Below are 129,422 nucleotides of genomic sequence, written 5' to 3' on the forward strand. Positions count from 1 at the left end.
ATGATTCGGGACACGATTCGCGGCGAATCATATCAGTAAATCGGATTCCTGCAGCTCCCCGGATTCACCACACCGACATCAAACTTAAGCTCCGAAATAACGTTCTTGAATCAAGTGAACTGTATCTTGAAGTCTTTCTTGAACGGGTGAAGTAAAGTCAGAAAATCAACACGTTTGCTGTCCCCGTGTTAACCTACAGTTTCGGCATCATCAAATAGAGTAGGTCAGTTCAGCTCTGGAAAATCTCGAGAGAAAATTGAGGAAGGCGTTTAGAACCAGCGGCAATGCGCCATCCTCAGTTGGCGCTGGAAAGATTCACATTGCCACGGAATTAAGGAGGACAAGAAATAGTCGACATCCCGGCAATAGGTGTAGCGCAGGTTCTACAGCTGCGAGAAAACTTGTAGAAAATACCAGCCGACATGGAGTATTTCAAACAATCTGTGCTGCGGACCGCAATTATAGCGCAAGCGAACTACAATCTCAACTGCAATTTGCAGATTACAGAGGAAAAGACTGCAGAGTGGAGGTAGATAGCTGTGCACGGGGCCCATCTATACCAGATGAAGCAGCCGTACATCGACAAGACTGCATCTATTTTTTGAACAACTTGTGTTCTCATTCGGCCCTTCGTTATGCAATTTGCGATATTATGACAGATCGTCTAAGCGCGGTGTTTCATGAGGCGCGGCCATTTGCGGCGATGAAATTTCGGGTCGATACTAATTAACACAGTATAAACTATACAAATGGATCTCTTGCTTTTTATTTGATTATTCTTTAATTTCGTTCGGCGCAAAACGCGTGGGAGGGGGGGGGGGCAAAGCCCCCTCTTGCCCCTTAGGTTGCTACGGCTCTGATTTGTACTGGATGTCGCACACCTGAAACCTGTGATCTAAAATGGAAAGACAAAGCGCGTGAGTACTTAGCTAAATCTCAATATCTACCATATCCTGATATATCCTGATTATTTTCCCTACCCAATCCATCCTATTCTGCGACACTTGTGGATGGTGCAGAGAATTCCTCGATCAAAATAGTCACAAGTATTGAGATAACATTCATTCCTATCCCAGGATTGACCTGCATGGTCGTGGCCATCTACGTTATTGGTCATACTATAATCTTAGTCTCTGTAGGTTGTACGTTGAGTATGATGTACTACTCCCAAGTATCATACATTTGGTTCAATATGCAATTTCAACAGGCTTTGATCAATCACGGGAAACTCACGGGCGGTCAACTAAGCTAAGCTAACTTTCTCCTGTCCCTACAATCTCTGGGGGAACCATCAACATACGTCAAAACCACCGCCCGATGGTAACAGCTCGGCGAGCAAAAACACCGTCATTCTAGAAAACTAGCATTTAGTGTTCCCTCCAATTTTTCATTCCAGACATGCATATAAATGACGAAACCGTAAATCCAAACGTTTTGAACACTCTGCTTATGTTGGCCAATGTCACAAAACAGCAGCAACAGCTGAACAATAGCGTTACATCGCCCAACGAGAGCCTGAAGGAGAAACCGTCACCACTGAACATGCTGAATATTGTCAACAGCACCATGATCGAGGAACAGGAACAGGCAAAGGTGCGACAGTCAGTTGAACTGCAACAGGCAGTCTCGCTAGGTATGTTTGACTTCTTTGTAATTGTAGTATTTTTCTAATACATTATTTACTGTTTAGAAACACCACCAGTCCCACCGATGCCTTCGACAGAAATGCTAGCCAGTGGTGGGTCAAGTCCTAGTCGCGAAGTACAGGAGATTCTATCGCTCAAAGACAACGATTGTCTGAACGAGTACTACGACTCGGACAACATTCTATTGGACGAAACTGACGGAATCGGTGCTGATGATGACGAGTTGAATGATCTGGAAAACGAAATAATCGATGACGAAGAAGATGACGATCGGTACAACTTCAAGAACATCGACGATGATGATGACGAGGACGAAATACAGCAGCGAAGCGTACAACCAACCCAGAAATCGGGCCAGAAACTATCAGAGGTGAAACCGATTAATCAAGATCAGCCACCACTTGGATTTGTGAAATCGGAACCGGTACACGACAAAGTAAACAAAAATGAATCTGCCAGCAGCGGAGGATGGCCCAAAGTCCCAGAAGTGCCGCATCCTCCACAGAATAATTTCATAACAGCCGCACAGCCACCTCCACCGCAACCACCGATGATCGTTACCGTACCGCAAAACTCTAAGCAACTTGACGAAATAACCCAGAAAATGGATCTACTGCTTGACATTGTGCAAACACAGTCCCGTCAGATAACAGAACTTCGTACCCAAATTCACGATTTGAATAAGACCCGATCGGAAGATGCGCAACGGTATCAATCGGTGTTGAACAAACTAGATACGTACATTCCTAAGAAAATCGATGAATGTTTCACCCGAAATGACCGACAGCATGCTGCCAAAATGGAAGCGTCGATAATTTACCAAAACCGTCAATTCCGAGATGGTTTGATGCAAGCCCTGCCGCAGATGCTGAATACACAAATCGTCGAACGGCTAACCCCAACGATTATCGCGGAAATTCAACGATTTGTTGCACCACGCATTGGGGCACAGATCGAACAAATGACTCATTTGATCAAAATGGATGTGGGAGCCAAACTCAACAACAGCGATGTCTTGTTCCGGACCACCATGGAAAAGATGTGCCGCACACAGGTAAATAGTCAAAGACACCGAGTACTTTATCAACTGTATTACATATAAGTTTATGGTTTTTATACTAGACATTTTTGGATACAATGTCAACCGCCGTCCAAGCTGGGGTGCGAAAAACATTGGAACGAACGTTCCACGAGTCCATACGAAACGTTATGCTTCCAGGCTATGAGAAATTTTCGCAAGAATTATTCCGTCAACTGAACACCGCATTTTCTGCAGGAACGAAAGAATGTAAGTTAAGGTTAGTGTGTTCTATCTACTTATGCTTAATGTTATGTTTATAATGTTACAGACGTTCAGAAAATGGATCAACACATGGCACAGAACAAACAGGTTACAGACCGAACAAATGAACTGATCGAACTAGTTCAAAAGGTTCCCGAACAGGTCAACAGCAGCAGCGATCGGCAGTTTAAAACAAACACCGCGGTACTACGGGAGGACATCACACGGGACTTTAAGCTATTGCAAACAAACCTACTCAAGGTTATGAGAGAAAACATTCGATGTGAGATCGAAAAAGGCTTAGAAGCGCAAGCCTCCTCTCTCGAAGACTCCGTACTATCGGCGGTACGATCACAAGCTCAAACGCCTGCCCCTTCGAATGTGGACATTCAAGAGCAAATCCGGCAGTTACTTGCCCATGGTCACATCAACAAAGCCTTCCATAAAGCGCTCCTTTCCAATGATTTATCGCTGGTTGATTACACTTTGGAAAAGGCAGACTACAAACAGGTGTTCAGCCCGTGCCCATTAGAACAAACGGTTCTGCTGTCGCTGATTCAACAAATCTCCGCCGACATGGTCAATCACAACGAATTGAAGCATAGGTAATAAGAAGACTGCAAAAGAGCCTTCTGTGTGTATTATTTCTGTATTTGCCTCTTGTTCCAACAGGTACCTGTCGGATTCAATCGTCAGTCTCAACTTTATGGATCCAATCACGAAGGAACACGCGCCGAAGGTGATGCGTGAGTTGAACCAGAACTGCCAAAACTATCTGAGTGCAAATCCTGGCAATTCGTTGGCCACCAGCATGAAGATGCTGCTGATTGCTATTCAAGGACTGGGATTCAAATCGTTCTGATGTATGTGGAAATAGACTGCGGAAAGCTGCTGAGCTTAAGACTTCCGACAGGTCAGATACTGAATCAGCATTTTGTTTTAATCTTACATTTTATTGCTTCCAATTTGATCAATGAACTTTCTAAGTTAAAGTTCTCGAATGAAACTAAGCTAATGAATTCGATACAGGATGGTTTTTGTTTGATTCATCGTTTTTATTCGAATGTTAAACAATTTTTTATCCTATATTATTTGAATTTGTTATTGGTTTGTATCAACTAAACAACAATTTGACAAGTTTTGGAAGTGATCCAAAATAAAAAAAAACAGCTTCACAAAGATATTAATCATACTTTTTGAGAAAGCTCAATCAAAATCATAATTCATTTAAATGAAATAAACTGAAAATGGTAAAATCATGTTAATATTGGATTTCTTACATTATTAGTATGGATATCACACTCCGAAGCAAACGTCTCAGTTCAACTCCAAAATTAACTCTATCGGTAGTACGATTTGGTTTTGCAGTTGTACTTGTAGTTGAGAAGCCAGATCACATTTATTCGACAATGAAATGCGCCGTAATGCAGAATAAAGCCGAATAATTCAAACTATTTTCTTAAGGGTTAACCAGAATTAAATCGGGATCATAATTCTACCGTGAATAGAAGTGTTGATCTGTACTCAAGGCTTTTAATCCCACTATCATGTTTTGATCAATTTTAAATACTGATTCAAATCTCAAAAAGTAAATTGATAGTATAATTTCGAATTTAAGCAATACAAATTTTTGCTGAATATGTAATGAAAACTTTGTTAAAAAAAACAAAATCAATTTAACAAACCGTGATTTGTTTATTGTTTTTTAAGTGCTCTTTAACATGTTTCGGTAACCTAATTCTTTTTCGTTTTTTCTTCTCAACGCCATGATCCTGCACCCCATCTCGATTTTCGACCACTTTGTTATTCTTTTTCTTAGATTTCTTGCAGGACAACGGGTTAGGATTCTTAACCTTTTTCCTTCTTTTCAACGACGTCTGCTCATTTGTCACCAAAATTCCTTCCTTCTTTTTCAAGCTGGTCAACCTCCGTTCGTCTATCTCTCGAACTTGTACCTTAGATTGAGTTTTGCTAGCGGCTGCCCTAACGCTGGCATCCGACGGTTGCACCAACGTTGGGACCAGACTGTTATGCAGGTAAAACAGTGGGATGCCTGCCCTCGCACAGATCCACTCCTGCAGATCTCGATCCTGGGTTGCAACAATATAGTTACACGTTTTAGTCATCGCCCGGATGCAGGCCAATCCGGAGATGGGTTGCTTTTCATGACCGCATTTGTGGACGAGATATTTCTTCAGCAGTTGGCAAACGGCTACCAGCGGACCTCCAATGTTTTCCGTTTCCGTGATGATGCAGGCAGTAACAATTAACTTCAACTCGGATTGAAAGTATTTTTTCAGCTGATCTTCGATTTGAATGCGCGCCTAAATTAAGACTAGTCATTAGTTTGAAAATTATTTTAGCTAATGGTTACCTTATAGGCAGCATGGCAAAACGTTCCGTCAATAAGAACCAGCAGTGGTTCTCGGAAGCCGAAGTTGTTTATATAGAAGCTCAGATATTTCCTTGCCTTTTTATGCTTTGTCACTTTCATCGTTTCGTGTAATAATTAAATACTAATTATTCCACCATAGATTTTTATAATAGATTTATATTTCCGCTAAAATGATAAAGAATTAACTTCGAATCAATAATTATTTTATTCAAAACAAGTTTGTCGAGAAACTACAAAACGTCAGATTATGATACCGGAACAGGGTGGCCAGTATTTTTAATATAAATCTACACGCAACCGTAAAATAACCTAGGTTCAAGCGAAATCGCCATTAGTGACTGCAGCGCTATTCCACACTGATAGCACAGAGAAATAGACGTCCATCATGAGCTACAAAGTTGTGTAAAAATTAACGGTCCGTTCGATGCTAATTGAGATATCACAATCAGGCCCGCTAAAATCGCCATTTCGTTTATTGGCTGAGCTTGACAAAGACTTTTGAAAATAGCCGACATAATTATACCACTAAGGGACCATCCATAAATGACGTAGCATTTTTTAAGTGATTTTTAACACCCCCCTTCCCCATCGTAGCATTTCGTCACAAACCTCTAAATACCCCCCTGGTAATTACGTAGCTTGATGGTAACTCTCCCCCCCCCCTCTTGTCCCGCGAAAATAAAAAACGATGATAGTTTTTCCTCTTTAAAAAAGCTACGTAGCATAACATGACCCCCTACCCCCCTGTCGTCACACATCATCACACGTCATTTATGGATGATCCCTAATTGGGATATGCTGATATGACAACGCAATATAGAGTTCCAATCTCGGAATTATAGTTCTTATATTCATAGTTAGATACTGAGACACTGGGAGGCGCCAATTGAACATCACATCACATCACGTTTTCTTTTTGGATCCATTTGGAGAAGGTACAGTCAAGTCGTTGGTACAGTCGTGATTCGCTGGTTGGTCACTTTTTAACTGGACCGCTTTTTAGTTGGACCTCCGCTAGTTGGACCGTTGTCCAACTAAAAAGCTTCTGAACGCCAAAATCTCATGTCAAATTTACTTTGACAATCAATCTATCAATCTTTTACACTACTAACGTGTGGTGATCACAACATCTCAGGAACCAATTTACCGAAATTCTGAAATAAGTTGGGCAATAATCTTCTTGTAAGTTAGCAATCACCCGATATATAAAAGACATTCCTGAAACTTATAGAGCGTCCCTAGAGCTTGCAGAACTTTTTTTTTATATTTGTTAGATTTCCACGATGAATTTATGACCTAATTAAAACTTGAAATGCTTTGCTAGACTTAACAGAACTACTCTGAGTAGCACACAAATTCTCCAAATTATGCAGAAACCCATAGATCTTCCAAAAAATTTGTCCTATTTTGTTGAAGTCAATCGAAAAAAAAAGTTTGATGGTAGGTGTACGTACTATCGAGATATTACAGTAATGTTTCGATTATATCACTACGTGGTGCACCGGATAAAAAAAAATCGACTTTTTTTTACTCGCTTAATTGTTAGTTATCCGCAGGAAAATCTAACAAAATAATAAGAAAAACAAAATACGCAAGATATGGTAGGTATGCCGAGATATGTATTTTCTCTTGAATTGATGTAAATACTTTTCTTTTGGAAGGACAACATCAAGAATTGCAGATGTGACTATTTTTATGAATGTTGATACAACGAGGAATGAATCGTAATCTCTTCGAATATATTGATTTTAAAAGTCGAGATATTTGCCAAAAACTTTAACGTGCCAGATTCCTTCAAGTTTAGTTTTAGGTACTTCAACAATTTTCAGAAAAAGTACGGGATACGTAAAGAGAAGTTGTGTGGGGAAAAATTATCCGCTGATGCCATACCATTTGACCCAATGCGCTGAACAAAGATGGCAGACGCTGCTCTAACCAACGGCTTCAAATAGGTAGTGTGATAATAGAAACATGGCAAAAATAGGCTCATCACCCTACTATGATTAATTCTTTTTGACTAGCGTTAACTTTTATGACTTTTTGTTTATAGAAATACGTGGGTTAATGCTTAAATGTATTTTTTTTTTTGAATATATTACGCCTCAAATATATCACCCCAAAATACAGAACGACCGTGATATAATCGAAACATTACTGTATTGGTTAAATGGACAAATGATATGTACCTTACCCTAATCTCATCATTTCCAGATAGGAAAGGAACAGGAGAAATAAAACGCAGGGACTTATAAAATGACAAAACAATACATAGATTCATCATCATAAATTCTTCACTGCCCCCCATACAGCCTTATTATGCCCGATACGTTTTCGAACGAATGTGATCCGTCGTAATATCGCTGTGTAGCTTTCAAGTTTCTTGGAATAGAAACAATAGCATAACTTTAAATTTAAGTTTCTCTGCTTAGGTTTGTTATTATTGGTGGAACCAAACGTAGATATCTATTCACATTACACGTGGACAGCTACACACGACGCTGCTTACTTGGGATGATAAGATATTGGTCCAGTATTCAGATTTTGAATGGTTGGTCGAATAATAACCAGCACGCTGAATACTAGCCATGTTAAAATTGTATTTGAAGTTTTTTGTTGACGTTCTGGCTAGAATGCAGTAGTTATGCTCGAAGAAATGGTACAAATACTTATCTAATAATTGGTAAGAGGATGCAATCCGTTATCGTGTTTTATACTTTATTCATGCACTAATCAACATTATAAAGGCTTAGAAACTCTATTGAGCCAGACTGAGAGATGAAATGTTCTGGTGTTTAATCATCACCAATTTCTTTGTCTCACTTGATCTGGAAACTGATACCATAATCGTTCTAGGACGAAAAAACCACTAACCTTTTTCTTTCAATTTCTTCAGAACCCAAAGTAAATTTGTAACCATACTCGGATTAATAATCAAAATGTCAAACATTCTAGCCAAGTGGGATGCAGAGCACAGGGCCTAAAATTCTCATACCCATTCAATGAACGTTGAAATTCACTGAATTCACCTTCGTCTTTTCGCTGCCTCCTTCGTTACTAAATTCACACAAAGCAAAACAATAAATACAACACCCCTTCTTCTTTCGATTCTATGGAAGCGAGTAGCAGAAGTAGTGACATTCGTTTTCCTATGACAATACGAAAATTCAATCTCGTGTAAATTTCAAATCAGTAATTTTGATTTTTATTTTTATTTTCATTAAATGAAATTATAGCAATGTGCATCATAAAATGCAACTAGAACGCCGCAAACACAGGAAATACGCACACCACTGCCCCTCCTGTCGTCCAATATCATCGCTAGCTTGTAATTCTCCCAAATCGAGCAACGGCAAATAAATATCGTTACTAGTTTCTTTTCGTTTGGCCAGCGCTATGTGCAATATCGAAGAGACTAATGTCGTTCTCAATTTCGAAGCGAAAACGAATGTGTGGAGGAAATAATGAAATTGAATTTACCCGCATGCTTTGTCGTAGGCCGTTGCCTCATTTTCGGTTTCGTAATGTTCTAGTGGTTTAGAAAGTAACATCGCTCGCTCGTCATTTTCGTCAGATTTTGGTAAACGAAAAAAACATTTTTCGACTCTGGCAGAGCATCCCCGTCAAGCACGTGTCACGAACAAACAGATTACACCAGTGATCATCAAGAACCACCTTGTCGGTATCGACCGCTACTATGTTAAGCTCTCCAATTTTTCCCAGCAGAAAAACTGTGGAGTCAGCAACGCGACACCGAAGTGTGCTCTCGGGCCACGCCAACGGCAGCCGCAATAATAGTTGACAGGTCATCATTACACATACCACAATCAAAACTTGTAACTTTGCTAGCGAATATATAGTGTCAACATAAGACCCAAATGTGCAGTATTTGCGTCCAAACTCCATAATCACCGTGCTGGTTGTAGTCTTGCTTACAATTGGGCCAATTTGTATGTTTAAGAAGGGGGAAGTATGTTTAAGAGCCAATCTGGTGGATGGGTCCAGGGTTATCCCTTTTGTTGTATCATTGTATATAGATATCAGCAAAATTCAAGCTAGCATATAATATTCTGTTTGCTAGACTCGCATATATCGTCTGCTCCAGCTTCTGCAAGCAAACCACCTCAACAACGACAATGGTTCGATTTGCCGTATCACAGTATTGTTCAACCGGCATTCAATATTACACATAGATATCCAAATATGCAACAAAAAGATTCTGCTACCAATGCCAATGCTGAACTGTCTCATCCTGCAAAACAAAAACAAATTATTCTTCATACCTACAATGCATAACCAGTCCCAGCGGTAACCCAGAAAATCCCTGAATAAATCCAGTTTAAATTTTCAAACGTTTGTTTTTGTTTTGACAGCGGGTCAAAGCTTGCTGCGACCCTCTGAATTTACAAAATGACATTTCGCAAATGAGTGCGTTCAATGTCTCTATCCGTGTTGCCAGTCGCTACTTTGGACAATCTGACTTGATTTCGTTCATGATATCCCGGATATCACCCAAGAATGATGATATCAGATGACATTCGAGTTGTATGGGATATCAAGTAATATGGCACTTAATATCGTGGGATATCATGGTAATCCGCATCCCGTATAAATAAAAACCATTCCCGAAATCTTCGGAACCATTTCCAAACTATTCATATAATACTCACCATATTGGGAATACTACTGATATATTCCACCATTATAATTGAACTGTTTTACTACCATACCCATTATAGTAACCATTTGCTATACCTTCCGTGTATTCTATATTGGAGATTTGTATACTACATTGTACTTTTGTGTCAGAGGTTAATATTGCTCTGCTGGTCTTTGTTATCCGCATATCTGTTCACGCTGCTCTAAAAACCTGTAGCTTAACATGATCAAAAATCCTCGTCTTACAATATTACGGCGATAGCTCAATTGGATAAAGCGACAGTCCACTTAGCCTCAACGAAGCTCTCATCAGAAGATTGCGTGTAACAAAATAAAATTTCATCAATCGATAGAATTGAAATGTGGAATGGGAAGACGTTTTTTTCTCCACCAATATCTTATGCATCGCTAGATCTAAAATATGCATGTCACCATAATCTGTATAGTTCTTGAATGGTATGTTGTCAAAATGTATATGGAAAAAAGAATATTTTGGTATGGTGACCGTTCTTAACGACCCGTTGTTTGTATGGTTGAGTATGGAAAAACGACACTGGTTATGTTCGATATTATACCAGGCAATGGTTAATCTATTGTTGAACGTACCATATTGAAAATGGTTTTTTCGACGTTTGATGCAATGGTTGGAATATGGTACAGATTTATGCGGGATATCACTTGATATCCGCGCTAATGTGAACATAGTATAAACAACGACACGACTAGACACTGACATTCCAAAACTGTATCGAAAATCCGACTACCCCTCAGTGACTCAGGTAACTGATAATGTCAAATATGACATTTGGTTAGAAAATGCATGAAACTAGCAGCACTTATGAATCTGTTATTTTCTTTTAACAATCTGCTCCTTTAGTTACCGTTGCTTCTCATGGTTACTATCACTCATTTTAGAATAATAAAAAAATACACAGTCGACAAATTCCGGAAATTATCGGGATGATATCAAGGAGTGTAATAATTGTATATAGTGTCATCAACGTTGGTCGATTGTGTTTCATACGGCGAAAGCTTCAAAGGTACTAGAATAGAAAGTCGTAAAATGCTAATATTTTGCTCAGTTCTTTATAGGTTTGGAAATTTTCGAATGGGATTCATCATAACAGATTGACAAAGTTCACGTACTAGCCAGTCGACAGGAACCTTTGTTTTTTATGCACGACGTGGTGATTGAAAGTCTGCTGATTGAATCTGGTTAATGAACAGGTGTAGTATTGTTCTAGCAGTGTTTCAGTAAATCAGCCAAAATGTCTAATTTAGCGACTTTTGTGACAGAGGTGTTTTAAAATTTATTTTTTTACTATAACGATGTATATTGGTCGAACGATGGCTCCTCAAAAGGAAACCTGTGATCCATTCGTTTGCCCGAATTGTACGAAAAGGGGCTGTGGTTAGTGTTTAAATGGACGGCAGCGACTAATGACATGTAAAATATGATGCTGAAAATATTGCCTTTGTACGGGACTAGGAAGTGGATTGAAGCTAAAGCAAAGACAATCCAGGCATTCCGGTCTCTGTACCTAGTTTCGACGACGCTGTCACGGATGCGCGACTGGTCATCGATGTGCAATTTTCATCATCATTACTATAAGGACTGAGATAGGGGCAGATCTAAAAACAAATCGAGGGAGCAGTTCTGAATCTTATGAAAAGCAGTGCCTGAGTTTAAAGAAAATTATAGAACATTTGGTTTGAAAATAAAACAAATTGTATTGTATTAACTATCAGCCTTGTGGTATCTCACTAGTTACAGAAAGATATCTATTTGAAATTTCACAGGTTGAATATTACGGAGAACAAATCCAGAAACCTCCCCTGGATCCACTATCGCATTACTAACACTACTTTATGGCTGAACCAACCGACCGCTTTGCCAAAACTTACGGCAAAACGAAATCTTAGGCCTAGAGTTCAAAAAAGTTTTCTATCAAACAACAGCCCTTACATGCATCAACTGATGGAATATGATTTTCGTAGCTACTGGGTTCGAAGAGAAGAGAAACAGGTTTCTTTCTCTTCTTAATTTTCTTTACTAGGCCTCACCGTAAATCTAAAGACAACAAGCGTCCACCGTTGCCAGATTCCTATTGCATGCTTTTCACAAAGACTGGGAATAATTGTACCTCAAAGATTGCACCTCAACCAAGAATTCACAATACTAGCTGCATTTGAAAATTAAATTTTATTTTCATTCATTTCTCATTTAACAGTTCACGTAGCTATACAGTCACTCAGAAGTTTCATTCAGTTTGCATGAATTGTTGATATGTATAAAAAGTAGCAAGAATAGATTCAGTAGCACTGTTTTTCATCTCGTTTGTAAATATATCTTGTCTGGAAAAACAACCAATCAGAAGCTGGTTCAATATTGAGGTTAGAGTTGGATCATATTAGCTACGCGATTGTCTTCTCTTCTCTTAGCTACTGGTGTAGCTACGCAAACGGGAACTCCGTTAACCTTCCGGAAGTCGCGCTAGTGCACTGAGTGCACGCTGCTCTGAAAATCTAGCGAATTCGTCTTAGGGCACCAGCGGCTGCTCGTTCAGTGGGCCATAAGCGCCACTGCCGGAGGGTTAACGGCACTCAATCATCATATGACCACTAATCGTAAATAATAACAAACCTGTCAATAACGCAGTTCAAAATAAAAAATAATCTTGATTGAAAGAAAAAGAAATTTATTTAAAGCAGCAACATTTTAATAAGTTGCGAAAAATTTGCCTACTTTATTGCCTTTCATTACACCTGCACAATCCCAGTAAATCCACCTGGAAAATGATTCAGCTCCAGCGACACAACCGATTCTAATTAGAGCCAGCCAGAATTCTGACTGGACTTACTGGGATACTGCCACCGGTCATCACCATACTCCGGACTTTTCGTTCACTGAATGTTGAACCGTGCGCTTCGAGTCAGCCGCTTGATGGAAATTCGCAGAGCCGCTTTATATCCGACAGCACGTCGTGGCAACGGTACGTTCAATTGGCTTTTTTGAATAATCCGGTGGTATAGCTGAACACAATTCTTCCTACGCATACTACCAAGTGTTCAATTCTAACATATGCTCAAAATAGATAACTAGGGCCCTAAGAATCAAACGACGCACTTCTTTGTAGATTCCTGAAAGCTAACAAATACTATCGTTTCCGTACATCGTTCCTCCAAAGCGATTGACAAATCAAATTGGAAAGTCAAGAAAGTGTTGATTTTCAGAATCATCTTGCTTCCAGTTAGCTTGACAGTGTCACCACTGATCTTATTGGGAGTACCTATGGGAGGAACAAGTAGCTCAATCTTATGTGCTAAGGGCGGCTTAGCATTAAATTCAATTTAAACAGGTCAAAAAATGGATGTTTTTTCGTTTGAATCTTTGCGCACTTATTGAAAGGTAAAATACCTGCTAAATTCACTCGATGGCCAACGATACAGGAAAGATACGGAAAAAATGCTGTTTCGATGATCCCGTCAATGCAAAATGACCGCACGCATCGGACTAAATTTAAGGTTGCACAGAGAATGCGTAAAATTTGCAAACGAAAAAAGCAGTTTTTTTCCACACCGTATGTCAGATCTTCATAAAAATCAATCAGCGTATGTAGAATGTTGTTACTGTACTGCTGATTGATTTTTATGAAGATCTGACATACGGTGTGGAAAAAAACTGCTTTTTTCGTTTGCGAATTTTACGCATTCTCTGTGCAACCTTAACACAAACTAAAGCTGTCCTAGTTGATAGTCCGGCAGCAACCCCACTTGAGTGGTTACTATAAATGTACTCCGCACTCTTTTTCAAGACAATTTCCATTTTTTCACAAACAGAATGTAACAACAAATGGCATGGTAACCAACTCCCTAGTAAACAATAACAACACAGTGTTGCTCGAAAATTTATATTTTGTGATTTCCGAGGGGTAATGTAATGCTCCGGTAACTTGAGGTGAATGGCAATGGACACTTTTTTCATTTAACTTTTCATAGAGTGGTACGTCGCACAGTGGCGGGTCTTCAAACAAAAGTTGGACAAAACCTCAAATGTTACCTAATTTGGCTGAAAATCACAATTTAAGCTAATTTTGAGGTGCTGAGCTCATTTTTGATGTCAAAAGTCGTAAAATATTAAATGCATTTTTCCATACAGTGTCATTGAACCTTTCTTATAACTATGATCCCGTTTTCATGATAGATTTTCCATTACTGTTCACCAATGTTAGCAATATCATAAAAAATGAAGAATACTACTTTAAATCCATTGTATAACATATTGGTTTACTGTAGATTGTCTAACAATTTTAAACAAAACACCATGCGCCTCCATATCAGCAACAAAGCTTCAAAATCTCCTTAAAAAATTTTGCGCACCTAGGCGCAGAACGAGACCATGATATTCGAAAAGTAGAGGTTATTTCCCATAGAATGTATACTATGTGACCGTTCCGAAATGATTCCGAAATTTGTACAGAATACATTAGTAAAAAAAGTATTTTTGATCTGACCACCTCAAACATATTTAAACTTTTTAGTCATAGTTCCAAGCAAATTTACCAAATGTATTTTATTCACTAACCAAGTTCTTTCGTTCCTCTACACAATGAAACTAGTTGTGCTAAAATCGGACCAAAATCAAAAGAGCAACATGCATTTGAAGTGAACAGAGCAATGATGGTTTCGGGAATGAAAATCAATAAAAAGTCCGGACTTTGCTACGTTTAAACTCATGTTAAAAATCGTGTTCTTATCCAATGATCATAAAATTTTGAATATACATCATTCAATATATGAGAAATCTAGAAAAAATATAAAATATCAATATTTCAAAAATAAATTTTTGAGGTTTTGGCCAGCCTCCAGCCACTGTGCGTCGTGTCGTTGGTATAAAGTTGAGCCGGAAATGAACTGGAATTCTGGCTGGTTCCAATCCGTATTCCGGCTCCAGTGACACAACCGATTATAACTACACTGGAGCCGAAATACGAACTGGAACCAGCCAGAATTCCGGTTCATTTCCGGCTGAGCTTAACTGGGTCAGGATGCTCGTTCGGATGTTTATATTTACTAAAAGAGCCCCGGACGCCATGCTTAATTTTGCAAGTATAACACTAATACACTCAAAAGCGTCAAATGTTCCCACTTTTCTCTTTTACTGGGTCCAACCCAGTTAAACTCATTCCGGAACCGGTTCGGATTTCTGAATGGAGTCATTATGGATTCCAAATCAAATGCAACAACCGATTCCGACTCAGAATCGGTTGTTGCATTTGATTTGGAATCCATACTGAATCCATTCAGGATTCCGAATCAAATTCCGAATAGTTTGACCGGGAACTAGCGAATTAAATTCGTTAGTTGGACCAGCGATGCCAGATTTAGAGGCATGTCTGTACTTTACAGACTTTTGATAGTCTCCTAAAGACGTAACCAGAAATCGACAGACTTTTGTAAGAGTAATAGTATTCAGCAAAATTGCACTGAATAACTGTATTCGAATACGAGTGATTCCTTCACACTAGTATTCTCTTTTCAATCTACTTTTAAACTAATATTCTAGTGTAACTAGGATTTACACAACCATCTATAAACTTTTACAGACATTTTTATTCTTGGCATCCCTGAGTTGGAGAAAGGCTGTGGCCCATCCAGCAAATCACGACTGTACTGCGATTATGGTGATAAATATTTCATTATTTCCTTGTCTGATCGAGCATAACGAAACGACCCAAGTAACCATTAAGCCATTAAGCCATTGCACAATATTGGCTATACATTTGCACTAATGTTCCATTGAAACTCTATTATAGCATTAACCATGCAATGAAGCTCTATATTAGCATCATTAATACATACATGCACAGCCGAAATATAGCATTATCGCTTGCTCTATATGCGCATATAGAGCTGACATAACGCGTGCATGCTTCAAGAATCTTTAAAGCATGTATGCTTTACATGTCCACTTAGTGCCATTGTAGAGCAAATAGCAAAGCCAATATAATGCTATCGGAATGCTGTTTGTCTATTCGTTATGCAACTCATCTTGAAGATTATATTAGGCATATTTCATTTCCTTCGATCATATGCAATATAGCCCAGGCAGCAAAAGCAGCGCACTTACCGTGAAGGACGAGGTTAGGTACCTCTGTTCGAGACTTACTAATGGTAATTTTCCTAAAACATTCATATCATCCCCGTAGAAAATTTGACAGGTGATTAATTTCCCAGTCGACTGACAAAATCGGGTGCTTCGGCGTCGACGGATTAATTAACTGGTGTTCTTATAGCGATAAAGAAACATCTAACTGGGACTGTACTAAAAATGTCAGGATTTGAATGTTTGGAGCAAGTTGTCGTACACGCTCCAATTCCAGGTCGATCGTTATGTATTTGCTGCATTTATCTAAAGCCGAACAGTGATCCTGATTTGTACAACATTCACTCCTCAGCAGTCTAAAGCATCCTGGACAAATATAATAGGCGCGACAATGTATTTGTTGTAGGCGATTATAATCTTCCTCATTTTTGGTTGATTTTTTGATGACGATTATAAGTACTACCTTCCTGAAATGTAACATCGGAACAAGAGAAGGCCATCACAGAAACGTTGGTCGCTGGTGGCTTGTACCAAATCTGCTCTTTTAGTGACGTGAATGGACGGACCCTCGATTGAGCTTTCGTTAATGACACATACGTGTTCGAACTGATTGAGCCTCCGACATCTATACTGAATGTAGACCCTCACCATAAACCCTTCGTTTAAAGTTTTCATGTCCGTTCTGATGATACAATTAACGACGACTTCAACTTTGATTTTACTCGGTGCAACTTCGATGAAGTCTCAATGGCCATTGGTGCACTCAATTGGCGTGAGATGCTGGTTGGAAATGACATAGATCAGGCAGTTGCGGCGTTCTATGATGCCATATATAAGATTCTTCTTCCTAAGAAACGTGTCAGCAGAAAAGCAGATTATACTGGAGCGAATAGGTTTTCCTGAGTGGGTTACCAGCTGGCTGCATTCTAACCTCTCACAATGATCCGCCTTCATTAGAATTGGCACCACACGCTCATGCGCATTCGTAACGCCAACCGGTGTGCCTCAAGGAAGTCATCTAGGGCCACTGATATTTCTCCTATTCATCAACGATCTCTGCACCCGCATCAAGTCTGGGAAACTATTCTATGCTGTTGATCTGAAAATGCTCCGTTCAATTGCCTCAGCACTCTACTCTGCTGTGCTCCAAGACGATATAACCAATATACAGGAATGGTGCTTGCTGAACGGTATCCAGATCAACGTCGATAAATGTAAATGTGATAAGTTTCGGACGTTGTAATAAAAGGCGTTGCGATTATACCCTTCAAGCCTGTGTCATCGAGAGGGTGGATTCTATCCGTGACTTAGGAGTGTTATTCAACAGAAAACTTCGTTTCACTGACCACATCACTGCAATAACGGCGAAGGCTTTTGCACATTTGTACAAGCATGGGCGCCATACAAAGCCGCCGTTCAAAGTAGCCGACTAGAACGCGTTCAGTGAAGTTTTGTACGATTTGCTCTCAGAAAATTGCCTTGGAACGACCCTATTCGTCTTCCGCCGTATAATAATAGATACATGTTGCTAGATTTGCCAGCGCTGAAGTTCCGCCGCACTTTCTTGCAAAGAATTTTCGATATGTTGTCGAACAATATTGACTGTCCCGACATTCTTTCAAGAATTCATTTGTTTGTTCCCCCTCGTGATATAAGGAATCATCCGCTTCTGTGGATTCCTAGGCACCGTACAGCAGTGGCGGATCCAGGAGGAGGGTCGTGGGGGTCCGGGCCCTCCCCGAAATTTTTTAACTTAAGAAATTTTAAAATAGTTTCTATTTTAAATTCGTTTTAAATTCAAAATCATTGCAAACCATATTCGACCACCAAATCTGATTTTAAATTAAATGAGAGTATTACATATTAAGCAATGTACAATGAACATTTCAAAATCGATATTTCGGACCCCCTCCGAATTTTTTTTCTGGATCCGCTCCTGCCGTACAGCGTATGACCAGAACAATCCGGTAGACAGATGTTGCAACAAATTCAATGAACTGCTTTAGTTTATGACTTCCATACCACTAAGTCTAGTTATAAGTTAGCAATTCGAAAATTTTAACATTGATACTAGCAATAGCATTAATTGTAATCTGTAAGGTATATACCGAAGACGTAGTAATAAATAAAAACGGATAATGACATAAAACTTTCATAATGACATAAAACTTTCATTTCAACATTTACGATTTAATCGTTCCTTTACTTGCAGACGTGATATCTATTATCATTCAAAATGTCCGGTGATTATAAAAAAAACATTTTATTGGTTTTGCGTGATAAAATCATAAACGCATCTTTGTCGTTCAATTGGGTATCGTATTTTATTTTAAATATTCGATCATTCTTAAAGAACTGCCTTTTTCCTCAACGATTTGAAAAGAAGTTAGCTGTTTTAAAACAAATTCCTTAATTTATAGTCCTTATGTATTTATCCTACGATCTAATCACAAAATAAATCACATTTATCGACCCTTTAATCTATAGAATAGTTAAACATATTCCAACAACACTGCTAATCTATCTCGTACAAAAGCAATACAACTTCATTCGATAATCGTCCACGCAGTAGCTCTGTTTCCCGTACAAGTTTGTCCGGCTAACACTGCCTGTCAACGAACTCTGATTTTTATAATCAATTCTGATCGTTGCTTCGAACTCTGCTCCGCCTGGTTTCGTTACAAAACGGACACTGATGTCGCTGAATTGATTGGTCGGTTTCTTGGATAATATTTCCTCCGTTGAAACACCCAGAGTTGCGTCCTCGATCGTATACAAATGAAGAACGCTGCACTGAGGATACTTCTTCAGCATTTGATTCAGACTTTCGACAGTGAAGCGTGTCGCAGTTACCACTCGATAGTCGTTAGTTGCGATCGGTTTGTGATTGTGGCATGTGCACCAATGTGCAGCGATCCCAGCATCTTCACAAGTTCGCGTGGGAGACATGGGTAGGAAAAGACTGATTGCCCGTGGAATGGGTTTTGTGTCAAGCAGTTCGGTGGAGCGTTTCTTGATTGTTAAATGGGTTATGGAAGCTAAGTCGACCAAGTCTTTTAATGTTTCGTATAAGTCAAAAGGTGACGTCAATTGCTGTCGATTCTTCCGTAGATTGCGAAAGGCGGTGGGATACTTTTGTTGGAACCACTCAGGAAGAATTATGTATAGGAAAGGTTGTCGCTCTTCCATCATACCTTGATATGTGTTGCGATAATTCCCCCACCGTATTCCATGATCACTTAGTAGAATAACGACATTTTTGTCCAGAAATTTTTCTTTCACCATGTGCTCGAGCAGATCTCTGTAGTCGTCATCTACCAAAGAAGGATAGTTCAGCAAATCATGCGTCATAGTACAAGCCCACAACAGTGAGAAACTGAGACGATTAGTCATAGTGGTCACAATCTTTTTAGCGTATTCCACCAGTATTTGAGTGGGATTTCTTCCACCTAGACAAAGCTTGGCGTTTGCCTTTTTATTGTATCCAATCGAAGAATCCGCTTCGCTGAAGAAACTTCTCAGATAGTAATCAGTGGGTTGGTCATGGAAGCCCTTCTTAAGATAATTGAACGTTTCTAGTGTGCTGCTATCTTCTGAGTAGATCGTACGATAACCAGCTCCAGCGAACTTTTGCCATATAAAAGGACACAAATCGAAAGTGCTGCTCGAGTTAGGAAGACATGCAGCCGTTAACTCATCTACGTCCAAGCCGGTCAACACTGGAACAAGATTTGGGTACGTGTTGTCGCCAACCTTGTTATATCCAAACATTTCAACAGCTGGAATAGAAAAAAAACCTCATGAAAACTGCTGCGATCATAGTCTGTTTATTTTTCATTTACCTTTCAGTCGATCAATCACGAACTCGGCAGTTTTGTGCATCTGCCTATGGAAGTTCAGTCTTGAAACACTGTCGATGCCAAGTATCATAACTCCTAATTTATCACCGTTTGGTTGAAATTTAGTTTTCAAATCGTTCTGAGTTTTTTCGCAGCGATCCTCGACGTTCAGTTTTAAAGGAACGAATGCAAAGTAGTCTCTATAGAAAATTAACTTATTTTTACTCGGATGAGTACAGATAATCGCAATAAATTCACTCTCTATCTCTATTCGTTCTCCATAGTCGAAGCAAATTTCCTGTCCGATGATACGTACACCGTTGTTGGATCTTCGTTCGAATGGTCTATAACAGCACTGAATCAAACTGGCATTCGTCAAATCGTAGTATCGATCAATATCTTCTTCCGTCAGCTGGAACCAGATCGTGTTACTATCGCTCTGAATTAATGCTGGAGTGCAGTTCAATGGCTCGACCTTTTGAACGTATTTTTGGATGTGCTCATCCATAATCGGTAAACTGGGCATTTTACAGCCTACCGTGTTAACAAAGTACGAACTGTTGTAGTTGAAATGCTGCTCATCATCTTTGGTAATGAATGCTTCCTCCCAGTATGGATTGCCGGTACCGCTCCCGTTAATCCACAACGGTAGGCTGATGCTGTACAAAAACACCAAGAGTATGCTCAGTAGTATCAGAGCTAGCTTTACACGTGCTCTGCGTGAAGGAATTTTGAAGGCGTGCGCCTTTCGCGAAGGACTACCCCGTGCTATTAGTGTTCGATAGTCGATTCCCTTCGGCATGGCTCTAGAACAAAAGAAAGAAATGGGAAATATAAAAATATAATCTTAATCAAGCCGATGTATAGTGAGTCATTAAAGAACGCAAAACACGAAAAAACAGTGAAACATAATTCTCGGGAAACATTTGTTTTTTGGTTGAGGTATACAGAAAAGGAATGTTCAAAAAGATAGGTGAAATTTCTGGTTGCAGTTGAAAACTGTAAAATCCAACCAGCGACCGGAGGTCTCTTATACCATTCGACTTAGTTCGGCTAATGTCTGTGTATGTATGTATGTATTATGTAAAAAAAAATGCACATCGGTTACTCGGAGATGGCCGAACCGATTTTATCAATCTTAGATAAAATTAAATGAAAGGTAAAACGTTCCCATAAACTGCTATTGAATTTCATTCAATTTCGACTTGCGGTTCCGGAGTTAGAGGCTGTTGAGTGCGGTCACGCATAAAATTCCCATATAAATTGGAATCAGCATATTAACTAAATGGTGCAGAACTTTATAAATTTTTTTTTATATATAACTAAGATTATTTAGGCCCAAATACGGTAGCTTAACGAGATCGATAATTCATTTTTAAGGTACATCGCACGTGTTAGTGGGGAAAGAGAAAGCCCCTCTTATGTTAGTAAAGGAAAAAGGTAGGAAGTGGGATACATATTGTAAAATTTTGTAAAATTGACATTCTCGTTGGCTGGTTGATGATTGTGGGGGATGTGCACACTTTATTGTAGTGGTTTCCGTCCTGTAATCGCAGGGGCGAGGGTAGGGTCGATATTTCGGATGATTATTGGCACTCCGATGCTGTCATGGACGGTTATCAAAAAAGGTATGCATCGTAGACTCGTGCAGCAATGCCATATTGTAGATACAGGGAGAGGTTGACGTGGTTCTACTGTGAATGAGAGGGGAAAATGTATTAAACTTGGACATCAATAGTTTTCAAAAAGGTATAGATAAGAAAAATGTAGGGATGGTCACGGCTTGCCAGGACGTCCCGGACTGGCACATAGGGTGATCTACTTCGGGCCCGAAGGGAATCTATTAGTTGGGACCTGGCAATACGGTACTCTGCGCACAGCCAAACAACATGCTCGATGTCATGATAGCCGTTCTCACAAACACTTTACTTACTGTTGTTTACTGTCAGCAAGCCCTATACGACGGAGATAAAGTCCCGGTTCACATCCAAGCCCTTAAACCAAGCATTCGTTTATACCTTCGGGATAATAGAATGTAGCCACCGTCCCAGATGCTCATTGCTCCATGAAGTTTGCCAACTTTCGAGCGTCCTCTGACGAGAGATACTGAAAAATTCATTGAAGCAAATTGGTCTTTCGTAAGTGTCGCCTTCTAATGCGCCCACCTTGGCTAAAGAGTCCGCCTTCTCATTGCCCGCAATAGAACAATGTGACGGGACCCAAACCAAGGTAATCTGGTGAGATTTTTCAGATAAAGCACTCAGATATTCCCGTATTTTCCCCAGGAAATACGGTGAATGCTTTCCAGGCTTCGCCGCACGGATGACCTCAATGGAGCTGAGACTATCCGAAACGATGAAGTAATGGTCTGAGGGCAGGGTGTCAATGATCCCGAGAGTATACTGAATGGCAGCTAATTCTGCTACATAAATTGAAGCAGGATCATTGAGTTTGAATGAGGCAGCAAGATTTTCGTTGAAGATACCGAAGCCTGTGGACCCGTCGAGAATTGATCCGTCAGTGTAGAACATTTTGCCGCAGTCGACTTGATGGTTTTTATTATAGAAAATATTTGAGAACACTTGTGGGCGAATGTGATCCGGGATTTCAGAAATCTCTTCCTTCATGGATGTGTCGAAAAAAACAGGTGGAGCAGAAGTATCTAAGAGATGAGCACGGTTAACGTTATACGAAGACGAATTGATGTTCTGTGCCATGTAATCGAAGTACATTGATGTTCTGTGCCATGTAATCGAAGTGCAAGGACATGAATCGGGTCTGAGAATTCCCTAGTGACAATTGAGATTTTATAGTAGTTTTATAGCCCCTGATAAAACTTAGATTGCACTTGTAGCGTGCTATAGAACTTCAATTGTTACTTGGGTTAAGCTCGACAAACCTTTCGAAATTTGCAATCACCAATGGGTTCAAAATATCGCATCGAATGAGAAATCGATACGAGAGGTCCCAAAAACGATTTTTTAGTGGAAGGACGCCCGCCAGCACTTCTAAACGCATCGCATGGGTCGAGTTCATGCAACCCAAAGCAATACGCAAACAGCGATACTGGATTCTCTCTAGTTTGATGAAATGTATGCTCGAAACGGAGCGAAAGCAGAAACATCCGTACTCCATCACTGATAATATCGTTGTTTGGTACAGCCTGATTAGGTCTCCTGGGTGGGCACCCCACCATGTTCCGGTTATTGTACGGAGAAAGTTGATCCTTTGTTGGCACTTCTGTTTCAGATACCTAATGTGACATCCCCAGGTACCTTTAGAGTCAAACCAGACCCAGATATTTGAATGTTGAAACCTGAGCAATAGTTTTATCCATTAACTGAAGCTGTAGTTTCGCTGGTTCACGCTTCCTGGAAAATAAGACTAGCTCAGTTTTCTCCGTAGAAAACTCGATACCCAGCTGGAGAGCCCAAGCAGATAAATTGTCCAAGTAATTTTGCAGTGGTCCTTGCAAATCGACGGTCTTTGGACCTGTAATAGAGACCACACCGTCATCTGCAAGTTGCCTTAGCGTGCAGGAATTGACAAGACATTCGTCAATGTCATTCACGTAAAAATTGTAGAGAAGAGGGCTTAGACATGAGCACTGGGGAAGGCCCATGTAGCTAAATCGTGATGTCGATAAATCACCATGCGGGAAATGCATTTGTTTTTCAGACAACAAATTTAGCAAAAAGTTATTTAAAATTGGTGAAAGACCATGCTGGTGCAACTTCTCATAAAGAATGTTGATAGAAACTGAATCGAAAGCCCCCGTAATATCCAAGAATACTGATGCCATCTGCTCTTTGTTAGCATATGCCATTTGAATTTCTGTTGAGAGCAACGCAATGCAATCGTTCGTCCCTTTGCCTTTGCGGAAGCCAAATTGTGTATCTGACAGTAAGCCATTTGCTTCGGCCCAATTGTCGAGGCGAAACAAGATCATTTTCTCGAATAACTTCCGGATACAGGATAGCATTGCAATCGGTCGATCCGAGTTGTGGTCGAAGGCTGGTTTTCCTGTTTTTGGATGGCGATGACACTCACTTGTCTCCAATCATGTGGGACAATGTTACCCTCAAGAAACTTATTAAATAAATTCAACAAGCGTCTCTTGGCAGAGTCTGGTAGATTCTTCAACAAGTTGAATTTGATTCTGTCTGGCCCTGGAGCTTTACTGTTACATGATAAGAGAGCAAGTGAGAACTCCACCATCGAAAACGGTGTTTCGTTCGCGGTATTGTAAGGCGACGCGGAGCGGTAGATTTTCTGTTCCGGGGCGGAATCCGGACAAACCTTCTTGGCGAAATCGAATATCCAACGGTTTGAATATTCCACGCTCTCGTTAGTACTGTTTCGGTTTCGCATACGTCGGGCCGTGTCCCAAAGAGTGCTCATCGATGTTTCTCTTGTTAACCCGTCGACAAACCGGCGCCAGTAACTGCGTTTCTTGGCTTTCATTACTTCAGAGGGAACTGGACAGCTTTAGTACGTGCACTATGGGTCACAAGGGCGGTTTTTCGGTACAAAAATCAATAACTCCCAAACCGTTCATTTTAGAAAAATTTTGTCTGAGAGAATATTTTTGGAAATTAAATTGGCTTTCTATTAATGTAAAATGTAACTAGGGTGGTCCTCTCGAACATTCTTTTCGAAAAAATATTTTTCGAACGAAATGGTGTAGCAAAGTACTTACTTCAGCAAAGTTGTAGAAAAATGTTTTTCAAGAAACATTTTCAAATGCATCAAAGTTATAGCATTATCGGTTTTCATGCTATAATTATTTTTCTTCTTTAACCTAGGGTGTTTCTGAAAAAGTCAGTTTTTTAACTATAACTTTTTAAGTAGTTAGTCTATCTTAATACTTTCTATGAACCAATTTTAGTACATTTCATTGCACATATTTTTGCTGAAGAATGTGAATCGATATCATTGTTCGTTATCGAGTTACGATCATTTTTTTAAATAAAAATGATAGTTTTCAATGACCTCTAAATCAGAAGGTTGCAAAAAGTAGCAGCTAAATTTGTACTTTTTCGAAAGTGCATCAAAAATACTATAAAGTATCTCAAAATCAACTTTTGCTTTTTTATCCTTCAGCGAAAAATGTTGACATCAACATTATGATCAAATGACATCAGCTTACGGCTGTTTTTAACCCATTCATGCCCAACTTTTTTCTAGTGCATGTAGGGTTTCAAAACTATTTTTCCTTGAAAACGGTTAGGTCAAGAAACACGAAAAGCCTATTTTTATAAAGATAGGTGCTTCCATGGCAGTGCTAGAAGCTGATCAATTTTTACCTTGTAATGCTCAATGCAATTCTCCTAGAATAATTACAATAGTCCAATTACGTAGAAAACGTAGCCAACGACAGTCTAAATTGATAAGTTTTATCAGTTTTCAATAATATTGCACCATAACGAAAATATATGAAAAAATCATTTTCCGTCGTCAACGTAAACTATCCCTGGCAGCACTGCTCCATCGGAATCCAATCAGACTAATTGCAATAACTTCAGTTCTAGAGCTGATCCTTGTAACTGTTAATACTCAAATTAAAGGCAATAATTACATTAATGAGCCTTACTTTGTGTTTTTGTGAGCAAATCTCGTTAAAGCTGTTTAAAAACGTTGTTGTCCACAAACAACATGGGCATGAATGGGTTAAGGGCCTGGTCATCGCCATTTAGCACCTGCTTTACTATATCAAAAAGTCGAGTTTTTAAATGATTTTTTGAGCTTGTCAAATATATGTACACTAATATTGAAAACGTTAGGCTCAGGCAGATATTTATTTTACTATTCTACATAACTATTTTATTATAATCGACATCATCATAATTATTATAATCACAATCATCAGCATCGTCGTCGCTATAGTTATCTGAATCGTGTTTCTTTTCCCAAAGATTATGTTTCCTTTTCCTTTTCAAGCACAATTCATGCACTCGGTTTTTTGGACGGCCTATAATTTTGAACATTATATAAACAATATAAAATGTAGAGCATGTTACTTTAAAAAGCGAATGAAATAAGGATTACCCTTCATTCTGTTCTGAGTAAGCGACGAATTTCTGTGAATGCTGGTTTGGGAGGAAGTGCATTTTTTTGGAACTGCTAGCAGCTTCTCAAAATATTTCGAATTTTTATCGAGCACTTTCGTCTCAATTTGATGACTATCTTTCCAAATTTGATCAAACCTTTTACATGTTTTAATTGCTACAGCTTTTGCATTCCGAGCGAAATTCTTTTTTTCATTTTCTCCCACATCAAATGATCTTATAATTTCCTCAAACCCAGCCTTTATTTTATTTCTATTTTCACCTTTGGTCACTTTCCAGAGATCGAATGATTTTCTTTTATCCATTTTAACGGAACTAATAACACAAAGCACTACACGCGTTCATCAAAGCAGTCGTCGGCTACTGCGATTCGATACATGAATGGGATTGATACCAATTAAACTGTCACGACTCGTGGTGTTGTTGTTTATATATGACATCGAAGGACAAAAAAGCAAAAGTTGATTTCGATATATTTGATAGTATTTTTTATGCATTTTCGAAAGAGTACAAATTTAGCTGCTACTTTTTTCAACCTTCTGAGTTAGAGGTCATTGAAAACTATCATTTTTATTTAAAAAAATGATCGTAACTCAATAACGAACAATGATATCGATTCACATTCTTCAGCAAAAATATGCACAATGAAAAGTACTAAAATTGCTTCATAGAGAGTATTAAGATAGACTAACTACTTAAAAAGTTATAGTTAAAAAACTGACTTTTTCAGAAACACCCCAAGTTAAAGAATAAAAATAATTATAACATGAAAACCGATAGTGCTATAACTTTGATGTATTTGAAAATGTTTCTTGAAAAACATTTTTCTACAACTTTACTGAAGTAAGTACCTTGCTATACCATTTCGTTCGAAAAATAACTTTTCGAAAAGAATGTTCGAGAGAACCACCCTAGTTACATTTTACTTTAAAAGAAAGCCAATTTTATTCCCACAAATATTCTCTCAGACATAATTTCTCTAAAATGAACGGTTTGGAAGATATTGATTTTTGTACCAAAAAACCGCCCCTGTGACCCATAGTGACGTGGTGTGATCTAAACAGAATGGTTTTAAACCCGAGCAAATGCTCAATCGTTACGTTCACGCGGAAACGCCATCCGACTCAGTTTAACTACCATTTCTTCGGCTCCAACATTCCAACACACTCTCACATCAAAGATCTCGGAGTCATCATAGATTCGGCACTAACATTCAAACCACATACTTCCTACATCGTGGATAAGGCGTCAAGACAGCTTGGGTTCATCTTCTGAATAGCGAAAAACTTCAGGCACGTATATTGTCTTAAATCGCTTTACTGCACGTTGGTCCGCTCAACGTTAGAATATTGTTCTGCTGTTTGGAATCCGTACTACCAGAACGGGATTGACAGAATCGAGGCTGTCCAACGCAGGTTCTTACGCTTCCCCCTTCGGCATCTCCCATGGCGAAACAGATTTCAGCTGCCGAGCTATGAAAACCGTTGCCAGCTAATACACCTCGATACACTCAGCATTCGGAGGGACTGCTCTCGAGCCCTGTTCGTCTAGGACTTACTCTCTGCCAGAGTGGATTGCCCTACAATCCTCGAACGTCTGGATCTTCAAGCCCGCGTTCGAGCTCTACGTAATAACTCTCTTCTGCGAGTTCCGTTCAGGAGAACCAACTATGGTTGCCAGAGCGCTGTTACCAGACTCCAGCGAATTTTTAATAGTGTGGCGACGGCCTTCGACTTCAACCGGACGCGGAATGCGATAAAAGCGAAAATGTTGGCAATTTTAAAATGTAATTAGTTTAAGCAACCACCATTGGGTCAAGGGGCCTGTTGGTGAAAGTAATAAATATAAATATAAACAAAGGTCTTGAATTGCCGAGGATCGATTATCGTCGTTCAAACATCCCCACTCTGTATCGTGAGAGTTAAAGTCTCCAAGAAGCAGGCGGAGCGAGGGAAGGTGTTCAATCGCGTTGGAGAGTCTTCGATATCCCATCATGGCCCTAGGAAGAATGTAAATAGAAGCAATGCAAAGATCTTTGCCTTTGATTGTTGTTTGACAAGCGACAACTTCAATGCCTGACATCGAAGGGAAATTGATTCGATTGAAGGAGTAACACTTTTTGATCCCTAAAAGTACCCCTCCATATGAGTCTTCTCGATCCAAGCGGATAATGTTAAAATCGTGGAAGTTGAGGTTTATATTAGAAGTAAGCCATGTTTCACATGGGGAAAAGGCATCACAATTATTGTAATCTAGCAAGTGTTTTAATGAATCAATTTTGGGGATAATACTTCTGCAGTTCCACTGTAAAACAGTGATCAGATCCGTGATTCCGTTTAATAAGTTAGCCATCGAAGGATGCGATCGTTGCAAGGAGGGGCCATTGTTCAGTCAACTGTTTTAAAAATATTCTTACTGTTGGTAGAATAGCAAACAGCAAGCTTTTCAGAGGATCGGTAATGTTGAAAGCTGTGAATATCCAGTCCACAATGTCAGAGAATTTAAGGAATCCCGTTTTAGGTTGAATTTCTGACTGTAAAAAGGGAGCACTTGGGATTTTTGGTGCCCCGGGGAGTCCTGGGAACTCCTGGTTGTATCTCAATTTCCCAAAATCAGGAGGTATTATCTTCGGATTTGTGGCAGCACTTCCAGTTGATGAATTATTTTTATTTTGTACCCTTGTTTGGGACAACCTAGGACCCTTACGAGGAAGTTCAGGTGCGTTTTGATTAGGTCTTTTCCTAGAGTTTCCAAGCAGAGCCAATGAGTGCCCCTCGCAAGGGTCGTTAGAGGCGTTATCGTCAGTTGGCAAGAGAACGAATGGATTTTCGGAGATAAGTGGAACAGCTCTTTTAAGCATTTCTGCGTAAGAGCGTCTGGATCGATCTTTGGCGGATCGCTTCAGTTTATCCGCGCGAAGTTTGTACGTTGGGCATGCCAAAGTTCATGCGGATTCTCCCCACAGTAAACACACTTTTCAGCGGGCCTACTGCAAGTATCATCCGCATGGCGTTCCCCACATTTACAGCACCGTTGCTTATTGCTACAGTAGGTGGCCATGAGACCTAGTTGCTTGCAATTGGAACAATTCATGGCCCGCGGTACAAACAAACGCACAGGTAGACGAGCTCCTCCCACTTCAACGTAGCTCGGAAGTGCAGATCCGGCGAAGGTTGCGCGAAACGAGTCTGATGGATAGTAATTCCCATCTTCGATGGACTTTGAGTGCAATTGCTTGCACTCCAAAATCTTAACTGATTGAAGGTTAGGGTGCTTAAAGCGACCAACCCCATCATTCATCAGATCATCGACAGTTAGACCCGCATCAGTTACCACACCGTCGATCTCCACATCACGAGAAGGAATGTAGACGCGATACTCCAGCGTAAAGAGGCTATTGCTAACGATACCATTGGCCTGTTTCAAGTCACCAACGACATCATCTGTCTCCGAATCAGATACACGTTCCTCTTCCCCATAATATTCGTCTTCGGAGGGTGATCCTTCTGTTTGTTCCATTTTGTTGCGGGAGCAACACGCTCGACCACACTATTTAACTTAAGTCAAAATAAAAAATCAAAAATAATAATAATAAAAAATCAATAAGAAAAGCAAAAAAACGATATACTTCACCAGTTGATTCCTGACGAGCTGGTAAGTGAATTGATCTTTCGTTTCTTTTGTCCGTCACCCGCGTGACCTTCACACAGTAGAGAGCTGGTATAGCTCGTCTAAACAAAGCCGTCTTTCAGGCAAGAAAACTGTTTAGTACCTACTAAACTGTACTACTTGACACAATTTAACGTTTATAATGTTTATAATGTTTATACTCCAGCCCTTGCTGTCGCCTAACTCAAGGTAATGTTACAACAAACAACGCGCGTGTGTAAACTGAAAGGGCGCTCGGTTACGAATGAGTATTTAGATCTAGTCTGCTCTAACTCGGCAAGATAAGGACACTAAAAGCACGCACGGTGACAAATTTAAGATTTTTTATTACGTGTACATTTAGGGTTGCCACACCTCCGGGTTTGACCCGGAGCCTCCGGTTTTCGGGAGTGATCTCCGGGCCTCCGGGTTTTACACCAATTTCTCCGGGTTTGGTTGAAAAAATGATAATTTAAACTGTTTTGAATTTAATTGATTCTTTTCTAAATATTTAATAAATATAAGTATGGTGCATGTACTATTTTTCTGGGTCAGACTGGTCCACCAAATATTTATGATTTCGTCGCGAAACAACGAAAATGAAAAACAAATCAAATTTATTACAGTTTAACCTTCCCTAGGTGTTAACTTTTTGTTACGAATAAGGTGTTAGCGGGACATATTGACCCCGATTTCGAACTTAGTTTTAAGGCACATTTTCAGTCAAATCTACATGAACTTGTACCCGAATTGTTTGTTGAAGTTTCAATTTTCAATTTCTGGTGAATATAACTGTTTTTGACCAGGTTGGCCAGTGGAAATCGGTGCCGAATGGGGTCATGTTTGGCATAAAAAGATGTATGCATCAATTCGTTGTTATTACTGGAAAATCGACCCTATTGGCCACATAATAACTCTCCGGAGATCTGGAACATCCGTGGAAATTTGCCCTAGAGATCTGAGATATTTTCGAAGACATATAAGGGTATATCATTGACATAAATTCGTTCTTGTGACTGCGACAGGAACCCTTTGATCTATCGGATGATCCGGCGTAGAATAGGCCAGTTCACAAATTTGGTTCCAGACATGGTAGCTTTCGCAAAGTACTTTTCAAGGTTTTGTGGAATTCATTCATTTTTGTGCTTGGGACATGAACTCGAATTGACTCGTCCTGCAATAACAGTTTGGGAGTATCAGTCTGGCAGCACAGGTCACGTTGCATCCGCGTGCAATCAAGAGTAAATTTTCGAAAGGTTCGTTCTATTATTGTAAACAAAGATTCAACTATCAATTCAAGGAAACTAATAACACTTCCAGGTAGACTAACACCACAATAATGAGGAGAAACGATTCGTCGTCAAGATGGTGATGTTGGTTTGCGCGGAAGTGGCATGTTTCGAAATGTTTACTTATTTTACAGTTCGTTTTTACGCGATGCCGTAAAAATGAAAAATTGCGTTCGAATTGTTGTTTTCGACAGAGGATTCGTGTTTTTGAAGAAAAAATCCTAGCAATGTAAAACTAGGAAAGATGGATTCTGTGTTTACAGAAAGAGTCACGTACATAGTGATGGGGACCTTCAAGCGTACTGAGATGCCCTCTACAGAAAAAAAATCAGAAATTGTAAACAAACCTCATTGTAGTTTGAGGAGTTACCTGATTTTTCTTTGACTGTCGAATGACACTTTATTTCCCCTATACGCACACTGTAAAATATAATGACTAGGGGAAAGAGGGTAACAGTGGAACTATGAAAACAATACGTTTTCATAGTTCCACTGTTACCCTCTTTCCCCTACTGTTCTTTCTTTTCGTAACCCGAATGTTTGTGTTAACTTTGAATGACTTCTACTAAGTTCCAAAATAAATTAATCCGGAGTGAAAACCAAACCACTCTTTCATTGCTTGCTGAATTTTATCGAAGGTTATATATTCTAATATACTGATGATTGTAACAAAGGTGAATATAATCATGTTTTTTGGCTGATTCAAATAATTTTATTTGTAATATTATTGATATCGACAGCAATACTTCACCTAAATGCTAGCTATACAAATACGATTTGAGGGAAAATATCGGAAGAAGCATTTCTCTTTCGTTTGATGTTGGGTGATGTATAATGTATCTATCTCTATCTATAGCTCAAAAATATATAGATTTGATTTGTGCGTTTCACTGCAATACTATTGTACCTGATATGGATATAGATGGCATCATGCTAATATATAACACTCTCGTTCAGAACCACATACAGCCAGACTTGCCAGTTGCCAGATTTGTTCATCTCATTGTCTAAAATGTTACTATGTTATGACTATTTTAGACAACGAGATGAACAAATATGACAGAAACTTTTCTAACAAACAGCATCAAAGAGGTAAAGCGAATATATTTAGGAATAGAGCGAAGCTAGGCTACCCTATATTAGAATATTACGTGCTACATCACCTCGGGATTTTGTCACAAAATTTCAATAATTATTATGTATGAGTATTTTTGGAACGGGCTTGACGAGTAGATGATGGAAATGGATGTTGGAACCATTTTGAAACCCAATATGGCGACTTCCGGTTGAGCAATATTCTTGTTAATCCTTACAATATGTTCCAAACATCATTTTTCATCATGTACTCGTCAACCCCGTTCCGAAAATACCCATATTGCTGATTCATCTATACCGGAAGCCGACATCTTGGATTTCCAAATGACATACGACATCGATTTCCGTTATATACTCGTTAACCCCATTCCGAAAGTACCCAACTTTTATTAGTAATTGTTTATTTATTTATTTATTTATAAGAGTAAGTAAATGGAGGTTTCAGTGTATCCTTATATGTTTTCGAAAATACCTCAGAGCTCTAGGACAAGGTTCGTGAAGAACATGTGTAGCTCATAAATACGAACTCATTCTAATGAAAACAGAACACCTAAGACCTAAGGTCCAATTTTATGAATGGACCAGTTCAGCAAATGTTCCGAATCTTCTGGATGGTCACTATGTGAACAATAGTCAATTTTTCACTCGGAACTACGAATTTATGCGTATGCAATGTGAACAAATGTTTTCGACAAAAACTTCAGAATTCTAGATTCATAAATTAGCCAGTTTAACGGTTGTTCCGGAACTTCCGAATAATTTTCATGTATAATCCAGAGTAAGTATTTGAATCAGAGTATCACTATCATTTTAGATGGGATTTTATATAAGTTTTCAAGAATATTACAAAACTTTGGGATCAGTTTCAATGATTGATCACTTTGTCACTTGTTCAATAATATATGAAATACTATTATACTGCCGGAATCGGCATCGGAATTGTAATCCGGAACATTCCATATCGGTCGTGTCATGTACAAATTTAATATATACATTCTCATTTTTGTTTTATTTGCATTTATTATTAGTATTCTGTCAATAAACCGATGATTTACGATGACGGTTCTGCATACATCTTTTTATGCCAAACATGACCCCATTCGGCACCGATTCCCACTGGCCAACCTGGTCAAAAACAGTTATATTCACCAGAAACTGAAAATTGAAACTTCAAAAAACAATTTGGGTACAAGTTCATGTAGATTTGGCTGAAAATGTGCCTTAAAACTAAGTTCGAAATCGGGGTCAATATGACCCGCTAACACCTTATTCGTAACTTTTTTTGTACAGCCCTTCAGGAATGCCCGACAATTTTGAACTCAATTGAAAATCGTTGCGCTCCATGAAAGAGGAAAAGTCAAGAAATTCCAAACTGCTAGGTGCAAAACTAAAAAAGTTAGCGCATTTTGAAAGTTCATTTTGGGTCATATTGACCCCAACACCTAGGGAAGGTCAGGGAAAATAATATTTCGCTATATGTTACAATTAATATTTTGCGTACACTGAGTCGCTCAAAAGTTATTTTCCTGCAATTTTACGCAATAACTTCGTTGTTGGTGGTGCCTATCTGCAGCTGCATCAAGGGATGGCGGGTTTGTTCTAATCTGAATGACTAGGTCAACACAAAACGAGTGCTTCCGGTGTTGTTGCTGCTCTTGCAGCGACCCCCAACTGTTGGATATGGGGGTAAGTTTTGCCCCTTTGTTGGAACGTCTGGTGACGAATTACCGAGACCACAAAGTACTTCTCCTTCTTCTGTTAGTTGTGGATCAGAGCAATGCTCCTTCGACTTATCCTCCGCAGCGAGAATGGCTGGTGCTTTTGTATTCTTTGCGCTTAGCCGGAGAAGAGAAACTGTACACTAATAAAACCGACAAAACCGTTAACAAACAGTTTTATTTTGACGATATAGACGAGATCACTCTACGGTGATTGTGAGGTAATTTTGATAATTTTCCAATCAGCCAAGATTAAATTTCATGACAAATTACAGAAGGAATGAAAAACTATATACACACGTGTGTCCTGTCGTCTCGTGTACAAATAGCTTAAAGTCTAAAATGTCGTGCAAGCATTTTGATTCCACTTTTTGTTTGCTTTGGTTTAAAGTCCTCCACCCTCAGGTCAGTAAAAATCTCCGGGTCAACGACACTCCCGAGGTGGCAACCCTATGTACATTGTGTTATAATCCTGAAATGTGAAACTACACCGTAGCGGTTGATGCTAAGTATTGACGTACCCATGCGTCTATTCATGGGTGCATGACGTTGACAATGATGTACTAAAGAAAGGTGATATGAGATTTGATAGTTCCAGATGTTCCTAAAGGTGTTTCGAGTGATGAGTAAGCAAAAAGTCCGATCAATTCAATCTTAACTTACTACAAGACCTGGCGAAATCGAGTTATATGCCCTTGTTATTGTTCAGAGCAAGCTGCGTACGCTAGATCACGAGCCAGTACTGTAGGCAGATGACATATCAAGAAAACCATGTGTTTTCAGGGTTCTTAACAACGAAGCAAAGTTCTTGACCCCAATTTGTACGCAAGCCATTGATTGTAAGCCGAATAATTAATAAATTAGTAAGACACCCTCCATAATAGGGTGAAAATAGGGACTTTACCCTATAATAATTTCACGAAACGTGTATACCCATTTTACCCCAATTCTTCGCACAACTTCAGTTTGAAATTAATCGTGGCTCTATAGTTAGAATGGCTGCACCAAACGTGTGCACTCGTTTTTCCCAAATTCCTCCAGCATCTCAAGTATAAAGCTAAACATGACTACATTTCAGAAAGAGGATGAACGGGGCTGATCAAAAGCAGTAATTCTTATGCAAAAAGTCCGGAAAATCGATTGAAGATAATTAGAATTTTTTTTTTTTACGTTTTAACGACATTCAATTAGCTAGAGATTACTGGGTAGGGAAAGTTATGAAACTTAGAGCCATAGTACTCAAGTGAGAGCAAGGATGTGAAGTAAACAGATCGGAAAACTAGAAGTGGCAGGGTCATTAGAACAGGCTTAATATCGTGCGGGCTTAATTTTTGCCTTCTGATAATGAGGGTCGAGCTTAGGCAGAATAACTACGAATCACTCGAGTTCACTATGCATAGTGAACTCGAGTGATTCGTAGTTATTCTGCCTAAGCTCGACCCTCATTATCAGAAGGCAAAAATTAAGCCCGCACGATATTAAGCCTGTTCTAATGACCCTGCCACTTCTAGTTTTCCGATCTGTTTACTTCACATCCTTGCTCTCACTTGAGTACTATGGCTCTAAGTTTCATAACTTTCCCTACCCAGTAATCTCTAGCTAATTGAATGTCGTTAAAACGTAAAAAAGAAAATGTGACTAACATAGTCGAAATAAAAAAGGGAAAAAAAGAAAAAGATAATTAGAATGACCGCACGTAACACATGTACTCGTTTTACCCCAATTCTTCTCATAATCAATAGTTCCCATAATAAATGTGTACAGACTCAATATTTCAAGAGAGGCTAAATGCGACTGATCAAAAGAAGTTTTTAACATAACTGCAACGTTGCAATGTTCATATTTTGTGGTCGGTCGGTTTCCTCTATTGAAAATATTTCCAATCTAATGCAGATGACACGTTTATTTAGCGCAACTTGTTATTTCTACTCAATGACTGGCAACTGTTTTTCCTCGGAAAATGATTTATTTTCCTTCCTATCCTATCCATCCGAAATGTAATCCACTTTTCAATTTGGTACTATTTTGAGCGCACAAAAAAAATAAATCAGCAGACATTTGGCTAGCTTCCAGAGTGATTTGCTGGTCAACACAGATTTAAGCGTTCGCTTTCTATAGCACTCCAGCAATATTGAAGCAATATTGAAGAAAATGAATGTGTTGTGTAAATGTTAGCATATTTCCCCAAAATTTCACACGGTCTATATCAACTGAAAGAAACGGCGGCGCTTTCAAGCTTCACAGTGTTTTTAATGGCGAACACGGTTTAAAAGAAGCCTGTAAATTTGCATTGAATCAGATGTAACAAAAAGCATCCATCAAATATAACCGGAGACTAATCGAGAGGCCTCGATCTAGCTGGGACCTAAATGGCTAACATACAGAGATAAGCAGAATTTCATACCGTGCTCAGAAAACGTTGGATTACAAAAGGATATCCGGGAGCAAAGACAGAATTGGCACTTTTTGCAAAATTGATAAGATTTATTACATATTTGTGTTTTGGGTCCATCGATACACATCTTGGATTTTCACGTCACTTACAAATTAGTCAAATTCGACTGTAAACAGTCAACTCATGAATGGTCATTGGAAGCGCAGGCACACAAACACGATTTGAATCACAACTGTCGCGCCGCTTTTATTATTATATTGTTAGTAACAGAACAGATATATTGTTGCCAATATACACGCATCCCATCGATTGCAGACCAATGGTTCAACGAAATAGTGTGATTCCCTCCCTCATGAAATAAAAATATATGCGTTACCCGGAAAGTTAATTTTACTTATCAAAGCAATCACACCCGCTTTTACTTATAGATACATAGGTGACGAAGCTAACTTGGCAAAGACCACATCGGTTCCGCAATGCTATGTAATTATGAGAGGAAAACGACAGAGAATCGGGAAGTAGGGGGATGCGCCACAGAAAATAAAAACTCTCTCGTTGATCCTCCAGGCGATGTAGAAAGAAAATTGAACATGGTGTGGATACTAGATATAATATGAGAGTATCAGTCGTAAAAAGGATTTTTGATTTCACCCGAATGTAGATATAACCGCATCTATAGGACACAGTGTGAATTGAAATAACGCGCTTACTGTTTGGATGGGATCGTTGGGTCGGATTAATTTGAAATGATGGAATTTATTAGCCGTAGATAGTCTGATAGCAAAAGAGTTGCTTTCCTTGCGGAATAAGTTTAGACGATACTGCAGATTGGTGATCATCTTCACTATCCGTTTCGAGTAACTCGATTGCGATAGCTGCAGCCAATCGGAATATGTAGGTACAAAATGGGACTTAGATTGAAATTACAGCAAAGTCGTACACACAACACCATTTGGTTTGATCAATCGAAAACTCTTAGCAAGTATGAAAGTCGGAAAATCACTGTATATTATTATTTTTAACAAGAATGAGCTAATACTTAATGGTGTTGCGGACAGTGTCACGAGTTTAATATCCATGAAAGGCACCGGCCGGTAACCCTAAGAAATTATGTCATCGCCATAATTGTGATAGCAATAGCTACATTAGGCTATATATAGCTTTGAGAATCAATCGAACTGCACCAGACAAAGTGCCAAAGTTGGACGACCGGCAATGGATACATGAAGATACATGCAAGCAATACAAATCGAATTACCTATCTGTTGTTATAAAATACGAGATGCAGCTCCATCGTCAGTAGCATCAGTAAAAACTATGGCGAAGTGTTGCATTCATTGACAAAAAACTGACAACACACGCTTCATGTCTTGATTTTGAATAACATCTTGACAGGGCATCTCTACTCTATTGTTGTTCACAGACGATGCAAGTTCAGCTATGAATTCATCGGAGCTATCATTCTCGACCTCAATTTCCTATAGATTTTTCAAGGAGATTGAAAATGACATTTTCATGTCTCGAAAATAACAACTCACACTTTGTCGTCAATGCTCGTTCTGATACTAGGCTGCTATATGATGAATTCAGCATAGCTTTTATAACTAAGTGAGACATAACTTTAATTGAGTTGGCTTCGCCAATAAACAGTTACCGTTATGCCTTCGAGGTAGGAGATGCCGCCAAGTTTGTGTAAAAGCACAATGTGCTCTTGTGACACAGATATAAAGCTAGTGCAGTTGGAAAACTTGTGCAGACAGACAGTATGGAGTCAGAGCAGAAAATGGATTTTCTGGTTAGAAGATTCGTGCCGAATGAGCTATAAAGTTTGTCCAAAAATGTGTATAGCTACATGAGCATTTTTACGGTAGATGGTTCCGCCATGCTGGATTGAATCTGTTTGCCATGTTCGAACCTTTCTATTTCTTATAAAATAAAGAAGTGTAAGCGATGTTTGGAAATTGTGTGTATATTAATGAAGGTGTGATTCTGATTCATTGAACTAAATACTAATAATGAGACCTGGGGTTACAGTGTTGTTTATCTCATGCGAGTCCTGTAAATGTTCAATGAATCAGCTAAAACAAAAATTTTCTTCAAATATAACGAAATGCTTGTTGCGATATGAAAATTGCATGATCTTAGCCTTATGATGATGATGATGATGATGATGATGGTGATGTGAACTCACCATCAGTGCAAGGACTACGCCAGTGGCTGCAGTTACTTTTAACAGTAGAGTCAAATGTTGCTAGCAACCAGCCCGGGGACAACTTGACAGTTCCCATATATACAACTCATAAGCAAAATTTGTGGTGATTTGGTGATGTCATGGCGGCTTAGTAGAGCGACATTTGAAAAAGGTCTATTTTATATACGAAGAGAAATACATTCTAGACTGAAAAATTACTGATTTATTAAGTGTTTTCATTCATATGTACCTAACTGCTATTATTGATTATGGCCTATAGTGAATCGTATAGTGTATCCATAATAAAATGGTTGGAGTTTTTTAGAATAAATAAACCATTTGTTGGGTATACATCGTCGCGATGGTGCTATTTGCTTTATTTGATTTGTTATCATTTGCATTCGGTCATAAATTCATGTATTTTTAAAACTAAATCTTAATCTCCTTTGAAAAGAATGATTTTTGTTAGCTTTTTTCTAACTGAAAGTCTAGATGTTTTGAAATTCTTGACATATTCATCAATGCGATATTTAAAATAGAAATCTGCACACAACTTAATTAATAAATTTCGATGATTTGAGACTGCATTTTGGCTTAAGATGTGTTTTGAGATGGCATTGAATACTGTTGAATGATCGCTTATTATCTTAAAGATGGTTCGATTCATCATTATGTCGAAATATTTCTCGAAATTAATAGAATCTAATTTGTTCGTAAGAATCGTGAATTCCATTTCTGCCACTTTGCAAATCAGCAATAAATCTTTGTTTACCTCACCGTTACTCGTACCACGTAGTAATTCGTCCAAGCATGCATCGCACTTAATTTGGCGAATTAACTTTGTTTGGACTACAACCGCTATTTTGACCATTGCAATATGAATAAAGTTATCGTCCACAGTTGTGCATGATACATAAGATTCGGTATCATAACTGTCGTGCAATGATTTTTCCACATACGAATCGTCGCACCCTGTTCTACCATTTATCGATTTCAAATAGAATCCTCCTTTTTCTTCAGCGTGCAGCATTTTAATTTCATCGAAGTCAAAGCAATTGGCATAAGCAGTCAACGTCACGTTGTTGTTTTTAATTAATCGTTTGTATGCGGCTTTAAACTGTATGGTAGTAGGATTATTGTTATTGCCTCCCTTTGATCTTATAGCTGAAAAAAAATGTTTCAATATGATCTTGACTATAACGGTAGCATGCTATTTGATCCAACTCAAACATTTCTTCCATATATAGTTTGCATATCGGAGAAACTTTGTATGGCAGTCAGAAATCCAACAAATCCAGTCTTATTTGGTGATTGAACAATCGGCACCCAGAACTTTTTCCCTTGTCTTTCCTGTTCGATGCTGATGTTATTGATATATCTAAGACCCTCGTGAAAGAGAGAACGACATCTATCGATATTGTTTAAAACCTTTAGATGAGCAATGTTTACTGTTCAGCACGTCGAATAGATCATTGAACAACCTTATGAATCTGATTGTTTCCTCGCAACCGTGGAAGTCAGAATTTGTCGTTCTAAGACATTCGAGAGCATCCGCTACACTTTGGCTGAGGGTCTGGGCAGCTAGATCAACTCGCATATTTTCATTTTGGAAGCAAACATGTCGATTAGTCAGCTTGCTAGCAATTTTGAGTCCACGAACATTTTGTAGCTAGTTCAACTTGTCAATATACATCCATACCACGAATCCACTCTTGGTTTTAAAAATTTGTTTTGCAAAAAGAGTGTTTCTCACGAGTTTGAGCGTATGACAGACATCAAGTAATATGAAAATTGGCTCGTTTGTGCACGGATGCGGGAAGTTTGTTTGAAAACTGTCTCCAACCTTTAGTGATGCACCTAAGGCATTCGCTGTGCTGATATTCGTATTTAATCCATCGAATGTGTGTGCTACAACCGTTACACCAATTTGATGTAAAGCGATTATAATATTTTCAACCAAGCTTGATTTTTGTTCTGTATCCAGAGAGTTTATGAAGAAATACGCTATAGGTATCTTAAAATTTGTTTTTACTCCAGTCACCATAAACACTAAAGCGTCTTTGGCTAGTGGTACATCATCAGAAACTTCAGGTAAAAATCCCGAAAACTGCACAGTTCCTTCCATTTTCTTGGAATACTGATTCCATTGCAGGTGCTTCCGGATAGACATCTCGTCCATCATTAAACACACTAATAATCGCTCTTGTTTCACTTTTAACTGATTAGCCATTGCCTCCAATGCAGCCATGGCTTCGGCCGTTACACCTGGCTCGCCATCGACTGACTGATACCACCGGGTGATAGAACGTGTGTGCGGTAGACGATTCCCGAAGGACTGCCGGACGTACTTATAAGCTCGTGGAGAGTAACAAAACACTTAAGTTCATCGGAATACTCCGTACCTTTTCCAGCTGGTGAATATAACTCTTTCAAGAGTGTGTTACCTCCACAATATGCCTACAAATGGTTGTATCAATCATCATTCATAAATTATAAACACAAGACGCTACCATTAAATGATCAGCCGCGCAATTAGTAATCAGGTCTTTGTCTCTTGCCTCTGTCAAGGCTTTCTCGAGAGTATTAACTTGTTTTTGGAGAGTACGGCATTTTTGATACAAACGGTTCATCTTCTTTTTCGCTGTTTCCAGGGACTTTCGCAATTTCAAGGGTTCACCAGATCTTGTGAATTCAAGATATCGAAGCAAACAAATTTAATCAACACCGTCAAAATAAATATTGCTATTATTTACCGTTCCTGAGGATAAAAAGTTTCGAAGCTATATGTGTCATCGTCCGAGCAAAGAAAATCTAAGTCTTGACTACAAATGATTTATGAGAAATTATAAATGTGGTTGTACTGCCAGTTTCCTGTAATTAATACATACGTTTCATCTGAATCAGTTTTTTTAAACTGCAATGGTACCGCATGTTTCAATAAAACCTTTTTGCAATCAATATCCTTGTAGTCAGTCAACGAGAAATGCAAACTACAAACTCGTTCATTGTTTGCTGATCCAATATTGATTTTTTGTCCACAAAATATCAATATAGCTTTCAGCCATTTATTCCGCATCAAATTATTCCGGGGGAAACTATAATGGATCTCAAAATTGAATATTATCTATGAACTGTGAAACAACAATCCTATCGATGACTGCTGATTGCTTGCTTGGCTGTCGATAGGCCCAGATGGTTCTTACACTCTTTTATAATGCACCGCATTTCGAAAAAATCTTATATAATCCAAAATCCAATTTTTTTTTCAATCTTTTTAATCACACTTTTTAATCCGTCGATTCAGAGAAGATGACAGCTCTCACATTTGATATTATATGCCATTACCAAATGTTGCGCTAGATTTATAGACGGCGTGCATAACAAACGTAACGAAAAAAAAAATTCCTTTGCAAACTTTTTGTTTCGTTATTCATGGAACTCAAAACGAATAGGTATGCTAGCGCCACTTTCGATTCAGTGGTACATATAGGAAACATCCGGCTATCTGTCATGTTGCCCCCGGGCTGCTAGCAACCGACTTTCAATTGGTCGGTGTTAAGTCAGACCGGACTAAGTCGCAAAACATCATATCACAGTCGCAACATGAGATAGCGATAACACCGGATAAAGAATTTCTTCAGCTACATTCGACTTTTGCGAGATTTGAAATATGTAACCATAAACAAAAGTTATTGCAAAAAATAATTTCCAATTACAACGTAGAGGATGCTGCGATTCAAACTTTGAACCCGTTTTTCTCGAAATCAATATTTTGTCACTTGGTCCAGCCTGACTTAACACCGACCAATTTATCGTTGCATAAAGGGCCAAAAAGGGTTGGAAGCAGAAGTTCTTATGCACATAAAGGATATAAAGGGATAAAGAATCTCCTTCAAAGGGGACGGGCATAGCGTAGTTGGTAAATCGAGTGCCTTGTACACAGCTCACCTGGGTTCGATTCCCAACCCCGCACATAGGGTTAGAGATTTTTTCAAAAGAGATTTCTCTATCCCGAAAAGAGGCGAATGACCCTAAGGTTAAAACCTTTGTAATAAAAAAATCTCCTTCCAACAATAAAATCCAATCGATTGAATAGCGGCATTTGCAATACTCGTTAAGGCACTGTCTGATGGTTTGTGCGAGAAGAGCGCATCAAACTAACTGTGCCGTGACAGATAGGAATATCTACGATAACAACGTAATTCCGAAGAATTAGGAAGTAATTGCAGACATTATAATCTTTTGACTAGAGACAGGCGATCCACGTACCCTAATCCATGACACAGTTCGTATGATGCCCAGGTGCACCCTCCCTGCCCAAATAATAAAATAAATTAATATCATGTATATGTCTTTAACGAATGTAATGCGTATTATTCAAATAATGACCCAGTTAGACTTCAATGCCTGAAATTTACATCCGACTTCCACACTCAAATATAATCAAAGCAGGCCCTACGAACACTACTTTCGGTCACTGATAATCGGCTTGATAATAGAGCTGAAATGTTAAGACGATGTGTATAATGTACATAATAGCTCTTAACGAATATCATAACAATAAATACAAAATATAACGCAGGTAAAAAAATAATTGATTTAATAAGTAATAAGTAAGTGAAAAGTAAGCTAAATGGCACAAATATAGTACATATAATTAATATAATACTGAATTAGACATAAATGCACATGCAGCTGAAATAAGATGTCACTAATAAAAAATCTAGGAAAATAGTATAGGAAAATAACGATGGATGAAATGCATCAAACTTATACGAATTACAAATATATAGAAAATAAAAAAATATTAAAATATAAGGAACAACTAGAATAAATCAATATTATGATGAAAATGAAAATAATAAAAATAATATTATATAATAATACAACATGGATATAATTCATGACATGCATATATTAATATATAAGAAATATATTTAAAATAAAGCGTATAGCGAACGTTACGAATATAGTGAGAACAAATAATCTATCTACGTTGGTCCCGTTTAAAAATACCTGCATATGGAAAAGGAAAAAAACCGCACATATAAAGGTCTCGATCAATCAATATAGTACACCCAGGTTTTGTTACACGGGAGATCCGTACCGCATAAAAAACTCCGTAAAACGCATATATTGGAAAATCCGCGTAAAAAACCGCGGTGGTTCGAAAATCCGCGCAAAAAACCGCTGTAATTCTAAAATCCGCGTTAAAAAACCGCGTCAATTCGAAAATCCGCCTAAAAAACGCTCGGCAAAAATAGAATATTTTTGGAAGCTTTTTTGCGCGGATTTCGCAACTAACGCGGTTTTTGCAAAACATCCTTTTGAATGCAAAATAGGTACTTAGAAGATTTTCGGAAAGATGGAAGAGACGGGTCTGGGCTCCGTATGGCCCGCACCTCAACAATATGGGCATTTTCGGAATGGTCCTGACGAGTAGGTGCCAGAAATTGATTTTTGAACATATAACATTTTGAAATCCAAGATGGCGACTTGCGGTTTAGCGAAATTCGCTATAATCCAATCAATATGGCTATTTTCAGAATGGCCTTCACGAGTAGGTGCTAGAAAATTTATGTTTGACGCTATTTTGAAATCCAAGATGACGACTTCCGGTTTAGCGGAAATTCTCTACAGCCCATGCAATATGGGTATTGTCGGAATTGTCTTGACGAGTAGGTGCCAGAAATGTATGTTTGACGCCATTTTGAAATCCAAGATGGCGGCTTCCAGCTTAGCGAAATTCTCTACAACTCAATCAGCATGAGTATTTTTGGAATGGTGTGGACGAGTAGGAGATTAATTTCGATGTTTGACGTCATTTTGAAATTCTAGATGGCGACTTCAGGTTCACCGAAACTCCCGCATGAAAAATCTGGGCGATCATCCAAAACACCCTCAAATAGATAAAAATTATATTATATCTAATCATAAACCACCGAAACGCAAAATATTTTTGTGTTCATGCTATATTACTCTTTAAGGAGAAAATTAGTTTAAAACTGTCTTTATGCATGAAGGGCACAAAACCTAACTATAATTAGTCAAGGTTTTTGCGTTTCGACTTCGTCTCTTCAGAACCACGGCACTTGACCAATGCACCGGGCTGACGGTAAGTCCAAAATTGGAAACACTACTTGTGCACGCACTAAACGACTTCTACCTTAGGATGTCCCGTTGGTGAAGAGGTTCTGTCTGAAAAAACATTTGACGGTTCTCTCAAAATTCAGCAATTAATTTATCAAACTGACAGCACAATAACCAAATTTTCTGTAATCTAGACTGGATTACAGAAAATTCGATGATTGCACTGTCAAACTAAACAACTAAATTGTTTGAATTCCCTGCAATTAACTCGAAACCTTGCGTGTATCATTATGTTCGCCGTCATTCAATGACGATTCCCTTAGATTGACCGAAAATCAAATTGTAAATGGTGTGAAAATCCAATATGTGCATTAGGGTGGCACGAGTATGTATGAAAAAAAATTAATACCACAGAACCAAGTTAGAAAAATTCGTAATTGTTCAACGAACTCCTACGCTAAATTTGAATCAAATCTGTTGAAGCATATTTTAGCACAAATGCACAAAGTTTCTATGGTGTTTACTATGAGAAAATAATACATTTTCATTAAATTCATAAATATGCCGCCTGGTGCCCCTGAAAAATATATTTTATGCTGCGTTCTATAGATTCAGTCAAGTAGAACAACTTTTTCTAAAGACAGATCATAGGTATGACAACTGGTTAATGAGTTATTGCAAAATTAAACTTTCGTTGCCCTGAAAGTTATGAAAATAGTGCTCTCTCTGGCTACCCGGCGAGCTGAACCTTCAATCAAGTAAACCTTGACGTATTTGTTGTGATCACCAGTTATACCATTAATATGAAGCGGAAATATAGTCCAGATGGTATCGTCCGAAACATGTGATCCAAAGGGCTTGGGATCGAATTGTTACAGAATTATTTTTATGTTTTTTTGTGTACAATAATATATGTTAAGCAAATTGAAATTGAAACGAGACTGAAGCAGGCTAGATTCCCGTTATTTTGAGGCTCAACTGATGTTCACCACATCCCTGTGGAGCTGGAACTGCTATAGAGTGCCCCGTAAACTGAAGGTAGGTTAATTGAGTAAGTCGGGCAATATCTGTCACTATACGCCAGCAAGAGTCATGAAGGTCATGAAGCACGATTTGATTTTAACCAAAACTTTTGGACGAATCATCCAGGGATTAACATTGGAGCAGCATCGTGAATATAACGTTAGAATATAAATTTGCTGAAATAAAATAACACGTCAGAAATAACGGTTTAGATCTCCCTTATTACTTTATTGGAAACTAACAAATCTGCATAATAACGTTCCCGCTTAACAGGCAGCAAAAAAAAAATTAAATATTAATAATTTAGAACCGAACTCGTGTCCTTCAGATAGTCTATTTATGACGCTCGCATCTGAACTATAAGACCGCCTATGTTGATAGATGCCTAATTCGATTTATTGCTAGCATATCACAGCTAACTTGATTGAAGTATCAGCCAGAGTATCCAGATAAATTCAATTTTCACAAACGATGTAGACACTTAAGTATTGTATGAAGAATAACTTTTGAACCAGAAGTCGCAGCCTATTACACTCTTCGGGGAAGTTGTACACGGTACTCGTATCTACCGAAATCAACATAGCATATATTTTTGGAATACATAGGAACGCGTCTACGAAATATTAAATAATGTTGATCGTTTATCGATGTTAAATCACATACAAACTTTAAACCATTTCTGCTAAAATATAGTGCAACCTATCAAATCAACATTTTGCATGGTTGAATGAGGTCGTAAGGGCAAGCAGTTTTAGATCGGTTCTACTGAATTCTAAAATGTGTGCCACCCTAATGTGCATCAGTGGACCCAAAATATCAAAGCGATAAAATTGAAAACAATTAAAACGAATTAATCTAGCTAAAAGTGCGCTTTTTGTAAAGTTATTAAATTTATAACTTTACAAAAAAAGCGCACATATTTTAGCTGGCTCAAGAAGGAGTTCAGTTACTGTAAACCGGGGTGACATTGATCACTTTTCGAAGTAATCAGTACATATTTTTAGACGCAACACATTTTTTGCAAGTTTAATATTTTTAAACCATGTACTGATGTATGGAGAACAAGATTGGATGGTTTTACCTAAAATTGTCCGCTTACAGCTATTTTTCCAAAAATGATTTCAAGTTGAAGTCCGTTTTCGTATTCCGGGGTGACTTTGATAACCTGCATGTTCACCCACATTAAGTTATTGATGTCAATGTTTTTTATTCAAATGTTTGTTTAAACTAATTCTGGAAAGATACTCATTGTTAAATAGATGTTAATGTACTGCAAAATTCTAGTAACCAAAATTCGTATAATTTGTGTCAAACTAGAATAAAAGATTCTGAAAACCTTTAAAACTGCCAAAGTTGTTTTATTTCAGTGCTTTATCAATGCACAAAAAGTTTCATCCACGTTGGAATATTCAAGAATAAAAAATGTTGCAAAATTTAGCTTAACGTAGTTTAAAATAATTGCCAACTAGTTTCACTAAAAAATGTATTTAAAATAAACAAACTCTTAAACCTAAATGTGGCACATCCCAATCTAAGGGAAAATTATTACTTGCAATTTATTACTCTTGCTCAAATCTGAGCTTTATTTGTTTCATAAAAATAGACAGCTTTGTAAAAATAAGGTGAAGTCAATTTTTTCGTTTTTTGTAGTTTTTGTACCCAAAAACCGAACAATATACTCAAAAAGTATAACAATTCAGTATTTTATAAGTTTAGAGTAAAAATCGTTTGACATTAATATGATTCGGTAGACTATTCTGATTTAATAAGCGATCTACGAAAAAAGTTTCGAGTGATCAAAGTCACCCCGATTATCAATGTCACCCCGGTTTACGGTACCTCTTGTCCGGGGTTGTTCATAAACCACGTAGACTCATGGGGGGACGGGGGGAGCCGTCTAGCAAAAATCTACGTTTGTCTACGAGGGGGAGAGGGTGGGGTATTTGCAAAAGTGTACGTAATCTATGCTTTTTTGTTATTCTCTTATTAAAGAGAGCTCGTCGCTGTTGTGCTCCCTTATGACAAACGCCATAATGGGGTAAACCGTGTTAGATATGCCAAGTTATTGAATTTTAAAATCACTACAAAGTGGTGAAGAAATTCTGTTTGTTTACTGAGATATAGCGAGACACGATTATGAGTGCCGATTTCTCGATTGAACGAATTGTGCTATCTTATGACAACAAAAACCACACAACAATCCTAGCATCAAGTGCACATTGAAGCCGAAAAGCTTATAGTAAGCAGTGTTTCAAATAATCCACACATTTCACACCAAGGAGCCTATTTCAAATGGAGCGGTGGAAACCAATCGTTGTTATGCACGTTTCTGGGAGTGAATAAAAAAAACCAAGTTAGGTTTTTACTCCTGGTTTTGGCTCCTCTTGTCCACTCCGGTTTGTGATTCTTGTTCTCTCGCCGCGTATAGACCGAATTTAATTTCAAACTTTGCTAACAGGTCTTCAAGATTTGTACGTTTAATTTCTCAATTAACCAAGCAGTATGTATATATTGACGCAAGTTATTTGTTTTCAATTTAATTTTCTTTAAAAAATATATTTTTATAGCAATAATCACGGAGAAACATATCTCAAATCCGGTGTGAAAATGTTTCTGCTTCGACTCAGTCGAGGTCTTCCGTGCAGTAAGGTACTTTCGAGTTGTTTGGGGTATACTCAAAATTAGGTAAATTCAACTTAAATTTAAGTAAATTGAACTCAAGGTTCAGTATAAAAAACTTATCAATGAGTTGTGATTTTTACCGTAGTTAAATGGAAACTACCTTCAACACGGTTGACCTAATTTTACCTTCCTGCACGATATCCCTATATTGAGCCAAAAGTACTCAACTTTGGGTAGTTGTTCGTTTGCGTGTAGTAACCTGTTTTCGCTCCTTGGCGGTTTTCACTCCTCAGGAGCCAAACCATGATTGATGAAATCATGGATTTTAATGATTTGTCAAACTATGGTTTTTTTCAACGCATGCTGATTGGAGTAATTTTTGAAACACTGGTTATAATTAGTAAGAATTGTGGCCAAATTTCATAACGATATATAACGTAAAAAGTGCTGCAATTGAAACTTACAAATCAATACAATGTTACTTAGTCCGGTCTTACTTAACACCGACCATATGAGCTACAGTATTTAAAACAAATTATCCACCCCCGTCACAAAATCAGAAATTGTTGAATATTCTTGACAAAATAATAAAGTACATTTTTATTAGCATGTTTTAATGTTTTTTTTTGTTGAAGACGAATCACTGCGACCAGTATTTAGATCTATTGTGCGGTAAATGATTGTGTATTTACTACGTCATCAAATTCATTACAAATATATTTGCATTTTCCTTTGGTTCTGTACTGTTGGAAATAGTGATAAGTAATGAATAGGTGCATAAAATTTTATGCACTGTAATCAACCTATAGTTATATTTTAGCTTATATAAACAAGTTGTTGTCATTTTATTCAGTATAAACGTTTTACATAGCAACTGTATCATCACTGGAATTTTATTTTATTTTTTTTTATTCACCCTGATTTCTGGACAGAATTCCAAGTAATGTTGATTTTTTGAGTATTCGAAAATACATTATTCTATTGTAATAAACATACACACGCTCAAAGAATAAAGTATAAGGGTTGGGCAAATATTAAAAATCCAAAAACTCACTACCCTATTTTAAAAAACAAGTAAAATTAGGCTTAGCGACTGCTACGTTTTTACAACAGTTAGACAATGAACCTAAAATGCACTTGACATTGCAAATAATTCTGAATTAAATGCTTCAATGAGGTTTAAAGACTGGAGTAGTATTTAACCCTAGAACGGTTTTGTGGGGTACATTTGTACCCCAGGGCTATTTGCAATCCCTGTTATTCCGTTACGGTTTATTTTAACTGCAAGCAATCCTTATCATAAATCAATTTGATCATTAAACTTCCATAAAAGTAGGTTCAAACTATTTGTTTCACTTGACCAACTTAACAGTGCCCGCTTAAAGTTTATCTGGGGTACAAATGTACCCTACAAAACCGTTTACGTTAGTGTTTTGTCATGTGTACATGATTCGGATTATTATATCTTTTTTAAAAGCGAAATATCAATACATAGTAAGCGTTAAACTTGTGTGAAATTGTATAAACTTCAATATTGCTGAACAATAGAATCTGTTATTTGATATAATAAAACTACTATAGAAAAGTAACTAGAAAAAGCGCTTGGATCGTTATCGTTTTTTTTGCTTTTGTGGATAAAAGAGGCAAAATACATTCGTGAATATGATTTGTATTTAATATACACCAAGCACCACTCGATTCGTCATGTTCTATAGCCCAGGCTCTAGAACATTCTTACTTTTCATACGGCTCTACTTCATCCTTCGACGCCTTCCTTTATCACCGTTACTGCATATTGTTTGGTGTTCAAAAAAGCATCGGAATAGATACACTTTTTGACCAGTTTTTGACTACGTCTTCAAAAGGCAATTAAACAATCTTCACAACGCCGTATAGATGCTCAAAATCGGTTAGAAACTACCGGAGTTATAGCAATGTTAAGTACAAAAGGGAATTTTGACGTGTTTTAAAGACTTGTTCTATAAAAAACGAAATAATACATAATAAAATAGACAAAACACGAATATTTTTGAACAGGATAGTTTAAAAATGATTTTAGAATAAAACTATCCAATTTAATTATAAATCCAATGAAAATTAGACATTGTCCGGTGCAATTTTAGTTCTGGGGTACGAATGTACCCCACAAAGCCGTTTACGTATAGAAGTCACGAAACCACTGTAGGGTTAAATATCAGTAGTTTTACCAGAAGAATTTGATAAAAAAGACAAATATTGGCTCGAGATCAATTTTCATTGGCAACCGGAATTGCATTGAACAAAGCTAAAATATTATTCTTTGGGCCTGATAACACACTAAATTTCAATTGCTGAATATCAGCAAAATTTTGCTGAATTTTGACAAGGTGAACTATCAGCAATACCTCCAACAAAAATAGGTTGGTTCCAGTACCAGGAGAAACTGGAAGTACTTCGAAGAAAATCGTTCCTGTACTCTCTTCTTCTCTTTTTTCCTTCTTCTGGTAGTAAACTGGAGTAAAAAAGAGCAAGTATTTTTTGCTCCTGTTTACTCCGGAGTGACTTCCGTGTACTGGAACAAAGCTAATATTTCGCTGAATTTTCAGAAATTCAAAACTGTCAAAATTTGACGAATTGTCAGTTTGCTTCACTCAAACCCAGCAAAATTAGCCTATGCCCGCAGATAAAGTCGACCAGTAAGTCGACATAAATTGACTTTTGCTATGAGCCGTGTTTACAAACACTGCTTCACAGCTTAGTGGCAGTGTTGGTAAACACGGCTCACAGTAAAAGTCATTTTTATGTCGACTTCGTCAGCGTGCACAGCCTAATTGCCGTTCTTTCACTGATTGTTTCGCCAATCAAATTCTATAGATTTGCTGATTTTTAGCAAAATAATGAAACTTTACTGAAAATCAGCGTAAAAAAATTCAAAAGGTGAACTCTTGGCAAATGATCACTCTTAGAAAAAATGAAAATTACATTTGACGTAAACAACGCAGCGACGTATTTTTCTGTCCGATAATAGGAATTTACATGCTATGATATGTAAAATTGAATATTGCGACTCTTTTGATGTAAAACTCAGACTGAATGACCTAGAAAAAGCCGAACATCTCACATTTTTACGTGTAATAAAATGTAAGTTTAATTCACACGCTCCTTTTATGAGCATCTGGCTAGACGTAAAGTTACATGATTTTTTTTGCTGTGATGCTATGCCGGAAAAGTTTCAGTATTTTACTGAAAGAAAAAAAAATGGTGTGTATGATGTCAGGCGTAAAAAATGAGTAGGTATCCAGTTAATCATGACGCACGTTTTCTAGTTCAAAAAATTTTGTGTCCAAAGAACTCTATAACTCTATTTTTACATTTAATTTGCATATTTACCAAATAATTTACTAATTTTACTAATTAACGGGTGTTCAATAGAAAACGAGAATGATTTCAATACCTTTCTGTAATTAAAGTAAAGAGCGTAAATTTTTTTTTCTCCAAGAGAATTGCTCTATGGACTCGGGTGCAGTCAGTTCAATCAAAGATGGAGTTGGAACAGTGTTGTATGGTTTTACGAAACGCATGGTCATCGTGGAAAAAAGTTTACGGTAGACTACTTCGAGACGAAAACATGTCGGTAGCGGCCGTCCGGCAAAGATAATGACGAAGAAGGAAGCGTTGAAAAAGCTGTTCGACAACAAGGACGGAACGAGTTTGCGTGACGCGGGCCGAAAATATCACTGCCCCCATACCTTGATTCACCGAACCCTCAAGATGGAGGACATCATCTGTCGGAGAAGTCTCGGTCCCCTGAGTACACGGGTGAGCAGATAGCGATCATGTAATCGCAGTGCCGGTGGATGACGAAAAATTACCGCGTGACGTCGTTCGTGCTGGACGACGAAGGTACTTTCCACTCTCGAAAACTCACATTCCAGGAAATGACAGCTTCAATTCCAGCGACAAGTCGGCCCCCGAAGTAAAATATAAGTTTAAGCATAAATTTTTGTTACATTTTCCCCTTAATCAAGGTGAGTCGCTCAACACCAGTAGAAATGCTATCTCAAAGTCTCAATGTAATCGACCGACTAGCTATACTCAACTGACTCGAAAGCAAAGGTGACTCAATTAGCGGTGAGCGGAAGAGTAAAAGAGGGAATGCTGCTTAGTAATAGATAAGAGGATTTTGAATAAGCTTACATTCTATTGTTCGTTCTAATCGATACATGCTCTACTATGCCTAATCATCACTCACTTCTTCACATCGGTGGGGGCCCCGTACTGTCACTGCCTACTGCATACACGAAGTCGATCGATTGGCTGATTCTGTCAAGCGACGATGATTGGTCCTCACGGCTGCACAATCCTCATGAAATGTTTCCGCAGCTGCATACAAAACGTTACCACGAGCAAGGGCACGTGTCGTGCGAAGATGTCTCGACGCAAGGCTGCACTGGTCTGTCGATCTGCTACGCAACACTCTCATGCACCATTGATGATCACAAGGCGGTGTGTTGTCGCGCTTGCACTTTGGTTCCGCGTCGCACTGCTGCACCGACTTTGACCTCCCCTGTCGATGGTTAGATTGGCACTTTCTCTCTCGATCACGGGTACACTTTGGGTCAGATGTGCCCTTCATCGACCATTCAATCAGGAGCTTGGAGACCGCTGACACGATTGGCAACCCTGTGCGCTGACGCTTCTCGGTTTCTAATTGACGATTTAGGGCTAAAAAGAAAAAGCCCTCTGATGAAGGCCTTTTATTAGATTGCAGGATGATTTTCTGATTCTTCCCATCAAAAGAGACAAACACTAAAAGCGCAAAAGAGGGTTTCAGCTGGGACTGACACTTTGAGGTTGTGTTTTCTCACCTATTGTGCGACTTGCTGTTGGTTGCCGGTGTGGCGTCCCGTGTGTGTACCTGGTTCTATGCAACTTGTCGAGAGTTCATTGGCGAAGTGGCGAAATCTACTCCATGCGAGATGGATGTCGGGTGATGATGATGCCTTCCGAGGCCTTAAGGAGTGGATTAGGTGGTCTTAAGGATCACACTCATTAGCTTTATTTGCACTCACGTGGGAATTTTGGTACACAGCACTGAGACGAATATTGCAATGGCTTTGTTCCAACCACAATGATCAAGCTTTCTTGTCGGTCGTTAGCTGTTTCGGTCTCACCGGCTGGGTATGCGCGAGAGCGAGATCGATCTTTTTTCGACGAATTATATTCATCGATTCTATGTTTTGCGACTACGAGAGGAAGTGGAGATGTTGTGTTGGAGAGTTGATTGCGTTTATTCGGCACTCGAAGAAATAGTTGCTCCATTTTTGTCGGCATAATTTCAAAAGTGTAAATTTTTTGAAAAAAAAGTTAGCCGTGGTTCATGCCGAGCGGTCTGGCCATCAATCAACAAGTGTACCAGGAGGATTGTGTTGAGAAAATTCTTCTGCGTTCTTAAAGGAGCATCTTCTGGCCGGACAAGGCGTCTTCCCATTACGCCAAGAAGACGCTGAAGTATCTTGAGCAGAAGAAGATACCGTACGTGCCGAAAGAAAGGAACCCAACCAACTTGCCCCAGTGCCGTCCCATTGAGAATTTTTTCGGCTCCCTCAGTGCCCTAGTGTACAAAAATAATTGGCGAGGCAAGGATACGAAGCAGTTGACCACCAGGATCCGGAATTGTATCCGGAAGATGGACGTCAGTGCCGTCGAGCGCTCTTGTGAGAGCATCGCGACTAAGTTGCGCCGTACGGCTGACCAGGGCCCTTTCTCCAATATACATTGACGTTTTTTGAAGAATAAATGTTGTTTTTAATTAAAAAGAAATGAATACGTTGAAAAAAAAATAGTGACTGAGAAAATTCTCTTTTTTTGTTGAACACCCGTCATTGCCGGCATCAAGTGCATTTTAAGCTCATTATCTCATTTACCTTAAGCTATGTTAGTGCCTCATAAAACATGATTTTGCTTCGTTGGGAAAACAATTTAACCAATTTCTTGATTTCTAATATTTGGCCAACCCAAATGATTTGTTTTTATAAGCCAATCACTACTTTTGAGCTTATGGATAGCTTAGAATACTTGTGAAACTAAAGCATCCCGGGAGTTTTTATAGACATTTTTTTAGGATTTGGTATGTATTTTTGAATATTCAATTAAATTCTCTATCATTTGAAATTTTGCCCAGAAATCTGAGTAATTCTTTTGTGCTCATAATTCCAGTGATGATATATAGCTGTTATCTCGACAAACATATGATTACGGCTTAAAAGCCAACTGTTAAAACTCTCTTTGAAAGGAAATTCCGGACAAATCGTTACTTGCTGAACACAGTTCACAGCAGTTAACGAAAGAGAAAACTTTTCTCTTTTGTTTACTACCAACATCTGTGATTGGTGAGTAACGATTTGTTCGGAACTTTGACAGTTGGCTTTTAAGCCGTAATCACATGTTTGTCGAGTTAAGTACAATGTTAAGATTGAATAGAATGACAGCAACTTGTTTGTGTATGCGTAAATGGAACTAGTTACATTAGGGTGGATAAACTTTTGTTGCGCCTTTTCATCACATCCCACTACTTCCAATAGTACAGGGTCTCACAAAAAGAAAAATGCAAAAAAAATATAATACCTATGATTTTGTCGAGAATATCGAACAAATACTGGTTTTGTTATGGGGATGGATAAACTTTTTACGCACTGTAAATACCTTATCACGCACCCAACTAAAGACTGGGAGATCGCAGGCTCGATTCCTACTTGAGGACATATCTTTTTCTCGGCGTGTCAAATAAAAGGGTGACCGCTCCGGTCATTTTTTCTCTGTCTATTTTCCATTGGACACGTTCCTACAAAACTTATCACGATACCAACAGACAGTTGTCGAATTGTACTTCTATTTCAGTACATAAACCAATAATCCTCAATTCGCGAACAAATTCCAACACACGCATCATGAAGTTAATTCTTCAACTGTAAATAAATTATGATGTTTTTCCAGTTGGTTGACCTGAAATACCAAAAAGAACAGCACGACAAGGATTCGCGTTACTCGGAATGTACGCTATGCTATTAGATTCTCTGATTTCACCAGGCGAAACGTCTCCCGCACAGCAACAAAAGTTGAGCAAATGAGGGTCAAAAGTAGCGTCTGAGTAGTATTAGCTACCATCTTCATGGAATTCGACCCATCCCAGACACTCATTTTATGGGAATCAAAATAACACATTTACATCTCTTTCGTATCAGTTGCATTTCAAAGCTCTCTTTGTTTTAATCAATATTTATACCATTGAATCAGAGGCTCATCCACTTCCAATAAGTCATTGTATCAATACTGTGTCAGTCACACGAGATGGACTTTGACACCCGTACATACCCTCTACTAGGCTATCATCTTCCACTTACCTTGTTCTAGTCATGTGAGTTTTCCTGTGAGAGTTTATCAGGCGTTTCCACCGAGGCAATGTCCTTGCTGCTTTCAACGTTACCTTTCGATTTCCCACCTCTTGCTACCGTAGTTGAATGGAGCACACAATAAGAGAAATGAATGTAGGCTCAACTATAATTCAATATTGTCACGTCTTTGGAGAAAGATTCTTTTGCGAACTAGGTATTTATTTCTGGTCGAATATTTCAGCACAGTCTCACCGCCCTGAAGGCGTCTCAGCAATTAGGTCTGCATATTTATTCTTCAATGCGAAGTGTTTTTTTTATTTTGTTTTGCACTACAGCAAGAGATTTTCACATCCCTTGAGGGAAAGGATTTTCTTCACTTCACACAACAACAAATTCTATATAGATTCGCCTACTTTGCTTGTGTTAAGTTTAGTCACATTTTTCCCTGAATAGAATAAATTTAACAGCCCTAAAATCTTTTCCACTTGAAAAATTGCAGACAGTTTACTCAACGCTTATTTAAAAGCCAACCAACCTCCACTAATACGGGAAACAGATACTCATATCGTTTCGGTAAAACACATCTTCTCACGCTGATCTCCGGGCTCCAACTAACTGAAACCTCTGAGTCTTGGTCAAAGCACTGAAAGGATGCACTTTGTCACGCACGGAAAGTAAAAGTTGTCCTAGCACATTAGGTCCCTAACATCCCTTTGACTCTCTATCATACCGACCAACATCAAAACATCCTAAATGAGATGAGCTTCAGCATCTCTGGAGTCTGCGCTTTTCTGAGAGAAAAACTCTCAGCATCAAACAGGTAAACGTTGAGATTGCTATGGCAACGAATCTCTCTTACTCGGCTACCGGAAAATATGATAAAACACAACCCAAACCACCCCCTGTCAAGGCACAATCGTGTAGTGAATAAAGGTGCTAAGGTACTCATGTGGTAAGACGTGTGTTGTTTACCACCCCCTCCCCTGCTTCAACCGCCTCTACTAGGACAAACATTCTATCGAAAATGAGCTCGTAAAAAGTGCAGAGATTTGCTTTGATACAAATTTGGCTATTGTAAATTGTTGTGCCAATGAGCGTCAAGTGCATAGCACTGTCTCAATTCCAAAGCTCTCCTCTCGGTACTGTGTTGTGTATCTATATTTACTATTTATCTAGGGTTACCAAATGGTCTGATAGCGAAATAAGGACATCTTGAATTTTGACCGAGACTAACAAATTTTACTCATATTTTAGTCAAAGATGATGAAGTGTTTGGTTGAGTGGTGTTAAGAAAAGATTTCCAATATTTTTTTTTAGAACAGCGCTTTATTATTCTTCTGGGGTCCTAAGAAACTATGCAGAATATTAGGCCGTGGCATCCCGTGTTAAATGTGAAATTTGTTTGGATATTAGTACGAGAAATCCTATTTTTTGCATTTTCATTTCCAAAAATCAAAGTTATTCCTTAAGTATAGAACTTATTGATTAAAGTCCATGAAGTAACTAAGAAATTTGCCGACTGTGCTAGAAAGTGATAGCTGTTTAAAATTCGATGGTTCGAAATAGAGGACAAATCGTTTTTTTTTCTGTCAGCGCTCAACAAGATGAGAAACATGAAAAGTTAAGTTTGTAACTTTTCTTCAAGCAATAAAATTAATCAATGTTTTTGAATCATTAATCTGAACATAACAAATCAAAAGACTATAAGGAAGTGAACAACTAAAATGGAGTGTAAAATGTTTCATTCGCTTGAGTGAATTTAATCTAATTGATTTCAAATATAACATGAATTGAGATTAAAACTAAGGACATTTGAAGTAAAATTAAGGACGCTTTCCCAAATCATCTAAATTAAGGACATGCCCTTTAAAATAAGGACGGTTGGTAACCCTAATTTATCCTTGCCAGTACTGCAAGCAACCCGAAAAATAAAATGTAGCATAATGGTTCCAAAAACATAAAAGGATATGTGGAAATGGCTGTGACATTCGCTTGTAATCCAGATGATCTCAGTACAAGAATGCTACAACAGCAAAATGTTTTTTATCAAAAATTACCAATAAACGTATTTTTATATAAATGGTCATTAGTTGTGTGATTTGTGTTCATGATTTCAGGATCTTAATCACGATTTTCGTAATTTCTGTTCATGTTATCATGATATTTTATTTTATAGCTTACTTTCAAAGAGTAATGTAACTAATGTTCATAATATCAACAGTTTTATCGTGGTATTCGTAAATTCTCTTCACCTTATCGTGATCTACTATTTTTTCGTTACTAATGGTTTTTTTACTCTGAATAACGTGACAATATGAACTGGATCATTATCAAGACTCATCCGCGATATCTTGTTCGGTGAACTACAGCACGCACACTATTTGGGGTTCTCAGTGCAGTTTTCGTTTTCTGTCCGGATATCACAATGAACCTTATCAAATGAATAACGATGTTCGAGGTCCTAATATTTTTTTTTTATATTCACTACCAGTAAATCGCTAGGAGCTGGGTATTTCATGAAAAAGTGAATTGCACAAAAATGAATCCAAAAATAATACTACAAATTTTGTGAGAGTTCACGTAAAAAATTCATATCCATGTTGCTTGAAATTGTAAATGATTAGGGATATCTTCTAAATATCACAAGCACGCAAATAGATACTAGATAGATAGATACTAGATAGATCGTAAATCATGTACTAGGAATCGTGAACCAGTTCACGAATACATGAACAATATTTTATGATTTCGTGAACTTTTTCACGAAAACGAATGATTGTGACTATTATAATAGGTATCATGAGCCAGCTTACCAATACATGAATAATATTTCATGATTTCGTGAACTATTTCACGAAAACGAATGGTAAGTTGTGACTATTATACTAGGTATCATGAACCGGTTCACGAATACATGAATAATATTTCATAATTTTGTGAACTATTTCACGAGCACGGATATTGGATCGTAACTAATATATTAGGAATCATAAACCAGTTCACGAATACATGAATATTATTTGATGATTTTGTGAACCATTTCACGAGCACGGATATTGGATCGTGACTAATATATTAGGGATCATGAACTACTTCACGAGGATTGAATGGATTCATGAATAAAATTCCGAATTTCGTGAAATAGTTCACGAGAAAATAACCCGAATATTCTGATTTTTGTGAATAATATTCCTATATCTATGAAAAAATCATGAGTCAACATTTGGTTTTATGAATGAAGTTCATAAAGTTGTAAACTAGTTCGCGTACTGGGAATCGAATTAGAAATAACTTGGCGGAAACCGTGACTTAAGTTCACAAAACAAAAACAAAAATTAAGTTTTGTTTTTTTGTGTTTCGAATTCATCTCGTCAGTAACTAGCACCATCTGGGTGTCTAGTTAGACGATGTATCTAAACTAGTACTCAAATTAGCACTAGTTCGACACAAAAAAATCCAAACAGTTCACACGTAAAAAAACCCCTAATCGAAAAATTATCTTGAAAACTCAACGTATTTTTTACATAGAATGTGTATGCAAAATTTGAAGTGAATCGGTTAAGTAGTTTTTAAATGGGTAACGCCGAAAATCGCGTTTTTTTTCCAGAGATGTTCTACAAAAAGCTTCGTTTCCGAGTCGCTTATCGATATTTTTGCATAAAAAAATTACAGAATGTTAATGAAATGATACATTATAATACACAAAAGTTTAGGTCAATTCATTGCACCCAAAGTTCTAAAAAAATTCGCAAAAAAAGATTTTTGTTCGCGCTCAAACATTTACCTACCACCCACTCCCCTTCCCCACCCACTACTTAGACAGTGAGAAGCCATGCATATGATATGCATTTATTTAAAAATTTATTCATTACGTATTCAAAGAACTGATTTGAAACCTACTTTTGTTGAGTCGATAAAATTCAACTTCTAGTTAAATTACAATATATTTCTTTCTATTAGTTTAAATGACTTTAAATTAACGAAATTTATTTGAATCGCGTTTCGATTTTCGCTTTACCACTTGGATCAATGTGTTAAATTTAATAGAGGAATTCCACGAAGATCCGTCCGCAAATCTTTAAAATCGTGACCGACCATCTTAGATTCTAATGAAACTTTACACGTTTCATCGTCATGCAAGACTAAATATTTTCCACAGGTAATAAGATTATTTTGACTCAAGAGCAACTTTTCAAAAGGGCGTAAACGTTTCTACGTGTATGAATTTCAATTTTTTTTTTGTTCGATTACTGTATTTTATTCAGCAAAACTATCTGAGAACGAGTTACAGGGAATGAATACTTATGTCTGAAAAAAATATACACTGAAAAAAATGTGTCATTTTTCAAAAAAAAAAAAATTATGATAAAAATTTAAATTGCGAAAAAACCCATTTTCTTAAATTTTTTATATTTTGTTTCCAAAAACCTAAAGAGAAAAGAAACATTTTGAATGTAATTGCATGATGGAGAAAAAATCGGTAAAAAAGTTTTCCTAACAATAACTTCGTACATGTTTTTAAATTTCATACTAATAGACATACAAAATTGTAATTCTATTACAGAATATAATTCTAAGCACCATTTAAAATCAAAATGCATTTAACAAAAATCTTCCAAAATACGATAGTTTTCGAGATATTTGAAATTTTGCTCCTTCAAAAACAATTAATTCGTGTAATTATGCTCTTTTTTAAAGTTATTCGCGTTAACCCATCAAAAAATGTCAAAAATTTAATGTTTATCGTTTTAAAGACGTAAAAGCAACTTTTTTAGTGTATTTGGATCCTGGAGAAGCTTTCAATAAAAAAGTTTCCCTAACAACAACTTTTGACATTTTTTTATAATTCTTACTATTTGCAGTCAAAAATACAATTTTCTTTTTGAATATGATTCTAAACGCCATTTTAAATCGAAATGCTCTTAACAAAAAATTTCTAAAATGTAGTAGTTCTCGAGATATTTTAACTTTTGTTTTAACAACACAATTATTTTGTTTTATTACGACCTTTTCATAAGTTAGTCGCGTTTCTCCATCAGCAATAATAGGTTTTTCAAAAGGCCCGTAAACTTTCCTGCAACTTTCTCTTTGACATCAAGGCGATATTGTGAAACATTGTAAAGTTACATGAAAACAACCAACATATGATTCAGCTATATAGTTTAATCAACAGACCCTATGGTTGAAATATATTTTGGTTGCTTTCAAGCAACTTTCAAATGGTTTACAATATCGCCTTGATGTCAAAGAGAAAGTTGCACAAAAGTTTACGGGCCTTTTGAAAAACCTATTATTGTTGATGGAGAAACGCGACTAATTAATGAAAAGGTCGTAATAAAACAAAATAATTGTGTTGTTAAAACAAAAGTTAAAATATCTCGAGAACTACTACATTTTAGAAATTTTTTGTTAAGAGCATTTCGATTTAAAATGGCGTTTGGAATCATATTCAAAAAGAAAATTGTATTTTTGACTGCAAATAGTAAGAATTATAAAAAAATGTCAAAAGTTGTTGTTAGGAAAACTTTTTTATTGAAAGCTTCTCCATGATCCAAATACACTAAAAAGGTTGCTTTTACGTCTTTAAAACGATAAACATTAAATTTTTGACATTTTTTGATGGGTTAACGCGAATAACTTTTAAAAAGAGCATAATTACACGAATTAATTGTTTTTGAAGTAGCAAAATTTCAAATATCTCGAAAACTATCGCATTTTGGAAGATTTTTGTTAAATGCATTTTGATTTTAAATGGTGCTTAGAATTATATTCTGTAATAAAATTACAATTTTGTATGTCAATTAGTATGAAATTTAAAAACATGTACGAAGTTATTGTTAGAAAAACTTTTTTACCGATTTTTTCTCCATCATGCAATCACAATCAAAATGTTTCTTTTCTCTTTAGGTTTTTGGTAACAAAATATAAAAAATTTAAGAAAATGGGTTTTTTCGCAATTTAAATTTTTATCATAAATTTTTGTTTTTTTGAAAAATGACACAACATTTTTTTCAGTGTATATTTTTTTCGGACAGAAGTATTCATTCCCTGTAATTTGTTCTCAAATAGTTTTGCTGTATAAAATACAGTAATCGAACAAAAAAAATTTGAAATTCATACACGTAGAAACGTTTACGCCCTTTTGAAAAATTACTCTTGTATCAAAATATTCCAATTGCCAGAGAATATCATGGAGATTCATACAGCGAACACACCTGCCAAGTTTCGTTCGAATCGACGATGGTCATATTTTGCGGTCGGCCGGTTTCTCATGGAATCCCTCAATACAAACCGTTTTAAAAGACTACTTCAAATGGGTAGGGTTACGATATGGCGTCGGGCTAACTAGGACTCAACATTTTCAATACGCACGAATCAATTAGCCACGATTTTAATCTTATATGCGCAACGAGTACCTAAATAAATCAAATCTTTCCGACACGCGCTGAAATCAGCAAGAGAGTGTACGGGTGCAAATACACCGAGTTTCAAGGTGTTCCCTGAAGCTCAAAACAATCGGCTTTCCAAATTTGAGAACCGTCGGTAAAAAGCAACGCGGTACTAGAGTCATCGCAACGGTATGCGCACAACTAGAACTAACACTGAGTGCCGGACTCTCCAGTTGAGGTGTGCAGAGCAGCGCGCAGTGCATTGCATAATTTAATATGCCTATCGGCTACTGCTATCGTTTCCGCTCCGACGTTCGACCAGAGAATGAGCTCGCCCGAGTAATGCTGAAAGTTGTATATCCGAGAACGCGATAAAATAAAGTACGCATAATATGCATCAACAAGTTGACAAGGAAGATGTCACAAATAAAGCAAAATTGTTTTCAGCCCTTGAAGAAGCTTGGATCAAAATTGTTGTCAGTACTTACAAAACCTCGTAGAAAGTATGCTCCGACGTTTGCAGGTGTCATTAATGCTAACGGAGGCCATACTAAATACTAGTTACTATAAATTTCACCAACATGAAACTGTTTTTAGAATGCGTACTTTTTTGTCTCTCAAAAATCATTCCCCTAATAGAAAAAAAATATAAAGCTAATAATTTGACAAAACTCACACAGTTTTTCTTTTATTTCGAAATATTGCAGGTGCTGGAACATTTTACTAGAACATATAATAAAGCTAGGTGGCCGATATAAAGAGTTATACAATCGTGATTCGTTGGTTGGGCCACACCTCTGTCCAACTAACGAATTTGATTCGTTAGTTGGACCGACTTACAGATGTCAAAAACCCTCCAAAGGAGACGTTAGTAGTGTATTTGCATCTATTCACATCTCTAATAATTGTCAGATTGAATGTCAAAGTAAATTTGACATAAGATTTTAACATTCAGACGCTTTTTAGTTGGACAATTGTCCAACTAGCGGAGGTCCAACTGAAAAGCGGTCCTGTTAAATAGTGTCCAACCAGCGAATCACGACTGTAGATGTTATGGCTAGGAAAGACTGAGGAGACTTAATCCCCGTAGCGTAGTTGGCAATCGATTTACCAACTACGCTACGCCCACCCCCTCAGAGGATCTACATTTGAATAGATCGTTAAACCTGTTCTCTGTGATACATCCGAGTCAAACTGATGGTAGATATAATCCTAAGACGTTAATTCAATACTTTTAGACATAGCCTACACAATCGAGGGACTGTATGATCCGACTACTTTTTGACATGCAAATTAGAGATGGTCGAAGAAAAAATAATTCCCGGCTACACAAAAAAGGGAGAGTTCATGGATCATGGAAAAGTGTCTTGATATTGTCTTGGAAATTCCCAGTTAAATGGCTATTGAAGGTAGTATTGGTGTTTTAATAAAGTGAAACTAGGGGGTTTCGATATAGCAAACAGACTTCAGTTGTGAGCTAATTTGATCCAGTCCAGTCAGCTTCTCATTAATCGTTTTGTTAATCGCGAGCGTTCGTGAAATTTGTGAAACAACACACGCGAACACAGAATATCAATGCTGCTTTGTAATTTTTATGAATTTCACTTGGCTGCGCTCACACACACGCACTAAACAGGAAAGTCATTGAAATCCTGTTTTTATGGGATATTTATTTTTTTCTGTTCTCGGGGCTGTTTGAGGGGTTTTTTTTTCGTTTTTATGTTTATTAATAAACAATCGATTTCGCCAATTTTCTCTATCATTATTCCAGCGAGTGAGTAAAGGCGCTATAACCTTGGCTCTATAGGCAGGGCAGGTTTAATAACCTCTGCCCCATCCCAGGAACTTAGGACCAAAGGAGTGACATTATCCCTCTTAGCCAAGTCACTCCCAACGATTTATCAAACCCCCATTATATTGAAACGGTCGGTACGGTTGTCCACGTTTTTTCCTTGTTCAAGATTCAAAACAATTCGTTGATTAAATCATTCATTAAATGAATCATTTGATTGCCGTATAATTTTGAATTATCTTCATTTGGTACGCTGCACGGTTGGCCTGGCCGCTTTAATGATTGTTTCACATACCATATGTACCACAAACATTAATGTTGACAAGAAAAATTGTAGGCGAATGTCTGCAATTTTCGAGGATCCCCACATGTATTGGCTGTGTATGTGCAGACTAGACTAGACTTTTAGCTATTTAGAATGTCACATATCAATGAGAATCCTTTTTTACTTACCTGGGCAGTTTGGATTTTGTATTGGGCATTCAACTAATAAAACTTGTTAGAGTAACTAACACGATAAATGCAAATGTCTGGGGCTATTCCGCTGGAGTTGCTCTTCATTAAAAAAGCGACGGTGTTTGGCACAAAGGATCAATCGCCAAAATGTAAAATGTGTAATGTAAACTAAAAGATATAGGTATGTATATCAAATACAAAATTAAAAACACAAAAAATGAGCACGATTTTAATTCATTATTGATGTATTTTCAATCCAATTGGTTTAATCTATAGCACATATTTACATTCAACCCATACAACACAAATACACGTTCACTATCGGAATTCATTCAAAACCTAAATGCTTGCACGAATAAGTTAAGCTGAACGTTGCTATTTTTTAGCTAGATTATTCTCTGAGGCAGAAGCCTCAATCTGTAATTGTTGCTCGTGTTTCCGCAAGCGTCAAACTATAGTAGCGAACAAGTTTTGCTAACCATCATCTCATCGAATTATTCTACATTACGAAAATGTGTTCCTAAAGTCTTGTGGATTGCAAACGGTCCAGACCGCGCAGTTAAGAGAATCGAAGTCCGTTGTACACTCGATTCACGGATGGCTGATTTAGCAGTTTTTTGATGTCTGGAAAGCGAAAATTATTAACCATTGACAAATTAAGCTTTATAATTATATGAACTCTACCTTCTTTTTCAGCATCACTCAGCTGGGTTTTAGGGAACTCCACATCGAACGTTATGTACAAAGTTCCCCGGAGGTTGTTATTTTCGTAATTTGGCATTCCTTCACCATTTTTTCGGATTCTTGCTCCAGGCCACGTGATCTTTTCACGAGTGATAGTCACTTTATGACCATCCAAATGATCTATATCTAGAGTAAACCCGACCAGAGCATCCTAGAAATGAACATATTTCTATACACCACTTGCTTAGTAGATGCAGTAGATACAAACCTGCAAACTAATTGTTACATTAGTGTATAGGTCATCTCCTCGTCGCTCAAACCTCTGATGTGGAACTGTTCGAATCTTCAAAATTAAATCACCCGGTTCGCCGTCAATGTGTGGCTCTCCCTCACCAGAGAATCTAGTCTCCTGACCATCCTCCATTCCTTCTTCAATTTCGATCTCGATCGTCCGTTCCTCGTTCACCAATTTTACATTGGGACACTCATCACAAACAGTTTGCTGCATCATTTGAAAACGTCCGGGGCCTAGATTACGCGTTACCATCTCTTGTCGACAGTTACATTTTCGCGTTCCATGTGCCGGTTTCATCACGGGCTTATTTCGTGTAATTTCAACAAAATTTCCATTGAACAGTTCCTCCAGCGTTACGAACAGATCCATAACTATGTTAGCTCCCCTTGGAGTTTCTCGCTGTTCCTGACCACCAAAACCGAATCCAAAATCACCGAAAAAATGTGCAAATGGATCGCTATTATCCATCATACCTTCCTTCTTGACACATTCTTCACCACATCGATCGTACAATTTGCGTTTTTCTTCGTCGGCAAGCACTTCGTACGCCGCACCCAAATCTTGGAATTTTTGCGATGCATCTGGATCATCTTGATTCTTGTCCGGGTGAAGCTCTTTGGCAAGTTTTCTTCAGAAAGAAAAAAATGTCAATATTTTACCTATATATACTTCGTCAAATATGAATTCTGAGGAAAATTTTCATTAGGTTGTAATATTCTCAGCTTTTGAAAACAAAATTCACACCGTTATAATTAATAAAGGCATTAAATTTATATAGAGTGAAATATTTGAGCCAATCCTAATGATTCGAATACGAAAAATATTGTACGCATTATTAGCACTTCTATACTCTGATACAGTCGACTTGCATCAATAAATCCTATATGTACAAATAAAAGATCCCAAACACTTCAGCTCACCTGTATGCTTTCTTGATTTCGTTTTTGTTGGCCGATTTTCGCAGACCTAAAATTTTGTAGAAATCTCTGCCAGCAGAAACTTCATGTACCAAGAAAACTAATGCGATCTGAAGCAGTACCGTGCTCCACACTGCAAAAGACCTCATTGTTGTGCGTTATTCCAAATTACTATTCGATACCCGTCTAATTACGCCAAACCCTCAATACAACCGGTCAACTGCTAGAATTTTATCACAAGATTCATTTAATTTTAAAGAATATCACGAATGTTTCACAAATTAAACGCCCTTTGAAGACTATGCTTCGTGTACCGTAATCACATTCGTCGGTCTTCAAGTGTCAGAGCAATCGGCGTTTGTTGGTGCACTGTGATTGGTGGAGATCTGACATAACAAAAACTGACAAATGGCCGTGACGGTGCTATCGGGCCCTCGGTGCTACCCAGTTGCTACCAACGTAAACCACTGAAAGTTTTTTGAATGATACGTTAAGCTTACGGAATTCGCGCTAGTGCACTGAGGGCACGCTGCTCTGAAAAGGTGGCAAAATCGTCTTAGAGCACCAGCGGCTGCTCGTTCATTGGACCATATGCGCGACTTCCGGAGGGGTAAGCATTATTTAGAGCATAGGTTCAGCAGCGTTTTATTGTATATAGAAGTTTCAAAGGAACTGGAACTGAAACAATCACATCCCCAGCAGATCGTTTTGTTTTATAATTTGAAACAGTTTTGTTTTAGGGCATGTTCAGGAGCGTTTTATTTTGCATAGGAGTTTCAAAGTAGAATTGGAACTGAAACATTCACATCCCCAGCAGAGCGTTTTGTTTTATAATTTCGAACAGTTTCGTTTTAAAATTTAAAACTGTTATACGACGCCGTTCTATTTGTTGCTGATTTTAAAACACGTTTAGAACTGTGTTTTAAATACATGCAAAGTTTTCAGCACAGACACTTAGACCAGATAGACCGGGGAAAAATAAATTTGAATTCAGTAACGCTTAAGACAAATTATGAACCTAGGACTGAAACACTCCTGAACATGCTCTAAACGTGTTTTAAAATCAGCATCAAATAAAACGAAGTCGTATAACAGTTTTAAACTTTAAAACAAAACTGTTCGAAATTATAAAACAAAGTGCTCTGCTGGGTTTGTTATTGTTTCAGTTCCAGTTCTAGTTTGACACTCCTTTATAAAATAAAACGCTGCTGAAACATGCGCTCTTAGAACTGTGTTTTAAAACATAAAGGGTATTAAGCACAGACACTTACGGCCAATTTCTTCATTGGATAAAAACCGGTTTTCGCTGAAACCCAGTTTTCAGGTTGCTGATAACCAATTAGCCGAAAACTTGTTTTCAACGAAAACCGGTTTTCATCCAAGTGAAGAAATTGGCCGTTAGGGTGCTTACAGAGTAACCGCGAGAAGTTGAGCTGAGGCTGGTACTGACAGTAGGGTTCGAGATGCGAGAAACATGCTTGCAGTACATCAAATGGAGCCTGTCAGAGTAAAAGCAGGCAGTCGGTGCAGGTCAGCTCAGCTTTCACTCTGACATTAAAATTAAAATTACCTACTGGTAGGTAATGGATTTTAAGTGTGTATTTTAATTTAAACAATTAGGACAAAATCTGACGCATTTTTTGTTCCGTGTGGCACGTCGGTTCGTCGATGATCGTAGGGCCCTCGTGTAGCTTGAACAGGGAAGCAGACGCCCAATCATATCTTTATTGGCAAACTTTTAAAGTTTATGTTTCCTCATCTCCTCCGAAACATAAAACTTGTGCTGAGCGGTGAAGAATAGTATCCCCGGAAGCTAGAGGAAGTCCGTCTTCACGAAAGTCTCAGCATCCATGATGAGAAAATGTAGCTTCGTCAGCAACTGGGCGTACATTTCCAGGCTTATGACTTTCTCACCGTCTTTTGCCGTTCATTACGATTTGAAGCCTTTTGCACATTGTACGTATGCAGTCCCCCCGTTCCTTTGCTCTGTGAACGACAGACTTGGACAGTTTAAACTTTTGTCCACATCTCTGACCGAAGCATTGGGATTCCGCTTAAACGCTTTCACTACACGCTTGTGTTCCTGATCGCTAGCAGAACATCCATTCTGATCGCATTTATCCTGCCGTTCGATGCTCAGAGTATGGTAGTAACATTGAATCACACGACTTACCGTTGACTGCACGATTTCGAGTTGTTTGGACGATGTCCTAATGATAGAGTTGAACTAAGGACAAACCACTTGTGCCGCATTTTTTAAAATAAGCGAAAATAAATGCATTTCTTTCCATCAAAATAGAAATTCATAATGTATTTTGCGTTGCGTGTAAGACGTCAAAACTCTACAGAAAACTAGCCCTACATTCAACAAAACATCGAACAAAGTGGATCAGCGTAGGACGTTTGTCGAACAAACTTTTCTGCGAAGGATTGTACAGTTGATGCAAAAATGCAAATTAAATGCATTTGTTTCTAATTTGATGCTAATTTGTAATGCATTCCTAGATTAATCTGCCCCTAGGAGGATTTTCCAGGTGTTTGAGCAAAATCAATTCGCGAGGTTGCTTTTAGAGTGACGCCAGTTTTTCCAGTTTTCGAAAAACTGACGGCGATAAGAATACAGTGTAAACAACACACTCTGAACTACTTCTACTCGAATATTTAAGAGAAAATACCTAATAGGTTATTGTCTAGTGTTTTTCCGTGATCACATTTGAAGTGGGACATTCTTTATGCTGTTTTGGACATATAACGAACCAAAGAGTTGCAAAACAGCGAAGAATCCCAGAACATCTTGTTTACAGCTGCGACAAAATATGTTTCAATCTGTTCTGAAACCTCGACACAGTATATAAGCCAAAAACAAAGAATTGGGACGAGATTTCTGTCTTTTCTGAATTGATATATTAGTAATTACCTATTCAGCTTTTTGCTGGTGGCTGCGTTTTTAAATGCGCACTCTATTTTGACAAGTCGTCTGTACAGTGTCAACTTTGACAACTCGTCAGCAGTGTCAATTTTGACAAGCGGTCTCATCAGCCTTGAGTTTCATGGCTATCATACATCCTGCATTATTTATAAGCAGATTCTCAGCTTTTGGAAAGTGTCGAGAGAATTATGCGATTAGAACCTCTGCTCTTACCTAAACTCATCACACATGAAATGACTAATAATAGCACATGAAACTTGCTTTTAAACCACCCGGAAAAGCATCTTTAACGATACAGTACCTAAAAGTAGACCTAAACAATGTTTGTTCGCATCTGATTTTGGATACAAATTTGTAGCAAAATTTGGCACCAAGAATTGACAATTGTTAGCTACAGCTGCAGCTGCGTTTACTGAAAAAAATCGGTTGCAATTCGCCTGACTTATTAGTTTCGACTAGATTGAGTATCGCTGATTGGTTTTCCGCCGTATAACAATCGCCCAATTACATTATAAGACTGATTAATTGCCTTATTGGTCGACCGATTTTTGTATGCCGATTGCGAGTAGCTAATAGTTTTGAATAGCAGATGTTCTGTATCCATATTTCGAGTTGAGTGCCGCTGTTGAATGGGACTACAGTTAACTGTGCGGATCCGTACCGAAATCAGTTTAGTTTTTCAACTGAAAAACAATATTTGTATTTGACGTTCAACTTTAGTTGAGATCAGAAGTGAACGCCTACCGCGATCAAAAAATTGAATCTAAATCACGGTTTGTCAAATTTGACAAGACTGTTGATTTGTCAAAATTGATATTGGACGGAGGACTTGTCAAAGTGGGGTGCGCATTTGAGGACGCAGCCACCAACAAAAAGCTGAATTCTGCCCTAACCTCTCAGTTCAACTATAAGAAGAAAACACATATTGAGGATTTATGAAGTGTATCTTGAAACAGCAAGATGAAATTATAACTATAACGAGAAGAAAATAGAGCAGATGTTGACTTTAGTTGTCAAGCAAGTGATAATGAAAATAAGTTCGTGCGAAAATTTAAAAACTGCTTACACCTCGAAGCTTGAGCTTGAATTCATTCAAAACCGAAGCTGATATCCAGCTTTTTACGTTCCATAATAGCGTAAAAAACAAGGTAAATAACTATATTGTCAAAAACGGAATATTATACGCATTAGAGTAAAAGGGTATAATACGCCCCAACGGGGCAAAATGCCCCTCTTCAATTCCCAGGATTCCTGAATTATCTAAAAAGTAAAAGTGACTGATAACAGTATTGTTTCATGAAATCAACATACATAGTTTGGTATTTTTAATATGTTGCAAAACAATATTCACAAAAGTTTCAAAAGAGCTATTTTGATGTAAGCTCCCACTTTTTCCATTAGTATTACAACCAATTAGAAACAGTTGGATTTGGTAGAACTATTTCAAGTAGCTTACTATAATATTACAGGTACTATCTTAGTTTTTAGCTTGGTTTAAAACTATGCGTGCGTGTAGTTCGTAGTTCATGCATTCACAACAGCTTATCACCGGCTGAAACGCCCCACCCATCGTTGTGGGGTAAAGGGCGAACACGAAATTATTGCGACACATTCAATAGGGCATAACTTTTTTACCATTGGGTATAATCAACCAAATTTTGCACACATTCTCATTGATGTATATTGTTTAAATGCTGTTAAACTCGAAGTCGTGTTTTTCGATTCAACAAAAATGGAGGTGAACCAACGCGAGTCGAGAGAACAAATTCTTTCCAAACACCTGGAATTTCCTGACCTGTCGCACCGGCAGTTGGGAAAAATGTTGAACATTCACCATTCAACCGTCTCCAGAGTGTTGAAGCGGTTGACGTTGGACCACGGCAAAGGAGCTGGAAGAAAACCGGGACCGTAGAACAAAAAGACGGAGGGAAAGGTGAAGCGGATGATTAAAGCAAATCCCAACGTTTCAAGCCGTGATTTGGCTAAAAAGATCGGCATGTCGCAGAGCTACGTCCAGAATGCAAAGAAGAGTGCTGGACTACATACATACAAGGTACAGAACTTCCCAAACCCCGATGAGCGGCAACAATCGACGGCTAAAACTCGGTCACGGAAGCTCTACGAGAAGATGCTGACAAAATATGGCTGCTGTGTGATGGACGACGAAACGTATATAAAAGCCGATTTTAAGCAAATTCCGGGGTTGGAGTTTTTCACCGGCAAGAGCAAGTTCTATATGGACGACAAATTTAAGAAGACGAAAATGTCGAAGTTCGCCTCCAAATATCTCATTTGGCAGGCCATCTGCTCTAGCGGACTGAGGAGTGAGCCTTTCGTGACAAAGGGCACAGTAAATGGCGAGATCTACAATTCTGAGTGCCTCGAGAAGCGCCTTTTGCCGTTCTTGCAGCAGCACGACGAAGCTCCGCTATTTTGGCCAGACTTGGCATCATGCCACTATTCTAAAAGTGTCCTGGAGTGGTATGAGGCCAATTCTGTCCATTTTGTTCCAAAGGACATGAATCCGCAAAACTGTCCGGAGCTGCGCCCGGTGGAGCAGTACTGGGCAATGATGAAACGGGAACTTCGGAAGTGCAAGAAGACAGTCAAAGACGAGAAGGACATGTTAAAAAAATGGAGAAAACTGAGAAACTGGTACCGGATGACACTGTAAAGACTTTGATGGAGGGCATCAAGCAAAAATGCGTTCAATTTTACACTCAAGGCTCCATCGATTAACTTTTCTTTTGATTTTTGAAGTAAATATATGTATAAAACTACCCTAAAATTTTGGTTTGATTTTAAACATTATAAGAAAATTGGCATGACATTTTCGGTGTCGCAATAATTTCGTGTTCGCCCTTTATACTCACCAATTGCTGTGGGGCATACCATCCTCTTGTTGTGGGGCATATCACACCTTAACCGCGGGCATTTTGCCCTGGGTGAAGGAAAAAACTAGAATTTAGGTATCTTTGAAAAATGTTTAATAATACTTGTATCAGGATGTTTTAATGCAAAAATGAAACGGATGCTAATTTCTATGAGCATGGTCAGGAGGGTTTCAGTTTTAGATTTATAATTTTGACAGTTCTATAATATAAAACTGAAAATTTTAAAACTGGTACTTTCTGTCCCCAGCAGCAGTTCTATTCAGTTTTAAATTCATGTCTAGCCATGCCTTCAGCGTTACTGCATTCAAATTTATTTTTCCCCAGTCTATCGGTTCTAAGTGTCTGTGCTGAAAACTTTGCATGTATTTAAAACACAGTTCTAAACGTGTTTTAAAATCAGCAACAAATAGAACGGCGTCGTACAACAGTTTTAAACTTTGAAACAAAACTGTTCGAAATAATAAAACAAAACGCTCTGCTGGGGATGTGAATGTTTCAGTTCCAGTTCTACTTTGCTCCTGAACATGCCCTAACTAATATAACAATAAATTAGAGTAGTTGGTGCGGAGATCATAGTGTCGAATGGTGAAATATAGCTATTTTTGCTTAAGGGGGGCGTATTAGACCTGTTTACCCTACGAACTAAATAATTTAGACCGCCATTATAGCACGTAAAAGCTGGATATCATGGCAAGATAAATTTATCACCAATTGAAAAGTTTCAACCGAACATTTAAACGTATCATTTTTTATTCTTCACGTTGGCTACAATGATCGGTGCATAAAGGATAACATGGCGTGTGTATGTGTGCCAAACATGCTTCCTTTCACCACATTAAGTTATCTTTCGTCTGTATCTGTCGGATTCCATCATCAGTAACTTTTATGCCGATACTCCACAAGGTGTCATATACTGGTTGCAAGCATCCAGGCGTATCGTGCACAGTGAATCCTATTTTTTCCTATTGGATTTTACATTTCCGCAGTCACCGTGTTCCGAAAGGGAGTTGGTTTCCCAAATTAACATCGCAACTAAAAATATCTTGGACGATACCGAAAGTGTATAGAACATAAAGAAAAGTGGATTACATTTTCTTCTTACTCGAGCATTTATGAAAGAGGATTATGAATGTGGACTAAATCAATTAATATCGAGGTAAAGGCTACTGCTGATGCATCTATTACATTCAAAACAGGGCATGGGTGTTTCTGAACCTATTATAGTTAAGAATGAAGAATAGCTGAAAAGTGACATGATTATCATTCTGTTCATTAGCACTATCGACCTTATTACGAAGTAAAAAAATTCCCTACTTCGCACTTTTCCCCACCGACAATTATTTTTACAAAGCACGGTTAGTTTTCTGTACAACGTTCTACGGAATTGAAGTTCAGATCCCAGCATTATTCTCTCGTTAATCATTCACTCTTACAGGTAGTTCCTAGAGTAACAGATTACTGAAGTTAAGCTGTTGAATCCTGCAGTCCAGTATACAGAATTTGATTAAAAAACTTTTCAATTTGTTGATTTTTGCTGAGCCTTGAAACCAAGGCGCTAACCCTGTAGAGCTGGACTCATGCCAAAAACAGATTCACTTTTTCATTCGTACCAAGCAAATTCACACAAAAAACTATCAGTAGCAATGTTTTGATCCACCACTAAACTTGTTTGTTTTGAGAATATTACTGTGCTAAATCTGACTGTAGGTACAAAAAGTTTAATCGACAACTACCTATGTGTCTGTTGAAAAAAAAGGTTACAGTTATAAATCATTTTTTCTACTATCCCGAGCTTAAAGTTTTAAAACAGCCCTCTTTTCATGTATAATTTAGTGCATGACTTTTGTGGATGCACATTACCACCGCCAGGTATAGCTCGGGAAATCATCGGGAGGGTAGAGTGTTTGCAGATGAGAGAGGAAAATCGATTTCATGTCATCATCCCGCTTCACCAAACCCACCCTCTCGTTTAAAAGTACAGGTTTATTACCAATTTGGACTATGTTGTGTTATCACACTAGTGTGTATAACAGTACTTTGCTTTGGGCACATTCAAAGCTAAAAGTGCATAATTTTTTAAAAGAAGGATCATGGAGGTGTAATAATTATCCTTATCATAAAAATATTCCATTTCAATTGATATTCTGAACCGTTGACCAGAATCGAACAGTGAATATCGATAACAGTCAAAACACGCATTGACGGAAGCTGCTGCACGAACTACATTATATTTATGATAAATAGGAAACTTCCTACTTTGTGTTCAGAATTGTTTCAATTCATGTTGTTTTTTAAAATATGGGTAGAGTGCTGTTGACAGAAGTGGATCACTCGAAATTTTTGGAGTGCTAGTGACATCTTTGTCAAACCATGCATATCATTCAGAGCTACAAATTTTCAACAGTTTGTTTTGAACTTGAAGGAGGAAAAATTCTCAAATCATGCCCTACTATGTTCAATATGCAGTTGTTCATTTCCATTATTCATTCAAACAGCCGACCTGCTCAATCATTTTCCATTCATTTTCAATTTCATTGGCCCTGTGAATATATCTTTACTGGGGTATTGACTAGGGTTTTCAAGCAAAACTACTCTGAACATAGTTCTTACTGTCCATGTAAGCTTGAAAACGCAAAACATGACGACATTTAATCTAAACTGGACTCCACAGAGCAGATGACAGCTTTGGTTGGTGAATGAAAAAGCATCAATTTGAAATGAAGACGTACGATTCAGTTATGAAAATCCCGCCAACTTGAAAGTGAATGATTGAGGGAGGCTTTGAATTTGAATCATGGTTGGATTTGATTGAACTGAAAGTTGGCCTTTTGAAAATGAAAATTTGCACCACTGATATCATTACAACTTTTAAGAGCTTACTTTCCATAAGCGATGAAGCACATCCTGATCGAATCAAATTAGATAAATATGCAATATGCTAGGTTCCGAATACATCTTTCGAAAAGCAAAGTGATTTTGGCCCATTCTTTACATTGCACTATGGTCCCAAAGCTGTATTTAGGAAGACAAAACTGTTTGCGGCTAAACCGCTCGTTTTAGATATATAGTATCTTCGGCAAACTTTCTTAGAACTTTCTTAACGATTTTTTTATATTAGTTGAATTAGGGTTATATATGTAAAATTCAGCTACATAATGTTCTACAAAGTTATAAATCAATCAAATTGAAGTAACTTTTCTGAAAAAACTATGTGGCTATCTCTAATGGTTTATGTGCTATGATTTTTGCAATATTTAAGGTAGGGTAACTCTTTAAAAATGGTTTTCTATTAATATCTTTTTATGTGTAAATTTCTCGCTAATACTTTGTTCTATAGGTTTTTAGAACTTTTGTAAATACACATTTTTGCCGAAGCAATAAAGTTTCTATTTCTTTTGTTTGCATAGTTACAGGCGATTTTCAAAGCAAAAATGTTTTTTTTCAAAGCTATATATCTTCCAACATTGCAAATGGATTTTCAATCCTTTAATTTCATTTGAAAGATTGAAACTTGTAGTTTTTGGTGAAAAAACTGCGAGAGCGTTATTTCTGTAAAATAAATAATTAATTTTTGAAAATGGTGTATTTTTCAACAAAAATCGTTCATAACTTTTCAAATAGACGAGATAATAACTTTGTTACTTCAGCAAAACTCTTCGCCATGCAAAGTTCTAAAAGTGCTGCAAACAAAGTATTTACGATAAATCAATGAATGAAATGACAAATGAAAAATAGTGATTTTAAGAGGTCACGTTTTCATCGCTCAATCTCTTACAGTGTATTTACAAAAGTTCTAGAAACCTCTAGAACAAAGTATTAGCGAGAAATTAACACATAAAAAGATATTAATAGAAAACCAACTTTTAAAGAGCCACCCCACCTTAAATATTTCAAAAATCATAGCACATGAACCATTAGAGATAGCCACATAGTTTCTTAAGAAAAGTTGCTTCAATCTGATTGATTTATAACTTTGTAGAACATAATAGCTGAATTTTACATATCTAAGAAGTTGATACTTTGAACACCCTAACCACAAGGACAAAGTCCTGACTTTTAATTATTTTCATTGCCGAAACCACAATTGCTCTGTTCACTTCAAATGCATGTTGCTCTTTTGATTTTTGTCCTATTTTAGCACAACTAGTTTCATTGTGTAGAAGAACACAAGAACTTGCTTAGCGATAAAAATAATGTATTTCGGAATCATTTCGGAACGGTCACATAGTATACATTCTATGGGAAATAACCTCTACTTTTCGAATATCAAGGTCTCGTTCTGCGCCTAGGTGCGCAAAATGGTTTAAGGAGATTCTGAAGCTTTGTTGTTGATATGGAGGCGCGTGGTATTTTGTGTAAAACAGCTAGACAATCTACAGTAAACCAACACGTTATACAATGGATTTAAAGTAGTGCTCTTCATTTTTTGTGATATTGCTGACATTGGTGAACAGTAACAGGAAATTTATCATGAAAACGGGATCATAGTTATAAGAAAGATTCAATGACACTGTATGGAAAAATGCATTTAATATTTTACGACTTTTGACATCAAAAATGAGCTCAGCACCTTAAAATTAGCCTAAATTGTGATTTTCAGCCAAATTAGGTAACATTTGAGGTTTTGTCCGACTTTTGTTTGAAGATCCGCCACTGTGCGCCGTCAAGTTTTGGCCCTATTATGGAGGTGTTGCACTGTTTCATAAATTACTCGGCTGACGATCGATGCAATGCATATAAATAGGTCTCGACATCTTAGCTTCGTATTTAGGAGCCCATATAATTATAAAAGTGATCTGTCTGAAAATAGTAAAATGTTCGCATTTGCGTCATTGCGTTTGTACAAAGATGGCAGACGTTTCTCAAGCCCAGGACTTCAAATGCGTAGTGTGATAATAGAAACATGGTTCATTACCCTATTTTTTTCTTTTTTAATTATTAATAAATTTCGATTTCGAAAACCCCTAGATCTACATTTTGACGAATCGTAGCTTCTTTCTCTATCGTAGTCTGCCGTTTCGAATCCGTCATTTTTAACTTTTGCCCTTCACTTTAAATCCACCATTTATAATTTTGCAACTCTGAGAAGAAAACGGATTAATAATTAGTGACCTCGAATACCCGCCTACATTTAACTTCAAGTATGTGCATTTCAATATTTCAATACAGCGGTCCCGTTAAAATTTTTGGCCGAAATTTTAACCGATTTTTTTAACATGAATATCTACCGTTGCAGTGAATAAACAAAATAGATGTTTGCGCTATCTGATTGGAAACATGCTCAACAATTATGTAACTAATTCTCTCGAATGCACAATTACTAAAAATAACGGAATGAATGGATTTTGTGCAAGCAGTAATTATCTGTGCCATGATTGGTCCGCATTATTCAGCCAAACGAGCGAGCGTTGCTAGGACTGCCCCTTTGTCACAACAGTAACTGCGACATACTTATAAAGAGGCCCGTGAAATCGTCAGTTTGCATTTTGACATCGTAGCAACTGCTGCGTTTCATGTCATGTCGAATTCTTCGGTAACAATATTTTCAACGACCGCAGCCAGGCACTGCCAATATTTCAATCCTATGACGCATACACAGAGGATACACGCAAAAAAAAGTTTCGGTTGAAATTACTATTTTAGAGGGTTAAATTAATTACATTGTACCCACAATTTTCAGCTGATAATATTATGATTTCGCTGCAACCACGTTAACAATCATTTCTACCATATTAATATATCTTTGGTTTCTGTAGTTTTCACTATGTTTGTAGTATATTCATGTCACCGTATGGTATTCGCTTTTACTATGAAAGTAGTCAAGTTGATCCCGTGATGATTTAAGTTCATAGTAAATTTTACTATACACGATATACTTTTTACTGTAAGATTTTGCTGTATACCTAAGAAATATAATGTCACAAATAAGTGCGTCGTTCTGCTAATAGTTATGAATGCATTGAGGGGTCTAGAGTACTCACGGATGTCTATGATGAAGCTAGAGCTCAAATTCCAGACAGAATTCAACTAGTCTGGTTTATGGTTATCCTAAAAGAATCAATTACATCGACAGTTTGTCATACCACTATTAAAATTTCATTTTAAACTTACCACTAGACTTTCCAGCAATGTTTTCCGGACATGTGATTGTGGATGTTGAATTATATTTATTTTGTAGAAAATTCGTTCTCACAATAAAATAAGCAATATAAATAAACTTGTTGAACACAGATTTATTGTAATGTTTACAAGAATATTATTTTCTGTGTACACATAAAATGATCACACGCCGCGGCCAAATTAGGTAACCTTTTAGGTTTTGTCAGACTTTTGTTTGAAGATCCGCCACTGTGCGCCGTAACGCTCTTTCTAAGCTGAATGAACGAATTTCAAGTGTGCGCTGACGATGGGTTCTGCTAGAAAGTGCAAAAATTGTGCAGTTCCAGTGCACTCCACTACACCGATGTCAATCAATCGAAAATCCCATCTATAAATTCTTTGTGGCGTGTTCAGATAAATTCATTAAAGCACGCACTCCAGAGTGTACTACGGGGTAATACACATCACTGTGGTCCATAATGTGAATTTAGCAGTTATTTCAACTTGTTGGTAAAACTATATAACTAATAATATGATATGTTTAACAAAGTTTTTGTGGTTTGCAAGGCTTTTCTTTTCGTTTGGATATCAGCTAGCGTGTATATATACAATTAATGTACAACCTAGTTAAAATATCACGCTTTTACACACAGAAGATAGCGCTTCCCAAGTCCGGCACGACAGATTTGTATACCAAGCGCGCTACGCTTCAATGAATGACGTCATCATCGACTATTTAAAGAACGGATTTTGCCGGATAAGCTCAGTTACCTGTTGAACGGCAGACGGAGCAGATCACTGCGCTCTGTGTTTTCACAGCCAGTGTAGCTGAGTTAGAAGTCCGTTACACTATCCAGTTTCGTCCAACACGCGACTGAGCTTGTCCGTTCAAACACTATGCTTTCTTTTGTGTTGTGCTCGTTTCCTTCACACTTTTATGTGTGATCTCGAACACAATCATTCGTAAACAAAATCGCTTGTACATACGAACTCCATTTGCAAGCACGGTTAACATAGTGTCGTGGTACTAGTTATCTCTTTCGCTCTACCCATCATCATCAGCGTGGACTCATTTTGCTTTGTGCGCTTGGGTTCAATATTTCTAGCCAAACATGTCAAATGGTCCTAAGTGAAAATGACAGTTTCTCTTTGTTTACTTTCTCTTTCGCTAATAACTCGTCCGTTTATACGTTTGTTCATTAACTCTTAGCATAATATGCTAGTCAAAATCAGCGTTTTTCGATATATCCTGAAACAATATTGAAAAGTTTTATGCTGACGCCGTAATAATCGAAAGAGAAAGTAAACAAAGAGAGGCTCTCATTTTCACTTAGGACCATTTGATATGTTTGTCGAGATTTGAGGCGAATGTGTAGGTACGTTTTTTTACGCGGGGTATACAGGTCGCATAAATGAAAACCGCGTAAATTTCAAAATCCGGGTATATGAAAACCGCGTAAATTTCAAAATCCGCGTAAATGAAAACCGCGTAAATTTCAAAATCCGCGTAAATGAGACCGTGTAAATTTAAGCATCCGCGTTAATGGGAACTTCGTTAATGGATACCGCGTAAATTAAAAAATCCGCGTAAATTTCAAAAACCACGTAAATGAAAATCACGTAAATTTCAAAATTCGCGTAAATGAAAACCGCGTTAATTTCAAAATCCGAATAAATTTCAAAAAAATACCGCGCAAAAAAAACCGCGTGAATAAACCTGAGTGTATATCTAATTTGTTAGCATATTCACAGATTTTCTGTAATGTCACAGATTTACCCCAATTTTTGATCACAGATTCTTTTTCACAGATGGCAGATTTTTGGCATTTTGATGAAAATTTCACAGATTTTTGAAAATATTGTAATTTTCACAGATTTTTCGGAAATTTATCACAGATTTTTTTTCCTGTTTCAGTTATCACAGATGGTAAAAAGATATTTTTGACCGAAACACAGATTTCAATGTAGCATCCCTGTTTATTAGCGGTTGCGTGTGTAACCTGGGGACCATTCATAAATTACGTAACGCAAAAATTGCCCAAAATGGACTCCCCCCTCCCCCCATGTAACAAATTGTCACAAATTTAGTTATCCCCCCTCCCCTATTACGTAACAAATTCCTTGAAAATTTTTTTTTTCTTCGATGAAAACATGTTACGTAACGATCTAGCTTACTCCCCCTTCCCCCTATGTCACAATATGTAACAACTTCTCGAACCCCCTCCCCCTCCAAAAAGCGTTACGTAATTTATGAATGGTCCCCTGCATGATAGCAATCTGTGCTTTCGTTGCGCAAAGACGAAAACTTTCTTAGCAACAAATTTACGCGGATCGATGAAAAGTTACAATAATGGCAAAATATAACTAAAAAACTTGGTCTATATATGAAATGTATATAATCATAATGTCTAAAATTTGATTTTTCTTCACCGGTCCGGGTTTTTTTCAACACACAATTGAAAAGTTTTTACAATTTTTAAATGCTGATCTTGTGCTTTAGCTCCAAATATTAGTTCGGCCAGTTTCCTGTCTTCTTTCTTCAGATCTTCTCAAATAAGTTTAATCGGATTCGATCACCTACTACAAATTAAATGACCTGATAATCAAGAAGCTTTGGTTCAATATGTAACATTCGCTGTTGGTTGGTTGTGCTTAAACTATACGTAAGAAATATATTTGGTTTTTATATTACTATAAATGTACTAAGAAAACAAATATTTTACATTAAATAGTGTAGTCCTACGTCTACAGTTCGTGCAACCCTGTAGTTTTTACAATGGAATTATGCTTTCCTATGAAATGTTTATTGGAGAAACTCTTTAAGACTCAAAAAAATGAGTTACAAAAACTTAATCTGGTTAGTCACAGCTGTCGATTGGCGCATCATGTATTTTCTTTGTTGTGGCGTGTTCAATCGTGTGCATAGCCGCAAGCCGCTGAACGGTGATTGATGGAATAGAGGGTCCAAGTAGCCCCGTACGCTCATTTCGCGCAAAAGTGATGAACGTTTTGAAAACATCTGTGCTTTCAAAAAATCATTCCATAAATTGGGAGCCTCAATCTTTCCAGAATACTAACATGTTATTTCTTTTCACTTTTATTTGTTACTCTAATCATGGTTTTACCATTATAATGATTTTTGTTTTAAAGATGAAATAATAAAACGCGTTATACAGTGTGTCCCACGTTCACCCCATTTTTTCAGGATAACTTTTTTTCTTACGAACAGACTGCACCAAATTTTCAGCGTTTGTTTTAAAACCTAATCAACGATGTTTCTCGAAATTTGGAAGCTCTGGTGCATTTCGTTCGTTCGTTAAAAAAAGTGCTGTCCCACATTTATACGTTCACCCTGCTATTTTTTAGATATCTTTTTTCTGTTCACACAAACTGCTCCAGATTTTCAGCGTTTATTTTAAAACCTAATCAACGATTTTTCTCGATGTTTGGAAACCCTGGTGCATTTTGATCGTGGCAATTTAAGTGAAAAATGTGTCCCTTATTTATCCGTTCACCCTATTTTCTCAGAATAACTTTTTTTTAATGAAACGTACTGCACCAAATTCTCGAAGTTTATTTTAAAGCCTAATTTACGATGTTTCTCGAAATTTCGAAGCTTTGGTGAATTTCGTTCGTTTATTATGCCAGTTAAGTGAAAAAAATGTTCCTGCATTTACACGTTCACTAAGAAAAAATATTATTTTATCCCAAAAAATACTTTATTTAAATAATTATTCAGTAATAATTAGCACTTCATGTAGTAATATTTTTGAATACAAGTTTCATTCACTTCGGCATTTAATTATCACTATTTTATTTATTTCTTGCTCTGAGCTTGGTTTAGAATGATTTGATTGCTCATTATACATCCTCGAACCATTTTCAATCGGGATAACGTCCGAAGAAATCGATACTCATATGTCCCTTCCTTAATCTAAGTGTACTATCTACTACGACATATCACTATTGACGAGTGATTGTCGTTATTGAGACAGCTCAATATAGAGGCTAGGTATTTTTTACATAGAATTTGTATGCAAAGTTTGAAATAAATCGGTCAAGTAGTGTGTGAATGGCAAAAAACACCGCAAATCGTTTTTTGCAGCGACATTCTACAAAAAGCTTTGCCATCGAGTCGCTTGTCGAAACTATTGAATGGGAAAATTACAGAATGTTATTGAAATGATACATTACAATGTACAAAAGTTTTGATCAATATGCATCACGCAATTTTTAAAAAAAAATCACGATTGTTTTTTTTAAGCTGAAGCCCTTAGTCCCCCGCCCCCCTTTAATGTTTGTTTCTTTGTAGCACCGTGTAATAGACCTTCCCCGTTCAAATACAATTTTCTAGAAATTACAAAGTACGCGATAAAAAGAATTATTCCTGGTAAAAATCTGTCGCAATACATATCAATGACGAGAAACATGATGTTCAGTCATTTCCCAGTGAAAAGGTACATGCCCCATAATTTGCATAAATGAAACCAATAAAATTTCCGAGCTTTACCTTTCCAATTTTGTAGGAATATTATTCATTCTGCTTCCGATAAAAGTTTATCAACTTCGCTTTCAGTAATGATACCCTTGTCTTCTTCTCTGAAAAAGTTGCAACCATAAAATCAAAGATAACTTTACGCAAATTATTATTTTTCTCTTTCTACCCAGCAATACCAATAGTAAAAAAATTAAGAACAATTTTATTCGCACTGTAAGTTGGATAACGGTTGAATTATTATGCAAATGCCATCTATTTCCTCCGTCTTCAGCGAACACACGAATAGTACCTACACTTGACCGCATTTTAAGCGGAAACTGCTCACCGGAAATTGCGTGCAGGGCTTGTTAGCTATCGAAAGGCAAGTAATATTTAAATGGTGTTTCTATGTTCCCTATTCCGACACTTTACTGACACGTGAGGCTAGAGGTATATTTATTGAAAACTAGACCTACGAAAGCGTAACGCGGTTTAATGGTCTCGTCGTCGAAAAGAAGAACAAGTGAAACTAATTCAGACTCTCATGCAGTTTGGCTAAGAAAAATTGACCAGTAGAAATCTGTAATTTGGGAAAACTCCCTAACTTTCTCATATGTGTCGATAGTGTCACGTTATTTTCAATTTTTTCAACTAATGTTTGACTGAACAAAAAATATATCATGGTATAACAAACTAGAAACGAGTCTACACAATGTGCGAACCTGCCAATAAGAATTGTTACTTTTACGATTCGCTATTTACCCGAATGCACATCATAAAGTTTAAGTAATTAACTGCTTCTTGAGTAGTACACTGATAAAAATTCACACCATAAAAGGATATAAAATTAAACATCACTTCCATGTACGTTTTCATGTTATAAAGTGAAACAAATGATTTTCCTTAGCATTTAACAAGGAAATCCATTAAAACGCATTTGAAGTTGTATTTCAAATAATATTCAAGCAAATTCCATATGATTACGACACGTTTTTTCATTGAATGTTGTCATGCCATGCAGAGCCGTCTTAAGACCACTCGGGGGCCCTGGGCACAACTGAGTTGAGGGGCCCCTATAATTGAACAGGCATATACTGCTGTAGAGTATGATGATCAAAAATGATCCCCATCATCAGGGAGCCATCTATGTCACCTTGAGATATATTTTATATTTTTCAAATTTAAGCCAAATCATTCAACCATGTGAAAGTATTAAAAATACTGTAGGTATCAAAACATATCGAGAAAAAAAATTAGATTTCCATCACTATAGATGGCCTTGTAAATGTCCAGGTACCGTCGAAAAACAGAAGATGATTTTGATAGATCTTAAAAAGATATAGCATTTCTGACCAATCCTACCGAAAGTGACAAAGAGCATAACATACTATATGCGGTTATGGGAGTGCGAACTCAGGTGAGTAAGGAGAGTTAAACGTCAATCATTGTCCTGAGCCAATAAAATTCAATTTGTTAAAAGATGACGACTACGTGATTTACAAAAGTTACATTGATTCGTACAAAGTTGTTCTCAATTAAAAAAAGTCAATTTCCAATTTTAAAAAAAATTCACTCTTTTTTCAACTACATTTACAGATGATAATATTGAATCAATCGATATAATGTCGAATCTAAGTGCGCGATACGAGGTTCATTCTTTTTAGATATTCGTATTTTTCGCTGCAGGATTCTTTGAAATGTCTCTTCATACATACGGTGAGGTAGATTTTTATTATATATTTTAACAGAAGTTTTGTGCTTTCTTTTATAGTGAACGGTTCGGAGAAACGAAGATAGCGAACAAATACGTATTTTCATATTCAACGAATTAGTATCTCATAGACGGTGCCGCGGTAGTTAAATGGCAAGTCTAGGGTTTTGATGGTAGAGTCGCCTCTCTGATGTCGGTGATAAGCACTCAGTGCAGAAGGAGACAGAAAGAAAAAAATAATAACAATAATTAGCCTTTTCAACTTTCGAAATTACTCGAACCTATTAATATGAACAACACAATTCATTTCAACAATTCACTACCACAACTATTAGCAGTTCATTCATAATCAGCCACAAACAGAAATGCAACCATCTACCAACGAAGCTCATCAAATACGAAAAGCAAATGCTATATCACTTTGATTACAAAATTATACAAACCCAAACATAATTGAATAAAAAATTTAGTTATAAAAAATACATTTCAATACCAGTAATGTAAAACACTCGAAATAAAAAACACAACGAATGCACGTGGCCGTGAGGCACACATTTTCGACTACTGATTCCTGATTCTGACGGCCTAAAATATTTTTGATAAGGCGGGGTGTCGTACAAGAATAACATAATTGATTTTGTACCAGAATACGACGGCATAGTGGAAAATGCCTGATCTGGCCGCGAAAGTATCGTGCAATCTCAAGAAGTCCCGGAGGAGAATTAAACTGGATTCCTAGTTTTAATATGGCTGCAAAAAAAATTTAAACAGGCTATTGTAACCCACTGTTGTATATAGCATTGAATGTCTAGTTTTAAGATAGCTGTAAAAATTTTCCTCTTTTATAAAAAAATATTTCAACATTGTAACCTCCAAGTTTTAAGATATCTAAAATCTAAAAACAAACGAGTTTGGCACCGCCAAGCTAACGCATTTGTGCCTATCAAATAAACGAACTGAAAAAAAATGAAAAGTCCAGGAGTCATTTTTAGAGGTTTTCATGAAGATTTGTCCATTCACAATCCCTGATGTGATAAAGAAATTAAAATTTTCCACATGCGCGGATCGCTTGCCAAACAAGGACTGTGTAACGAATTTCGACATCTATTCTTCCACTTTCTGTACAGCTTCCTTGTGCAAATTTTGCCACCTTGTTGCCGCTCCTGGTGCCTTTCGAACTTTATATACCGTAAACCGGGGTGACTTTGGCCACTCGAAACTTTTCTCGTAGATTGCTTATTTGGCCAGAATAGTCTACCGAATCCTTAAAATTTGAAATGAGTTTTGCTCTAAAACTTATAAAATACTGATTTGTTAAATTTTTTGAGTATATTGTTCGGTTTTTGGGTACAAAAACCACAAAAACCCGAAATTTTACTTTACCTTATTTTACGAAGCTTTGTATACTGTCTATTTTTTATAAAACAAATAAAGTTTAGATTTTAACAAGAGTAATAAATTCTAAGTGAGTTTTAATTTTTCTTTAGAGTGGGGTGCGCCAAATTTATTTTTAATAGTTCGCTTATTTTGAAAACAATTTTTTGTAAATCTACTTGGAAATAATTTCAGATTATCTCCAGCTAAAATTCGCAATATTTTTGTATATTCAATACTCCATAGCGTTAAGATGGATGAAACTCTTTGTACATTGATAAACTACTGAAGTAAAACAAGTGGAGCAGATGAAAATGTTTTCAGATCTTATTTTATTCTAGTTGGGTTCAAATTTTATGAATTTTGGTAACTCTAATTTTACAGTAGATTGGAATACTTTATACCATACCAATTAACATCTATTTTTAATATTTAGTAATTGAATATCTTTTCAGAATTAGTCTAAGCAAACATTTGAATGAAAAATATTGACAGCAAGAATTTAATGTGGGTAAACATGCAGGTTATCAAAGTCACCCCGGAATACGAAAGCGGACTTGAAATTTAAATCAGCGAACAAACAATTTGAGGTAAAACCATCAAATCTTCTTCACCATACATCAGTACATGCACACTTAAAAATATTTACATCAAGCAAGATGCACATAAAAGGAGCGTCACAATTCGCTTGAATTTACATTCAAGAACATGCAAAAATGCGTTTTGTTAACAATTCTCCATCTCCATTCAACCGAGTTCTACATAAAAGACACACAATATTTTATTTCACATGTCGAAACATGTAAAATTACAGTATTAGACAGCAAAATACGTCGCAATGTTGTTTACGTCAAATGTAATTTTTTTTTATTTCTAAGTGTGTGGTTTGAAAATATTAAACTTGAAAAAAATGTGTAGCGTCGAAAAATATGTAATGATCACTTCAAAAAGTGATCAATATCACCCCGGTTTACGGTACGTATTGTAGAAAACATTTCTTTGGAGCGAATAAAGGCGCTATAATCTAGGTTCATTAGTCAGGGCAGGACTAAATACCTCTGTCCCAACCCATGAGCTAAGGACCAAAGGAGTGACATTAACCTTTTTGATTTGGCACTCCCAACGATTTACCAAATCCCCATCAAATTGAAACGGTCGGTATGGCTGTCCACCTTTCTTCCTTATTCAAGGTTCAAAATGATTCGACGATTGAATTCTTCATTAAATGAATAATTTGATTGCCGTATAATTTTGAATTATCTTCATTCTGTACGCTGCACAGTTGGCCTGGCCGTTTTAATGATTGTGTCACATACCATATGTACCACAAACATTAAAACTGACAAGAAAAATTGTACGTGAAAGTCTGCAATTTTCCAAGATTCCCACATGTATTGGCTGTGTATGTGTAGACTAGACTAAACCAGCATTGTAGAAGATAATTCAAAAATGTTTTTGCTCAACATGATTTGAAACTTGAATCAAAATGCTGGATTGACGTTTGAATTGGTCCAATACCATCCTGATAATGTAGTGCCTCGTTCCCCATCGCTACCATCACTCCGGTTGATTGTCTGATGCTCTCTAAAATCACATGGGATAAGGTGCAATGTGTGAATTCGAGCAACTGATCCATTGTTTCCCCGCAAGCTAAAGAGTTATAAACAATTAAGTGCTACTATTTTTTTGGAACTATGATTCTATATTCATCCTAAGTTGGGGGCCCCTAAAAGCCCGGGGCCCCTGGCCCTGGCCCAGTGTGCCCATGCGTAAAGACGGTACTGATGCCATGATGTTGTTGCAATGTTATTTAGTAGTATAGCATGAACTCTCCACATGACTTTCGCGTGAAAAACATGTAATGCGTTTCTATATAAAAAATAATTGATTTCATCGATTCGTTTACCAACGAGTTGATATTCACGTGTAATTCTTTTGGGAATTTTAGTTAATGGTATGTTTTATGATGTTGATGTACTTTTCACACAATGTTCGCATGAGTTCCATTTGAAAACCATATTTTTCACACTTAATTAGACATTGAAATGACAACCGTGTGCATTTCATGTGTATGAGGATTGAATTAATTCAATAGTTTTCCACACAGTATTAACGTGTTTAGTTTTTTTTTGTATAGGATTGTTGCTTTTTGCGAACTGAATGTGATTTGATCGAAAAGGTGGAAAGGGTGGAAGAAAATTTATATTATTCCTCAACTTATTAGTCAATAAATGATACTGCTAGAATATAAAAGTAAACAATGCGATTTACTTATTATTCATCAAAATACACTTTACAATCCCCAACAAACCATGACTCGTCAACTACAGCTGTTGATATGTAACTCGATAATTGTTGTGAACTGTGCCGGCAAATAACAGTTTATCCGGAATACTCCTTCAAAGTGAATCCTGACAGTTAATTTTTAACCAAAATCCCAAATTAGTCGAGATATCAGTTTCAATAAAAAAATTAAATCCTGCGTACGTTACTGAAAAAAGCAATTTTAAATATATTGTCATACCGGCTTGAACTTTCGAACATATCTTGATACTCTTGAACCGGTTACATATCTTGATAGCTCCTGGTTTACCTAGAGTTTTTCAACAGCAACAGTCTTTCTCAAGGCTACCTATATTTTCGCTCGATCAGTCTTTCTCAAGACTACCTTTATTTTTTCGACAATTAGTCTTTTTCAAGACTACCTACTTTTTCTACTCAATCAGTCTTTTTCAAGACTAAAACATTTGTCAAGAACAATTCAGCCTAAAGAAATATTTAATTCTTCCAACATGCCTGGGTCCTCCCAGAAAGGCCGTGTGCCAAAAATTAAAGCAAAACGGAAAAGGGTATCTTCTCCACCCGAAAATTCAATTGACTGCAGCAACTCATTCGATGTTTTATCCGAATGTGAAGCTGATGAAATTTCTAAATTTCCTCGCATTGCGCATAATGCCAATGAGAAGAAAACGCAATCACCTCCGCCTCAAACATGGAATCCAAATGTCATTTGGATTCCATGTTTGAAGCTTTTCAAGTGGGTTGGGAATTTGCTAACACAATTGCAATGAAATTAAAGTTTTACAATGACTTTAAATAATCATTTAAATTTATTGAATTGGAATGCTCGTTCATTAAAAATGTGCGAAAACGAATTTTTCAACTTCTTGAGGATACATAATGTGCATATAGCCGTTGTGACCGAAGCTTATTTAAAACCAAATATTAAATTGAAGAGTAACTCTAATTTTGTTATTCATCGATTTGATCGAATTGTTGGATTCGGCGGAGGAATCGCAATAGCGGTTAATCGCAGGATCAAACATTCCGTTATGCCGTCTCTTGACACCAAGGTGATCGAGAGTTTGGGTATCGAAGTTGAAACTTATCTTGGTATCATTTTTATTGCTGCAGCCTATTTGCCTTTTCAGTGCACTGGCGAGCAAATTAATTTCTTGAAAGGAGACTTACAAAAACTTACAAGAAATCGGTCGAAATTCTTCATAATCGGTGATTTTAATGCCAAACACCGAGCCTGGAATAATGCTCAAAGCAACTCTAACGGCAAACTACTTTTTAATGATTGCTCTGCTGGTTATTATTCTATTTTGTTCCCGAATAGTCCTACGTGCGATTCGTCTGTAAGGAATCCATCAACAATTGATTTGGTTTTGACAGATCAAAGTCACTTTTGTAGCGAATTCATTATACATGCTGACTTTGATTCTGATCATCTTCCAGTAACTTTTTCGCTTTCTCAAGAAGCTGTTTCCAATCCCATTAGCTCAGTGTTCAATTATCACAAAGCGAATTGGGAAAGGTACAAAACTTATATTGAGAATAATTTTAATCATGACCTTGATTTACAAAATAAAGCTGACATTGATACGGCATTACAAAATTTAAGTATATCTATAGTTGATGCTAGAAATTTATCAGTACCAACAGCACAAAAAAAAATTAATACTCCTATTATTGACGACGATCTTCAACTTCTGATTCGCTTGAAGAATGTTCGAAGACGTCAATATCAACGTTCTCGTGATCCTGCTATGAAATGTATCTATCAGGATCTACAAAAAGAAATTAAGCATAGATTCATACTCTTAAGAAATGAAAATTTCGCGAAAGAGGTTGAACAAATCAAGCCAAATTCTAAACCTTTCTGGAAACTTTCTGAGGTTCTTTAGAAACCTCAGAAACCAATTCCAGCTTTGAAGGAAGGTGACCACATACTTCTTACAAACGAAGAAAAAGCTCAAAAACTTGCTCAGCAGTTTGAAAGCGTCCATAATTTTAATCTCAACGTTGTGAGTCCTATTGAAACCGAAGTCTTACAAAAATATGAAAACGTTTCAAATCAAGTATTGCCTCTAGACGATATTGTTGAAACAAACTATGATGAGATCAAATCCATCATGAAAAAGTTAAAAAATATGAAAGCTCCAGGTTATGATGGAATTTTCAACATTCTTCTTAAAAACCTTCCCGAAATCACCATGAGATACTTGGTCAAAATATTCAACAAATGTTTTGAATTAGCATACTTCCCTGAAAGATGAAAAAATGCCAAGATTATTCCTATTTTGAAGCCAGATAGCCAGCAGAAGCATCTAGCTATCGAACAATTAGCTTACTCTCTTCTATTAGTAAATTATTTGAAAAAATCATCCTAACTAAAATGATGTCACATATCAATGAGAATTCTATTTTTATTCCTGAGCAGTATGGATTTCGTATTGGACATTCAACTACTCATCAACTTGTGAGAATAACTAACTTGATAAAGGCAAATATCTCAGAGGGCAATTCCACTGGAGTTGCTCTTCTAGACATCGAAAAAGGTTCCGACAGTGTTTGGCACAAAGGTTTAATTGCCAAAATGTGGGATTTCAATTTTCCAATTTACATAATAAAGATAATCAAAAATTATCTTACTAACTGTACCCTACAGGTTTCTTATCAGAATTGTAAATCTAATAAGCTACCCGTTAAAGCAGGCGTCCCTCAAGGATCAAGCGTCGCACCAATCCTATACAATATTTTTACCTCTGATCTTCCAAATCTACCTACAGGCTGTAAAAGTCACTTTTCTGTGATGATACTAGCATCACAGCCACTGGTAGGAGTCTTCGTATTATCTGCAGTCGACTGCAACGAAGCTTGAATATTTTCAATGATTACCTGAAAAAATGGAAAATTTCCACAAATGCGGCAAAAACACAATTGATTGTGTTTCCGCATAAGCCAAGAGCTTCTTCTCTTAAACCAAATAATAACCATATTATTAAATTTAATGGTTTGAATTTAACATGGACAGATCAAGTTAAATACTTGGGTTTGATTTACGATAAAAAACTCACTTTTAAGGATCACATTGAAGGAATCCAAACAAAATGCAACAAATATATAAAATGTTTATACCCTCTTATAAATAGGAATTCTAGGCTCTGCCTAAAGAACAAACTATTAATTTATAAACAAATATTTAGACCGGCAATGCTATATGCAGTGCCAATCTGGGCAAGTTGTTGTGCTACTAGGAAGAAAACGCTTCAAAGGATTCAGAATAAAATTCTGAAAATGATTTTGAAGCGTCCTCCCTGGTTTAGCACAAATGAGTTGCACAGACTCGCAAACATAGAAACATTAGAAATTATGACGAACAGTATTATAAGCAACTTCCGACAAAAATCGTTGCAATCTTCAATTGCAACAATTAGCTCTCTTTATAGTTTATAAGTTAGTTTATAAGATTTGTTCAGCTCCTTATTCAGAAGACAAGTAGGTTTAAAACATCCTACTGAAAAAAATACTTAACTGCGAAAGCATATTATAACTTAATAATAATTAACTGAATCATGTAAACAATAGGGATGAAAAGTCACCACTTGTGGCTGAACACCCAATATACTAAATTAGAAATGTAAACAAAACAATATAATCAAGTAGAAAATAATATATAAATATATATATATATATATATATATATATATATATATATATATATATATATATATATATATATATATATATATATATATATATATATATATATATATATATATATATATATATATATATATATATATATATATATATATATATATATATACATATATATATATATATATATATATATATATATATATATATATATATATATATATATATATATATATATATATATATATATATATATATATATATATATATATATATATATATATATATATATATATATATATATATATATATATATATATATATATATATATATATATATATATATATTGTCAAAATTTCAGAGCGATCAAAAATCCTTTATTACATTTCCTGGCAAATCAAAAAAAGTTTTCAGTGCGCTTGAAATACCTAAGAGGCGGTGTGGCAAAATTGGAAATTTGAACATTTTAATATTTTTGTCGTCTTCCATTTCTTGGTATATCATTTTTAAGACCCTAAAGCACAGGGCACAGTGGGGTATCATCTTAATCAACACAGTTGATATCCCTATTTATTGGTGTGATTATAACTTTTTCGCAATCAAAACTAGGAGGAAACAAGTGCTGTTTATACAAAAATAGTTATAATATTTGTCGCAATAAAAAGCAAGTAAAACTGCTACCAAATTAGATGTTTCCTGAAATAGAATATAAAAATAGTGCTTCCTTCTGGGAGTACGTTTCATACTACGTTGTACTTTGCAGGCATAATGGGCCATGGCTCCCATTCCCTTAATAACCGTCGAAGCGTGGCGTGTATAATACAATCAAATCATGATGGCTGTTCTGTCGAAAGCGAACGCAGAGTGTTGCTATTCGTAGAAGGTGGCCCTTACATGGGGATGAGCAAAACAAACCAATTTTCAGATATCTATGCGTTTAAAGTTGGCATCATTTGACCATGAAGGGTCATGACGACTACGTTTTCTTGAGCTGTTAAAGCTACCAATCCTTTGAAAATATTTTATGTAAGGCAAATAATCCATTCAGGAATCAGGAATTAGATCAAAATAGCTCGAATGACACGTTCCCCGTGATATTTCAGAGATTTGTACCTTGCCGTATTATATTTAGTCATCATTTCCCTGAAGACTAAGGATTGGTGAAGAGGAGGGTTTAAGAATTGACATAGTAAGGCACAAAACGCGTAGCTAAAGAAAAGTAACCCCGGAAAATGAGGCACATCCATAGTAAAAATTAAGGTTTTATTGTAGTTTTATAGCCACTCACGAAATTTAGATTACACTTGTAGCATGCTATAAAAGCTCAATTGTTACTTGGGATATCAACACCCCTGAAAGAGTATTTTCATCATCCCTAAAAGGTTACAATAACGTATACTTTAACCTAGTAACATAGTAACAACGACAAATTCTGCACTCAATTCTTGAAAGACAAATAAAGTAGGGAGCTGGACATGTAGCGCAAAAGCCGAGAGAGAGAGACCAATTGTTATGCTCAGCAGAGTACCTGGAAGCTGAGACGAGACATGCAAATAGCAAAAAAACGAACGTCAAATGCATCCCGGGGGTACTGTCAAATGCAGCCAGTCCATTTGAACTATGTGAGGCAAAAAGAAAGGCTATGTAAAATTAACAGAAAAAAAAGAAAAAGAAAACATCTATCGGCAAGTCCCGTCCCAGCCTGGAAGAGGTCGCACTCACTGGCTGTTCTAGAAGACTGGAAAATGGCGACTCAAAATCATGTAATCTGGTAATCTAAAATACATTCGGTCACATTCGGTCGTTGATGCAAGTGGAATTATGGTACATCGCTGTTTTCAAATGTGTGTAGTGCGAGATACATGCGTTGCACATCTAAATGTTTTGAAATGGTTCAAAATTTCGAGTGGGTAATTACCCACTCGGTTATTTTCGAGTGGGTAGTACTACCCATACTACCCACGCTTTCCGCCGGCCCTGTATGTATTATTCCGTTCCAAAGATTGTTGGTTGGTGATCAATAATATAAGCGTTTTTATGCAAGCTATTTTAGGGGATTGTTGTTGGACTCTGACCAGAAACTCGTTTTTGTGAATTATAGAGGCGCTCTCCCGGCATGGATATTTTATATTTTTGGGTATTTGATGGTCTCAACATATTATGCATTACTCAATCATTTATTTATTCACTTTGTAGCAGTATCAATGTCTAAAAATGTGTTACACCTCTCCATTCATAGGAAAAGTTATAAATGGTGTCTCAATTGAATAAACCACTAATGAAACAGAACACCCCCATCTTAGCATATCATATTTCAGAAGTGTTTCTACTTAGGTAGAGTAGAACGGGGCGACCCAGTCAAGATGGCACATTTCGACTTGCTCTTGTATGAAAAGATATAGGGTAGAAGAACCCTCATTCATCGCATTACTAAGAATGTCACACTATTTTGTTGAAAACTCGGCCAACTGTCATTGCATTGTGCATTGGATTTGCTTCGATCCTTAAAAGTATATACAATAAAAATCTTGCCTGGAAAATTTAAAATACTCGCGTTTTATTCATCCTACCATTTAAGCTAATGTTTTGAACAGTGCCAGCAGACACTGCACTAACTAATGCGTTCAAATAGATGGGATGAATAGAGAAGCTAAGATGAATTCGGGAACTGCTACCCTAGTCAAGTGTACGTTTCCCCTGTAAACTTGCGTATTTCCATTCAAAATTCAATTCATTTCAAAGGCACCATGTTTTTAATTACATCTCCAAGACGTAGGGTACGGCAGCCAACTATATTAGTAGTAATTAGGTGACTAACAACACTTTAATACATAAATTATAATAAAGCTGCCCTAAAAACATCGTATGATTCAAAAGCCTAACGACCTGTTCAATGTATCATCCAAACAATATGTAGAATCGTTGCACTATATGGGTTAACGTTCGTGTATAATTTTTGTTTATTAGGGTGCAATTTTGTCAAAAATTTATAGAAATACTGTCGATGGGTATAAGAAATATGTATATGTGATAGTGAAGTGTATGTGTATCAGAGTAAGGCAATGCAGGAGTTCTCAAAATTCATCGCAGTTTATTTTAACAATGAAATTGAAACACTGAGCTTTTTCTAACAGTTGTAATTATGCAGAAGTTCTTTATCACGATCAAGAAAATTTATGAAAAGAAAAAATAAAAAAAATAAAAGGAAAACTATTTAAAAAACCAAAAAAATTAAATGCGTGCATGCACGGGTCGAATTATACAGGCCAATCAGGCAATAATTGATTTCAGAAAATCAATTTTTCATTGCTTATGCAAGTTATACATACTTAAAAATCTAATAGAAGATTCGTGAACATTAGTTGACATTGACTGATTAGTGCAATCATTGTAAAATTTCGTTCAATGCAATGAAAGTTACTAACTTTCAAAAACAATACCTTCTATTTCTTCCCAAATTTATTGAAACGTTAGTCACGACAAAAAATTCAAATTTTATAACTATTGGATAAAAATACGCTTTTTAACAACAGTTTGATCGTAGCTATGTCAGGACATTTTAATGATTTTCTTGTTCAAAAATCAATTTCTAAATTTTTCTTGCTTTGCAATCGTTGTATATTCGTCAAGTTTGCTTCATACAACAACATTTTTGTTTAAATAATCTGATAAAATACACTTTTACAAGTGTATTCTGTACCATTCCGGCGAAACAGCTCGGAACAGACAAATATTATACATTCTATGGAAAATTATCTCTACTTTTCGAATATCCAGATGTCGTTCTACGCCTCACTGCGCGACGGCGTTTAAAAGATTTTTAATTTATTTACTGTTATGATAATTATAAAATAGGTTCGATAACACTGTATGCAATATTGAATTTTTTCTGGCCTTTGAAATCAAAAATGAAATCAGTACCCCAAAAATTAGTTCAACTTAAGATTTTCAGCCAAAGTAAGCAACCTTTTTGGGGAGTTGTACGACTTGTGTTCGAAGACCCGCCACTGTGCGGTGTTCTACTCTGCAAGATTCTTTACTGACTGCCCAAATATGAATGGCAAACGAAGAAACTCACGAAATGTTTCTGCTCGAAAAAGTTAGGGAACACTGTTTATCAAGCATTTCATAACCAACATCACATGGACCGTACAGGTGGGAACGATGTAGCACCGAGGTCGAATAGAAGAGTGTTTTTGTTGTAATGAGTAACCGGAGATATACCTGTACCCGACAAAAAGTAGTTCAACGCTACTGATACATTATTCACAAATTGCGGTAGCCATGACACTCAACATTTGATATGCATGGCAGGCTAACCTTATTTGAATAAATGCTGTGCAATCCGTTGGCTACCTCGCCCCGTTCTACTCTGCTACCTACACGTATATTCAAATGCTCTCATCGTGCATGTGCTGACATTTTTCTGTGTTTTTTATGCGCGTCTTCGACTGGACGGAGTAAAAAAATACGACCCATTTGACGTGTTGGCAGTACGGCACGAAATGTTGGGCCAACCTTACTGCATGTTTATGTTACCTTTCCTGACTTGGTAAATTTAGTCGTCAAGAATCAAAGTCCACGAACGGGTGCTCAACCAAATTGATTTACTACTGCTGCAATAACGAGGAAATCAGTTCAGCGTTACAAAATATTTAAACAATTAGGACTAAAACATGCAATCACTATGTGTTGCATTGTCATAAAATCGCACTTCATTATCATCCTAGTTAAGGTACAAACAGCTTCTTGTTAGTTAATTGTCGACCCGCGCAAACTAATTGTTTCGTGTGAATGGTTAATAGTCACATCATAATTACTCAATATTCATGCCCATAAAACTACCAGTGAGGCGTGTGTTATCAATGCATTGCCGTTGAGCAGTCCTGCTATAAAAAATGGGAAGCTATCTGTGTGAACTCCGAACCTATGCCAATCAGTTTGCAATTGCAACTCGGGTTGGTGAACTGTTTTGTGTCGATCGTGGAGAAACTATGGGAATCATCAGGCAGTTTATATACTTTATACTATATTGGGGCATTATGATGATTTCTAGTGCATATTCCGTTGCAGTTTCACCTCCCAGGAAGCCACTGCCTGCGATGGAAAGAGCATGCAAAAATTGCTGCAATGTGTACTGCAATGGAGTTGAAAAATGTGTAAAAATAAAAACTCGAGAATGGAAAAAATGAATATTTGACAATCAGTTTTGATTGTGTATTTTATTGATGAAGTTTACCCCCAAATAGACAATTTTTCTTTCTTTTAACGCGTAGAACAGGAATACCAGAAAAAAGGTGCATGGCGCATACTATGAAAGAAGCGAAGTCTATACTGCCCATAAAAGCATAAGAGTCCCATATTGAAAAACAGCAAATCGAGAAAAACGCTGCTCAAGTTTTACATTTTCATTAAGCCTTATGGATGGCAATGCTTTGGTATTTTTTTCGAAATTTTCTAAACAAATCTAGTACCTAATCTTATTTGTGCATCGTGATTCAGTGATGATACAGAATACAATCCAACAGATATGTCATTTTTGACAAAAATCCAAATGGGACTCTTTTGCTTTTATGGCCAGTATAACCTGCACATAAACATTTCTGAGTTACGGAGTTCAAACCATCTGATTACACCGACTTCGGAACCAAATCACAGCGGATATGTCCCTTGGTATAACTGTTCTATGTACATCCAGGAACCTCCCTAAGCGTAGCATCAGCTGTTTAAGTTAAAGTATTTTCATGTTTACTGAATTTTACCCGGGAGTATAGAGATCAATCAATAACTAATTGTTAAGCTTTAATATCAGTTATTCAGACCGTTCTATTGGGATTGCACTGTTCAGGAAACTGAATTTCAAATTTACAACACTAGGAATCCAGGAATTGGGAATTTTATCTAAGATTCAAATGCAAAGACCAGAAATTCTAAAACCAACGACCTTAGTAAAATCTACATTACGTTTTATGGGGTAATTAAAAAAAACCTGTTTTAATCCACCTAGCGGTGCAATTGTGCCTTTCTCAATCATGAACACGAGAATTTTTTAGTTGCTTATATTTATTAAAAGCTTTCAAATGTATACATTACAATTTTATTATACATGACTTGACAACTATATACAAGAAAAGAAATCATCATTCGAGTTCTAAAATTTTGCAAAAGAAAAACCAGCCACGGTAATATTCAATTGAAAAAAGGAGCGAAATCGGTTAAATCCCAAAAAGTCGATTTTTATAAAAAAAAAATCGAGATAACATAAAATCTCGACGTTTCATGCATGTTAAAGCTGTTTGGCATCAAAAATACGAATTCGATTTCTGAAATTTCATGGGGTCCCCCCTTTGAAAAAATTTTGAGTTCCGGATTATATGGGAATTTCATATGTGACCGGACGGTTCAGTGTATATTTCCGGAACAATATAAGCGATCCGCTATCATTTGGGACTAAGTTTGCGAAAATCGGCCCAACCATTTCCGGGAAATTGATGTGAGTTCGTTAATTTTGAAAGATGGCCGCTTTTCTCGGGCACTTCCGGAACCGTCTATGGTGGTCAATGTAGCCAACGAAAGTTTAGTTGGCCGTCGGTGATCTAGAACTGCAAATTCAAGTAGTTTGAGAGACATTTTAGCGAAATTTTTACCTTTTTTGCTTTCATCGGAGTATCGGTTTGAATAGCAATTTGCAATGTGATCGCACGCCACAGAACCAGAACCGGAAGTCGGATCGGGATGAAATTTAATAGCCATTTACGGGGGCGCAACACCTTTCATTTGAGACTAAGTTTGGTTGCATCGGTCTAGTCATCTCCGAGAAACCGATGTGACTGTTATTCTGAATTTGGATACTTCCGCGTTTTAAAGATGTTTGGCATCAAAAATACGAATTCGATTTCTGAAATTACATGGGGTCCCCCCGTTGAAAAAAAAATTTTTAGATCCGGCTTACATGGGAATTTCATATGTGACTGGACGGTTTAGTCTATATTTCCGGAACAATATAAGCGATCCGTACAAAATTTTATAGACATCTGTGGGGATATTATAGCTATCATTTGGGCCTAATTTGTGAAAATCGACCCAACCATTTCCGGGAAACTGATGTGAGTTCGTTAATTTTGAAAGATGGCAATTTTTCCCGGGCACTTCCGGAATCGTCTATGGTGGTCAATGTAGTCAACGAAAGTTTGGTTGGCCGTCGGTGACCTAGAACTACAAATTTAAGTTGTTTGAGAGACATTTTAGCTAAATTTTTACCTTTTTTGCTTTCATCGGAGTATCGGTTTGAATCGCAATTTGCTATGTGATCGCACGCCACAACCCGCAACTCCAGAACCGGAAGTCGGATCGGGATGAAATTTAATAGCCATTTACGGGGGCGCAATACCTTTCATTTGAGACCAAGTTTGGTTGAATCGGTGTAGCCATCTCCGAGAAACCGATGTGATTGTTATTCTGAATTTAGATACTTCCGCCGGGGCTTCCGGAACCGATGAAACGATGTGTCCAAAGAGACTTTGAATGGATGTTAGTGACCTAATACTACAAATCGAAGCAGTTGTGGTCATATCTTGGAAAATTTTTCACCTTTTTACATTAATTGCAGAATTTATTAAAATCGACATTTTCTGCGTGATCGTGCTCACCACCCTGTAATTCCGGAACCGGAAGTCGGATCCATTATAAATTCAATAGCAGCCTAGGGGTATATTACACCTTTCATTTGAGACTAAGTTTGTCAAAATCGGTTCAGCCATCTCTGAGAAAAATGAGTGACATTTTTGGTCACATACACACACAGACGCACATACACACATACATACACACGCACAGACATTTGCCGAACTCGACGAATGGTATATGTCACTCGGGCCTCCGTTAAAAAGTCGGTTTTCAGAGCAATTGCAATACCTTTCTATTGAGAAAGGCAATATAGTAAATCATACTATGTTGCGTTTCGGCTTCGCCTCATCAGAAACCGACACTAACGTATTGTCGGAATAGATTAGCGCCGGCTTGACGCAAATCCCTTAAAACTAAAACACACTATGTGTTTCAATCAAACGACTGATCAAACGTGATGTCCCGTTCGAGCAGAAGTTCTGTTTATGCCGATGAGACACAAGTGAAGCCGAAACTTGTCTTGGCTTAGCAGGCCTATGCGAAAGCACTATGCTATATTTCACCCTAAGGAGGAAAATTTGGTAAAAACCAAAATTTCTCACTTGGTTTTTACCAAATTTTCCTCCTTAGGGTGAAATATAGCATAATATAGTAAAAATACATTATTTTATTAGTAGTTCATTAACTCATGTTGTCTAGAAAAAATAAATCATTACATGTAGGGGAGACTAAGGAGACTTGATCCCCTTTTTTATTTTTCAGTCCAACTCCGTGGAATGATAAAAAACTATGTAGTTTTATATTGTTTCTAGGGATGACTAATAATCATAAAAAAATTACATGGAAATATTATACTGGACATGAGCTATGAGCATTTCTGGAAAACAACAAAAAAAAATGGAAAATTCTTAGATTAGTGGAGACTCGATCCCTAATTTGGGGACACTTGATTCCTTTATGAAAACGTGTTTAAAAGAGCATGTAGGGTAATAAGCCTATTTTTGCCCTGTTTCTACTATCATCCTACCCATCTGAAGCCTTTGGTTAGAGCAGCGTCTGCCATCTTTGCTCAACGCATTGACTCAAATGGTATTGCGATAATGGGGGTACTCGATTAGAGATTTTGCTGCGCTCAAACAGAAGATTTTCACCATTCTCAAGATAATTTTGTTATTATATTGGCTCTTAATAAGAGGCGAATGCCCTTAACGTTAAAACCTCTATAATCGAAATAAAAAAATGGACCTTAATAACAAATCAAAGAAGCTGAAATAATAAAATTATTGTAGTAATAATGTGGTACCCTTCTTAATAGGGCAAAAACGGGCACATTTCCCCATTCAATTTTATAAAAGGATTGTAGTATTGATTAAATTGTTATGATTATTTTATTTTATTTTTGTTACTACATATTACGCATCTCTCACCTGATTTATTCACGAATTCCCCAAATCTCCGTGCAATTATTTGAAAGCTGTCTTTATTATGGTTGAGGAACGTCAAATGCGGGATGAATGGTTGCTACGTATACTGTACTAAACAATTACAGTTATGTTTCTTTACGATGAAGCGTTCATTTTTGACATTTTTTATGACAACAATGGCTTTAATTGTTCTGGTGTGAATTTGGTTATTTTCAGTGGTGTGTATGAAGTATGGCGAAGGGGATCAAATCTCCACGAATTTGAAGGGATCAAGTGAACCCATAGCATCTATTTCAGCAAACTTTAGTAAAAATATAGTTGAACAAAAGAATCAGCTCAATCATAACGTATTCATATAATTGACATTCTCCTGTAATTCTGTATGCGAAAGTAGAGTATGTAGTGGGTGATTTTATCAATTTTATAAAAGTTTGAAAATTTGAAAAATAAATCTTCTTCAGTTCTTCTGAGACTTTTTTTTAAATCGGTAAAAATTCGGTTACACAAAAGTTCAATTTCTTTTTTCTGTGTTTATGAAATTTATGTTTAGATAAAACTACGCAACTTTATAGTATAGTCGATTAATGTATTCTGATCCGGCTTTGAGTTACAATGATGGGATCAAGTCTCCCCGGGGATCAAGTCTCCTCAGTCTCCCCTACTACTTTTCAATTCTCGAGCATTTTCGTAATTTATTTTTATTTTTTAAGAACACGTAGTAGAGGAATAACAGCAAAAAGAAGCATTATCGATAGCACGCTTTAAAAGGAGCGAAGCACATATATTTCTGAATTGCGGAGCTCTGACCTTCTGTTTTCATCGACTTCGGAACCGAAATATAGCGTATATATCCTTGAGTACGACTATCCTATGAATATTATGGACCCTGAGCGTAGCATCAGCTGGAAAACGGAACCACAAAAGTTGATGAAGCTTTCATATTCATTTGGATTACACAGTTCAGGAATCTGTTTTAAAAAGTCCAGCGTCAAAGATTTATTCAAATGACAGTCAGTCAAATGACACACTAAGCAGTAGAATTACGCAGTATAAGTAAACACACATCGCGACAGTAAAGCTGTTGTTATTTGTCTCAGATCATCAATTCACACTGGACACTCAGAAGTATTTGTAGACTGGGTGCTCAGAAGCGCCACGCAGTTTGTACGGGGTATATTGTGACATGACTGCAACTTTGAATGAATAACTAACTCACATGCGGTAAATGTAATGATTGCTTCGTCTTTGAGAAACTGTTATCATTTGAGCAGATAGAAAATTGTTTGTTCAGTTATGTGTGCTGTAAAACTTTCTATACAGGCCTTTGTAGATTGTAGTTGAAAACTCGTACGTTTTAAAATAATTTTACTCCAGAGTTTTACTCTTCGATGTGGCCATATTTGACCTCTGATCATTTTTTTCAATATGAGGGTCCATTGCAAAATATAGATCAGCAATATGGTATTATATTTTTTACTTTTACTGTATAATTTCCACCGTTTTGAACGGAATGTCTTGAATAAGGGACCGAAAATAATTACAATGATATTGTACTAAATATCAAAGTATTTACAACGAAAGGAAAACCTGATAATTGTGAATGTTTCATATGCAAGGTTCTGATTGGTTTTCATTGTTCGCTATGTGCCAACATAAAAGTTTGTGGCGTCACCCCTGGTTTCAGGGTTTGAGGTAATTGGGTTTGAGGTAATTGAGATATTGAAATTTCTTATTGATAACATAGCAAATATTCAAATTGGCATATCGCCGAGGAGAAATGAATACCGTGAAACGGGGTATCTTTGATCACCAGGGTAAGATTGATCAAATGAGACTTTTTTCAGTAACGTACTATAAGACGATTCCCTCCAATAAAATCATTGAAACAAAAAACAAACCATATTTTAAACATGTTCAGCATCTTATGCATTGTTTCAACCCGTTCAAACAATCCCTTGTATATTAATGAAATCAATCAACTTCAAATGAGCTGAGCACTTTTTTAAAAACCGTAAATATTTTTGTCCAATAAAACATTACATGGGCCCCGCCACCCTTTGCTATCCGGTTGGAGCCGCCTGTGCTCAAATGGATTCTAAAACCAGCGACCTTGGCAAAATCTCCACACTAAATTCACTAAATAGCACATACCAAGAGTGAATAATAAATGTATTGTTCACATGTAAAAACGCTCAAGCATCAAATGGTAGTACATATTTTCATTACAGGTAAACTGTGAAAAATTGGGATATTAGGGTATTTAATGAAAAAATATGATTTTAAGTCTAAATATCAAAATATCAAATGTTCTTCAAATTACCGATAACGAATCTCCTTCTATTTTGTTCCTATTTTCCACTCTCAAGATGTATAACATATGGTACAAAAAAATAATAATATTACAGTTGACGTAAGCAACATCGCATCGTAATTTTCTGGCTGTTCATACAATTTTACATATTTGAATCTTTAAAATTACGGGGATACGAAGTTTGTGTATGCCATTTTTCGACGTAGCAACTGTGTGTCGGTTAGACTGGTTCAATTTTTGACTTTTAGCTCCACCAGGCTCCACTGATTCCTTTTATGGCCCTTAGTAATTGTGCAAATTTTAATACCGATCGGTTATGCCTACGAACCCTCCAAAAATTAGTATGGAAAATCGGTAAACATAGAAAATAAATTCTTAAAGAATCACCTCACCAATCAATTCATGAGAACAATATAAAATACTAATGGTATTCTTCTACTGAGCACATTCGTGGAACATTGTAAGTTTGTGAACGTTCGCCGAGAAAAGTTATTAACTAAAGAAGCAGTATGACTTGAAAACAAGTTGATTTTATTATTAATCATAGCATCCCTGTTTGAATTGCTCCATCATTATATGAATTGATTGATGAGGTGATTTTTTAAGAATTTATTTTCAATGTTAACCGGTTTTCCATACTAATTTCCATATAAACTTTTAAATTTTTGGAGGGTCCTTAGACACAAGCGATCGGTACCAAAATTTTTACAATCACTAAGGGCCACAAAAGGAATCAGTAGAGCCTGGTGGAGCTAAAAGTCACAAATTGAACCAGTCTAGTGTCGGTATAGCCTAGATAGTAAAGGGGCGTGCGCTGTCAACAAATGGTTGACGGCTCGAGTCTCGATATTTCCAGTTGCTATGTTCTCGCTATAGTTATGTAATTTCATGTCACTGGTAATATTTCATTGTATTTGATGGATGCCTTTTGTTACAGCTAATTCAATGAAAATTTACAGGTTTCTTTCGAACTGTGTATATTTAGAAAAGTGAGTGAAAAGATATTCGCCTTCTAAAGTTGGATGTAGACCGCAAAATGGCACGAGAGTGCAATGATGATGTTTTTATTTTCATCTGTCAAAACGCATCTGAAAGTAAATTTTGAATTTTATATAAACGCAATCAATATTATAATTAAATGTTACTTCTTCTAATGAAAAGTAATATTGATGAAGAAAATATCTAGAAATATCTAGATGGTAAATTTCTTGTTACATCATTAAGAATTCGCTCTTCCGTTTTATATTGTAATTTGTATTGTAATTATATATTGTAATACAAAAATAACTCCGGATCTCAATAATCCGCAATAAAATATTGAGTTCAACTGAATGTTTTGTGTCAAACAAAAGAACGATTTTCTTATCACTTGTAATTAAACTTTTTGTGGAACTATGTAATGTTTATCCTAAAATAATTAAAGTAGAACAACCATCCTATATCATCAATTCAAGAAAAAAAAACTTTCGTCATCATTTTACAGGTACCAATAATGAAAACTAGTTGACGCGTCGAGTGGATAATTTTCACGTTTGAGAGCTAATAATTTTCAATGTTTGGTTGTAAAGATATCGTGCTTAGCTCAAACGCTATACAAAAACATGTTTTAATCCACCTAGCAATTGGGTCATTAAGCTACATATAGTTTCTCGTTCCATTCGATAAATTTTGGGTCCAATATACATAATATAACATCATTTCAAAAAAAAAATCGTTGGAACGTAAAAACGATTTTTTTTTTGTTTTTTAAAATAAATCTTATGTAAACTTGGCAACCATACATAGGAAAACTGCGGTTGTTTGCATCTGGCCTATCAAGACAACACCCAAAATGAAAAAAAAACCATATGCATTGGATGGTGTTTATGTCAAATGAAAATAACCCTGCGGGAAACATCTATTAATTTTTTCTGACATGGCATCATTTGTCGTGAAATTCGATATGCCAAATGCTTCTGATAGTGTCAAATCCAGACTGTCAACATATTTCTTTATTTTAAATTTAAATTTTATTTTTACGTTTCCTGAGTTGGAAAAAAAACTGGTTACGTTCAATATAATGGTGGAAATGTATATTGAATATTCACATACATACAATGGATCGACAGCCACGAACTTGAGATGCTATGTGTCATCGCAGAAACACTTTAAACCAGAGGCGAACCCAGGAGGAGGGTCCGGGAGATCTGGACCCCGCCGAAAATTTTCAACTTGTTAAGAAATTTTAAATTCGTTTCAATTTTACAATTGTAGTTTCAAACTCAAAATCATTTCAAACCAATTTTTTTCACTGGTTTGTTGGTGTTCATTTCAAAATCGATTCAAACCCAATATTTTATTCTGGCTCCTCCCCAGCATGAAACAAAAATATATAATATTTAATTAGCTTAATCAGCATTAACTCAATGGCATCTTTCGGCTAACTTATTTTATCTTGCGGGGGTGTGCGTGTGAAGGGGATGAATAACCCGCTACCGAGCCACTCCCAGCCTATCTTGGTATACCTACTGGGTGAAGGTGATTGAGATGAGAGAGAGGTGGGTCTAAAGAGGATGAATGAGGTGGTCGTTTGAAGGGGACCAGTTGGAGAGCTTTGATGGGGCGGAACCTCACCGCATACCCCTAGCCACACCTCTGGTTAAATACAGAACACTTATATTAGCGGGATTAAGTTGGTCATGTTCAAAGTGAGTGCATAACCTTTCTATATGAGAAAGGCAAACATTTGTCAAAGTTCAAAAGAATCAATCTTCGTCAATTTTTTTTAGTTTATATCAAATCTCGACGTTTTATGTATTTTAAAGACATTTGGCATCAAAAATAAAAATTCGATTTTGAAATTTTCCTTTCCTTCAGTTCCTGTTTATAGGAAATCAAGAACCGTCGTAGGTGGCCAATGTGGCCAAACCGACTTTGGTGATCTAGACAGGTAAATCCAAGTATTATTTTGCATTCATTTTAATAGGTTTTGCATCATTTTGATATCATGGTGATACCAGTTTTATAGCAATTTGCTGTGAGGGCGCACTCTTCAACCCGTAGTCCAATCAATAAAAAATGCAATGGCAACCGATGGGAAGGTTGTACCTTTCATTTGAGACTAGGTTTGTGCAAATCGGTCCAACCATCTCTGAGAAACAGAGGTGACATTTTTTCCACATACAAATATAAACACATACATACACACAGACATTTTCCGATCTCGACGAACTGATTCGAAAGGTAAAAGACTCTCGGACCTCCGGGCCGGGATTAAGTACAGCATGTTCAGAGTGATTGCATAACCTTTCTATATGAGAAAAGCGAAAATGACAGTTTTGTTACGAAGGCAGTACTGCCCATAAAAGCATAAGAGTCCCATATTGAAAAGCAGCAAGCCGAGAAAAACGCTGTTGAAGATTTATATTCCCATTGAGCCTTATGTATTCGTGATCTAACGCTAGATGTCGACCGCCAGAGAGCATGGAAGTGCAATGATGATGTTTTTATTTTCATCTGTCAAAACACATTGGAAAGTAAATTCTGATTTTTTTTTAAATTTAATCAATATTATAATTAAATGTTATTTCTTCTAATGAAAAGTAATATTGATGAAGAAAATATGTTTCCTACCTCTGAAAAATATCCAGGTGGTAAATTTCTTGTTACTTCACCCACATTTGTTCTTCCGGTTTCAATTTATACTAAAATGAAATTCAGAGATTGTAATTTCGATAGAAAACACGATGGTGGGCAAAAACCACTGGATTAAAGAGTGTAGTTGTTGGTAGTCGAGGTTATCCACTGATAAGTCCAATTTCTAGATAAACATTTTCCATATCTAAAACAACCAACCTAACCTCAACAATACAAAAATAATTCCGGATCTCAATAATTCGTAATAAAATATTGAGTTCAACTTAATGTTTTGGTGTCAAACGAAAGAACGAGTGTTTTCTTATCACCTGTAATCAAGCTTTTTGTGAAACTATGTGATATTTATTTTAAAACAATTAAAATAGAACAACCATCCTATACCATCAATGCAAGAAAATGTTTTCATCATCATTTGACTAGTACCAAAAATGAAATCCAGTTGGCGCATCGAGCGAAAAAGTTTCACGTTTGAGAGCCAATGGGACAACCATGGTTTGGTATTTTTTCGATATTTTCGAAACAAACCTGGTAATCTTATTTGTGCATTGTGATTCAGTAGTGATACAGAATACAATCCAACAGATAACTCATTTTCGACAAAAAAACATATGGGACTCTTATGCTTTTATGGACAGAGTAGCTCCGTCAATTTTCATTATTTTCACATTTTGTTTTACAAACACTTTTAAATATATACAATTCGATACTCCTAAAGTAATTTATATGAGAATTCATTGTTATTCAAAAAAAAATCACGAAAAATCATTGGATCTTATCAACCCCTCAATTGTAGTAGCTTGACAAACTATACGTCAGGAATGAGAATTTGGATGCGCTTGAACCGAATAAATATTTTCATTGGCCTTTTAAATATATGCAAGCTTTTGAGAAATAGCAGTGTTGAGCTGTTGGCCATAAAACTTTTATACAAGGAACTTTGATGTCAATTGCTTCTGTAGTGTATGTGTATGTATGTTTACAATATATCCCAACTACCTGTAGTATTTTATGGAAAGAATTTGTCTGCATCTATATTTCTATACATATACAGTGGAGACACGATTTTATCAGCACTCAATCAACCCCCAATTTTATCCACCCCCGATTTTATCAGCTTTTTTACCCGATTTTAGCAGCTTCATATAAAAATTGATAGTTGGTAGTTTGATGGGCTCTAGCAGACGAACCAAGTTTAATTCGAGTAAATCTTTTCTTGGGCATATACATTTCTTATCTTAGAGATCCGCAATGCAAAAATAAACATATATTTTTTTTAAATTTTGCACTGTCGGACACCCTTAAGCGGAACTTAAAGTAAATAATCAGAAAAGATTGCGAAGCTATGTCTAAGGACCAAAGAAGAATATTTTAAGAGTTTCAGTTTATTAAAAGGTCAGAAAAATATATGTCCCGATTTTATCAATGTCCCTGTGTTATCAGCTTAAAATTCGCCAAGGGCTGATAAAAACGGGTCTTAACTGTATTTATTACAAGAATAGATATAAATACTTTTAGCTCTGAAGATGGAAGGTAATAGCTCTATCGTATATCCAACGACCCATTACACGAGTATCCAGACTACGTGATCTTTCGATAATTTGAATATGTATAATGTATGCCTTATTTGTGATTAAATTAATATTACGAGAAAAAATTTCTGCACACATTCTAGTTATATTCGTTCATTGCGACTAATATTTATTCTATGAGAATATCAGATATATATATATATATATATATATATATATATATATATATATATATATATATATATATATATATATATATATATATATATATATATATATATATATATATATATATATATATATATATATATATATATATATATATATATATATATATATATATATATATATATATATTAGACCTCTCCACATTTTGAAAAAGTTTTGAAATATACATGGGTCAGCTCAAATTTTTGTTCTAGGTGTGAATTTAAGAACTTTCGCCAAAAATGGCTTAATTTGCACATGATTTAGAGGTGTCTCCAATCAAAAATCGTGTTTTTGCTATGTTTCCATGGGAAGATCACTTACACTCTGATTTGATAGACCCTACATGTTCACATATCATCAAAGGTTGTTCCTTACGCATATCTTAACATGTTTTAACAGGTGAACATAGCTCTAATCGCAATAGAAAATTTGTTAACTGGATTTTCATATAGAAAAGTATATCAAAACCAAGGAAAATTAGTAGTATTTTTTCTTGGTTTTGGTATTCTTTTCTATATAAAAATCCAGTTAACAAATTTTCTATTGCGATTAGAGATATGTTCACCTGTTAAAACATGTTAAGATAGGTGTAAGGAACAACCTTTGATGATATGTGGACATGTAGGGCCTATCAAATCAGAGTGTAAGTGATCTTCCCATGGAAACATAGCAAAAACACGATTTTTGATTGGAGACACCTCTAAATCATGTCCAAATTAAGCCATTTTTGGCGAAAGTTCTTAAATTCACACCTAGAACAAAAATTTGAGCTGACCCATGTATATTTCAAAACTTTTTCAAAATGTGGAGAGGTCTAATATATATATATATATATATCTGATATTCTCATAGAATAAATATTAGTCGCAATGAACGAATATAACTAGAATGTGTGCAGAAATTTTTTCTCGTAATATTAATTTAATCACAAATAAGGCATACATTATACATATTCAAATTATCGAAAGATCACGTAGTCTGGATACTCGCATAAATCTGTAAACAGGAGATACTTTCTCACAGGATTATGTTTGTTTATCTGTAAGTTAAGTCTACATTGTACTGTCGTTTTTGTTCTATTTCTGTGCAGAAGAACGTGTGTCCTTAAAATAGTTAACCCATTCATGCCCATGTTGTTTGTAGACAACAATGTTTTAAACAGCTATAACTTTTGATTGAGGCAAGATTTGCTCGCAAAAACAATTAAAGCTAATAAATGTGACTATTGCCTTTCATTTGAGCATTAACAGTAACAAGGATCAGCTCAAGATCTGAAGTTATTGCAACTAGTCTGATAGGATTCCGATGGAGCAGTGCTGCCAGGGACAGTTTACGTTGACGACGGAAAATGAATTTTTCATATATCTTCATTATGTTGCAATATTTTTGAAAACTGATAAAACTTCGATTTATTTTTTGATATTATAATATAATTAGCAAGGGACTGGAAGGTGAAGTATTTTTCAAATATTAAGAGCCATAGTATTCAAGGAAGAGCAAGGATTTGAAGTAAGAAAGTTTTAGAAAAGCGTGGAGTAGGGTCAATGAACAAGCTTAGAGTTTCCCGGCTACTTAACTCTTTGTCTTCTGCAACGCAATGTCAATTTAGACTGTCTTTGGCTACGTTTTAGGGGAACTGTGGGTAAGACGGACAGGTTGGGTAAGACGGACACATGGTTATTTTAGGCATATAGCATATAAAGTTCAATTGCATTATATGAGTACTCTCTCTTTATGGAAATTCTTGAATTGTGAAGCACTCAGTAGGCCTTGAATATTGTTAAATGCGAAAAATTTAAGTGAACATTGATAATCAGTAGTGCGTCTTCGTGCGGATGTAATTTTTACATCTCTGATTTTAAGGTTTATCGAGGAAAAAATCATTTTTTTCGCGGGTTTTTTCTTGTATTTCGATAATGTAACACTTAAATGACATCTTCGTTGAAAATATCAGGTAAGTTCTTATACGAGTAAATAAGTGCGAGCGTTTAAAAAATATGTGTACTGATGGGGCAAGACGGTCAGTCTTGATTAATTCTATTGATTCATTCTTATATGACTTTCTCGCGTGTAGAAACGAAATTCTAGCAGTCAAACGTGGAGAACCATCCAGTTAGCTGAAGTCTCACATGTAGTAGACTGCAAGATGTACGTTAATGTGACCGAGAAAGAATACGGAATTCCTAGGACCTGGAAAAGGTAGACGACTTTGTGCAAGTCCCATACTCTGGCTATGTGTAGTCGAGGAACTGATGTTACCAATTGCGTATTTAATATGTAACTTTCCAGTTTTGTATAAATGATTTGACTGATCATTGGATTGTATTGTATAGCCTCTTTATGAAAACGGAAAAAACGATATTAGAAAATACATCATTTGCTTCAACTTTAAATTGAACCCCAAAACGTTATTTTTCACCTCGAATTGAACATATATATTAAGAAGAACCACAAACTATCCAAAACATCCGTTAGAAACAGTAAATTTTAATATTTTGTGTTGTGATCATCCTTCCGGCGATATGTCCGTCTTACCCCTACCATATGTCCGTTTCACCCGCAGTCTGGAAAAAGTGCAGATATTTCTTTGTTTTCTATTTCTTTCAAAAAAGATACTTGTTGATTTTTGTAACATAATCCCTTTGGGCACTCGAAAGCCAACATATGGAGCTACAATATAGAGTATTTCATGTTGACAAAAACATGCTTTTACTATGTTTTATTTGAGTATAACCTTAACATGTCCGTCTTACCCCCAGTTCCCCTACATGCAATTAGACTAAATGTTTTTGGAGAATTGTATTGAGAATTGGAAGGTAAAAACTGGGCAGCTTCTAGCACTGTAAGTGAAGCACTTATCTTTATGAAAAAAGACTTCGTGTTTTTTGATCTCACCGTTTTCAAGTAAAAATAAAATAAAAATAAATAAAACCCTACATGTACTAGAAAAAAGTTGGGCGTGAAAGGGTTAACTATAATGTGTGAACACTGCTGAGCATTAATCAACCTTGTTTCTTGTATATGACTTACATGCTCAGAAGCTTATTGTTTTAATCAGCTTCGCGATGGGCAGAAGGATTAACATTTTGATCCAGGTTATTATTTATGTATCTCTACTCAATTCAGCCCCGAGTATAAAATGCAGTTTTTTTCCTTTTGATTACGTTGGTCCCCTGATAAGCTGCTGTGTGCCAAGTCGTCGAAGTTCTGTGAGCGAATAGAACTATGAGGAGAATCCACGCTTTTAATTGATCAATTTTTATCTTCGCTGACTATGCAATTAACAAATCCATTTTTCCACTCCCCAGGTGATAGTAATCTGCTTTCTATCTATCATACCATGGCCGGGTCCAAGCGTTTTCAAGATATCATGCTCTCGAGACAGTTCGCGTGTGGTGCGCAAAATAGTCCAATCCAAATGGTTACCGATATTGGAGAAGTACCAGGTACAGCTCCCATTGGAATGCCCATTTCATCCATTGCGCGACATCTTCAGCCCACAGCAGACTGCCAAACAGCAGAACCGTCCAAGCCAGTGGACCTGCGGGTTCTGTGGTAAAAGTTTCTTCGAAGAAAAGCATCTCGATATGCACTTTGAGAATCGCCACAAGAGCAAAATTAACCTGGCAGAGGACGCGGTCTGTCTGGCGGATTACTGTGACATGATGCGCTGCGAAGTGCTGATAGCGAAGGATGCTACGCTTTCGTTCGGTGTAGATCCCAACATGATGTCGACCGATATCGAAGTGTGGAGTGAATCGACAGCCTACCGAACAGCGCTGACCACATCGGGACCAAGAGATTTGGCGAAGGTGCCAGTGAAGTAAGAACTTCAGCTGTAGAATCAAATATGAATACTCTACAATATTTTGTTTTTAAGGAAATCGTTTCTTCCAAAGATTTTACAAACAATTAAAAATGATTTTTTGAGTGACCGAAAAACGCAGACGTCTGCACTGAGTACAAAGGAGCGACTGTCGAACTGCGACGTTTCCGAGCATCGAAAGCACCGAGTGAGCAAGCATTCCAACAGTCCAGGTATTCTGGGATTCAAATATGTTTCTGTGGACGCATGTACATTTACTTTTTCTTTCAGGCGAACATGACCACTTGGTCGAGGATATCGATGAAGACATTGACGAAGAAGACGATGAAGATGAGGATGAAGACGACGAGGAAGATGAGAACGATAACGATAGCAATACGACCACACAGTGTGAGCAAAATCTGGTTGACTCTTCGCTACCGCCTGTCGATCGAAAGCAACAGAGATTATCCGAAATGCAACGAATGAAGGCTAACTGCAAAGCAGAGGAGTTGGACCAGCTGAAGACCCGTTGCGAGATTCTAGTGAGAGATTGCATCGTTGGATTGCTGGTGCAATTGTCTCTGGACGACTTTAAAAGTATGGAGGAAGAGATGAACCGAGCTGTCTGCTGGTACTTGACTTGCGAACGATATTGGGAGGATGGTCCCCTCGACCAAAGACCTTTCCCATGGGGGCTTGTTTTTGTACTGGTGATGGTGTTGTCCTTGGGAGTATGCCTGTGTTACTACATTATCTGGATACTATTTGAGTAAGTAATGTTTTTGCAATTGCTTGTGTAAATCAAACCTATCTTTAACAGAACTGTGATCTTTTGAACTATTTCAACAGTATTTGAACGCTCTACTTCTCATACCTCTCCTTTTTCGTTTATTGCATTTCTTAACTTTTTGTTGTGAACTGCGTATGTCTCGCTGATAACTCGACCCAAAAACTAGCAGTGAAGACCAAAGTCCCATGGGAAGTAATCAGATCACTGCTCATCCCAGTCCAACCCACGGGCGGCACTATCTGCAACCACAGTCGTCAAGCATTTATCATCTCCAGGATGGCGGTCACTCGGCGACCAGCCTTAACAGTCTTGGACAGGTATCGAATATGAATTTGGTATCTACGGGCGTTTCGAGTGGAACAGATCTGCAACACACGCCCCAGATTCATGCTACACAAGTACCGTACGGTGATGAGAGCGGCTATGGATATAGCGCGGGCGGTTCGAACGCCGTGGTGACCGATGGAACGGGCATCGCAACCACCTCGATTGGTGCCGGCGAATTCAGCGAATTGGGTCAGAGTGAACACTACATCTACGTTACCTATCCGCCAGAACTGAAACGAAGACTTCTAGAAAGGTATGGTAGTGACATCTACATGCAACTTTTGCGGAAAGATGCATACGAATACTATTAGCGGTTACCTTCGGTGTCGTAAAGTGTGCTACCTCTTTTTGTTGTTTACTATCTTTTACTTACATCTTGTTTTAATAGTACACAGATAACTTTTATCATCTCAAATTTATAACTTTAGTTCACAAACAGCGCAATGGTAGTACCCTTCGCTAAGACCTACTATTCATTAGCCGGGTAATGCTGAACACTACTAGTGTAAGTCACTTGGCTAAGCCTTTAGTTACAAGTTGTTTGTTTCGCATAGTAATTGCTGTATGTTTGCCATCTGTAATGGGGATGAACTAAACGGTGTCGGAAACAAAATGATACCTAGACATAACGGTCTCGAAGTGAAGCAACTTTAAGAAAACGAATTATAGAGTTTTATGCTGATCATATGTCTTGTACGTAAGACTTGACATTCCAAAATATTTCTTACTCGAGTGTTTGCCACGATTTGATAATATCATAATTATATGTCTCAATAGGCCAGCGACTCAATAGTTTTAGTATGGTCAAACTAAAGAGACTAGAATAACAAAGAGACGCCATGTTCCGTTTGGAATTCCAATTTTACTGTCAATGTCATTCCAAACGAACAAGAGTCAACGAACAAGTGTCAATCGTAAATGTTTAGCATTATGTGGCATTGTTTTTAAGGAAGTATTGTTATGCAATTCATTAAAATTACTAAAGATTTTAAAGATAAAAATTATATCCTCAAACCAAATTTGTTACAATACCATCGCGTTTGGAAACGCTAAAGAGAAAAGGGCTTGGTTTTATGGGAGTACGAAATTCAGCATGAGGGTAACGAATACCAAATGATGCAAATAAAAAACTTTGGCCTAATATGGTTTTGCTGCTGAAAAAAACGATTCCTGCGGATATAACTATGTTTTAGCTGGTCGAGGAACTCAGCAGACCAGAAGTCGCATCGGATTTTTAGATTGGTTAGAAAAAACAAACGGAATAACAAACAGTTTTGGTGAGGCTTGCACATTTGCAGTGTTGCCTGTGACCTGTAGCCTGGTTGCTAGTTGAATTGTTTTCACTGAACTAAGATGGCGTCTCTTTGATATTCTAGTCTCTTTAGGTCAAACTACCGATTGAGCATAACAAATTGAACTACGATCTATTTCGAGCATGATAGACAGTGTGGCCATAAAAATGCGAAACTTAATATATGTTGAATTATTGGGCTGTTAGCTTCATTTTAATATAAGCAAAATAGTGGGATTCGTTTCGAAAAAGATGGGTGGGTAATGTTTGGCATGGAACCGGACTGTCATATCGGCGCATGGACTGATAATCCCTATGTAATTATACTGATAACCGGCCATCAAGTCAATTTTTCAATATGTGTTAGAAATATAACCGGCGTTTTAAACTGACATCAGTATGTTTGACACCTCTTCAGATTTAACCAGGAGATTCCGATGTTAAGAGGCTATCCCGGATTTTACACTATTTTCTGCGAGACCAGGAGCAATTTGTACCTTTTAGGACAATTTCATTTATTTCTTTGCAATATATTTAATAGCAAAAATTGTTAGACATCTTTCGTAGTGATGAACATTTTGACAAAAATCGATTTTACCAGATCGTTTAAAAAAATAAGTTGAAAAACTACAAAAACTTTTGTTCGATGAACAGAAATGAAATCGTGCGACTAACGAAATTGTTCAACGTACTAAAAATAAATACGCGCTTTCCATAAATATGCGTATGATATACAAACATTTAGTAAAATAACGAAACACTTCATTTCAATCTTGAAAAACGGTTTCGTCATCGACGATAAATTTCATGTAACGTACACTGAATATGTAAAATTACGAAAATTTTCGTTCTTCATGTCGTCATTTTTTTAAGTTCGTGAAATAAACGAAACCAACTTGGGTAAAGAGCCTATTTTTACACTATGAGGGAGAATTTCATTAATTACTTGCCCTACAATCGATAGAATGCGTGTAAATTAGCATTGGGATTTTTGCATTCTTTCTTAAATGGATTTTTACGGGAAAAAATCTACGAAAGATGCTCATAAATATTAGAAAGATATTCGTATATTTCATCGAACAATTCGTTTGACTTATAAAACCGATTTGTAATAAATCTACGAAAATTGTTTAGTGGTTTTTGTGAAAAACCTGCAATAAAAACACCTCCATGGAACTACGGATGATTCATCATATGTACGAAAAATTCTGTCCGAAATCAATTCGTAGCAGGTGTTCGAATCTTTTCTCTCAGAACAACATATTTCAATTTTTTGTCCAAAACTTAATGCTAAAAAAGCACTTACGGTTTTAATAGTTCTGCACTACAGATACATGAAATATTTAAGCCAAACTTGGGTTAGTAAGAGCGGAATTATGTGTATTATGTGGGCACTAGCGACGATGATCATACCCTGTCTGCAAAGCGAGATCATACACACAACCGCAGCTATCGCCCAACATATTTGATGGATAATGAACTAAAAATTAGACACCAGACGATAATAAAAATCCGAGCCTTGGTATCTAGCGGGGAAATTAAATAAATCAATTGGATCGTACTTCGGAAAGAACCTTTCTCCGATAATCTATAATTTGTCAGAGTTCATTTCCAAGAACGTCATGCAGCCTCTGATCATTTCCTTCGCCACACAATATACATAATGATTGGAATCAGCGTTTTGAACAACTTAATATAATGACATACGAAAGTTCATAAAATAAAAACTACAATCTCCATTCATACATCTTCATCGTCATCGTGGTCGAACAATCCGTGTGCTCCAAATCATGGCCAAAATGTATTCTAGAATTTCAAGTTACTCAATCTTGGGCAGCCACTCTCCAGTCTCTTTGAACTCCCGCGACATTACACACAACCACACCCAAAACGAATCTTTGGGAGCGCCAATGCATCTGTTTTGAAGTAGAATACTTCTAACGTTACAATATGGGCGTCCCTTTTCAAAAATTTCTGCTGAGATATTTTCCCAGTTTTCAAGTGCGAATAACTTCCGTTGTACTGATCGAAATAGCTTTATTTTTGCACTTTCTGATCGGAAATATGTGCACGTATATTGTGTTTGATTCCGTAAAATGTACGTCTATTATAAATAACGAAAATAATGCATTTTGTAAAGGTGGTAATTGTCTGCGCTGATTGGTCCGTACATTTCAACCAAGCAGCGAGCGTTGCTAGGACAGCCTCTTTGTTACCCAATGAACTTCGCCAGGTATAAGAGAAGTTTGCTTTCTGACCTCGTAGTAGCTGTTACGTTTTGTGCCAGCTCAAACTCTTCGGTTGGAATATATTGAATGACTGCCGCCAGGCATCATTCCATCCAATCATGCACAGGCGTGCCAGTTACATGCATACAATGATCAGCACACATCACAGAAAAAGCAGAACGCCCTTTTTTCGGAGTTCAGTAAACGGATTGCAAGTGTGCGCGTGCGAAGGGGTGGTTGGCTGCGAGAGACCCCGCTCTCTTGCTCTTTAAATTATGCGTGGCGGGCTCAGATAAATCATCATTGTGTTTTTTTTGACAGGCGGTAGTGCGATTGACGATTTGATTAGCATTGGTTGTTGTGTTTTGTGAAAGATGTTGGCTTATTGGATACTTATTGCATACTGATATAATGTTTCTGCCGTTGATTCGATACTCGGGGACAACTGGAACAACTTTTTACATATCATCTATGTATATGCTGCTATAAACACAGTTTAATTGTCTAACTGCTGCATGTATGACGGGATGTGTACATCCACATTAAGACCGGTTTATTTTATGTTCAGCTAAATGATTTTACTTATTTCGCAGTTCCACTAGTGAAATGCTCCATTAAAAGTAATGTCCTGGCACTACATTCGTTGTTGGTTATTATCATACGTGGCAATTTCAGGGTTATTGCGAAAACTCCACGCAAAGAAACCTGCTTGCTGAAGGTTTGAACATATAATGCATTGGGCATTCGCCTTAACTCTCTAATGCTAACATTCCACGCGCAAATACCCGTCTGCTGGCTCTCAACTGTAGAGTGAGTTCAATTTACAGTAAATCCAAAAACTTTTTATCCGATTTGGCCCTTAATTTACTTTATTTGTACATGCCATACTTTAAAGTGGCCTATTTCTAAAAATATTCAGTCAGATGAATTCATTTTGATCCCACTATAGATATGTGTAATGAAATATTCAATTATCAGGGCCGGTAGGTAATGTGGGTAGTAACGGTAGACGGTTCACTTGAAAATAATCGAGTTGGTAATTACCCACTTGAAGCTTTGGAACAAACCCAACATTTGAATTTTGTGTCTCGGGTGCACGTTTGAAATTTTCAAGGCATGACCAAGATTCCATTTGCACAAACGCTTCGCAAGTGATTTATGTGAATGTAATGCAAGCGTACGTAGGGGTAGATGGGGTAAAATACACCCGTAAGAAAATATAATCATAACTTAGCTATAGACCATCAATTGGGAGAATTTAATTAATGATATCATTTAGCCAACATTTGACTCTGAAATCACAATCGCTTTGCAAAATATTCAGGAACATGGAAAAAATTCTATTTTTGAAAATCATAAATTGCTCTTTGAAAAATGGGCAGGGCAAAACGCACCACAACAACGGGACACAACACATCATAACAAATATCGAAATAGCTGACTTTAATCACATAGAACAGACATATAAGCTAGAACAAACTTTCCCGAAAAACCTGTGTAAACATTTAAATGAAAATACGTTGAATATCACCATCGCATATAGGTTTGCATGCGTGAGTCACCATTGTATCCAAGTTTGCATACAAGTTCCGTATAGCGATTGCTGGCCGATCGAAGCGCCGACCAGTGGCAAGTTGCTACTTGCTGTTGTCATTTCAAAGCGACAGTTTAATTTCTTACACAAGTTGAAAACTTTACTTGTATGTCAGTTCTCAGTGCTTTAATGCAGAAGAAAGCAAAAATTGCAGCATTCGCATTAACAGCCTTAGTGTATTCTACTTCACTTCGGTCGTCTCTGACATTACCTACTCAACTTTTTGTCCACGTGGTATATGAACGGCCCCTAACATTGTTGATATTATTAACACTTATAAAAGATTCACTTTTGCTTATAAACGAAGATTTTCGCATTTTTATAGTGCATACCGTATATCGTCGCTGTTGTGCTATCTTATGACAATTGCCATTTTTAGGGTAAAATGAGTTAGATATGCCACATTACTCGTCTAACGAATCTCTACAAGATGGCGTCTCCAGAATTTTGAAATTTTGCTTGGTTACTGAAATATAGCGAGAAAAGTGATTAGAAATTGTGAGTTTTTTGCTTCAAATCATTATACCTTGGGATTGGCTCAAGTTTTAATAAAAATTTTAGTTGCTTTTATGTGTAAAAATGTTGTAGGAACACAATGGCATAATAATTTTCAAAAGAAAAATACATGTATTGGGAGAAAACGCAGTTTTGGCTTTAAACTGGAAATATTGCCTATTTGGCAACACTGTAACTAAAAATAACTATTTTTTCTTGATTCCCTGACTCATTTCCTTCAAAATGCATCTAACCGATTGTTTTTAGACCAAATGAAGCCAAAGCTATGAATAAAAGTTCATAATTGGTGATTTTTTTCTTTGGAAAATTTTCCATGCACGATTATGACACGTCATACAAATTTTTGCATCAATACACACCTATAACACATGTGAGTGTGACTTTTGTTTATATTTTTAGTGAAAACTCGCAACATAGTCAACTGATCTTCGTAATATTTGAGAGATTAGTACAGAATAGGTAGAAGCATAAATTGTCTTCTCTGAATTGTTTCTATCATTTATAAGTTTCATGATATTCAATCTCAAACTTTAAAAATCGTTTTTCTCGAAATGTGCAAAATGGCGCTTGTCATAAGATAGCACAACAGCGACGATATACCATACACGCCGAAAAATGTTATGGATTGAATTCAATAAAACAAATTAGTTATGGTTCCTACCAAAAGATTATTGATTCTTGTTTCTGTAGTTTTTTTTTTTAATTAAACAAAATTGTTTGAAATTATAATAAACAAATCCCAAAAACCAGTCGGAATTCCGGCTGGTTTAAGCCAGAATTCCGCCTCATTTGCCGGCTGTTTTTACTTGGATTATATTCCACATGAAATATGTTTGTTTCCATTATCGTAAATGTTGTTGCGTGTATGTCAGTGCCTCGTCTAGCTCAGCTTCCGATCGGATTAAATGTTAAAAAGTTTTGAGACATATAATATTGCTGAACATGTGTTGGCATAACATTTCAACCTGCCGAATTTTGACTGAACATTCGTTTACGCCATCGTTATAACATTACCTTGCATGATTAAACTAGCATCGTTTGTAACTATCGTAGTGACTGTTTTCTCTGGCAAACCCATCTCAAACGGATAATTACATATATCTATCAATATAGGCTAGCCTTCCTATAGTTGTGTTCTTGTGTGGTAGATACCTAGTTAGTATTTCAAAAACTATTCCTCATTCTTTATTAACAACAATGATTTCCCAATTTCGTCTGTCGATGTATAGGAACTCAGCATCTTTTCTAAGAAACTCCAAATAAGTGGTATATGAGGGATTTGAACGCCAATCCGCAGCATGCAACACAACCCTGCTATGCAACTCTCTGTCCTCTAATTTTCTTAGATATCTGTACGTCAAAAGAACAGAAAAAACCAGTACCACTTTGAGTCCAAAAAACCAGCAAAAAACAGTTAAACTAGTTAGTAAACCAAAAATTTTCTTGTTCTTTTTTCTTGTTTCATTGGTTTTCTTTTCTTCCTTTAGCTGCTACAATAGAACGACCCGACTATGAAATTAGATTGAGAGTAACAATAGGAATCAATCTGATTGATTGAGTAATGTTGAACTCACTCATTTAGGATAATCAAACAACACAACCTGCTAGTAGTAGAACAGCTGTGAAATTAATTAAAGAAACCTTAAATACTGACCCGGGACTGTAGGACTAATTGTAACAAACTTAAATCCATATTCAACAGAGCACAACAAATATGTTATAATAGGAAGGAAAGAATGTCACATCGAGAGCGCTTAATGAATGGGAATTTTCAGAACGCAATGCTTTAACAAAAAAAATCGAAGAACTGTTGAACGAGGGTGACTTAAATGACACTAAATAATAGTTTTCACAATTTAGCACGATTGTAGTATTATTATTTGTAGATAAATGCAAGTTTCAACAAATTCCTAGTTTGTATTTTGCAAACTTCCCAAGTGTTTATTTGATCAAACCAATAGATTTGATTGTAGACCAGAAGTTACATACATACTTTGTAGTAGTACATAGCCAATAAGACCAAGCTGAAAAGCCCACTGCGGTTTAGTTTTAATAAACTTTCAATGGTTCAGTTTTTTACGACTATAAAGTACAAAGAGAATGCTAGTAATTCTGCTACATACTCTCATACTCGCTTCAAAATAGGTATAGCAAGAATGATATCTTCGTTTTATTTCCTCAAGTTTAGATAAAGAGTCAGAGCGTGAGAGCGAATTTTCTAGCCAAGCCTGCCCAAACTGAATTGTACGAATCACGTAAAAAGGATAATCAATAAATTGCCCTATCTGTATAGGGAGAAAAATGCAACTCAACTCCATTTTCTATTGAGACTTTTTCCTAGTCCTTTACTTTGGTGACATGTTTGACTAAATCAAATGATGCGATAGTAAATAGTAAGTAATAGCAGAATTCAAGCAAACTAAACAAATTGTAGTACTACGAAGGTTAACTAATCTTTCGAAGCGCAGGTGGCTAAACAATGTAATTGAACAACTAAATCAATAAAATTTATAAAACAACTGTTGCACTATTTTCCAATTTTCTTTGGCAAATAAAATCCGAAATTTCCAATGCTGTTCAACCAAAGCACACCTTTTCGATTATTTCGTAAGTCTCTTCCGTCTATTTTGATCCGATTTTTTTTATCAGGACCAGGGCCTAAAATTCTCATACCCATTCAATGAACGATGAAATTCACTGAATTCACCTTCGTCTTTTCGCTGCCTCCTTCGTTACTAAATTCACACAAAGCGAAACAATAAAGACAACGCCCCTTCTTCTTTCGATTCTATGGATGCGAGTAGCAGAAGTAGTGACTTTCGTTTTCCTATGACAATACGAAAATTCAATCTCGTTTTAATTTCAAATCAGTAATTTTGAATTTTATTTTAATTTTCATTAAATGAAATTATAGCAATGTGCATCATACAATGCAACTAGAACGCCGCAAACACAGGAAATACGCACACCACTGCCCCTTCTGTCGTCCAATATCATCGCTAGCTGGTTATTCTCCCAAATCGAACAACGGCAAATAAATATCGTTACTAATTTCTTTTCATTTGGCCAGCGCTATGTGCAATATCGAAGAGACTAATGTCGTTCTCAATTTCGAAGCGAAAACGTATGTGTGGAGGAAATAATGAAATTGAATTTACCCGCATGCTTTGTCGTAGGCCGCTGTCTCATTTTCGGTTTCGTAATGTTCTAGTGGTTTAGAAAGTAGCATCGCTCGCTCGTCATTTTCGTCGGATTTTGGTAAACGAAAAAAACATTTTTCGACTCTGATCAGGACATCACAAGGTAGGTGCATAATGAAATTAAGGTCGTCTTTCTTTTGCCGACGACAAACAGTTTTCGACAAATACGGGATAAAACCGATGCCGAGTTTCTTCAAAATGAACTGGATGGTGTGATATGGTTGTACCTAATTCCCGGTATACCATTCCCCGGAATACCACTTCCCGGAAAACTATTTCCCGGAATGTACCATATCCCGGAATATCGTTTCCCGGAATGTACCATTTCCCGGAAAACTATTTCCCGGAATGTATTATTTCCCGGAAAACTATTTCCCGGAAAACCCATTTCGCGGAATACCATTTCCCGGAAAATAAAAAATCTCGTACCTCACCGACCAAACTTATTTTTAGAAGACCTGCTATGCAGCTAGTTGTGTTGTAGGAGATTTGATCTACTTCAGAACATGAACGGCCTTATTCTGCGCGGCGTGTGACGTGAGGTGACCAAACTCACCTCACTTTACGTGACTATTTTCGCCCGATTCTGCCCGCTCGGACGTGCCTGGCAGGATTCCCCCCAGATAGCCGGCAGCGAAATAAAAACTCTGGCAGAATTTCTGGGGGTCTGGCTGGCAGAGCGCTGCCCAGCCGGCCGGCTCAAATGCAACAACCGTTTCTGGCAGACTTTTTCGCCTTACGGTTATTAACGTTTTTTTCTGCCGGATTTCTGCCAGGCACGCACCGGCAGGACCGGTTTTGCACCGCTTCAGGTTTTGCTTGTATTTTTTTTTTTAATTTTTTTTAATTTTATGTAAATTTATAATAAAAACATGCCTGGAGACATGAAATCCATATTACTTACCTTGTTTAAAACCAAAATCTTTGTTTCTTCCTATTTTTTTAACTGCCAAAACTATCCTTCTTGGAAAAATATTAATATGGCGAAAATGAAACAACGATGAACAAAACAGAACCGGTGAGGCGAATCTGCCTGCCATAACTGGAAGGAGTATAGCTGAATTCTGGCAGCGCCATTTTGATAATTTTGACAGCTGCCGGAATCCTGACGGATTTTTGCTGGCTGCCCGTTTTTCTTCCAAGCGGGTGAGAGTCGACTCGGGTGAGGTGAGATTCTCCATTGCAGTTAAATGGGCGTCTCACGTCACTCGAAGTGACTCTTCAGAATTGGGTAAGAAAAGTCACGTAGAGTGAGGTGAAATTAGTCGTCTCACGTCACGCACCGCGCAGAATAGGGCCCGAAAAGTTGTTTGAAAATATTTTCAATTTTTTTATCTTGAGTGGTTATTGTGGTAAAAAAAAACAAGATAGCGATAAGATTGCAAAACTGTCATTCTAAAGATTTAATCTTTTTGATTCTGCGATGTTAGGAAATTTTATTTAAATTGATCATTATATGAACAGCTTACGAACGATTTTTGGTTTTGAACAGGCCCGTAGCCAGGATTTTGTTTCGGGAGGGGCTTAAAAATTATTGCATAAATGTAATAATTCTGATGACTTGAAACAATCACTGGAAACTGAACGTAATTATGAAAAGTTCTTAGTGAAAAAAATTCCAAAAATAAGACAATAGACACTAAAAACTCTAATAATATGTTGCCTGTTACAAGAAAGGCTATAGTGCATCGACGAATTAAATTTGATTATTTTTGATTTACAAGTTAGAAATTTCTCTAGTTACAAAAATGAATAGTCAAGAGCTCAAAGTATTAAGGGCTGCTTGAAAATGCTACGCTGCATGCTACGCTGCTTGAAAATGCTACACATTCGATACACCTTTACAATTTGTAGAAGACGCTAAATTGGAATGAGTAGAAAAGTATCCAAAAACCCGTCTCATGAAACTTTACACGCATTTGCTAATCAGAAGAACGAAACCAACGTCAAGGTTGTCCCCATGAATAGGAATATATCAGTGTGAAATCAAAGTTTACCGTTGCAAAGAATGTCCGAACAAAGTGAATATCGAAATTTGCTTCAAATCTTCTGATAAGGCAGGCGATTTGTAGATGCAGAAAATAGGTTCAACTCCTATTTTCATGATCAGGTTTCTTTCTACTATTACTAGCTCTTTGACTTCATCCGAAGTTTGCGTTAACTCGACTTTATGAAATTTTCAATTTAAATGATACTGATCATGTCGTAATCAAAACAATCCTGAAAAAAACACATGTTTTTTTCATTTGACTCTCATAGGTAATGGGTTAAAGACTATCTTCGACAACATTATCAGGCAACTCAGAATAACTATCTTTTTATCTATTTAAGTTGATTCTTTTTAGGTACTTTTTATATCATTGTACTTATGAATTAAAAATATCGTAGACTGATTTTCCTAGATCCCTAAAACTATAGTAAAAGTCAAAATGTAAAGTGAGTGCAAAAACTACTGATTTCACTACAAAGCAAGAATGCCTTAGCTCTATTGACTTTTGACAATCTTGCAAAACCGTTGTAACTTGAGAAGATTACCTAGATTAAGTAAATATTATATTTGAACATTTTGGTTTTATTTATTTATTTGAAGGTTTTATTTCGGAATTCGTGGGGTTTTGGACAATGTCAAATATATATTTCAATGATTTAATCTACTAATGGAAACTACCCAGAATTTAATCTACTGAGCGAAACTGCTCAGAATCTATTCACAAATCGAAAGAAAATTACTTAGCACTGATTACTCAATGCTTCTAATTTACATAAAATTTGGTAAATATAACATTGATGACACCACCAAAATAACTAGAGACTATAAACATAGATAATAATTTCAGCATCACTTGCTTCCGACACATGGAAGAGAACACATCGCACTTGCACCTAATTTGCCGAGGCTTTCTTTTAGAGTTGTCTGTTTTAAATTACAGCAAATTATCCGTTTCCTGTAAAACTTTTGCAAAACTCTTTGCCAATTCATTAAACAAATATGAACACTAATCTGTTTAGTAATAGGTTTGTTTGTGAATAAAAATAATTAGCTCTTGATTTTTTTCAATCATCATCAAGATTGGAAGAGATGTATGATTTCTTGAAGAAAGTTGTAATGTTTGTCTGATTACATGTTTGTTTTATCACTATTTGGGAAAAAGTTTCAATTAAAGTTGTTGCACCTAACGCAACGAAGACGAAATGAGAAGATCAGAGCGCAATTCGGAAAGAACTCGTGTTGAGTGTATAGTAAAGATAGAAGAGTGATCTTGAGTCGATTTAGATTGGTTGATTTTTTCCTCTCTTTGCTCTCTTATTTAAGATTATCTCTCTCATTTTATTCCATGACGAGCAAAAACGGAACGAAAGACTGTCACATACTTAAGACATGAAATCGAAACTGTTATCCCAACTTATTGACTTATAGATTCAATCAGTCCCAACATTTTAGTCCCTCTTCGTGATTGCCTATTATTTTACCACTTTTTGCCCGGTCCACTTTTAAAAGAATTTTTTTTGCACGTTTGTCGAAGATATCACGGATTTACGGATTAACAGTGTATTAGTACGGAACGAATTACTCGTAACAATGAAATGAAGCGTTAATAAAAATGGTATTGCGTTAAAATGACGCGAAATGAAAATTCTATTCTCGGCTCAATCGTTCTCAGATAAATTGAAATACTTTTTGTGTAGCGCAGAGTAGTGTACAGAGAACAGAGTGTACAGTGTGCACTGACCTAATACAGAAATTCAAAATTGTGTGCAATTCAAAAACTTATCATTTAAAAATAACAAACTGGGTCGTAGGTCTTTTATATATTTCCTTATGTAAACAATAAAAATAATATAACGAGTTTATGTGGTTGTCCTACAGATCTCGCGCAAGCGCTTAGCCATTGCACGTGGAAACCTGTTTACGAGGCGAGGAAATATTTTTTTCCTCACCAACTACACTATATCAAAAAATTGCCCGTACAGCATTTACTCCAATAATAAATCATTAGAAAAATGTATTAAGGGGACTCTCCTCAATTGATAGTTTAGGCCATTTGGTGCAGATTGCAGTCCGTTTTGTAGTTCAAATGTCAAATTATGCTGAAAACCAATAGCTTTGTTAAAATATTTGCGAGCTTCAAAAAAGCAACGAAACCGACGTCAAAAAATTGCCCGTACACTTACGACCGTTTCAAAACTTTGTGAAGTAAACAAGTATGTGTCAAACAGGTAGAAACAAGCACCCGCGTCGTGTCCTGTAGAATAAGTTTCTGGTGATTTTTACAGCATATTCGATAAAATCTTTTTTTTTTAGTTTTTTCGTGCAATTTAAAGGTGTTAGATAATTTTGTCCGTATAATGGCCGATTCTCACACTAAAATTCCGCTGGCCATCCAAAAATTGATTGTTGATTTGAAGGAAGATGGTAAAAGCCTGTCCGAAATTGCAGGAACTGTGAATCGCCCACGATCTTCGGTGCAGTATGTACTTCAGAGCTTCAAGAAAACAAAATCTCTTGAGACTGCTCCCGGAAGAGGTCGCAAACCGAAGCTTACAGATCGTTACGTTCGCATACTTTTACGTGAAATCAAGGAACATCCTAAACAGAGTGCTCCTAAGCTTGCAGATAGCCTGTTGCGGTACGACAACATTAAAGTTAACCCACAAACAATACGCAATGCCCTCCACGATAAAGGATATCGAGGATGCGTAGCGCGTAAAAAACCGTTCATTTCTGCTAAAAATATCAAAAAGCGGTTGGAATACGCTCAAAAATTTGTAGTAGAACCAGAGGATTTTTGGAACAACGTTCTATTCACGGATGAGAGCAAATTTAATATTTTCGGGACTGACGGATTGGTTAGAGTGTGGCGCAAACCGAATACTGAGTTAAATCCGAAAAATCTGCGGCCGACAGTAAAGCACGGCGGTGGTCATGTTATGGTGTGGGGTGCCTTCAGTGCAAGTGGTCCAGGAAACTTGACATTTATCGAATCTACCATGGATAGATTCATGTATCTTGACATTTTAAAGAATAATTTAAAAACAAGTGCGCGGAAATTGGGCCATGGAGATAATTTTCGCCTTATTCAGGATAATGACCGCAAGCATTCCTCGAAGATTGTCAAGGAATGGTTGCTCTACAATGTAAAATCGACGCTCCCACATCCTCCCCAGTCACCGGACCTAAATCCCATAGAAAATTTGTGGGATCATCTTGAACGAAAAATCCGGGAACATCCGATTCAAAATAAGAACCAGCTGAAGAAGGTTCTAGTTGAAGAATGGCAGAAAATTTCACCTGAAACAACCCAAAAACTGGCTTCCTCGACGAAAAGACGTTTGAAGAGCGTAATTGCAGCAAAAGATGGTCATACAAAGTATTAATTTTGTATTTTAAGTCAGTTCAATAACATTTCTTGTCGTGTACGGACAATTCTTTGACATTGATTTTGGAAGAGATGTTTATTTTATTCATTTTTTTTACATTTGAATGAATTTTTCTTATATTTATGTCTTGATAGAATTAAGGAGTTATTTTAGTTCATAAATAAACAAATTTAAGGTTTTTATTCTTTAACTTGATGTGTTTAATGTACAACTGCGCATGCGAGCAATCCCTGTACGGACAATTTTTTGATACACTGTATGTCTTGGGGGGGAGTAGTTCATTTCTATCTCGCTATTGTACATTTCCGTGTCATCATCGTAGTTGCTGCCTTTATGTTCGCGAATATCTTCCTTGCTTTTCGCCCTCAATAATTGCCCTTCCAAATAGATTCCATTTCTCCCAAATGTGACATTAATCTACGAGTAAGCGGTATCCGATCTTGTAGCGGAACATTCATTTTCTCATAGTCCATATACAGAAGGATCTTAATTATAGCATTGTCACACACAACCTTGTGCTTTAAGTTGTGCGAAATTAATGGTTTCGTCTGCACTAATTTGTTGAGCGCTAAATGCCTGCCATGGTAGAACTGGATAGAGCCGGTTTCCGAAAGTCTAATCTCTATTTACACCTTCAGGATGCGAATGATCAATAATTTTATAATCACCGCATTTGGCTGGAGCACCAATTCTTGCTTCTGCTAATCACTAATCTCGACAGATTATTACAGCGACAATTAAAGTAACAGTCTCTTGTATTCTTCAGACAAGGCACACAATATAAAAGTTACTTTTTTGTTGTTCGCTTCGCACTGGCTCGAGCAAAAGCATAAAGCACACTGAATTTCGTGACCATTGCCTTCGGTGGTTAGAAATAGCCTTCTTTAACTTTTTCTCAATAATTTGTTCAAACCAAATAAGCAACAAGTTTTGTTAAAAGTCACCGGTTTTTTTAATTTATTTTTGAAAAATTTCGGGGGGGGCTTTAGCCCCCTAGCCCCCCCTCTGGCTACGTGCCTTGAACCAAAAAGAAACTTGGAAGGATTTAAAAAAAATGAGTGGGGACTAACTAACCTGACTAACAGGCCCTATATGTTGCCTCATATTTGTTCCAAATTTTGCGGATTCAGTTAAAATGGTATATTTTCAATTCTTTTACTATTTCGAATCGATTCCTTCGCGTGGTAATCTTCGGTGAAAAGCATAATACACCACTGTAGAATTTTTATGATTTGGAAATTTTGTTATTGAAATAAAATGATATAATAGAAAATGGAAAGCGAACAGAATACCTAATTGTATATATTATTAATTCTGTCCTATCGTTTTTAGGTAAACTCCAAGCGTACTAAAAATTTCAAACGCGTTTTTTTCAAATCCACTTCAAAACACGAGCTTCACAGCATATTCTAAATTATTTTCTCCAGCGACGTACGAAGGATTTTAGTTAATAAATGATATCTGTATCGATTTTCTTGGCCATTTTCAGCAAATTTAAGACTAAGAGAAATGAAAGCAATGAAATTGAAAGACGGGTAGATATTCTATAAATGATGAGGAGCTGATTTTAATGATATTTTCAGCGTTTCGCGTAAAATTAAAATAGCGAAAAAATCCTACACGCAAAAAAAAAGTTACAGTTGAAATTAGTATTTTAGAGGGTTAAATTAATTACATTGTATCCACAATTTTCAGCTGATAATATTATGATTTCGCTGCAGCCACGTAAACAATCATTTCTACCATATTAATATATCTTTGGTTTCTATAGCTTTCACTATGTTTGCAGTATATTCATGTCACCGTATAGTATTCGTTTTTACTATGAAAGTAGTCAAATTGAGAACTAATATTCTCCTGTGATGATTTAAGTTCATAGTAAATTTTGCCATACACGATATATTTTTTACTGTAAGATTTTGCTATACCTAACAAATAATGTCACAAATAAGTGCATCGTTCTGCTAATAGTTATGAATGCATTGAGGGGTCTAGTTTTTTAGAAAATATACTTTATTTACGAGTACTTACGGATGACTGATGAAGCTTGAGCTCAAATTCCAGACAGAATTCAACTAGTCTGGTTTATGGTCATCCTAAAAGAATCAATTACATCGACAGTTTGTCATAACACTATCAAAATTTCATTTTAA

General features: G+C 36.8%; 5 protein-coding genes and 1 long non-coding RNA gene across 11 annotated transcripts in view; 3 read left to right on the top strand and 3 right to left on the bottom strand.

The window, feature by feature from the left end:
* The window catches only part of LOC131681456 (enhancer of mRNA-decapping protein 4 homolog), a 24,012-nt gene extending 19,841 nt beyond the window's left edge, over positions 1-4,171 (top strand). For both annotated transcript variants that reach the window (XM_058962253.1, XM_058962254.1), the window contains 5 exons: positions 1,397-1,633; positions 1,691-2,700; positions 2,769-2,934; positions 2,996-3,533; positions 3,601-4,171. In XM_058962253.1, the coding sequence (XP_058818236.1) occupies positions 1,397-1,633; positions 1,691-2,700; positions 2,769-2,934; positions 2,996-3,533; positions 3,601-3,790 (2,141 nt within the window). In that variant the 3' untranslated portion in view covers positions 3,791-4,171. The remainder of the gene's footprint in view (positions 1-1,396; positions 1,634-1,690; positions 2,701-2,768; positions 2,935-2,995; positions 3,534-3,600) is intronic.
* Positions 4,172-4,604: 433 nt separating this feature from the next.
* Positions 4,605-5,558, bottom strand: LOC131686250 (rRNA-processing protein UTP23 homolog). Its single transcript, XM_058970515.1, has 2 exons — positions 5,303-5,558; positions 4,605-5,252 (listed from the first exon to the last, which is right to left on the bottom strand). The coding sequence occupies exons 1-2, from the start codon at positions 5,420-5,422 to the stop codon at positions 4,605-4,607; spliced, it is 768 nt and encodes a 255-aa protein (XP_058826498.1). The 5' UTR covers positions 5,423-5,558.
* A 12,798-nt stretch (positions 5,559-18,356) lies between these two features.
* Positions 18,357-56,059, bottom strand: LOC131681457 (uncharacterized). The gene is made up of 3 exons (XM_058962255.1): positions 55,446-56,059; positions 19,928-20,730; positions 18,357-19,864 (listed from the first exon to the last, which is right to left on the bottom strand). Exons 1-3 carry the CDS (start codon positions 55,457-55,459, stop codon positions 18,606-18,608), a joined length of 2,076 nt encoding a protein of 691 aa, XP_058818238.1. The 5' UTR covers positions 55,460-56,059; the 3' UTR covers positions 18,357-18,605.
* An 8,232-nt stretch (positions 56,060-64,291) lies between these two features.
* LOC131681459 (dnaJ homolog shv-like) lies at positions 64,292-66,332 on the bottom strand. Its single transcript, XM_058962258.1, has 4 exons — positions 65,973-66,332; positions 65,026-65,680; positions 64,758-64,968; positions 64,292-64,697 (listed from the first exon to the last, which is right to left on the bottom strand). Exons 1-4 carry the CDS (start codon positions 66,116-66,118, stop codon positions 64,633-64,635), a joined length of 1,077 nt encoding a protein of 358 aa, XP_058818241.1. The 5' UTR covers positions 66,119-66,332; the 3' UTR covers positions 64,292-64,632.
* Positions 66,333-72,646: 6,314 nt separating this feature from the next.
* Positions 72,647-121,223, top strand: LOC131681462 (uncharacterized). Of its 5 annotated transcripts, XR_009303931.1 has the most exons (7): positions 72,647-72,948; positions 111,445-111,959; positions 112,017-112,174; positions 112,233-112,713; positions 112,901-113,314; positions 119,920-120,112; positions 120,178-121,223. XR_009303931.1 is itself a non-coding variant. In XM_058962262.1 (6 exons), the coding sequence occupies exons 1-6, from the start codon at positions 72,922-72,924 to the stop codon at positions 119,951-119,953; spliced, it is 1,629 nt and encodes a 542-aa protein (XP_058818245.1). In that variant the 5' UTR covers positions 72,647-72,921; the 3' UTR covers positions 119,954-121,223. The 5 variants fall into 5 exon arrangements, 4 of the variants coding, with proteins under 4 accessions (XP_058818245.1, XP_058818247.1, XP_058818246.1 ...); XM_058962262.1 differs by having other exon boundaries at positions 119,920-121,223; XM_058962264.1 differs by lacking the exon at positions 119,920-120,112.
* Positions 95,909-96,606, top strand: LOC131681463 (uncharacterized). The gene is made up of 2 exons (XR_009303932.1): positions 95,909-96,135; positions 96,206-96,606. It is a non-coding gene; the product is annotated as an uncharacterized LOC131681463 (long non-coding RNA).
* Positions 121,224-129,422: the final 8,199 nt, after the last annotated feature.

This window comes from Topomyia yanbarensis, chromosome 2, assembly GCF_030247195.1.
Source record: "Topomyia yanbarensis strain Yona2022 chromosome 2, ASM3024719v1, whole genome shotgun sequence".
In the NCBI taxonomy this organism is placed as follows: Eukaryota; Metazoa; Arthropoda; class Insecta; order Diptera; family Culicidae; genus Topomyia; species Topomyia yanbarensis.

Excerpts from the sequence above, each read along its gene's own strand:
- LOC131681459 (XM_058962258.1), bottom strand. The coding sequence starts at position 66,118 with ATGAGGTCTTTTGCAGTGTGGAGCACGGTACTGCTTCAGATCGCATTA. Across the intron at positions 64,969-65,025 it reads ATGTAACAATTAGTTTGCAG|GATGCTCTGGTCGGGTTTAC; the intron begins GTTTGTATCTAC and ends GTTCATTTCTAG. Across the intron at positions 64,698-64,757 it reads GAGTGATGCTGAAAAAGAAG|ACATCAAAAAACTGCTAAAT; the intron begins GTAGAGTTCATA and ends TTCGCTTTCCAG.
- LOC131681457 (XM_058962255.1), bottom strand. Across the intron at positions 19,865-19,927 it reads CGTGATTGATCGACTGAAAG|CTGTTGAAATGTTTGGATAT; the intron begins GTAAATGAAAAA and ends TTTCTATTCCAG.
- LOC131686250 (XM_058970515.1), bottom strand. The coding sequence starts at position 5,422 with ATGAAAGTGACAAAGCATAAAAAGGCAAGGAAATATCTGAGCTTCTAT. Across the intron at positions 5,253-5,302 it reads TTTGCCATGCTGCCTATAAG|GCGCGCATTCAAATCGAAGA; the intron begins GTAACCATTAGC and ends GTCTTAATTTAG.
- LOC131681462 (XM_058962262.1), top strand. The coding sequence starts at position 72,922 with ATGTGGACTAAATCAATTAATATCGAG. Across the intron at positions 112,175-112,232 it reads CAAGCATTCCAACAGTCCAG|GCGAACATGACCACTTGGTC; the intron begins GTATTCTGGGAT and ends TTTTTCTTTCAG. Across the intron at positions 113,315-119,919 it reads AAACGAAGACTTCTAGAAAG|GAACTCAGCATCTTTTCTAA; the intron begins GTATGGTAGTGA and ends GTCGATGTATAG.